The 140488-nt window shown below is 52.1% G+C and overlaps 4 protein-coding genes and 1 long non-coding RNA gene across 6 annotated transcripts in view; 2 read left to right on the top strand and 3 right to left on the bottom strand.

Moving 5' to 3' along the window:
- CNDP2 (carnosine dipeptidase 2) overlaps positions 1-7100 on the bottom strand; it is a 15357-nt gene extending 8257 nt beyond the window's left edge. Inside the window, exons 1-3 of the mRNA XM_037145658.2 lie at positions 6997-7100; positions 4453-4542; positions 3020-3163 (exon numbers count right to left, since the gene is read on the bottom strand). Coding sequence (XP_037001553.2) covers positions 3020-3163; positions 4453-4512 — 204 coding nt within the window. The 5' untranslated portion in view covers positions 4513-4542; positions 6997-7100. The remainder of the gene's footprint in view (positions 1-3019; positions 3164-4452; positions 4543-6996) is intronic.
- Positions 7101-13022: 5922 nt separating this feature from the next.
- Positions 13023-21895, bottom strand: LOC128627267 (uncharacterized). 2 transcript variants are annotated; one of them, XR_008391421.1, is made up of 5 exons: positions 21002-21895; positions 17792-20547; positions 17408-17580; positions 14434-17266; positions 13023-13776 (listed from the first exon to the last, which is right to left on the bottom strand). It is a non-coding gene; the product is annotated as an uncharacterized LOC128627267 (long non-coding RNA). The 2 variants fall into 2 exon arrangements; XR_008391420.1 differs by having other exon boundaries at positions 17792-21895.
- Positions 21896-21918: 23 nt separating this feature from the next.
- On the top strand, positions 21919-33723 carry DIPK1C (divergent protein kinase domain 1C). Its single transcript, XM_037145646.2, has 4 exons — positions 21919-22461; positions 28377-29042; positions 32717-32881; positions 33220-33723. Exons 1-4 carry the CDS (start codon positions 21919-21921, stop codon positions 33424-33426), a joined length of 1581 nt encoding a protein of 526 aa, XP_037001541.2. The 3' UTR covers positions 33427-33723.
- A 17166-nt stretch (positions 33724-50889) lies between these two features.
- CUNH18orf63 (chromosome unknown C18orf63 homolog) lies at positions 50890-82787 on the bottom strand. The gene is made up of 14 exons (XM_053664160.1): positions 82654-82787; positions 80452-80530; positions 78785-78841; positions 74293-74404; positions 73688-73729; positions 72126-72202; positions 70849-70958; positions 69914-70010; positions 69722-69807; positions 68350-68533; positions 63113-64153; positions 62840-62929; positions 51135-51292; positions 50890-51043 (listed from the first exon to the last, which is right to left on the bottom strand). The coding sequence occupies exons 1-14, from the start codon at positions 82785-82787 to the stop codon at positions 50890-50892; spliced, it is 2421 nt and encodes an 806-aa protein (XP_053520135.1).
- A 12295-nt stretch (positions 82788-95082) lies between these two features.
- LOC119049594 (cytochrome b5) lies at positions 95083-122577 on the top strand. The gene is made up of 5 exons (XM_037145635.2): positions 95083-95339; positions 115474-115602; positions 116540-116569; positions 120621-120655; positions 122184-122577. The coding sequence occupies exons 1-5, from the start codon at positions 95211-95213 to the stop codon at positions 122263-122265; spliced, it is 405 nt and encodes a 134-aa protein (XP_037001530.1). The 5' UTR covers positions 95083-95210; the 3' UTR covers positions 122266-122577.
- Positions 122578-140488: the final 17911 nt, after the last annotated feature.

Genomic DNA, 140488 nt, shown 5'->3' with positions numbered 1-140488 from the left:
TTATTAAAATGCCTGCAGTGTTCTTACCATTCTTGTCAATCACCCTCATTGTGGAGTTGAGATCAGACTGCTCCACTGGATCATTAATTAACAGGAATTTACTTTCCCATAATCCAGAGAACAAAGACACAGTTGTATTTACCAACTGCAGGCCCTTTGGTAAATTTTTTAAGGCAGATTGTTTTTTAACTTTTATGTAACAAAAAATGTTATGAAAGGTGAGTTTGGGATGCAACTTATTCCAGTACTTTCTCGAATAATGGATAAAAACCACTACGACCTTAAAGCAGAAGGCAGGTGTCTGAAAATCTGTATGCAGATTCCAGTTCTGCACACACGGGGCCATAGCCCGGGATACAGTGACCAGTCTCACAGGGAGCCCATGCTCATGCACTAGCGGATGGTCCTGGGCTTTCCCCTGAGGGCCTGCCCAGTCTCCCCCAGCCCCGTGGGAACCGGGTCAGTGCATTAACCACGGCATCCTCGCCATTCAGGACAGAGTGGGGGGATACAGTGGCAAATACGGGGCTCCTCCCAAGCGCATGTCGGCTGGACCCTCCAGCTGTCACTTTAAATGCACCCTGCACCCGCTCCCCCAGCTCCTATATCACAACAGGGACACCTGTCACCACTACAAAGTACCCCCAGCAAACTACTGGGGTGCGGGGGCCAGAGAGCGCAAAGTACACACCCCCTTTGTGCCAGCTGCTGGGCAGGGATCATCCGTGCTAGAACCATCACGCACGTGAGTATCAGTCTAGTTACTAGAAAATGGTCTTCATGGAAACATACATTAACAAACACACGGCTAAACTGGTAATGAGGCTGAACCTGCAATTCACAGGCAAGAGGCAGGCGAACGGCTAGTAAAAGTGACCAGCCACCGGGATGCAGCAGGTGATGGTGCCAGGGGCCCCGAGTGCTGCTGGGTGCGCACATCCTTCCAGAATGAGCCAGGCCGCCGGGACTCCTGCAGGATGCGGATTTGCCTCCTGTGAGTGACTCTTGGGAGCCCCACAGGTGCCCACGTGCGGCCCTCATGGGGACGGCCTCCGTGAGCCACCAGGGGCAAGGGGCCACTCCTCACGCTCCCTGCCCTGGTCTCACTGGTCACCACACTGGGGCTGCAGCTGGACCGCAGCTTGCCTTAGGGGGAAAATGGTGTTCAAACAACAACAGATTTTCTCTAAATAAACTTCCACACAAAACAGCTACTGTGAAACCCTTTAGAATTTTCGAAGGAGCCGTGCGGGCCCACAGGTAAGTCAGAAGAAAATTCATGCTGCGAACCGCACCCTCTCTCTGAGTACCCTCCACTGCCCTGGGCGTGACGGCCCGAGTTCAGAGACCGCGCCCTGCCCTCTGCCAGCGCACCTGCCGGCACAGAGCTGGGGACCAGGGCTCCACATTCTGCCGTCCTTTCCATCCCACTCCCATGGCCGCCACCAGAACGAGACGTGGCACCCAGGGAGCCTCGCTCTGTCCCGCACATTGTCACTTCTTGGCTGCGGAGCCAGGGCCGCCCCACTTCCTGAGCCCCTCTGCCTGGGATCGGGCCCTGGGTGAGCAGGTCTCCCACACCTGCAGGCCAGGCAGCCGTTTTCTGCACCAGCTGGGGCAGCGGCAGCAGACAGGCCCCACCTAACCTTGGCTGCACCAGCCTGGGTGGGGAGGACCAATGTCCAACAGCACCAAATCAGCTCCCAGGGTCTTATCCACTAGGCCCTGTGCCCTGAAGCCCGTCACCAGGACTCAGAACCCCTGCGACACCATCCTTCCTCCGTAAGCCTGTGTGTGCGTCCGATAACACCCACTCTCCCTCGACGCCTGTCCACAGTCGCCCTGGACCTGAGAACCAGCGCACTGCTGCCCAGAGCCCGGGACCGACGCTCCGCGACCTCACTGTGTAGGCTGCCCTGGACTGCTCGAACAGTGATGAAATCTGTCGAGTCCAAGGTAAAAATGGGTGCTGCGCAGTTCAATGTGCCGCAGTGGTCACTTCAGTCCCCGTGGGGGGCCTTTTCTGAAAAACTGCGCCGTGTGTCCGCACTCAGGAGCCCCGGCCTGTCCGTGGCAGTGAAACAACTCTGGAAAGCTCTCTGTCCCCCAGCTTTGTTTGGAAGACAACAGGGAAAAATGGAGTGGGAGCCCATCAGGCACGTTCCCGAGAGAAGGTAATACAAAGGATCTTGGCTTATTTTCTCACGAGCAGAGGGAAGTGCTGGGAGGCTGCAAATTCTGTTACGTAATCTTAACGCAGCGATGCAATCTGCAGCCAGGAGAAACCGAGCACAGGCGGCTGGGCCCCCCCCCTGTGCCGCGGCTGCAGTGACTCCTGGGGAGACCCAGCCCGCCTGGGCCTCTGGGCGCTTTCGGTCACGGAAAGAGCAGACTGGGCTGGACGTCCACACGTGCAATCGGGGGACGATGACCTCAGCTGACACCTACACCATCCGGCAAGAGACCCGAGATAAACCAAACCTCAACACACCCTGCAATATGAAATCACCCTGCCACTTTGAAAATACATGGCACGAAACGTGTGATTCAGGTGGGCCTGGCCTCGTCCGAAACTAAGAGTGGGCTGGTTAGCAGGATGTGGCCCGTTCACGGCGGTCAGGAAGAAAACTGACCATGGCCATCTGCCAGAGTCCAGCCCCCACACAAAGTTCCTCTTCGTCAAGAACGAGTGCTCTCCCTAGCAATCGGGGCCTGGGGACAGAGTGTGGGGACAGTGGGAGTCTTCGTGTGCTCACACCTTCGTGGACAGGGTGGACCTGCCCAGTGTGAAAGGAAGCTGATTTCTGGGACATCTTGGCTCTTTTCTAAGAACAGCCCCCGGCTCACTTCTGCTCCGGTAACCCCCGTAACGCTCCCTACCGGACAGAAATGCCCAGGATGACAAACCCTCTGCCTGTCCACCTACCTTCACAAATCAGGCAGGGATGAGTATGCAAATTAGGCCTTTTAGTTTAGAGACAAGCAGGGTGGTTTAAAGAACGCGCGCCCCGCACCGCACCTTCTGTTTTCCAATGTCCACCAGCTCCACGGAGCCGCCCAACTGCTTGATGTCCGCGGCGGCGACTTCCATCATCTTCCTGATCTCCCCCCTCTTCTCGGGCCACGCGGACACGCTCTGGATGGCCACCCATTCTGCAAGCTTCTGTTTGGGGACAGTGAGGGAAAGGGGACTCTCACCAGGTGCTCCTCGAGGAAGAAAGGCACCCATGCATCTGCCGTGTCCTGGGCACCCAGCGCTGGCCTGTGACCTGCGGCCACTCCACTTTGACCTTGTTGACCAGGTGTAGGGGACAGATCCACCATGCCTGCTCTGTGCCTAAGGTTTTTAAATCGTATCTTTACTGACCCCATAACAAGAAGTACAGCACAAAGGAAATGTGTCAGGATGCGTATTTTTAACCACTGAGCACGGGGTGAAGGTAGGAGGCACCCCATTCTGTAAATACTTTGACACCGGAATCTGACACAAGTACAACAGCAGGATACAGAAAACAAATGGGATTTTCAGTCCCACTCAGCTTGGTGATCACACCGACACGGGCCACGATCCCCCAAGTGTGCTTCTCAAAGACAGAGAACGCTGAAGGGCTCGCCCGGACTCAGTCTGCTGATGGTGACCTCAGAGCATGGGGTCAGCCTCCAGAAACGGGTCACACCATAACTTTAGTGACTCTTTTAAAGCATCTGAAATGCCAAATAGGTCTCTGACCTAGACCGACATGAAGAATTACAGATGGAGATGAACAATCTCATAAGGTTTTCTGTCAAAAGCCAAGAAATGGTACCTTCTATACATTTGAAGGTATAGAAGAGACTAAAGAAAAGGGTAATGAGCCCTGGCTGGTGTAGCTCAGTGGATTGAGCTTGGGCTTGTGAAGCAAAGGGTTGCTGGTTCGATTCCCAGTCAGGGCGCATGCCTGAGTTACAGGCCAGGTCCCCAGTGGGGGACACATGAGAAGCAACCACACATTGATGTGTCTCTCCCTCTCTATCTCCTTCCTGTCCCTTCTTTCTAAAAATAAATAAATAAAATATTTTTAAAAAAGGGTAATGAGGTAGTAAAGGAAAAAAACCTCTAGACTATATACACACACGCATACACGTTTTTAGTAGCCATTTTTGGGGTGGGAGAACACTTCAGAACCTCTCGGAGCCAATTCCAAGCAGACAGCACAGCCCCCATGCTGCACCTCCAGACCGCAGTCACCTGAAAACCGAGAGTGAGTGCCGTTCGCCCGACATCTCCCCACCGCGCCCCCCAACCGCTGCTCTGCTACCCGAGTCCTGTTCTCAGATGGTCCACAAGTGAGAACAGGCAGTGCTGTTCTGTCCTTAACACTTCCCTGGAACAGCGTAACTCACAGTCGCTCCTGAGCCCCACAGAAGTAAGTTGGACTTTAGGTTTAGCAGCATAAATAACTGTTCCCTCACCTTGATGTAGCGATCCTGGTTGTCATCCACGTACTTGAACAGGGTGGTGAGGACCGACATCTTTCAACCCGAGGGCAGCCCTTGGAGATTCTGGGAGGAAAAGCGATCGGTCAGTCCTGTCTCTAGACAGCGCCCAACTGAATCAGGACAGGCTCTGGATGAGGGCCACGGACTCAGACCCCGCCCTCCCGGCCACTTGGGTTCCAGGAAGTCCCGGGCTGCCAGGAAATGAAAGCTCTGGGATGCAGTCAGAGGCTCGGCTTGGTCTCCCACTCTCTCTCAGAGGGAACTGTGACCAAACTGTGTCAAAGCCGCAGGTAATGAAGGAAGGGCCTAGTGGAAGACATTCTGACGAAAATTAAAAGTAGGTGCTTCCCAGTGACATGGACTTAGAGCACTTAAAACGTGTAACTTCACTCCCGTGAGGCGCGCAGAGAACTTTCCACCTGCTGTGGCCACAGAGGTGATCATCGCCTCCCCATCCCAGCAAAAACGTCACAACACCGCAAAAAGCCCAAGGCCAGGCCCTTGAACTCTGCAAGAAAGTCGACAGTCTGAGTCCAGGACCTGCCTAAGGCAACAGGTGCGACCTGCACACAGGCCTGAGCAGGAAAAGCATCTCCACCCCTCTGGGCCCCCACTCGGGTTCCCACGCATGCGACCCAGCATGCCCAGCTCCACCCACAGGCACAGAGAGGGAAATCCTTTGATGGACGGATCACCTTTAAGATCTGAGGTGCACATGAGACAAAACTCATCCTGGTGCTTCCACTTTCGAAACTCCTTCAGCTGACAACTGGGGTCCCCCCAGTGCTGGGCCACACTCCACTGATGGGCAGTTTCAGACCCGCAGCAGCAGACTCCCAGGTCCAGCCACGGCCTGCGGTGCTCCGGCACTGGCATGGTGCCTCACCAGCATGTATGAGACTCCAAAGTGGATTTTGAGCAGAGAAGTGACTGTACTCACAGTGACAGGTAATGGGACAGCTGCACAGGGGCTGAGGAGCCACCCCTGCGCAGGGCAGTGTGAGGTCGGTGAGTCCATAGGTCAAATGGGCATTCCCGGTGCCTCCTTCTTCCTCCTCTGAAAGCAGCCTCACAGCCTGACATACTCACCAATACAAACCCACGAGCCAGTGGAGGCTGAGCCCTGGAAGAGCCCCGCACGTAGTCCACCAACACTACAGGCCTCATGGGTGTTGGTAAGTCAAACTTTCACCCACCCATCATCAAAACTGTAAACAGGAAGCATCTGTAACACTACACTAGGCTGGTACTTTTATTTGAGTTCCCAGTCATTGAGCACCACAAACCCCGAACTCGCCCAGGGTGTTTAAGCCTGGACCTCCCACAGAGGTAGGACCACCAACACTGCGCCTTCCCCCAGAGCAGAGTCCATGGGCCAGACCAGGTGGCCCACTGGACCAAGCACAGCATCTCACGCTCCTCCACAGGGCGGCCCGCCTGGGTCTCCTTCTCCTCCCTACCAGGGCTTCGGGGCTGTCCAGTCCTCTCCTGCCCCCCATAACCTGGGGCTTGCTGACACCAATGTCTTAAGGCAAAGGCGCGGTGCTGGTGTGAACCCAAGTACATATCCTTTGGAAATGAGTCCCGCCCTCACGGCCCCTCTTGACCCCTGAAGTTCCCGGGGAGCAACAAGACTTCAGGAGGGAACCTAGTGGGGCGGGGGACAGGGATGGAGCTCCTGGGACCACCTACAACACCTGCAAACCATCTCTGTCCGCACGTACTGAAGGGCGCACTTTAAGCAAATCCCGCATCGAGGCTGAGTCTCTGCAACAAGCCACTACACCAGGGGCAGGGGTTCCTAACTGGCCCCATCCAGAGTTCCCAAACACACGGTCCCACGAACTCTGTCCCCATTCCTCCACGCCGACACCAGGGACGTTCAAGTTATGCACGCAAGGTGCCCGCTGGAGCAGGTTCGCCGCCCGCCCACCGCACACCGGCTCAGCTCCAGGATGACGCCCCAGACCCCATCGCAGCGGCAGGGGCGGGCGGCTGGCGGCCCCTCCGCGGGCCCCACGGGCGGGGTCGTGGGTGCCGCAACCCGGGGCCAGGGCTCGCGTCTATTTCCCAGGTGGGAATTCCAGAGCTGATGTGACCACAGAACTGTTCAGAACCGCGAGCTGCAACCCCCGGCCTGGAATGTCGGCGGAAGCTAGCAACCTCTGACCCCGGGCCGCCCAACCCCGACCTAAGCCTCTGTGAAGCCTCCGCGGGACAAAATCGCCCCTGCGCTGCGGCCCTGGACCAGAGGAGCCACGGGTTCCGCGCCGGCCCCGTTTGGACGAGACACCCGGGTCTCCCGTCTCCGTCCGAGGCGAGGGACCCAGAAGTGGGCGCGGCCACTCCACACCCGACCCCGTGGCGGCCGGCGCGGGCGCACTCTAGGCCCCCGCGGCTCCAGCCTGACCGAGACTGCAGCCCTCCGTCCCGCCTCGGCTCCTTCCGCACTCCGAGCCTGGCGCGACTACTGCACCCCCTCTCGGGTCCCTTGCTGGGCCAGCGAAGGTCGCTCACCTCCCGCCGTCGCCGCACGCCTGACGTGTCTGGGTCAAAGCAGCGCGCGGTGCAGACGGCAATCCACGCCCAGCCCACAACCGCGGCCTCTTCCGGAAAACCGGCTGGCCCCGCCCTGCGTCTCCCTGGCCCCGCCCCTCCAGGGCGCGACCCCAGGCTGAGGACCCAGAGAGGCAGAGGGTTCCCAGCACGCCTGGGCGTGGCCGCCCTTGTGCCTATAGAACGCTGTAACTCTGTGCCTCCGACTCTCTCCTGCGATTTGGCGTCTGAGGGTTGGGTTTTAACGACGTTCCGCGGTCCCAAGTTGCGGTGCCCACAATTTCCGCCCCCCCCCCGACCCTCCAGCTTTGGGAGTGTCCCAGCCCCCCCAAAACTCCTGAGCGGTGCACGTCTTGCCAGTCACGTACATTTCCATTTCACGTAGCTTTGGCACTTCTTTCACAAAACTTGCATCAGCACCATTACCAATGTTTTAGTATTTAAATTCAATAATCCTGGAAATTAATGAGGAAGGCAGACTGTCAACCCAGGGTCACAATGGCCAGTTCCATGCCCACAGAAACCCCTGCTTTGGGGTGCAGCGAGGAAGGAAGCTTTAGGAAGCTATTCAGTGCCAACAGCTCCACTGTGCATGAAAAGGGGCCTCGCACTCACCCTGACAAGCTCAGGAGAAGCCTGCTCAGGAACTTGCAAACTCAGAGATGGAAGGTAACCACACAGCACGGTCTGTCTTTACCTTAACTGAGCCTGTCTGTTGTGTTTTTGCATCCAGGATGGCAAATGCAACGATTTCCCTTTTTTTCTGGACCCCTCAAAGGACTGGCAATGAATCAGAGCAGAGACGACAGATCCCCTCATTGTCACTGTCGAAGTGTTGTTGACTGTTAATTATCCTGTACCCACCCCCATAAAAGATGTGTCTATCATCTTTTTATTCAATCCCAGGGGTGTCCCCATCTCTCCCCCCCACCGCTTTGCTTTCTCTCGCCTTCCTAATCTATTACCCATGGATTTCACGTAACCCCCTATGTCTTTCCCTCAATTGTAATGTATAAAATAAGGTGCAGAATTCCCATTTTCCGGGGCATTTTCTAATGTTACAGATTTTGTTTCCAGGCAATTATTGTCAGTTTGGCTCAAATAAACTGATAAAAATTCTTACGGGTTTGGGTGTTCCTTGTGTTGACAACTGTAATACAGCACAGCTCAGAGAGCAAGGCTGTGAAGTGGCCCAGGGTTTTTTTTTTTTGGGGGGGGGGCTCTATTCACCTCTCTCCACCCCAGTGCTCCTCCAACCAGAGGAGCAGACTGCGGCTGTGGCCCCAGAGCTGACTTCTATAGAGAGAAGTCCCAACCCCCACCCCTGATTGGTCTGTTCGCGTGTAAATGAGGATTCCAAATCCTTGCACTTTGGTTTGTCCAAAATCCACTCTCCTGATTGGTCAAAATGGAGCTGATTGGTGCTAATAAGGATGTACTTGTACAGCTCAAATTGGATGGGGGGAAGCTTCAGTTCTATTTAAAAGGACAAGAGCCACTTTCTCAGGCCCTCTTTCCCAGAGCTGGCTGGACCCCACAAGGCAGGACTGACCCTAATTGTTTTATGAGACTTTATCCGCAGGACTAGAAAATTGTTGGAAGTGCCCTGAAGGTGCAGAGGCTCCAGGAACCCCTGACGCAGGACATACCAGACCCCTGCGACCACTGGCCCCTGCTGTCCGGGGCCTCTTCTATAAGGGTGCTGATCCCATTCCCGTGGGCTCCACCCTTGGGACCTGATCGTCTCCCAGAGGCTTCACCTCTGAATGTCATCATCACCTGGGGGAATCACACGTGAATTTGAGGGAAACAAACCTTCATTCCGCAGCCGGAGGGTCTTGGAAAGGGCGGCAGGAAGGAGGACCGCAGGTAGCTCGGCGGCTCGCATGCTCCCAGGCCTCTCAGCTCCGAGAGAGAGTACCCAGGGAGCCTCAGCAGCTGCAAAAGAGTGCCCATCGCTGAAAGGCTGCTCCCACCCCCAAGGTTTCTTTCTCACTTGTATCATAGGTCGAAGAGCCTCCTATTTAACCCTGTGTGCACAGCTCAGGGTGTCCAGCAGGTGGCGCTGCGACCCGCGTTTTCTTGGGTAAAGGACCCTGCCCTTGGCTCCGCAGGGGCCAATCTGATCTTGGTTTAAGGAGCTAAGTCAACAGATTTCTCTTCCTCCCTGCTGACATTTGGGGAACAGGGCACTCTGAGAGAAAAAGGGGGAAGCGGTATGACACTGGCGGACTTGAGGTTGGTTGCTTCAGAAGCAGAAGTGATGTGACTCATGCTGAGGATTTAAGAAATACAAGGGTAATGAAAGCTACTATTGATTACCCTTCCACTCATAAACCATTAGATCATGCTTCCAACTCCCATCGTCTTCAGCCCCCTCAGGAGTCATGGAGGGTGGTCTCCAGAATCCGACTCAGTTCCGTTTAACCAAGCTTAACTTGGCACTCACACCACGGGCGCCCGGGTCACCCGGGAAAAAAGAATTTCTCGGGGCACAGCGGCTGCTTTGGAGAGCTCTCCGGGATCCAGGCACAGAGACCGCACAGGGGACTGATGAGACGACCCCTGCGGAGCAGGGAGAAAGCAGAGATTGGGTGGGGAGGGCACAAGGGCAGGTGGCCTCCTGTGTCCTCGGCCCCTAGTGGCCTGTGACGTCCAGTAGCACCCCCCCAACATCCCCACGCAGGACCTCGGTGTGACCCGCGGGCCCGGTGTGGCACAGCAGCGCTATGGGCCCTGGTCGGCCAGCAGAACCCAAACTTGACACCATACACCCACATCCGCCCTTCCCCTCCCCGCCCGTACCCGCCGTCCTACCCGCTGCTTCCCCAAGTTTGACCGTTTTAGATTCCGCCCATACTTGGAGTCACTAAGCATTAGTCCACGGGCTCCCAGCTCCTGAACTCCACCTCCTGTCCTCCCGGTCTGTCCACGTTGTCGCGTGCGATGGGCTTCCACTGTGTGCATACACCACTTTTCCCTGATCTATCGGTCTGTCAATGGACATTTAGGTTTGCCTCAAACAATTAAATTAGGACTACTGTGTGGTCCGGCCACCTCTCTCCTGGGGGCTTGTTTACCCAAAGGAACTGGAATCCGGGCCTTGAAGAGATGGCAGTGTGCCCAGGCTCACCGCAGCGTCATTCACCATGGCTGAGGTGTGGGAAGAATCCAAAAGTGTATTTTAATGATGGCTTGGCATTTTTAAGCACAGACGTCACAAAGTCCTGCCTTCTTGGTACGTCAGAGAAAAACGTTAACTCCTTGTTCAAGAGAGAGAAGCTGTGATGCCTCATGTGTACACACAGTAGCATTTGAGAAAGCAAAAGCTTCAAAGTCGTGCAGGGCCCTGCCAAGTGGGAGCAAGCTTCGCAGAGTGTGTAGGGATGCAGTGGAGGGGCTAGGGAGGGCCGGCGGGGCCAGCCACAGCCCAGGAGGGGGCGCTGAGGCCCCGGCGCTCTTGGCCACACTATGCCCTCTGCCCAGATGGCTCGGACCAGGATGGGGCACATGGGCTACCAAGTTCACGTGCACGCATTCCTTTGTTATCACAATAACTGGAGTAAAAATGATTCATCTTTCATGTTAGGCTTTCGCATCTAGTGCACTGTCATAACCTGTGTGAACTTCCACACCATTGTAAGAATTTCAAACCGACCTTGTGGCTTTGCTACCAGTCAGGCTAATTGGGGTTTGTCATGTTCTACAAGGTGGCAGGTTGGCAGGACTCACCCGTCAGCGATCTGGGTCTAGATCACCTCTTTTTCCTGGGAGAATACCAATACTCGTTCCTCAATACCTTTAAAAATATCCAAATACCTAAGGTTTGTGTTGATTGATGAATTAAAAAAACTTGATGATGTTTAAGTCCACTCCCCATCTTGCACTGATTATTCAGAAAGGAACCAAATGCTGAATTAAATTAAAAGACTACACTAGTGGCAGGTTACTTCTGATTTAAAAGAAAGGATATAAAATATAACAAAATGATGTGTGCCACCACAGATTATGCCCACTACCAGTAACTCACAGTAGATTTCTGCCCCGGCAACCCCAGCTGATTTCGTATCTGCAGTTTCTGCATCTTCACCTCTGTCTAAACCAGTGTAGTTTATTCTAACGCACTTCCGGATGGTTACAAAGCAAGGGATCGGTTTCCCTTTTTTTGATAGACTCTCTAGTTACTTTCACCTTCTTACTTGAGAAGGGAAGTCTATATGTGAGGATTTTAAAAAATTCATCATTTGAATTTTAAATGGACTTTCATTGGCAGTTTGAAACTATTTTCCCAGCTCGTTTATCGTGTGAAAGAAAAAAGAAGAACACGCATCCTGTTTCAGAACGTGAACGACTTGCGAGTTCTTGGCTCAGCAAAGGGGAACTGAGACCGTCTGACGTTCCAGCGATTGTCATAGTCCCGTGCATCGGAGGTGACGGTGATTTGACCCAAAACTGGGGGACCAGGAGAAATGGGCGAAACCCACCACAGACATCTGTGGGCTGTGCACTCCCCCCACAGAATCTGCAAATACACACCGACACCCCCAGTGTCCCCTTGGAGCATGGCAGCGTAACCCGTGCCCAGGGAAATGTTCACTTACACGACGGAATTTCCTGTTCGCATTTGCATGTTTGGCACTTCAGTGACCCGAGTGAGATTTGCAAGCAGTGGTTGGCTTCTCTGCTTTGTTTTCAGTTAGTCTGAGTTAAATCACTGTGTCCCCTTCCCTGGGCCCATTTACTGTGACATCTTAGATCTAACTGTGAAACAAAGGCCATGTTGACAAATTCCAGGCATCAAATATGAGTTCAAGTTTTTTCTCTCCATATATGTATATATATATACACACACACTCATGCACATTTGAGACTGTTGTGGGGGGTGGATTTTTGTAAATAATTTATTGACATGTACACTCCTAGGCCTGTAAGTCCTGGAGGCTGATGGGGGCGGGGAGTAGGGGGGACAGGCTGACCCCCTTGCCTCCTGCAGCTTCCGGGGACCCCAGGCGATCCCCTGCATGCCTTTCCTGCCACGGCCTAAAGCTGTGCCACTCCAGTCTCTGCCTCTGTCTTCAGGTGGCCTGGTCCCTGCGTCCCCTCTTCGGCTCAATGGACTTAGGTCCATCCCTACTTCAGTAAGACCTCATCTTCTTTAATTACATCTGCAAATGAGGCTCTGCTCAGAGAATGCAGGTGGACAGAATTAGGAGTGACACTACTCGGCCCAGTGAGCACGCAGCGGGCATGCGCAGTGACCTGCAGCGGGCATGCGCAGAACCGCACACCTGCCTCCCCGTGCTCCAGGAGGCCGGTCCGGGAAACACCCAAAGACTCCCACCTGCTGCTGCTCACACCACTGTGGGAGCCACTCACTAATAACCACGGTCCAGAGCAGTTTAAGGCATTTACCGGTACTTTCACAAGGAAGAAGGGAAATAGAAAGAAGAAAATAGGGGGAAGTAGAGAGAAAGAAGGACCCAGTGGAGGAGGGACCCTGAGGCCGGGAGGGCCCAGCCAAGTCCACGGTCGTCGGCCTGGTTCTCAGAGCAACGCCGCGCCCCTGGCGGTGAGAGCAAGAATCGATGCACTGTGCCCATCAGCGGGTCCTGGAGCACCTGTGAAGATGAACAGCGCTGCAGGTGTTTTCCAGTGATTTTTCACTCAAATTGAACATCCTGTACAGAACATGTGTTCGGGAGGGCACCTACCACTCACCTGCTGAAAATGCGGACTGTCATCCGCACGCTAAAAATGTGATTAACGAATGTCCAAATAATGTCCAAAATGCTAGATTGTGTTCGTGGATTATAAGGTTTGACACCATGAAGGTGTCAGTTCTTTCCCACGTGACCTGCAGGTTTAATGCAGTTGCAAACAAGATCCCAGCAGGACTCCTTTGCAGATACAGACAATCTGACCAAACTCTTTAGGGAAAAACAAATGAATGAGAATCGTCAAGACAACTGCGAAAAAGAAGATTAAAGTTGAAGGAATCACATGTCCTGTTTTATTATTTGTTACAAAACAACAGTCTCGGAACAGTGTATACTGGCAAAGGAATGAGTGCATAGAAATGGAACAGGATAGAGTCTAGAAATCGACCCATGTAATATGCCAAGTGAGTTTTTGACAAAGGCAGAAAAGCAATTCAGAGGAAACCAGACTGTCTTCTTTGACAATGGGGTGAACACAATCGGATGTCCACATGCAGAAAGGGGATCCTCATCTTTAGTCTTTATTTAAAAATCAGCTCAAAGGGTGAAACCAGCTACCAGGAGAATGCAATGATGAGCTCCTCCCCAGGAGAAAGTGTCTACACCACACACCCAAAAAGGGACTTTTATTCAGAGCTCTCAACGTCAACAATAAGAAAATATTTTTTAAAAAATAGGCAAATGACTGGAACAGTCACTTCACTGAAGAGGATCTATGGAGGGCAAAGGAGCACAGAAAAGGTGTTCGACGTCATCAGATGTTAGAAAGTGCAGATTAAACCTCGGTGTGTCGTCCGTGAGCCTTAGGTGCCCCTTCGCACTGAAGTCATCTCAGATTGCCGAATCCGAGAAGTCAGGGAACGTGCTCCCTGGTAGGAAGGCCAGAGTAGCAGACTGCGTAAAACAGCGACTGCTCCGGAGGGCGCAGAGCAACCGGAGCCCTCGGCACTGCTGGTGGGGATGGGGAAGGGCACGGCCACTTTGGAAGACGGTTTGGCGGTTTCTAAGCTAAATAGTCCCATTCCTGGAGAAAAAAAAATGGTATATGTTCGCACAAACACCTGGGCGGGAGCATTCACAGCAGCCCTGCCCCCATCCCCCCAACTGGAAACAACTCCAATGTCTTCAGCAGGTGAATGTCGAAAACAACGCCGCATTCACAAACTGTGTGTCTCGATAACAGAAGTGATGCTGTGACAGCAACAGCTTGCGTGACTCTCAAAAGCATTACGTTCAGTGAAAGAAGCTGGTCTCAGGAATGTATGGTTCCACGTCTATGGCATTCTCAAGAGGGTGGAGCCCGGGAGAGGCATCTGTAGCGCTGGATTCCGCGATTCTCCTAAGGACTAAACTCAGTGAGGACCGGGGGGCGGGGCGGGGGAAAGCGTCCATGACAGGTCCGCATGAGGGGGTTTTGGTGACAGAACGGTCCTGCAGATATGGTTCTGTGAATCGGCACATGTAAAATTCATAGACCAGCACGTGTGCTCACACGGAAGCCGATTCCACCACATGCTAATAATTAAAAAGTGAAATTGTAGAAGCTAACATCAGTTGGAACACTGTGGGCGGTTGTCACGCACTTTAATCGACAGGCGTCAGTCAAAAGGCCCTCCTGAGAGTGGAGCTGCCCGACGCTCCCAATACCAGTTGCACTGCCTTCAGGTCACAGTTGAAATACCTGGTTCAGTTGCAGGAAAAACGAGCCGTGCAGGGACGGGACATAGAGGAGACACCTGACAAGGTGCTGGCTGGTACGACTTCCAAATCATATTGACGAGAGGTTAAAAAAATTAAAGACACAGGGTTGGAAGGATGAAAGTAAAACCATCAGTCCATGTGTGTTTGGGAAGCAGGGAGACTAGAAAACACACAGAAAACGGCCTCACCCCCACCCCAGTGCAGATGTTCTGGGCGGAGGCCGACCTGAGCCAAGAGAGAGAGAATTTGTGAGTGACCCCTGGAGCCCTAATGTTAAACAGGACTGGACACTGTCCGACCCAGAAGAGAGGCTGTTGTTTAGCGCCGGAAGCGACGAAGCTCCGAGAATGGCCAGAAATGTCAGGAGCCAGGAGTTCTGAAAATGAGACGTGTCATGGGGGAAAAGAGCACCCAGAATTTTCTGCTTCCCGATTGCGCTGCAACAAGACGGACTAGCTCATTTCGATGACGAGGTGCTCACCCTCTGATGGGACCGAAGCCACAGAGCCCTGGGGGAGGGCAGCCCGCTGCCAGCCCCCACCCCCATTCCCATAGTCACAGCCACACGCCTACTTCTGCCAGCGAGGCAGGAAGGGCAGGCAAGCTCCCCACGCAAAGTGAGCGAGGCAGGACCTGCCCTGCCCTTGCAGAATTCGCAGCCAGTGACGTCCAGGTGCACCCTGGGCTTGTGCACGGCCGAGCCACCTCTTCCCATTAAACGTGCAGCCTGTAAAAGGAAGGGGCCAAGTGCATTTGGCAGAAGGGTTGAGTGAATAAGGGAAGAAATGACAGAGTGAAAGAACTTGGCCGGGAGGCTGGAAAGGCAGCCCTGCAGCTGGAGGCAGCGGCGGGGGAAGTTGGAGAGGAGGATGCTTAGTGTGCAGGTCTGTGGCATGGAAGGCAACTTTCTAAATTTCTTGTTTTGGCTAGTTACTCGATTCCTCGTGCCGACTGGCATCGGCGGTGTGAGATTTTCTTCCTGAGTAGTCCTGCCCCTTGGCACAACAGGCAGAACGGGGCTGCCCGGGGTGCCCACTCGCGGAGGACTCTGTGGTCTGCACACGGGACAGAGCGGTGTCCAGCCTCAGAGATGGACGTGCTGACACGCCCTGCAACAGAGATGACCCTGGAGGACGAATGCTTGGTGACATGGACAGGGGGACTCGTGCTGTGTGATTCGCTTACGGGAGGCGCCTGCAGGAGCCAAACCCACAGAGACAGGGAGTGGAAGGGCGGCGGTCCTGGGGAAGGGGAGGCGGAGTTAGCGTTCGATGGGCGCAGCGCCTCGGGTTCCGGAGAGAAACCTTTCTGTAGGTGGGCGTGGCCATGGTTGCGCAACAACGTGAGTGTGAATGCCACTAAACCGTACACTTAAAACAGGTGAGATGGTGACTTTTCTGTGATATGTACTTTACCCCAATAAAAATGTTTTCACGTAGGGAGTCTTACAGCTTTGGGGCATGTATTTTGTTACTAAAAATGAGTATGACAAAGAAAAGAGGTGTGAGCAGCATCAATCTGATTAGGAGCCACGCTCACAGTTCACCCGTATCTCCTTTTCTCCCCCTCCGCTCGGCTTCAGGGCCAAAATTATCCAGGAAACGCACCAAAGTGCCTACCGATTTGGAAGTCGTCCCGGGTCCCCTCCCTGCCCTTCGTACTGTCCTGCTCAGTTCTGTGAAAGTCGTGCCCAGCCGCGGGGAGTGGAGAGGAGGCCCTAAGCTACGAGCCAGCCCCTGGTCTCTCTGCTGTGTGTGCAGCGGCGGGATCCGAGGGGGCACGGGGAGGGTGCGCTCTGGGTGGGGGGCAGTGCTGTGATTCTGTCGCCAGCCGCTCCTGGCCGGCTCCCGTTCCCTTGCCCTCTGTGCCTTTCCCGAGGGAGCACGTGGTCTGTACGGCAGCCTCGGGCAGCTCTCTCTGTGGGGTCGGAAGCTCCAGGCTGTTGCGAGTGGAGGAGCTGGCAGGACCCTCTTCCCTCGATGGGAGAACTGCCCAGGGCAGCAGGGTGACTCGAAATTCAGGAGGCAGGGGTCCCTGCTGGTGCCTCAGGAAGTGTCCACTGTAGTAGGGACCCGTTATGTAAAACCCGGACACCCAGGTCAGCTGTCCGGCCGGTGTCCAGGTGGTGGTGGGTGGGGAGAGGGAGACGGTCAGGTGGGACCCCAGGAGCGGCACTGGAGGGGATGAGGGGCCGCCAGGAAGGAAGGAGGACTCAGGGGCTCGTGGGACAGGCAGGGAGGGATGCCACCTGCGGAGGCAGATGGGTGGCTTGTGCAGGAGATGGCGGAAGTGACACCAGAGGGGAGCAAGTCACAGAGTCACCACGTGACCCTGCAGCTGCAGCACTTCCGTCTGCTTCCTGGTCCAAGAAAGTAGCTCAGAGCTCCAGAGAGGTGGGACCAGAGGTGGCCTTTGGGGACAGGAAAGGACAGTGACCCAGGGCCCCACACAGGAATTGCTAACAGTACCTACAGCAAGACCCTTGGTGCCCAAAGCACAAACAGAACGGGGCGCTGTTCCCAAACAGAGTCAGCATAGGAGTGGTGCCCACTCGAAAAATAAAAATCCAGTGTGGGGTGTGTGAGGGGCAGGCCTGGGGCTGGGCCCCGGCTTCCGGACCAGGAGGTCACTCAGTGGATTACGACGCTGTCGGTGGGTTGAAGGGCTCCCAGGGGTGGGCTGAGTGGGGGGGGGAAAGGCGCCTGCAGTCGGGACGAAGGAGACGCCCTGGGAGGGGCGGGGCTCAGGTGGCACAGCCTCTTCTGTGTGACGTCAACTCAGTCTCTCCACTCACCAGGCCTCGGCTACGTCCCCTGCATGTGGAGACCACAATTAATGGGATGAGGGGACACTGGCTCCTTCTCACGTGCTGACATCGAATAACCCTGGGTTGGGAGAACCTAATTCCAGGGCTATCAGCAGTTTTAGGACTTCTTTGGGCGAAGCGGCCGTACCCAAGGTACTGAGGCTCCTGGGACTTTATGGACCAGCTACGCTCACGGGAGAGCCCAGAGCCTTCTCCTTTCGCAGTTGGTGGAGAGGCCCCCACGGTCTGACCCGACGCCACGTTGAGGGAGCAGCTGGGGCCGTGGGCGGTTTCGGGCTCTCTTTACCGTGGAGCACTTGTCTGCAGATTTGCCAAAAAGGAAATAAATTGTGGAGTGTCACCCTTTCCTAAGGGCCCCTGCGTTTTCATGATGCATGCTTTTTCCCTGCAAGGGGTTTCCCTGGGGACAGCAAAGGCTCAGGAGGCGTCCTCCCCATTGCGCGCGAGAAGCTTGAGAGTGTCGTGTGCACGCCAGACAAAGAGGGCGCAGGGCAGAGGGACCTGGACCGACCTCCTGGGGGTGGCTGCTCCCATCTCTCCACGAGCACAGGGGGGACAACCCAACAGGCAGCTGCGTCTGGACCTGAAATGGAAATCCAAGCAGGGACGCCCACAAGGTTAGAAATTTCCTACAGTCGTCCTCCAGCTGGGGAAGGCCTGGAAACCCCAGAGGCTTGTGCACGAGAGCCAGCCCTGTAGGAACACGGTGATTCCTTTCGTGCAAAGATTTCTGGCCAAAACTGAACACTCAGAAGAGGCTGCAGCGAGGAGACAGGAAAGGAGGGCCCCTCCTACAACGAACCGTCTCCGTGGCCACACACATTCGGGTCGCTCCACCCAGCTCGTTGCCGCTGTCACTGGTGCTGTGAAGACGCCCTGATGCCCAGCTCTGCCTGGGGCCTTTGAGGATGCTTAATTCTCCTAAATCAGGGCCCACCGCTGACGGAGCTTCACACACGGACGACTGGGGCAGTACCCGCAAAGTTGCAGAGGGAGCCAGGCTGCGTCTACTTGTGTGTTTGTGTGTGTGTGTGTTTGAACCACTCTACACTCCTGTCTGCTGTGCTCTTGGTTTTAAAGCCCGGGCCTGTGGTGGCAAAGGGCACCCAGCAGCGCCTGCACCCAGACGCCCACCTGGGCTGGCCCCAGACTAGGAAACAACTTCCTGCTCTCCAAGCCGCACTCCCCTTTATAAATAGAGCTGATCTCGCGTGAGACAGGAGCCAGGTGAGCACCTGGATGACGTGGAACCTGAGTGACGGGGTGGCCGACCTTTCTGAGGTGTGCTGTGTGTTTCAGGGGAGACGGGGTTTTTTCGTTGTTTTGTTTGAGTGGGGCGGCAAGTTTGGCGCTCCCTCGTTTTCTCCAGGCTTACCCTCCCTCGGCCCTCAGCCCCATAATGGAGAGGGAGTCAGAAACACGCCTCCCTCCCGAAGGTGGCCCCCCCTTTCCTGCCCTGCCATGGTCCTGCAAGTGCTGCAGCCGCAGCTGGGTGGGCCACCGAGACCCCTGCATGAAAGCTAAGCCGGAGTGCAACTCTGGCTCCCCACGACTTTTGCAAATGGTGGGTGGTGCTGACACACTTCTGAAACTCTCCCGGCCCTTGGCAGATCACACCCATCAGTGATGGCAGTGTGTCTGTGACAGGTCACAACCTGATCTCACTCCTGGGGTGGGCGGCTCCAACCTCGAGACAGGAGTTATGCTGTCAAACCAAGAAGCAGGTGAGGGGCTTCTCCGCCGTCTCCCTACTAACAGCTGGAGTGCAAAAGGTCGTGTCCTTCTCTGTGACTAGATAAGGACATTCCCCCAGTCGCCCTGCTGGGTGCTGAGAACATTGTGTGAGCTCATGTGTGGAACATGTTAGGTACATACAAGCACAGGTGTGTTTGCTGATGTCCGAGTCTTTGTAGGAAGAAAAATAGTCTTACGAGCTCAAAGTGTGCAGAGACGTGGCAGAAGCAAGCGCCAAGAAACCTATTTATCTGGTAGAATCAGGGTCAGAAAACTACGGAATTGTACATTTCTTCCAGTAATGGCCCGTAAGCAAAACATTCATATTCTCTTCTCAGAGACAAGTTCAACTGTCGATACAGGAGTTCAGAACCTAGAGGATCTGTTCAAACGTATATTCGTCACCCTGTGATGTGTCTGCCTTGTTCAATTTAGCCTCAGGAAATCAGAGAGAAATATTTATGGATTAAAAGAAAAAGTCTCAAGAAAGACCCTGCAGGGTGCTCACAGCTCTCTGATCTTCTGGAGGAAGGGCCGACTACCTCTTTCCCTCATTTCTTCAAGCAGGTGTTGAAGGGCGTCCTTGGGATGGGACAGCAGAAAGGATGCTGGGATCGGAAGGTAAAGTCAGACGGAGTCTGGACGGACGGGAGCAATTGGAGACAAACACAGTTGGGGCTGCGTGCTCAATTACAGCAAGCAAGCCCCAACCACGGGGTATGGTACGAGTGCCGAGCTCTGTCCTGGTGGGGGCCTGAGACCTGGGCATGGGGCGTGCGTCCGGGGCTCAGACACAGGGTGCCCTTGTCTGCTCACAGGACATCTGCCCACATTTCCATCTCTTTCCAAACCAAGGGAAGCCGCCTTGGGAATTGCTGTGTGAACTTAGCCTGGCGGGAGGGATGGTGGCGCTCTGCCATTTCCAATAGCGTGACTTCAGTTTTTGACATCTGGGTCAAGGTATAGCTCCTGGATTTCATGGGATTTTTAGAGTCAAAGCCAATTAAAATCAACCTGTATAAAAGCCAGCCGGGGCCCCTCTCCTGGCTCTGCCCCTACCTGCAGCCCGCCCTGCAGCCCCTCCCGGGCCCCACCAGCTGCTATCGGCTCCAGGGAGATGAGACCCAACCCCCTCCTCCTTGTTCATGAAGCCAAAGTTTGGGGTTGGGTGTTAACATAATGACTTATTTGCTTACCTTTTTGCTGCTCTAGGGAAGTATCTTTAGTCCCATCTGGCCTACAGAACACCTCTGTCTGAACCCCCCTAAGCCCCCTTTGGACAGGTCATTTAAAAGGCTTCCTCCAGGGGTGCCTCCCACCCCACCCCCAGGCAAAGGGCTGGGTGGGCTGAGCTCTGGGGGGCTTCGTGCCGAGAGCGCGCATCCCAAGCAGCAGGAAGGTGGCCCGCGCAGGCTGCCTTCCCCGGTCTGCTTCCGGCTCTAGAGCGCACTGGGACTTCGGTGCTAAACCACACCGAATCCTCGAAGGATCTCTTCACTGGGGCTCCCAGGGTCTCTTCTTCCATATATTTTCCTTTGTAAAAGGCCAAAAGTAGTGTGATTATTCACACATTAAAAATTTACAAAAGTAAGGCTTACCTTCCAAGTCCTAACTTTGATTTCAAGTGCTGCTTTCCCCTGTGAGTTGTATTCTTAGGTTTGAAACCACGTGATAACACTTCTTCATCTCATCCTCCTTCCTGCTCCTGCCCCTCCACCCCTGACAATTTTGGGGGAAGGGGGTGGAACACCTTTACGCTATCAAGTCAGGGTTTGAAAACAGTGCCCTGAGATGCCCACAACTATTTAGAAATGAGATGACCACGTTGGTACAGCCCACCCAGGAAAATATTCCCGGGGGGAGCCTGGGGTTGGGGCTGGGTGTGCCCTGGGTGTGGGAGCCTGGGCATATGGGAAGGGACAGGCGTTCGTTACTGCTGTTGACTGAGTGCTCCCCAAATCCCAAGTGCCTGTGGCATTAGGGTCACCTGCGGTATGCCCAGAGTGCTCCTTAGGGTGACGTTTCACAGTTCCTGGAGACCTCTGCCACAGAGTCACACGGCAGGACAGACAAGGTGGGGAAGCTGGTGCCCTGGAAGAATGACAGCCTGCTTCCTCGGGGCCAGAGAAATTCCAGTGGTCCCCACACTCAAGACCAGATATGTGACACTCAGGTCCAGTGCAAGCAGGGGTGTGGGGACCCCACCCCCCTGCTGGTACCTGAGAGGCCCAGAGTAAGATGCCGGTGGAGCCCTGGGGTGGCGCGTTCAGAGCCCCTGGGCTGCCTCAGCCCCGCCACCCCACCCACCGGGGCTCTTTCTCTGGGAGACCCTCTTTCAGAGAGGGAGGGAGGAGCAGCTTGCTGGCCTGGGGAAGGGATGGCTGTCAAGAACCAGCTCTGCCCTTGGAGCTGCCTGCCTGCCTTACCAGAGGGCCACGACGGAGCACTGATGCTTGCTCCTGAGACGATGTTACAAAGAGACCTAAACGCAGATTTAGACACATTTAGGGAGCGCTTCCTCCTCACCAGGAGGAAACAGCCGTTTAAAGAGCCCTTCACTTTTTGCCCCTGCAAAGGACGCCCTGGAGTTTCGGGCAGCCTGGGCTGGAGTGGGAGGGGGGCCCTGGATTCAGGAGGATGCCTGGGGTGGGAAAGACGGGTGGCAGTGACCACAATGTCCCAGACCATCCTGTCTGGGGACCCCCAACTCCACTCACGCTGGCAGGAGGTCTCACCTGGGGCTCCTCCCAAGCCAGGTGATGCAGAGGAGGAAGGGATGTAGCAGAGGCAAATGGGGGAGGGGGCATACAGCAGCCAGGGGTCTACATTTGGAACATTAAAAGCAGCCCAGAGGAGGTGGGGATGAGGGGTGTCTTGAGTCTTGTCTGAATCGAAGATGTGTTGATGGAGGAGCCAGGAGCTAGACCAGGGAGTTTGCATCTATGCGGATTCTGTTTAAGAGAGGAGCTGGCCTTGGGGGAAAAGGTGAAAAAAAAGTGGAAAGGGTGCCCGGGTGCAGCGGCGAAGCAGGGCGTCCAGGGTGCGCCAACCAGGAGTGGCCAGCGCACACTCGCTTTCCCGGGTGCCCCGGCAGACGCCCCCACCCACCGCAGGACTCACCGAGCAGGGTATCCAGCCGCGGCCTCCCCTCCCCTTGCGTGGCCTCTCCCCCGCGCCCCCTCCCCCGCTGAGCCCGCGGCAGTGCAGCCACGACACCGGCTCAGGGCACAGGCGGCTGAGTGGGTGGCGGGCGGGACGGCCATGGCGCGGGCTGCAGGCGCGCGGGGCTGCGGGAGGCGCTGGCGGTGCGGGCGGGGCGCGCTGGTGGCCTGTGCCGCCTGGACCGCGGGCTGGGTGTTGGCCGCTGCGCTGCTGCTCCGCGCGCACCCGGGCGCCCTCTCGGAGCGCTGCACGGACGAGAAGAGCCGGCGCATCCTGGCCGCACTGGTAGGTCCCGCTGCCGCCCTGCCCTGCGGCGCGCACCCGGGCGATGGGGGTGGGGGCCCCGTGCGTGGAATGCCGGACGCGCGCATCCCTGTCCCCGGGACCGGCACTATGCCCGGGGAGTCCTCTGGGGGCGCGGGGGTGTCTCTCCCCCGTTGCCAAAACTGGCCCTTTGTCCCAAGAGTCTTCCTGCCCGACTGCTCTCCCACCATCTCTGAGCCGCGCTGCTGAAGAAAGTTTGTGGGTTGGCGCAGAGTCTTCCGACAGTCTCCCGGTGGCCGCACCCCGGGCGGGCCCGCCGGGTTGGGGCGCTTGGCCAGGATGCGGGCCAGGAAGCCTCTCGGGGCCCCATTCTCTCCTTCAGGCTCCGGTCTGCGATTCCACGCCCAGCCCGATGCACAACTGCCAGGGTCCTGTCCGCTGGACCCCAGGCAGAGCGCGCGCCTCCCCGGAGCCCTGAGGACCCTGGTCCGGGAGTAGGGACCGCAGTCTCGGTTCCTCCACGGGAGGGCCCGGCCGGACCGCCGCTCAGCTGGGCCGGGAGGAAGAAACGCCGCACTGGGTCCCAGAGTCTGGTCAGCTGCTTCCCCGCGTTGGCCGCTCCTCAATCTCAGTTTGGTTCGGAAGATTATGCGCATTTGGGAGACTTGCGCAAAGGTGGACGTTGGGGAAAGGAAAGCCAGGAAAGTCAGAGAGAGCGGCTGCTGCTGTTGCGGGGATTTTCAAAGAGTTTATTCACTTCCCTGAACAGCGGGTGTCTATGCGTGTGGTGTGAAAAGTGATCTATTTTCTAAGAAATCTTCAAGAAACGCCTGGGATGTTTTTGGTCCAATTGCTTACATATTGTAGGTTATCAAAATGGGATAGCATAAAGGTTTTCAAGTAAATGATTGTTTTTTTTTTAATTTAAAAAATGTGATGGGAAAAATTTACGTAATAATGAGTGAAAGGTACAAGCTAAAACAAATCATATTTCCTAATTGAGTCTGACATAATGAACTGATCCCAACGCAAGTGAGACACTTGTCACGGACCTTCCGTCCTACCTACCACCTACCGTCCACCCCCCACCCATACACTGAAGCTCAGTCAAGTTTTCTTCAAGTTAGGTGAGCCTGTTGATTTTCTCAGTAACCATCTAAAAAATTCCTTTCAACTGATGGACTATTTACAGTGAACAAAGATTCCTAGCTTGGGCAGGATGGAATACTTCTCTTTACAAAAATAATATAACAATCTTGCAGAAATCAAAAAAATGGATTTCATTTTTCATTTACTTACCTTTGGTTGAATGGGGAGAGGCCAAATGGAAATAAAATTAGCCTCATATAATTTAAGTAATTGCACCTCATAACTTTCCCAGCATTTCAGCTGGTGAATGTAAACCAATTCTGATCAGAGGTTCCACCAATGTATCTCCAATGGCAGCCAGATGGGGTTGTTTCAAGACTGACAAAAAGCCAAACAGATTGGCCCTACTTCTGGAGGCCTCTCTCTCTCCTGTTGCCAAAAGAATGGTTTGGGATACCAAGTCTGTCTTCCTCAAGTTCATTGCCGTTGTCTCAGTGAACTGACTTTTTGGGGTGCGCTGTCTGGGCGCCTTGTTGGAGGCCGTGGTCCCTCGCACGTGCTCAGGACCTGGCTGTCTCCCCCTCTTCCCACCTCATCCCTTTCTCCTTCCTCCCTGCCCCCCTCCTGACGCGCTGAGGTGAGCCCCACGCAGCACCCTGGCCCCCTGTTCCCCAGGACTCCCCGCACTAGCACGAGGTCTGAATTTGCCCCCAGGCTGCAGACCCGGATTTCTGGGCCCTGGCCGCATGCAGAAGCTGGCACGGTGGCCTCCCGGGCTCAGGCTGAATCGAGCTTCTGTCTCTGGTCTCCCAAGCACTTTCAGTTCACTCTGCCTGGCTTTTATCCTCAATAATGAAGCTGCTGTGAGTCTTCTGAACGGCCTCCAGACTCTCATTAGCTTTCCCTCTGGGTACCAGAGCTGCGCTGAGCCGCAGGGAGCCCGCCACCCCCTAACCCCACCCTCACTTGCTCAAAGACAGCAGAGCTGTGGGCAAGGCCCAGCATGTTCAGAGCACACTACCTGCTCTCCACCTCCCCCCCCCCCGCCATGCACAGGGGCATCCCCAGCCTGCTGGGGGCCTCGCCAGAGCAGAGGAGGTGGGCTTGGGGCTCGCATGAGGCCTAGAGGACTGGGAGCTAGGCCTTCTGCGAGCCCCAAGCCCACCCACCTCCTGAGGGAGCCCATGGACTTGTTCCAGAGAGTTGAGCCCTGGGTCTGAGGGCTTTGGATTTTTCTCATCGGACTGCGATGCTCTCTTCCCTGCATCCTTTCAGCACACCCAGTAGCCCAGACGTCCCCGTGTCCTCTTTGTCCTTGCTGTGGCGTTTCTTCTGCCCAGCCGTTCCGGAGAGCAGGGCCCGTAGGCTCCGGCTGTCGGGCCGGCCGAGGAGCCGCCTCTGTTCTGCGGCCGGGCCCCCCACGCAGAGGCAGGGCCGAGGTGCTCGGCTGCCTTGCTAGGCAGGCACCGCACTCAGCCGCTTCCCACGTGTCCTTTCGTTTACTCGCCTCATCAACCCTGGGGAGGCGTGTGCATCGACCGCCCCATTTCACAGATGCAGAAACCGAGCCCTCACTCACACAGCGTGTGGGGAGCCAGGGTGAACCCTGCGCTGTCTGGTGGTACTCACCCCAGAGAGCAAGTGGCTCCTTCGATGACGAGAACCATCAGGAACAGCGGGGTACACTTCACCCTCCTCCGCACATCACTGTCAAAGCATCTCAAGAGATTCCCAAGGGCCCTGTTATCCAGAGGCCGAATCCTCGTTCGGCTGGTGCGGCTCCATGTGATTGCATGTGGTTATCTGCATTCCGGGTTCCTCCGAGTCGGCACCGGCTTATCTGTCTTTGCTGTGACGGGGACCTCTGGTCCCAGAGGGACTACGGCACTCAGGGCACATACCCAGAAAGGCATGAGAGCAGAGGACGGCTCCACTCTCCCATTTGCTTTGGCTGTGTTTGTAATGTCCAAGGGCCAGGGGGGTCCAACCGCGGCCCAGGATGGCTGTGGACATGGCCCGACACAAAGTCATAAATTTACCTAAAATGTGATGAGATTATTTCATGATGATGTGTCACCATGTATGTAATGTGTGGCCCAAGACAACTCTTCTTCTTCCAGTATGGCCCAGAGACACCAAGAGGTTGGACACCCCTGAAAGCCATCTGTCCAGGGTCCCCCCGGGGGACGGGCCACTTGCTCCATGACTCTGCACTGCACAGGGTTGCTGCTGGGCAAGCAACCCCATCGTGTGACAGGACGGGTTCTAACCATGTGAGGACTCACACTCCTCAACAACAAAAGCAAACACACGGAAGAAAACTCAGACCTTGGGTGTGACCTCTGAGACTCTTGTCCTCCGGTGCCCAGACTGGAGTGGATGGGTTTTGTTTTCACCCGAGGAGCGCGATACAGGGCGAAGAGGCTCTGAGCGGCAACCACCGAGGACGCTCCCGGAGAGCTGGGCGTGTGGACAGCGAGCATTGGCCGGTGCGCCCACAGCCTGCGGGGAGCAGGAACGTACCCGGAGTCCAAGTGATTGGAAAAGGCCGCCTGAGTCCCACGAGCCCCCTTTACACCTGGGGATGTTACGGGCACACGCATTTGGGCACAGAAACGTGTGTGTCTCCCAACAGGCACTTAGGACCACCTCACAGTCAGAGGAAGCTGACTTTAACAATGGAATTCAAGTCCGTAAAACCACTTTTTTGTTGTTAAAAATAGCTCCTTTTCAATAAGGCCTGCTGCTAACATAATTTCACAAATGTCTCTAACATGACAATAATTATTAATTAGTTTGCAACCTCATGACTTATGCTTTGGCTTTGTTCACACGCTGGCTGAAGCGCTTCTCTGTGTGTAGTGGGGACAGACACCAGGAGACCCCGAGGCTCTCACACTGGGGACCGGGACAGCCGGGGCCGACCGAACTCACACTCGTTTGTGTCCTGCATGCGTAAGAGGTGTAGGAACCGAAATGCCAACAATCCTCCACCCCAAAGAGTGACGACAAAGAACAGCTGTGCAGTAACTGCACTGTGGGTGCTCAGCTCTAACGCAAGCAGTCTCCTCTGATGAAGGAGGTCTCGGAGCCCCAAAAGTCGATCACAGACCTCAGAGCTCGCCTGGGCGCCTCGCTCTACCTGCTGTCCTTTCTGAGGCCTGACACCTCGTCCCCGATGCCTTAACGAGCTGATCTTCAGAAAACAGCCAACTTGAATGTTCCCCTCCAAAGTCAATAGGTTGTGTGCCAAGTTCAAAGAGTAGACCATTGTTCGAAATATCTTGCAACTCCTGTTGGGAATTGCCTTCCAAATTTGCAGGGGCAAGTCTTGTATAGGTTTCAGTTTGACTTGGGTTTGATTTCAGTCCAGCTTTGCAGGGAGGCCGTGCTACGGCCCGAAGGAGGGGCGGGGGTGAGCGAGTGACTCGGTGAGAGCCTGGGGCAGAGGAGCACCCCCACCGGCCGGTGGCCCTGACCGCTGCCCGGCAGGAAGCAGTCGTACCGGGCAGAGACGTAGGAAACGCACTTTTGATCGAACTTCCTGGTCCGTCACTCACAGGCCTGTGGTCTGACCTTGCTCTCCACCCTCTGAAGTGGCCTGGTTCTTCGACTGCCCCTCCTGGCTCTGCAACTCCGGCCATCGCACAGGCCAAGTTCGTTGCGACGGAGCTGCCCTCGACCCCGTTGTCCATGAGGCAGACTTGCGATTTGTCTTTTAAAACTGAGCTTGGATGCATCTGTCCCGGACCAAGCCTCCCTGGCCTTCTGCTTCTGATTGCCCAGGGCTGGTCAAAAAACTAGCCTTCTCTGAGATGACCAGTCCTCTGCACCCGTGACCTTGGCTGACCTTCACAGGTCTCCCTTTGAAAACAAGCCTCACACCTGGTGGGGGGCAGAGCCCGAGGGCAAACCCAGTCTTCCGCACATCGCAGCTGGCCAAGCTCCTGCCTGGCCCATGTCATACCCCACTGTCATTTATGAGGTTCAAAGGCAGCCACCTCTGTTCTGTGATCTCTGGGGCCCAGTCCCTGTAGTTGGGGTGCAGCTCTGCTCGTGTAGAGCTGGGCGTGTTCATCGGAAGGTGGCCAGGCGTGGCTGGGACAGGTGAGCCCTGCCTGTGGCCATTCCTCCAGTGGGTCTGTTGTCAGGGCCTGGCTGGACTGTCTTCTTAGGGACAGCATCAGTGTGGTGAGGGGGGTCACTGGTCTCCCCATGTGGCACCTGTCAGAAGGGCCCCCAAAGATGAGGAGAAATGCCCTCTCTGAGGGCTCCTGGGTGCCTTCCTCCCCAGCATCGGGAACCAAACACCTTCCCTGTGGATCCCTGACCCAGAAACCACAGCTGAGCCCACGTGGCTCCCCCCTTCTGACGTGCGTCCCTGGTGACGTCCTCTCTCTGGTCCTATGGACACCAGCAGCCGCGAGGCCTGTTCCAACTCCCCTTTCCTGCAGCCAGTTCTCTGAGCCCTGGGACCCTCCCGGAGCCTCCGTGTTCTGCCAGCATAAGGGCCAGGACTGTGGCCTCGGGCCCCGCCCCCCGAGATCTGACCTCGTGGCCCTCGAATGGGCTCACGAGCCCTCGGCAGCCCCGCCAGCTGGCCATGCCCTCTCACCAATAGGTGAGAAAACCGAAACCCAGGTGGCGAACCGCCTTCCCGGCATCAGCAGCTGGACAGATGGAGACCTCCTGCTCCCTCTGGGTGTTGATTCCGAGGCCCTGGCCCTGCGCACTCGCCGGGTTTCCATGGCTGCTGGACGCATCCTGAGTGCAGGGAGCAGCCCGGGCTCTTTGCCTGCCCCCATCTCCACTGTGTTGTGATCCTGTCCACTATTTCCTCCTTCCAGTGCCGAGACTACCGGGGCGGGGCGCTGGCAGGCGACCTCTGCGAGGACCTGTGTGTGGCGGGGAAGCTGCGGTACCAGCGCTGCCTCTACTACGACGGGGGCAAGAAGGTGCTGCAGGCGGACTGGCGTGGCCGCCCCATCATCCTCAAGTCCAAGGAGGAAGCCTTCTCCAGCTTCCAGCCGCCCGGCCTGCTGGGGTCCCCGGCCGAGGATGAGGGTCCGGCCTTGCAGGAGGCAGAACTGCTCCTGCTGGTGGCCGGGGAAGTCAGGAGCGCCCTGGGCCTGCAGCTGTCTGAGAGCAGCCTGGGGCCTCTGTGGCCAGGCCGCCGAGGCCCGCGGTGGCGGGGCCAGCTGGCCAGCCTGTGGTCCCTGGTGCAGCAGGAGGAGTTTGTCCTGCTCAGCGTGCTGCAGGGGCTCAGCCCACACGCCCTGCCCGTGCTGGGCTCCTGCGGCCACTTCTACGCTGTGGAGTACCTGGCAGCTGGCGGCGCCCACCACGGGGCCCTCTTCCCCCTGCACGGGGCCTCCCGGGGCCAGGCCCAGGCAGTCGGGGACATGGCACTCAGCTTCCTGGACCTGGTGAGGCAGTTCGACCATGGCTTCTCCCACCGCCTCCACCTCTGTGATGTGAAGCCCGAGAACTTCGCCATCAGGAGGGACCTCACGGTGAGTGCCCCTCGAGGCACGAGGGGGACTTTGTGGTCCAGTGGGGGGTCGAAAATGAGAGAATTTCTGAAATCCTGGGAAACACAGCAACACGATGCAGCCTTCTAGCCCACCCTGCCCGAGCTGCATTCATGAGAACTGAAAGGGCTCCTGCACCCTCACCCCACCCTGGGAAGGGGGACTGTGGTGACAGGCGGGGACAGCAGGGGCCTGGGCTGTGACCCGGCAGGACAGGTCCTCCCTGAGGCCTGTTCTGGTTTTTGCTACAAAGCCTGTCCTTGCTGAGAGCAGAAAGCAGTCCTTGGGGACCATGGGGAGGATGGCTTCTGGGGGCTTTGGGACAATGGCCCAGTTGGGGACACTGTCTTCAGACTGCGCAGGCCCCGTGACAACATGCAGTGTTTTCTGGCACTTCCTGGAGGTTCGCGTGAGCTTCTCTTCCTTGGGCGAGTCTCTGGAGGGACACCTAAACTTTGGGTGCCTTCCACAAGGGACAGACACGCCCAGTGGAGATGCGGGCCCCGCAGCGCTCGGTGCGGGGCAGGTGGGCCCCTCTCCGGGTCCCTCTGGGTCCCTCTCCGGCGTCCGAGGAGATGAGCAACTAAGGACGAGGAGCAGCGGCAGCAGGGGCTGCAGTGCCATCAGAAGGTCCCTCACCCCCAGCTGGGCCAAACCCAGGTGTCACAATAAGCGGCTGTCTTCCGCCCCAGGTGTCATTGCCTGGGGTCATCTCTGACACTGCAGGCCCTTGCAGGTGAAGGGCCAGGCCAGCTGGACTCCGGCCCCTCGGTGGGCTGGTCACTGAGGGGCCGGCTCACAACGGATGCTGCTCTTCACCGGGTGAGAACGTGGGGGACATACAGAGGTACTGTGACAGCCAGCCATGGCCCCACGGCAGGTGACGCAGGGATGTCCCCTTAAAGAAACAGTCTGAAGTCGTGTGAACCTGCCGTCCTGTCAAGTCCTGTCAAGAACGTTGCAGCATCTTGTCCAAACTGCTTTGTCCTGATGGCCTGTCCCTGGTGGTCCCCAAGGGGCTGATAAGCTGGGGGGTTTTCTTGAGGTTCCAGAGGGTTCTGGTGAGTTCCAGGAGGAGACCCAGGCAGACGACCTGGGAAGGGCAGGGAACCCTGGGCTCGTTAGCTTCTTTCCCGGAGCCGAGGTCCTGGCCGAGGCTGCCTGACCGACTGAGAGGGGACATCCTGTGCCAGACTCGAGGGGCCGCTGCTCTCCTCAGGGAAGTCCTGGGGACGCAGCCACTCTGAGGGCCCGGGAGAGGCGGGGTGGAGGGTTCACCCAGCGAGGGGCCAGTTCTCCCGGCATCAGATGCCCCACATTGGTCCAGGTGTCGGGGAAAGATGGCAGTGCAGGGGCCCGAGAGTCTGTCTGGGCTGGGTTTCCGGGAAAAGCTCCGGAGAGGAGGCGCTCCTGGGTCCGCCCGGCCGTGGTCCCCCTCAGGTGGGCCTGTCAGCATCTCCAGCAGAGCAGGTGCTGGACATCAGTTCGATGAATCGCTGTGTGGACGGACTGTTCCAGAAGCCCTCGGGCCCTGGCCCTGCCCGAGCGGGGGTGAGGGTGGGGTGCAAGCACAAGATTCCGCTGTGCTCACCCCCATTAGTGAGCTTCCTTCCAGGGCTGAGGCTCAAGGAGTTACCTTCACCTACAGTTTTACAACTTCTAAGTAAAAAGCAGCCCTTTCTGCACCAACAGAGAACCTGTTAGAAAAGCAGGTTCTCCGACTTTGCCCAAGGCCTCCAGAGTCAGAAACAAGGGTGGGATGTGGCGATGCACGTCTGGGAAGCAAGCCTCCAGGTGTTTCTGGCGCACCCCGGCTACGGGACGCAGGCGGGGCCTCTCCCAGGCCAGGTTGCCGTCTCCCGGGGGCAGGAGCAGGCGGAAGGAGCTGACAACTCAAAGCCGTTCACTCTCCGCAGGTCCCAATGTCCAGGTGTTGATGGTTTACCCCACACGCAAGCACAAAACGCCACTGCGTATGCCAGCAAGGGCTCCTTTCAAGCTGGCGACATGTCTCCTACCCTAGGGCCACACTTTCCAGGGGACATCCTTTCCAGGCCAGGATGAAGCCTTCAGGTGGCGTGGGTTGGGTCTGCCCACTGGGGAAGAGTTAGGACTGAGATGCAATTTAAGGTGCAGTTTACGAAGCCTCCTGCAGCTTCTCTGATCTGTTTTGTTGCCGTTCCTATTTTAGGTGCTTACCGTTCTGTACACAGTAGCTGTAACCCCGCCTCTGCCTTACGGAAAAATTAAAAAATAAATTTGGCTGTCCTGGGCGATGGGAAGGGAGCCAACAGAAGTGGTGGGGAGAGAAACTGCAAGGAGCCGAGGGTCCATCTGGGGGGCCCAAGGGCAGCTGGGGGCGTTGCCAGAAATTGTAGGAAAAAGAGAAGGGTCTTGCAGCTCCAATCATACACGGGAGAGCCAAAGAGCTCATTAGCATAACCTGGTCTTTTTTCAGTCTGTTAGCCAGTGCAAATAATGAAGTGAGCTATTTCTTTTGGCTAAATAATGAGACAGGAAAAACTGATTAAAATGATAATTTCTGTTTGCTGTGCCTGAATTAGTAATTGGGCAAAGCTCTTAACAAGTAAAAGCCTCCCTGTTTTGTTTTTCATTATTCTCTCTACATTTTGAAATAAATTATCTTCCCTCCTCCGTTTTACTGATTATTCCCCGAGAAACTTTCTTGCCTTTCGGCATCAGTCCTGAGTGAGACACCAAATCAGGGAACCCTTTCTTGGCGAGGCCGCGGAGCGGAGAAGGGAGGGGCGCGTTTCAGCGTTGACCTGAGAAGGCCTGTGCCCTGCCACCGACTGCCTCCAATCCATTGCGTCTTTTAATAGCTTTTTGATACCTTGAAGCTACGAACTGCTTGATTTGGGCCATCTCCAGGTTTCCTCAGGTTGGAGTTCATCTTTTTTCTTTTTTTAAATTCAGGCGATGAAGGGAAATCTGCATAATTTAGATATTATTCTTGTGGTTTTGACGCCTCTTGGTTCGAAGCCAAGAAGATAGAGCTGGAATTCAGGGGGTCGAGGTTCTCACGCTGAGGCAGGGATGCAGGGTCTGATGCGGCGTCAGGCTCCACATGCACCAGGCTGATGTCAAGGACGTCAGGGCTGCCATCTCCCCCCACGTGTCCCTCCAACCTGTCGGAGTCAAGGCAGTTGACCCTGGTGACAGAGACGCCGCCAGCAGGCGACTTAGATACCATCTGCCTCCTCCTCACCACTGCACCCGCCACCCTGCCTCTTGAATGTGGTTCCCTTCTGTTGCTTCAGTTCGTGTGGGTGGAGGACCTGATCTTCCGGCCCCCTGACCCTTGGGGGTCAGCCACCAAAGCCGGGAGGGAGGCAGTTCGTTCTGAAGACATTTCGGGGGTGCTCCGTGGAGAGCTGAGAAATGCCGGGAGGTGACAACGGACATTCCTGGAACAGGGTTCCAAGTCCTCGGCTTCCCCTGGTGACAGCCAAGGCCTTCCTTACAGCACAGTGTCACTGTCATCTGCCAGGGGAGTAAAGCCTCGTCTCCCCGATGGCCAGGCTCGGCCACCGGCTGCAGAGCCCTGGGAGCCCGCACGCCCGGGACCCCGGCTCGTGGGCAGGGGCAGAGCTCCCCGCAGCCTCCCCTCACTTACCTGTGCTGTTTGGTTACAGGTGGTGGCCATCGATGTGGACATGGCCTTTTTTGAGCCTAAAATGAGGGAGATTCTCGAGCAGAACTGCACGGGAGACACAGACTGCAGCTTCTTCGACTGTTTTTCCAGGTGCGACCTGCGCGTCAACAGGTGTGGCGCCCAGCGCGCCAACAGCAACCTGCAGGTGAGTGGCGGGGGCCGCTGCTGGGCGCCGGCCTTTGCTGGCTACTTCCCATGGCCACTGTCACCCACGCGAGCTCTGTCCTTGTGATGTGCCACCTGAGCTTCCCCACCTGCCCTGAGGCCAGAAGTGGCGTTTTCTACCTGACACACGGTGGCCTTGCCCCAGATGCAAGGTTTATCTGGGGGTCTGAGTCCCAGGTCATCTGCAGGACCCCCGACCCCAGAAGGCCCTTGGGGGAGGGATGGGAGCCCAGGTGAGGTCACTAAGGTCCGCCTTCTGGCTCGGGGCTCTCAGGGGGACTCCCTGCCCCGAGTTAACGACCCCCTGCCCTGCCCCAGGTGGTCTGTGACAAGATATTCCGACACTGGTTCTCCTCGACAATCAGGAGCTCCGCCGTCTCCGCCCGGCTTCAGTGGCAGCTGCGCGAGGCAGTGCAGGAGTGTGCAGACGCCAGCAGCCCACAGACAGCCGCTCCCACCATGTTGTGGAAGCTTCGGCGCCTTTTCCGGGCCGCGCTGCGGGAACTGCGGGAGGTGGAGGAGTAGCCACCGCTGGGCTGTCAAATGCCCGCTCAGGAGAGGTGGCGTCTGCCTGGTTCCAAAGAGGAGACATTTTCACTGTGCAAATGACCGTGGCCCTCCACGCAGGAGCCCGCCTCACGCTGTTCCCGTCGCACATCCGCAGTGGGCACCTGTGCCTCCTCCTCTCCGCTCCGACGTCCACCTCGCCCCCCTCGGATGGAGAGGCCATCCTGGCCTCCACCCGTCCCCCTTTTGAACAGGACACACAGGAGGTGGGCACAGAGGGTTTTGCTGGGAGGGCCCTTCGTTCTGAGCAGCGCAGTCCCAGCACGCAATTGCTCTGAAGAAGGCGCCTGTACTCAGAACAGACGTTTCCAGCTCCTCCCGCTGCAGATGCTTGCTGTGTAAAAATAGTGCACCTGAGTGCTACAGAGGTGTGTGTGCACATGTGTGGGCGCGAGGGCACACATTCATGCATGTACACACGTGTGAGCACACATGCCCGAGTGGGTGTAAGCTGGTGTGTGTGTGGAGGGTGAGCAGGTGAGTGTGTGAGGGTGAGTGTGACGTGTGTGAGCTGTGAGACAGGGGCGTCTTCGGGGACGGCTGGCCTGGCTGGCAGAGCAGAGCTACCGTCCCCCGGGCATCTGACGCAGCAGGAGCAGCAGCCGGTTGTTGTCAGGACGTGTGCGCCGGTGTGTCGGTGGAGTGCGTGTGAGGACGGCCCACACGGGTGCTGGTTGGGGGCCCGACGACTCTGGGCTGGGTTCGAGGGGGCGCCGGGCCCCTCAGCGCAGTCTGTCTTGCTGGGGAGCAGCGTTTGCAGGCCTCGGGGGTTTGTCCCAAAGAACATAAAGCAGAGGGACCCGGCCCGGCCTGGGTTACAGACAGGGCCAGGGCCAAGGCCAAGTCCTGCCCATCAGCGAAACGGTGGCCCAGCCACAGGCTCACATCACCTGTCACACGTCGGCAGCTGTGATTTCTGGGGTGTTCCCCACAAAGCTCTTCCAGAAGAGACAAACATGAGGGAAGCCACACTCTGGTCGCTCCCCTGGCCAGGCCGGGGACCCGCGGGAGCCAGCCGGGCGTCCCCTTAGAAGGACTCATCCTACTCCAGTCCCGGGAGACTCAACAGGCACAACTGGTCACACTGAGAAAGACGCTGAGGGAGCTGGGAAAATTCTCGGTGGCTTACGGATGGGAGAAGACAAATCAATCTGAAGTTTTAAAAACCCCGCGGTGACCAATCCCAGGCTATTTCTCTGCTCCTCGCCCACCTGTTTCGGGTCCAGTCACGGGGACAGCCTGCTTCCGGTGCTCGCACGCAGCCCCCGGCCGCCCCTCAGGCCCCCCTGGGCCGTGCCACGTGGGGCAGAGAACGGCCCCGCAGCTCTGATTCTAAATTCCGAGGCTCCCGAGAGCAGTCGGAGGCCTGAGTCACCTGCTGGGCGCCTGGTCCGCCACCACGGCAGGCACCTGAGGCCTCAGGTGATGGAAGGTCCGAAAGGCTCCCCTCTCGTCCTGAACACGGACAACTGGGAAAAACCCACCTCGGTCACCTTTGTGGCAGAAGCCAGTGAAAACTGACGTTTGACGCACAGGCCTCGGAGTAGTCGATTGCAAACTAGAGGGAATCGGCTGTCTGCGTACCTGGCAGAAGTGAGGGCCTCGGTGCGGGGTCCCAGTGGACCACAGAGCCATCTGGTCAGGCTCTTTTCGTGGGCGAAAGGTTTCCGTGCCCCGGGCGTGGAACAGAGGGCGAGGCAGGGAGGGGACAGTGGGGGCTGGTGGCCTTTGCACTGTGGGCCCTGGAATCCCAGCCCGGAGCTCACTGGCCAGGCCGCAGGGCTGGCTCCAGAAGGGGAAGAGGTTTGTTCTCATTTCCACCGAAATGGAAACAAATGTTTTCGTTTACCCTGGAAACTGTGCACTGTGTAATTACCCAACACAATGGTGTCCTTGTTGCTGAAAGGGAACCGTTTCGTCCTTTCCCCTTGGTTTGACCTCTTTCTCTCACACATGTGCACACAGCCCCCGCTTTCCCCCTTGGCCTGGGGACCTGCACTCACAGCAGGGCCCTTAAACTCTCTCTGGTGAAGCTTGGTTTCTTTGTTTTTTAAATTCTCCAAACCCTTGCAAAACAATACCTTCATAGGATACAATAAACCCACGGGGCTGTGCCAGTATTTGGCAGTGACGCCCCACAGCAGCCTCCCTGCTGGTCGGGGAAGCGGTGCCGAAGTGGCCTCGACACTTTGTTCTGATGACACACAGGCTGGCAGACCGCTGTCAGATGCGTGGGCGGGACCCGGGGTGGGGAGACTGTCCTGGGGGTTCAGCAGGCACGGGCGGCGCGGCTTTGAGTTGCATTCGAAGTAAAGCAAGTAGAGCTTAATTCGCCTCCAGTGCCCCTTCCGAGTCCACTGTCCCCTGTTAACCTGACACCTTGTCATCAACATTACCTTGTGATGAAACTGTCCAGAGAGTGACAGCAGACAAGCAGGAGCTGCACAGAAATTGGAGGCAGCTTGGCCCCGGGCTGCTGTCCTGGAGACACCTGGGCGCATGGGTCCCTGGAGGCCTGGGGCATCTTTCCCACACTGAGGGCCAGGGGACTCCGACCCCCTCCTGGGGCCCGGGAACCCACCGGTGGTCCTGCAGCCTTGCTCTGTCCCGACCTCTGGCTGCCAGTCTTAACGGAGCAAGTGCCATTTGTTGGGAGGTGGCCCATCTGACGGCTTCTTGTTCCCTGCCTGTCGTAGTCCAGAGTGAAGCGCCCCTTGCCTGTGTCCGGGACAGACCACCTGTCTATTTCTATTTCTGAGGTGGGCACACCTGTGGGTGCTCAAAAAGGTTTCTGTCCCCGAGCAGACCTAGCTAGCCCACCGGTGGGGACCAGGGCCACCACCTCACCTTCCTAAGGCCACATCTTCCCTTTGAGGGGAGCGCCAGAGTGCCACTGGGCCCCGTCACTGACGGGCTCAGAGAGTCCGCTGGCCTGCTGCTGGCAGCCGGGGAGTCCTGGGCCCTGGTTCTTCAGACGCTCAGTGGTCCATACCCTCGTCCTCTGCTCTGGATTCCCTTTTTATTTTACTCTCCTAACCCCCTTGGAAGGCAGGAGCAGAGACTGGGGGCCGCAGCTTAAGGAGCTGTGTAGTTCTGCGGGGGCCACTAAATTCTCCAGATTCCTTCTTTTAGTCGATGCCTCTGCCCACCGTGAAAACTCCCGCTTCATTCTTCTCCAGCTGCAGTCTTCATCTCGCTGTTTTCTATGAAAACACGCAGCTGAATCCCTTGCAGGGTGAGCAATCCCCACAGGGATTCCGACACAGAGGCCAGCGGAGGGGCCCCTGGAGCTGGAAGGGAGGGGACTCTGGAGGCACCACCGCAAGGCATGACCTCTGTATGGTGGGCGGTGGCCAAGGGGTCCTGGGTGCACGGGAATGGCACGGGATCGGCCACGCCTGTAGCAGCTGAGAGTCTGATGGGGCCCCAGGGCCTCTTCCGCCTCCTGGAGTGTTTGGTCGTGGGCTTCAGTTCCAGGAAAGCAGACCAGGAGCTCTAAGAGCAATCGGATTTACTGAGCTCTGCCAACGGTTGTTTTGTGGAACTCTGCCCCCCGGGCGCCGGGCCGCACGCCCACCTGGTTCTCAGACGGCCGTTTCTGCAGCCACACCCGACGGAGGAAAGCACAGAATGAAGTGGTTTGTCTCCACGGGCGTGTTGCATCACGTGGAGGGTACTTTGAAGGAGACTGGAGTTTAAACATGTGGAAAGGAATACACAACTTTTTATAAATAAATTCCAGTTCGTTGGGTCTCCTTCATATTACAATATGATCAGCACGGCATTAGCTGACACCTCTCTGCCGTGATGTGATTATTTCTTTTCTGTGGCAGGAATGATTAAGATTCTGTCTCTTGGCACAGAATTCACTTTTTGTTAAAGGAAAAACCACATCTGTTTGTGTGTGTGTGTGTACATACGTACAAAAACGTGTGTGTGAATCTCTGAGACTTACACACAAAAGTGCTGCTTGTGATTCTCTCTGAGGGGCATTTGCTTCATAAATCCTATTCTTCAGCCTTGTATATTTGGGATTTTTTTTTGTAATAATCATTTTGGTCATGGAAAATTAATAATAATATATATTTTTAAAAGTCACTGTTTTTAAAGTCTTCCAAGAGTGAGTTTGTAGAGTTTCCCAGGGCAACTTATTTTGAACTATTACATTTAATATGATTACGGGCCAAGGCCTTGGGAAAAAAATACGAGTCTATAAAAATCCAGGTTATTTTTGCTCAGACCCTCAGCGCAGAACACGTCCGTGAGTTGGAAGGCTGAGCAGCGCCGTCCCCCACTCGAACCCACGCTCCCAGCCTGCGAGCCACCTCGGAGGCACCCCAACATTCGCTCCTGTGTCAGGGGCGGGCCTCATGTTCCCCAGAACTTGGAACTCACCTCCGAGCCTCCAACACTCACGAAGGGGGCGATACTCATTCTGAGAGAAAGTTACATTATTTGAACCCACTGCTCCTGTTTGAAATGGTTTGCGATTCAAGGCCCTATTTACTCAAATACAGGGCTTACCATTGTGAGCCCGCGAACAGCAGAGTTTATTCCTGCATTGTTATTGATTAATTATTGTATCCTTATTATTACTGACCCACCTTTGCCCACCCCTGTTTGCTGACCACATGGAATTGGACTTCACTTCTGATATTGCCTTTTAAAAAATGTTTTGCAGTTTTCTGAAGACATTTTGTCACTTTTTAAAATATTTTATTCATTTATCCTTAGAGAAAAGGGAGGGGGGGGAGACAGAGGGAGAGAAACATCGATTGCTTGCCTCTCAGAGGCATCCTGACCGGAGACCAAAACGCGACCCAGGCCTGTGCCCTGACGGGGGGGCGTCAAACCAGTGACCTTCCATGTTGCCGGACGACGCCTGACGTGCTGGGCTGCACCGGTCAGGGCATATTTATTTTCTAATGACAAGTGGCCTGTATGCCTAACTATAAATGGAGTTGAATGGCATGTCCTTGATCCATGGAGGACACCGGAGTCCTGAAGCGTCGTTCTCTTTGGACCTGAAGATGCCGGTAGAAGGAGCAGATGTGGCGGCTGAAGGAAGCAGGTCTGTGAGACGTGGGATGGAAGTCCCCCCATAGTGGCTTTGGGGTCCCTGAGACTTTGCCTTGCTTTGGTTTGGGTTTCAATCATCCTGCCGGAGGTTACTTGAGAAGACGGATTGCCTCCGAGGCATGAACCAAGGCTGTGTGCGTCTGGGCGCTCCTGTCTGGGGCCTTCCTGGGCGAGGAGGCTGGGACGCAGCCGGCGTGCTGGGCCCAGCGCTGGCTGGGGTGCGGCGGCCTCTGGAAATGCACACAAATGCATCTGCTCCTGGCCTTGCCTTTGCTCGCATCCGTCTGTGCATCCGTCTGTGCATCTCGGCTCTCCCAAGCTCCCTGGGACTGTAACAATCCCCTGGGGGGCCCGAGTCAGGGGGCGGGGGAAGCTCAGAAGAAGACAGGAAGAGCCATACGGTGACTTGGAAAGTTGCTGGCAGAGTGGATGAAGACCTTTCTACTTGAGGTCAACGGTGCAGCTAATTTTCAAGTCCATGGGCCAGCAGCTCCAAAGACAGCTGCCCCTGTTGCTGCCCCAGACCCACGGGGCTCATGATAAACTCTAACGTACGTTGTCCTGGGGACGAACGTGCAGGCCCGAGATCCCCTAGTGACACCATCAGTGCAGCCTTCTCTCCGGCGTGAGTCCAAAGACTGAACCAAGAGGCTGTTTTCAGCTAATAAAGAGCCAGAAGTTTCAGGCGCCTGCCGCGAGGAAGCAGCTGGGATGTGCTAGCTTTGGAGCGAAGAGCCGCTCTCTCAGCCGTTCATCAGCTCCCCCCAGTCGACAGAGCCACCATGCACATCTATCCATCCACCTCTGAATGAAGGCATTTCTTTAAAAAAGAAAGAGCTTGCACAGGAGTGGCCAACAAGACCTTAAATGAGTCGGCGCTATTGGCGGAAATAACGTGCGCAGGGGCGCTCCCTGTAGAGGCGACCCCGGTTAGTGTGGAGACTGGACTCCGTGCTCGGAGGGGCCGCCAAGCCTCAGCTGAGCTGGTGGAGCTGGTCCACCCAAAGCTGCAGAACACTCAGCGCTCCTGGGAGAGAGGCAGTGAAGGGGCAGGACCGAGGCCGAGTCCTCCCTGACTCCCTCCCCTCACAGAACTTTCCTTCAAGGTGCAAACCCTCCACGTACCAGTGAGAGAATGAACTTCCCGCGTCCCTCCCACCCCACCCCTGTGGCAGAGCGGGGGACCCAGCCCCCCGGGCCTCTGCAGTGTCAGTCCATGAGAGGGAGGCCTTGCAGAAAGGGGCCAGGGTCTCACTCTCAGCAGAGCCAGGGAAGCTTAGCCTGGAAAAAAGGGGGGCAGCGGGCGGGGCCCTGATCAGATGCACTGAGCCCCAGGTCTGGGAAGGCTTGGCCCAAAGCTGCAGTTCTGATGCAAGCCTGTGCGGTTCCTCCGCACGGCTCTGCCCCTCTGGCTCCTCCCTGAGGCTGGACTTGGGAGTGCATGTGAGCACACACGTGCATGCATGTGTGTGTACTTGTGTGTATTTTCACATGTGTGCTACACCAGTTGGAACCAGCCTGATGTTTGGAAAGAAGAGAGGAGAGGACCCTGAAGGAGCCACACCAGGCCGGGCAGGCCCTCTGACACCCTCGGGCATCTCCGGAAGGCGAACTCTAGTGGGGTGGAGGTGGGGACAGGGGGACAACTGGGGTACCAGCTGGACTCAGCAGCTCTGCCGGCCACAGAGGGGCGGAGCCTCTTCTTGTCTCTCCCCCTTGGGCTCAAGGAGGCGGTGCCATTATCAGACAGTGCTGACAAGCCTTCCTCCTCTTCCGCCCGGCCGTCCCCTCAGCTCTGTCCTGAACCCTCCTGGGGAACCTTCTTCAGCCTCCTGGGGGCGACATGGAGGGTGGGGGTAGGACGGCATGGGTGAGGCTGGTGCCAATCTCTGCAGAGCCTGGGAGAAGAGGGTGATGTGTCGCCCAGGCTGGGGCTGCAGTTCTGGGGAGAAAACCTGAGGGGGGGGGGCAGCCCCAGAGGGATTTTACATTAAGAGTAGAATCACCCCAAAGCCTTTTCATTGACTGTAAGTAACTTTCAATGCTGAATGAATTGCTGAGTTGGCCATCAAAGCCCTGCGCTGGAGACCACGGAGAGGAAAGTGAGGTGTGCGTGCGCCATTGGCAGAACAGGCTGCTGACGGGATTCCTGCCAGGTGGACCCGGTCCCTGGCAGTGGACACCCACAGGCAGGGATGACGGGGAGCAGTGACCTGGGGCATCATTCTGCCTCCTTGGTGCATTGGTGGCCTCCTGGGAAAGCCTGTCTTGGAGAAAACCAGCTCATTTTATACTCATACAGTTCCGGGCCGTTGGCCCAGTTTTTCCCAGTGAGATCACACACCAGTAATTACAGTTCGCCCAGAGTCAAGCCAGGAGGGGTATTGATCTGAAGAAAGCACTTTTCTCGGTTGCAGCCAGCTTTGGAAATGGAAATCGACATCCAGCCTCCTGATTCCTTGGAAGAAATAAATGGGGATCAGTAGAAGAAGACTCACTGGGGCCCCACCAGAGAAAAGGGGTGGGGAAGAGAAATGGAAAAAGCCAAGGAAAACGGTGGAGCTGACGATGGTGGACGAGATCCTTCTGGAAGGCTCCTGGAGCGGGACCCACTAATCGCTGCTCATTTGTAGGGGGATGGCAAAGTGCCCGCAACCCCGTGGGTGCTGTTGTCTGCACACCTGAGGACCCCTGAGTGGGGGTCCCTAACCCACGGGTGGAGCCCGTGCCTGTGAAAGGCCCCCACTCCCAGAAGGAGGGTGCCTGGAACTTGATGCAGCAAAATGTCGTGCACAGAAGGCGGACCTGGCCTTCCTTGGTCTTTGAAGGGTCTGCAGGCCCCTCGAGTCACTAAGGCAGATGATTTGGGGACAGGGAGTGGGGGGCTGTTTCCACACAATCCTGATGGAACCCCCAATTCCACACTAGCTCAGTGAATCCCTGTTCAACCATCTCCTGAACACCAACGTCCTCCTCATTTACCTGCTTCATCACCTGTAGAGAAAAATGCAAATGCCTGCCCAAGTACCACGGGTCCGTGAGCTTCCAGGGCTCCCACTGTGCACAGAACCATCCCAGCTCTCCGCCAGGGAAGGCCACCCACAAATTACACGGATTTGCTTTTAAGAGCAGTTTCAGGTCCACAGCCGAGTTGCGCAGAAAGTGGAGTTGCCACACTCTCCCTTGGCTGTATCAACACCCCCGCCAGAGAGCAGGAGGTGGGGGTGCCCAGAGTGAGTGGTGGGCTCTTCCACAATGTCCGACCCAGGAGGGCGGCGGGCAGACGTCCAGTCGGCCGGGAGGACGGGGACGTGCTCGGCCCTGACGACAGACTGGAGGGCGTCTCACGGGGGCCCCGAGCTGCCTGAGCCCTAGACTTTCCCAAAGAGACACGCGCTGCCTCCTTGGCCCCCCGCCTCCAGAGTCGGACTGCTGGGGGTGTCTCTGGAGTCCTCTGTTTTCAAGCTTCCCAGCCTCCCAGGTGACCCTGAGGCCCCACCAGGCTGCTTTGCCAAATGTCAGTACAAACAAATAACCCTCAATGCGACGTCTCTAAAAACCAATGTCAATCTGTGTGAAGTGGCTTTGGTGTCGTTCTTTGCAGAGGCCGGAGGGCAACCTTACACTACTAAGCTGAGGCAGGGTCTGCCCTCCCCTCTGCCGAGTACCCCACAGCCTGCAGACCGAACCCCAGTTCCGAGGATGGCCCTGCACAGGTGGAAGTCTGCACCACAGCAGTTAAACTGCCCTGGGGCGTGTTCCTTCCCTGCAGCTGCCGTAACGAGGTACTAAAAGGCTTGTGGCTGAGGAAACACACACATACTCCCCTATCATTCTGGGGGCCACAAGTCCAAGGTCACTGTCACCGAGCAGGAGTCGGTGTGGGCAGGGCTCTGGGAGGACCCCTCTCTACTCCTCCTCCAGCTGCAGTGGCTGTGAGCTCCCGGCTGGTGGCCTCCCCCTCCCCTCTGTCTGGGTGTAACATCCCCTCCTCCTGTTCCGTGGCCTAATGTCCAGCTGCCTCCCTTTCATAAGGACACTCGAGACGACATGCAGGACCTCCAGGTAACCCAGGATAATCTCTCCGTCTCGAGGTCCTTAATCTGATCACACTTGCAAAGTCCTTTTGGTTGAGAAAGTATTTCCCAGGTTCTTGGCTTTAGGACTTGGACATACATATGGGGAGGGCTCACTGGTCAGCCCACCACGGGGTCAGCCCGAGTGGACGACCGTGCAGGCATTTCACAGGGTCACTGACCTCCTGCGTGTGCCCGCAGCCAGCTGCACGGGTGACGAGCGTAGGTGTGATGGGAAGGACAGCTGGAGAGCTGAGGAGGGCCCGGGCTTGGCAAGCCGAGGCCCCGGCTGCTCTGCTAGCCTGAACGGTTCTGAGAAAGCAAAGCCCAGCTCACGGTGCGGGGGAGCAGGGGCCAGTGAGCACCAGGGCCCGTCTGGGGGGAAGGCTGACCTCTGCTCCCAGCACTGGGCGGTGGGGGGCGTTCTGGGAACAGAGACCTGTAGCCACATGTTAGTTATTATCATCGTGGCTGCAACCCGCACACCAAGGTCACTTCCACAATGAGCTGTCACGTTCCCTGAAGGAAACGCTCCATTTTCACTGTTTACTTTGTCCTTTTAGCCTAAAGCCACTCTGCTCTGAGAAACCTTTTCCTTCTGCAGAACGAGGCCTCCTTAGCGTGAACCGTGGAGGGGCTGCTAAGTGCGCGGCCGTGGATATTAACAGGGAGACCCGCAGGTTACAAATCACCGGGAGCCTGTCTGTCGACAGGGCCTTTCTGGTGAGGTTGGCAGGAAGGGGGGATTTTTTTCCAAGTGCCTCAAGGTTATGAATAGAAAGTCGCCAAATTTAAATAACTGTTTTTAAGAGACATTCTTTTCCTTCAGGCAATAAGTGAGTAACAATGTTTTTTGTCTCTGACACTAAATAAAGTCACTTAAGATGAAAAACTGCTGTGAGCTGCTGACGCTCGGAACTGACTGAAAACTGAGGGGCTGAGCCCGCTGAGGGTGGGAACGCGCCCTTTCTCTCCTGGGACCGGCCAGGCGCCCAGACACCGGCCCGGGGAGGTCGTCGCAGCGGGGCCCTGGGGAGCGGGCAGAGCCTCCAGAGACCCTCTGTGTTTGTCTCCGGGGGGAAGATGCCTGAGGATGAATGTGTGCGTGGCCCGGGAGGCCGCCTCCCGCCCTCACCGGCACAACCGGGTCCGTCCCGTAGAGCAGAGGGGGTCACTTACCGACCTGTGGCCTTGGGGTCCAGGCCTTGGTGCTGAGCGCTGGCAGAGCCCCGCCTCTGGGCTCCATCTCTGCTCCTTGGTTTTGTGGGCTCGAGCTCCTGAACTGCATCGAAAGCTGCTGGCGACGAGGCCTCGTGCTGCAGTGTGCAGGTGGGTTCAAATCCCGTTGCTATGTGTCCTCAGTCTCCCGCCTGGGATCAGACGCTGCGGAGAGTGGCCCCGGGCACGGGGCCTGTCGGGAAGCCGGGGCTGAGGGCTGGCGGTGGTCCGCCCCCCACGCTGCACAGAGCCTGGCGCAAGCCTCCGGGGACCAGGGGTGCGACGGGGCAACAGCGATTTCCCACCAGAGCCGTCTGCCAGCAGGGCGACGGTGACCGTGTTCTCACAACTCTGTGGCCCCCAGGACTTGACGCTCCCATTGAGGACTGGCCACTCGAATGTGTCCCATAGCTGCACTGCCGGCTGTCATCTCTGCACTGCACGCTGGGGTGAGCACCCTCATTTCACCCCAAACTGAGCAGCACGGACATCGTGGGGGGCGTCCCCCTGCTGCCCAGGCTCTGACACTGGGGAGCCTGGAGCTGGGCCCTGCCTCCAGCCGCTGCACTGCCCATGGCTTTGGCCAGGGCCTCACGGGGGACCCGCTGCTGGGCTCCAGGCCCTGAGGAGCCGGGAGGGTCTTGCTCCCGCGTCCTGGCCCCACAGTCCCTGGTTTCATGTAGAAACTGGGCCTGTGGCTGGACCCCAATGACAACACCGGGAGCAGCTCTGAGTCTGGGCCCCGTCCAAGTCAAGCAGAGTCAGGGAGAAGCCGAGGCCAGGGAGCGAGACGCTGCAGAGCCATTTAGAGCCTGGAGGACTCGGATGCAGGCCATTTGCTCTGCTGAGGCGGACTCGTGGGTGGGGTGGGGGCGGGGGACTTGGCCTGGGGAGGCACCGCCCACTCCCAGGGCAGCAATGCCCAGGGAAGTGCAGGGCTGTGCTTCGTGGTCGCAGTTCGATGTCCACCTGCGAGACGAAAACTGTCGCTTGTCAGCAAGCCCCACCCAGGTCCTCAGAGTGGTGAGCTGTTTGCAACACTCTTGACGTCCGAGGAGAACCAGGGTTCCTGGAGTGTTCAACCTCCATTCATGTCCACTTCTACCCTGGCTCCTCTGAGGCGGGGATGGGCCCCATGCCACGGGGGGACCTGGCTGCCCCCTACGACCTTGTGGCTGTCGCTGTGACCAGGAGGCCTGGCTCTGTGGGTGCCCTTTCTTCCAGGAACTGTGCCAGCCTCGGCAACAAAGGCCAAGGAGACCCTGACCCCAGGGGCCATTCTGTGGACCTGCGCAGGTTCTTTAGGGGCCTCGCCTGATCTGCGCTAGTTCTTTAAGAAAACCTGTGGCCGAGAAGTGACCTCCGTCCGGACTCCTTGGTCACAGATGGGAAGGTAACAAGAGGGCTCGGCTTCTGTCTCTCTCTCCCCAGAACCAGAAGGAAAGGATCCCCATCTCGTGCCTGCCCCCCGCTCCTTGGAGACTCCGTGCATCAGTCTTTCTGTCTGTGCTGGAGTGGGGGTGACCTGGACCAGCTGATGTGGTTGCGGGGGTCTCGGACCCGCTGGGCACAGGGAAATGTTGGGTGTTTAAGTGGCTGGAGACAGGCCTTCGGAGCATCCCTACGTTGGAAGATGAGTGGCATTCACGAGGAAGAAACGCTGTCAGTCTGTCTGCTACGTTCTGGGGGCTGGTGCGAAGCCCCCCAGACCTGCGAGCCGTGCACACCGAGTTCCCAGTCCTGGCGGCGGGAGGCCCAGACCCACGTGCTGGCTGGTGCACTGCCCGGGAAGGGCACTCCTGGGTCACAGGCCCTCCTCACTGTCCTCACGTGGCGGAAGGGACGGGAAGCTCCCTGGGGTCCCCTTCACGAGGGCTCCTCCCTCATGCCCTCCTCACCTCCTAACACCATCACCTTGGGGGGTAGGTTTCAGCCGGTGAATTTTGGGGGGACACAGCCATTCAGAGCCTCCTCCGTAAGAGGCCAACCCTTGCAGCCTCCTCCCCTGTGCGGACTGAGGAAGGACAGACAGCCTCCGTCTGGGCCGGACCCAGAGCATCACCTCCCGCCTTCCTCCCACGGCAGGTGCGCCCCAATGTCTGACACACCCATGCGGAGGTGGGGTGGGCGTGAGCCCCACGTCCTGGGACTCCAGAGAAACGCAGGTACACGGGGGCTGCGGTAACACCTGCAGCAGCGACAGCTACTTCTTCATAATTCCAGTTCTTTTCCTTCAGAGGCCTGAGGGGACCAGCAGCAAAGGTGGCCCTTTTTGGAGCTGTTACCTGCCTGTCATTGCTTTTTGCTTGTGCCTCGCTGATTGTCCTCTTTGGGTCGGGATGCCCACAGCGGAGGGCCATGGAGGTGGGGTTCCTGATTGGCAGGAGAGGATTCCCAGTGGCGAGGCCCTGGGGGGAGCAGAGGGACCAGACCAGGGCCCCGAAGGGCAGGGCCGTCCGGTGAAGGCACCTGGTGCCCGGTGAGCTCCCTCTGCAGAGGTGCAGGTGGGAGGTAACCAGAATCAACTGCTGCAAAACACTTTCAGAGGCTCGCTCCCCGTCCTGCCCTCCCCCAACCCCTTCTCTCTCCCCTTTCTTCTCCTTCTCAGTTCTACTCCACCCTGCTCCCTGGTAGGTCTGGGGGAGTAGAACAGCCTCGGGTCCTACCAGCCAAAGATCTCCTTTGCCCTCAACCCGGGGGGCCTCCATGCCTGGCCCCCTGTGGAGAGAAAGCCTACCAGAAACTGGATTCCCTGCACAGTGCGTGGGCCACCCGAGGAGGGTCGCTTACAGCTATTTGGGTCACCAATTAGATCAAAGGAGGCATTATACTCCCATGAATGGCAGGCCCTGAATAGATGTGAAAGCACTTTTGCGAGAATCCCAGAACCCAGGGTAGAAAGGATCTAAAGTGAGCCAGTCTCCTGGCTGAACTCAGCAGTGGCTGGAATTCCTTCCTTCGGCCAACGCCCTGCCAGGGTGTCCCGTGACCTCTCCCCGTGCCCAGCGGCTCAGCCCACCCCCAAGGCCTGCTTGGCTGCTTTAACCGGCACGAGAAGTCCTCACTGGAATCAAACCCAGTGTCCACTTAGCTTCTACCCACTTGCCTGTCTTAGCAGGGAGGCCGAGCTGGGTGAGTCTTCTCCCTTCTTCCACACGCCTCCGTCCGGCAGACGTCTGGAAGGCTCCAGGGTACGCGGTGCTAGAACACGTGGGCTCTGGCCTCGGACAGACCTCGGCTAGGGGTCCCAGCTTCGTGTGTTCTAACTGCGTGGCCTCGGGCCCGTGACTTAATCTTGCGGCGTGTTTAAGTCGGGGGGAAAGCACCCCTCCTCCGGGAAGCCGTGAGAACCAGTCTGCGAGTCCTGAGTGGAGGGCAGCACCTCTTGCCTGGGTGCTCAGCTGGGCCTGGCAGGTGCCGGCCACGGGAACCCCAAGGAGATGAGAGGGTGCGCTTCCGCAGGGGCTGATGGGGGAACTGCTGGGACTCGGGCAGCATCCGTGGGTTTCTGTAATCAGCTGGACTCAGCTGTGCCATTAATTGAAAATTCCGATTCTGCCCCACGATCTCAGACTTTTGGTCAACAGGATGGGGTGGATGTGGGAACTGGCCCGGGAGCCCTTTCCTTGAATTAACAACACAGTGGCCCTGCTCCAGACACATTTAAAAAAGCTCCATGAGATGACAACGCATTTGGAAGCTCAGACCTGGGCTGCAAACCCCAGTGCCAGGTTGGGGGGAGCTCAAAGCCATCACCAAGGACCAGGATGGAGACGTGAGTGGCCATGTGGCCTGCGGGGCTCCCAGAACTCCAGCCCCAGTGGCAGGAAGGAGGGAACCCAGACCACAGGCGACCTGTGCCCTGCTCCATCCCCGCACTCAGCTCCAAGCTGGGAGTTGACATTTTCCGGGGAGTCAGGGAGGGCTCATCCATGAGCAAGGGCAAGACTCTTCTGCCCATGCGACCTGGGGACACGGCTCAGAGCAGGCCCCTCACGCTAGGTCACAGGTGGAGAAGTGTCAGCAGAGACCCAAGCCACTGGCAGGCGTGATGGGTAGAGTTCAACTCCGTGACACCTGGTCCCTTTTCTGTTGCCACACCCCACGCCGCGGCCTCCAAAGTCAGGACGGTGATATTTCCTCCCCACATAAGGCACCTGGCTGAACCCAGGTCCCGCTCTGAGCCCCTGGGGGTCCCTCCCTCCTCTTGATCGGCACTCAAGGGGGCTGTAGATCACCTCCTTTTTGGTTTATTTCCAAAGAGGGTGCAGGCCAGGGAGGACCAGCTTCAGTCGAGAGCTACCCCTCTCCACGCCCGTGCCTGTCCAGGCCGCAGGCCCTTCCGAGGGCTTCGCCTGGCGCTTTTGTTGGCTTCCTCCCAGGCCTCTGAGGCAGCTATTTTTGGCTCCTTCAGTGAAAGGCTTTAAGTCACCGTATTTTGTTCCGAATGCTTCCTGCAGGGCTGGCTCGCATTCAGCAGGGAACCACTGGAGAGGGGCTGCCCCGACCCAGCTCTCTTCTGGAGGACGCCAGGTGCCCGACTGCCGAGCCCCACGGAGATTCCAGGTGTCTGTCTGTCTGTCTGCTGCAGAGCCGTTCTCAGAGCCACTGCCACCGCGAGGAAGGGACCGGAAAGGCACTGTGAGAGAATTGCCATGAAACTCCTCCATCTGCACGGCTTAGCGGCAGGCCCCGAGAGTCCCCGGAGACTTGTGGACCATGGTGGAGGCGGAGGTGGAGGGCCTGGCCGCGTGGTGGAGAGAACCTGTGGGCGGCAGCCCCACACTGTGCACAGAAGCCCAGGCCCTGCTTCCGGGCTGGAGGGGCACAGGCCCTGTCGTATTTCCTCGCCCGGCCCCCCACCCCACCCCCACCCCATGTGAATTCCCCAGCGTTGCTGCAGCAAATCATCACAGACCTCATGGCCTGAAACCACCTTGCAGTTCTGGAACCTTCTGAGGCAGCTCGGGAAGGTGGCTCTCTCCTGGAGCCTCTAGGCAAGCATCCAGTCTCAGCCTCCTCCAGCTGCTCCTCTGGGCTGCCCACGCCCCTGTGCTCCCGGCTCTCTGCTCCGCCTTCAAGGCCAGAAGCCCCCACCCTCAGTCAAATCCCCTCCCACCTGTCCGTCCTCACGTCTTCTCCTCCGACTCTCTTGCCTCTCTCCTGCCCTCAGAAGGGCCCTTGTGCTTGCATCACCCCCATGCCAATGTCCTCGGTACTGTCCCTTCTGGAGACCCCAACCCAGTCACGCCTCCAAAGCACCTTATACCACAGGCGGTCACACTCAGTTCCTGGGGATGAGGAGGGCGGCATCCCTGGGGGGCATTGTTCTGTCTACCCTCCCCTACCCCACGCACTGGGAGACCCTAGTTTCTGCCCCCCACGAATCCACTGTAGGCACCGCACCCAGTGCCCAGTGGCGGGGCCAGCGTGAACAAATTCTGACAGAAAGCTGCTCTCACCACCACTTCCCCGGCACAGTGATGGTCGGTCGCCTGTGTGCAGAGAGCCCATGACTCCTTTGCCGTCTTTGGTTTTTACTCAGAGTTCTCCAGCATCCGCTTCCACCTTCTCCCTCATTTTCACTTCCTTTTTTGGGGGGGTTGCATGAGAACCCCCCCCAGAACTTTCCAGAGGAGAGGGAGGGAAGGGCTGCAGCATTTCCCCCAGGCAGCTGCAGGCAGAGGCAGCTCCTGGCAAGGGCATCCTCGGAACCGGCTTCTCCGAGGCACAGAAGTGCGCTGGGTCGTCACATCCTTCCTGCGCCTGCGGCCGGGTTTCCCCCTTTTCACTGGGCTCTCCAATGCCCCTCCGCTCCTCCCTTAAAAAATAACGGCCCTTACGTAATTCTGGGGCTGGAGAGACAAGATAAGCTCGGTGGTGGTTTGGGACGAGGGGTGTTATGATTAGGAAGCAGAAAGGGAGCAGCTGCTTGCTCGGGGAGCTGGGGGCCCTGCAGGAAGGCGGGCACCCCTCCCGCCCGAGGAGGCAGTTTCAAAGCCCAGGAACTTGCCTTGAAAACAAAACCCAATGCAGTTCATAGTCTCTTTGGACCTCAAAGGGTTTTTTTTTCCCCTTAAGTAATTTCACTCAATCACTCTAAATCCAGTAAACAGAAAACAGGGGGATGTGGGGGACTGCGTCACACACTGACTCCAGCCCTGTGACCCTTGCACACCTGTTGGAGGCTGCTGGAGCATGACAGCCACTTGCACATGTCTCCGAGGACCCTGGCCCCAGGACCAGCCCCAGCAGCTCCGCCTGGGAACCCGTGAGCAACGGGGGTCCCAGCCCAGACTTACACATTGGAGACCCATCCTCTGCAGGCACAGGCCATCTGCAGGATCAGGTCTGAGAGATTCCTGGACGGGAGCCCCTGCCCACCTTCCCCGACCCTGAGGATACAGGAAACCCAGGCGTTAGCAATGCGCCCCTTTGGTGGGGAGCAGGCCTGCAGGGCGGACATTGCCTTGAACTTGGTCTGCAGGGAGGCCCCATGGCCCCTGCCCCACTGCTGGGGACACTTGCTGTTACTGATGAGAACAGGCCCCGGCAACCAGTGTTCCCTAAATGCCATGCTACGAGATGAGGGCGCTGGGACCCACCACACAGGGAGAAGCAACTCGAGCGCTGTGCAGTCTGCATCTTCTTCGGGGAGGGGACCCCCTGCTGTGAGAGTGACCCCTTGGTAGACACCGGTTCAGACCTGGCTTTGAGCTGAGCAAGGGCCCCCATGAAGTTTGCACAATGGATGCAGAGGGACGGGGACTGGACACATGGGTCTCCCTGCACCAGCCCGACCAGACTGGTGGGAACCGCCCAACTACCTCTCCTGGGGAGTTCGAGTCCCTGCTCATGAGGGTTGGAGGGGTCGCGTGCTGAGAAACGAAATGTGTCACAAGCTTGTCCGGTTGCCGGGGGCTCTAAGGCACACACGCTCGCTCACCGTTATTTCCCCAGGGTCCTCATTTCTCCAGGCCCAGAGAAATGTGACATTAGATGAAACACTCGCCACTACGTGAGTGCTGAGCTGGTAATGTTGGTGCAGTCACCGCAGCGTTTCCGACGGGAAACCTGAGACCGCCATGTATGAACTGGGACCCGGAGGACCTGCTTGCTGCGTCGCCCGGGAGCCCTGCTGGTGGACCGAGCAGTCATGCTCCTCCAGACGCCGCCCAGCGATGGGGGGCCGGGTGGACGTTCTGCGAGCCCGGCAGAGGGGAAGACGCGTATGTTAGAGTCTTGGAGCCCCCTCGTTCCTTCACTTCTCACGCGCTTGGCTCGGTCCCTCACTCTGCCCGGCTGGTCTGCAGGAAGCCTGTGGGGCTCCGGGCCCGGGCGGGTGGTGGCGTGGGACGACTCAACACCAGCAGTCCCCAGGCACAAGCTCCCGCCAACTCCAGGGAGGATGCAAGCCACACACAGGCCCCGGGGCTGCTGGACCCTTCACTCTGAGGGGAGGACCCACGGGAGCCTCGTCCCTGTGTCCCAGACTTGTCACACGACGAGGCACCCAGTCAGTATGTCCTGGATGCACCTCTGGCCTCCCTGAGCTGGGCCTCTGGCCTGTGGCGGGTTTGCAAATGGACTTCCAGGTTTGGCAGCAGCCGGGTGGCCGGCAGCAGTCCCTGTAGGAGCTGCTCCCTCCATGCCCTGGATCGTGATGTCCGATCCCTGGAAGGGAACGGCCGACCCAGGATTTTCACAATCTCTTAGGGTTTCACTGGTGTCCAGATCTGTTCCTGTAGTGAAACAGGGTCTTTTCAAGAAGTATCATCTCACCTGGCTGGTGTAGCTCAGTGGATTGAGTGAGGGCCTGTGAATCGAAGGATCGCGGTTCGATTCCCCGTCAGGGCACATGCCTGGGTTGCAGACCAGTTCCCATCAGGGTACACACGAGAGGCAACCTCACATTGATATTTCTCTCCCTCTCTCCTTCCCTTCCCCTCTAAAGATAAATACATTTTAAAAATCTTAAAAAAAAAGTAGTATCAGCTCAGCTTCTTGCCAGGAAGCTGAGTTGACTTTAAGCGTCCTTTGGTCTCTGACGAGTACGACCTTTGTGACCTCATGGAAGCTAGTCCTTGTCTGTCACTTTCAGAGGGACACAGCCCCGCCTGCACCTGCAGAGCTGAGGCTGCATCCGAGTGGCTTGTGCCCGCGTTGGTTATGTGTGTTCCAGTCAGACCACGGCCAGCATGGCCCGTGGGGACGCAGGGCAGCTGGGCCGAGCTCCAGACGGGGGCTGCTCAGTAGAAAGGCGGCGGGTGGCGGGGGGGGCACTGGTAGGGAAGGGATGCCGCCTGCAGTCAAGAACTGGGAGCTGTGAGCCCGGCTGGCGGTGACTTTTAGATAATGATTGTCCACTGAAAGGCTTGAGTAGAAGCCCCTGTGTCTGTGGCTGGGGGCATGGGACTGCCAGCAGCTGGCGGCAGCCGGATGACGTTACACGTGTTGGGCCGGCCGTCTGCAGAGAGCGGTAAGTGGTCATCGGAGAGAGGCTGACCCGCTGCCCCGGGCTGGCAGCCGTGCTGGATGTGGAGGTTGCCCACGCCTGTCAGAGGGACAGATGCGGGACAGATGTGGCTGAAGCGCCCTGTGCCGCTGTGTGGGTAGACCTCGTGGTGCGCACTCCAAGACGCAATGGCCTCTCAGAGAGAGCAGAGAGTCCCCTCAGGCCGTTTCACGTTCAAGTTGCAGGCGGCCACTGCACTGCTCACACCGTTGCACGCCCCTTCTCTATCCCCTTCCTCTTCAAAGTACGGGGCTCGGGACGACTGGAAAACGTTTCTCTGTGTTTCCTTCCCTTTAGGTTCTGCTGACCTCCCCGGAACGTGTGAGTGTTCTGACTGCCAGGGGCTCAGATGACCGGGCCCAGAAGGCCCTCCTGTGCTTTTCCCAGCGGCTCCTCCCACCGCCGGTTCTCAGGCAGGGCCCGTGCGGTGCTTCCACCGTCACCTCCCACCCAATCACAGGGGGTCCCAGCTCTCTCCAATGGGCAGGACCCAGGTCTCAATATGTACTGGGACCTCAGTGTCGGAAACGCTAAGTCGAACAACCTCGTCCCAAACTCCATTATAATCAGAAGGTGGAGGGGTCGTGAGCAGGCACCTACAGCCACGCAGGCATTATTTGTGTGTTCTAACAGCTTACGGGAGGCAAAGCAGCCCCCATACTTCCCAGCTTGACGTGCATTTCTCTTCCTCGCTGAACACAGTATGTATGATGACCCTGGGTGAGACTGGGTACCAAGATTTCACACACAGACATGTATAGGTACATATATATATATATATACAGATATGGCTAAAATGACATATGAAAATTATATAATTATATAGAAACTATTAGGATGTATACTATATAAATACAAATATACATTATACATGCTTAATGAAGTGAGGAATCTGAAAAAGTTCTCATTTTAAAGGTCCTGCCATGTCCTGCCTCTTAAGCAATGAGGGTGGATTTGTCTTTGAGGTCGCATGTCTGCTGCTTCTGGGAAGCCACCCCAGCGGGAGGGACCTCTGCTGGGAAAACGATATTTGAAAGCAAGTGGCTCTGGCTCCCAGGAGCTGACCTCCTCTGCACACTCCTGCAAAGGTTGTAATTACTGTGCTTGGAGTCACATTCTGCAGATCATAACTCTTTAGAGGAATTTTCTTTCCCAAATATGGATTCAGGCTACAATGTACCCATGCTTTATTGCTTATTTCGTGAGTGGGTGTGTAATCCCTCCCAGGCCGTGCTGAGAAATGATCCCCAGACTACAGAAAATCCACGCAGACCTGACCTGGATGGGAGACCATTGGCCAAGACAGAGAGAGAGAAGAAAGGAAACTCAGGTAAGGCAAGGTGAGGACAGATAAAAAGGGGAATCCAGTCAACTGGGCTAGGGATGGCCTACCACCAGGCTGTGTCCTAGGCTATCAAAGAAGTCCTGGTAAATTTATAATGAATGGCCAAGGGGACTTAAATGAGAAAGTGATACCAGAAAGGTGTCTGAAAAAGGCATAGCTATTTGGAAATTAAACCAACTTCTAAATAGAAACCTGGAAGTATTTTAAATGGAATGGAAGTAAAAACGCAACATGTCAAAGTTGTGGGAAACAGCTAAAGCTGTGCTTTGAGGGACATTTATAGTACTAAGTGCTTATAGTAGAAAAGAGAAAGATTTAGATTTAACATCAATGACCTGAGCTTCGACCACATCAGTCTATCACTGAGTCCTGCTGGTTTTCCTCCCTAAATGTTTCTTAGTTTACTTCTCTCCCTCATGCAAACACAGCCTCCTGACTTGTCCCCACCCCAGCCTTGCCTTCCTCCAACCGGAAACCTCCAGTTCCTTCTGTCCTTCTGCATGGCCCTACTGGTCTCCTCTCACTCCTTAGTTATTGCGCTTTCCGAGTCTCCTCCCACAGTCTCCTCTGCTTGGACCACCCTTCCGTGTCTGGTCCACACTGCTAGTTCCCACCCACGGAAGCACCCCACTTATCCGTCCTCTTCCTAGGAGCTCTGCTCCTGCTGGAGCTTCCACGGGACCCCCTGCCCTTTGATTGTGGTCACATTTAACGCCTGTCACAACTCATTTCATGGACTCTCCTCCCCTTGGATCGTAGGAGAGGGACTGTTGGAGCTTCCGTGTCTGATATTGTGTATCTGGGCCCAGCATAGTTCCTGACATGTAGTAGGTGCTAAATAAACAGTTTACACATAAATGAAAGCCTGTTTTAGTGGAAATATGACCACTAAGTTTGTGGTTATAGGTCAGCAAGTTCAGGATTTTTGGGTTACAGCTTGGGGTCAACACTGGCCATTTCCTGGCCCTTCCAACTTAGCCATAGCCCCGCATTTCATCTGGGGACCTGTGTGGCCGCTGTGACGTGTGTACTCACCCGCCTCCAGGAGTTACATAAGTACTCCCATTGAGAACGCTGGTCTTCTCTGGGGCTCCAGGTGCTTGAAACTGCAGCTTCTCAATCCAGTGAGTTATTGGGGTTCCCTCTGGGGCCTCCTGTTCTGTCACCTTCCTATCAGGAAAGTCACTGGGTGAAGTTCCCTGGCAGGGTTCCCGTCATGCTTTCTGGTAGGGCTATCGAACGGCATCTGGGTGACCGCCCAGTGCCCTGAAAGCATCAGCCATGGCTTGGTGCATGTCGGAGTGAAACGGCCTAATGTCATGAAGATGAAGTAGGTGAGGATAAACAAGGGGAACCACTGTGGGCTTCTAAACAGCGTCACTGCTGTGGCACTTGTGCATACATCAAACAAAAGGAAATGGTTGCCTTGCTCCATCTATTTTGAACAATAACAAGAATAATTCATGTTCATTATGCTGTTTGGACATATAAAAAGAGTTTGTGAAAGGTAGGAATCACCCGGAATGAGCAGAAGGTAACATCGGTAAAGTTCTGTTCTTCTCCTTCCAGAGGTGTTTGTACAGGACACACGGATGTACGTTTTCCTTCCAGGAAATGTGCACGCAGCCCCCCTTCTCACCTTTCCGGACTTGGCTCAACAAGCCCTTGAAAGGAGAGAACTCTCCCAACCTGAAGTTCTCTTGCTCTCTCCACATCAACTCTCTAGTCCAAGGAACCTGCACACGTGCAAGTCACATACAAAACAATCAGTGCAAACAAACAAAAATGCCAATAGGAAATAATCAAAAATAGGCCCGGCCGTGGGATGACGACAGTACGGCATGTTCACGTTATGGCATGACGGGGTTTGGAGAGGAGGGTGACTGGGCTGCAGTGACAGCACCATGAGGTCGAACCCCAGACACACTGCTGACTGAAAGAAGGAAGCCCCGGAAGAATCCGCACGGCCTCACGCCCCTGAGCACGGTGTTCACACCTACTGCCCAGGGGTGCACGTGCGTGAGCAGCGAGACTGGAGAGAAGAGGTCTTGTTTCGTTTTTATTCTTTATGTTGCACATATGTACTCAATAAACTCCTTTTAACAAATAGGTTTTTTAGGAGTAAACGGGACTATAAAGCAACATAAATATTTCTCTTTGTAATTATAATGTGGGTGTGAACTGCACTAACTCCCCATATCATGGCTTCCTCACTGTTAAGTGAAGTGACCGGCCTCATTGGTCAAGGTCTCTTTCTTTCTTTTAGCTCCAAACAGGCAGGTCTGCGGGAGCCTTCCAAGGACATCTGGTCAACCCCTGCACTTCCCAGTGGAATCACTGGTTAATTCAAACTAGTGCAGGCAAAATGCGCCTGTCCAATTTGGAATTCAACTCTCCCTCTCCCTGGGAAGAAATTACCCAGACTTGGTGAAAATCAACTTCCAGTGTCTGAAGATTCCTTCTCCTGCCTTGCACAGAGCTCTTCACCTTGGAGGCTCGTTCCAAACTGTGAGACACTACTTCCAAAGCCGAAAAGTTTGGGGAGTGCAGTCTGAATGGAACCATCCGTCAGGAATGTCATGGTCCCCAACCTCTGGGTGGAACTGTGTGTCCTTCCGAGGAGGAACTCAGCCTCACAGGCGGACACGCTGCAGGTAGCACGTGAGTGTGGAGAGGGACACACCAGGCTGATGCTGTCCTTGGCCCGACAGTCTTTGTCCCGTCGATGGTTCACACACAATACTCAGGGACCTGCCAAAGGACAGCCTGCCTGTTGAGTGTCAGTGTTCCTGTGTGGCAGGGACACGCAAAGCCATATGTTTCCATATGTGCGCTTACTGGGAACTCGGAACCAGCGTTCTGTTTCTCATTGCCCCCAGGGCTGAAATGCACTTGACCTCAGGTTAACTAGGCTAAATTTGATCATCATGTGACCCGGCTGGGTGTATGCAACCTGGAGTATTGAATATCCTACTTTATGTTGCTTTTAGTCTCAGTTTCATCCAGTCGTTTCCTTGGGGCCCACAGAGCAAGAGTAGGGCAGCAAAGTAATGAAATGGGGTAAATCTGGTTAAAACGATTTTGCTTTGTTTCATCCGTTTATAAAGTACTAAAATCAGGTCTTAGGAGGCAAAAGGCAGGCTGGATTTATTGCTCTGGGAAACACAGAGCTTGCTCAGTTCTGTAACATATAGAAGTTCTTTGTTTCGGAGACAAGCCACAGAAGTCTAGGTTATAATTGGAACGCCCGTTTACGCCAGTGCTGCAGCAAGCGCGCCGGGCTGTGTGGGGGTCTCGTGAGGGTCTCCAGCCCTGTGGCTTCACCATCTACAAAGCAATTGTACAGCCTGGGGATGGTTAGGGTAACGCAGGTTGACATCAGATAGACCCCAGAAGCCTTGACCACAATCTCTGGGAGGACAGGCCCTTCTGCTGAGAACTGAGAGAAGTCACACCAGTTTCTTAAAGAGTTCTTGGTGCTGTAAACTGGGAAGACCTCTGTAGGAGACCGTTCTGTGTGGCGTGGGCCCAGCTCCCACTCGGACATGCACAGGACCCACTCCCACGGATAGGTTCTCCCGTAGGGAATCAGGCCTGTAACGTACCTAGGTCACTATGAGACTTGCTTTTGCTAAAACTCCCTCACCCTGAATTGAGGCAAAAAGTGCTTGCTGTAACTTCCTAAAATCCATGCTAAAACTCCCCAGTATGGAGTGTAACTGGTTCAACCACTTTCCCTTTGCATTTGCAAATACCCTTCCTCTGGGATGTGATTAGTGGCATTGGCTCCTTTGCTTTGCATAAAAGGTAACCACTTAAAGGGAACCTGTGCATAGTAAATGAGAACTGTAATGTAATGCACCCAGAAAAAAAGAAATAAAGGCCTGTCATGGTGGAGGCTGTGGCTTTTGCTCCCATTGAGAGAAAAGCCATGCTCTCCCTTTTCTTCCACAGGACTCGGTCGTCCGTGTGAATGAGTCTCGTCTCATCCATAACGCTGTGGACACTGTGGGCCGGTGTCCGCATCAGACCTCCAGACCGGCCCCGGCCCGAACCAACTGAGTGATGCTCGAGAGACTCAGAGGAGAAGCGGGAAGGCCCTCCCCGCCCACACCCCGAGGGCGGCAAAGGGCTTGTGCAAATACGTTAGCTGCTCGCATCATCCCAGACCCCCACTCCACCTCCAGACTCCCCAAGTCAGATGGGAGATGTCCCCGAGCAAACGAGTCTTCGTGACAGCAGAAAGGAGACAGAGCCTGAGAACTCTGAATGTGAAGCAGGGCTTTGGAGAAGTTGTGTAGATGACCGACACCGTGCAGGTGCACATGCAGACGTGTCTGGTGAACCCTGCTCGGACATCGGCACCACGGAGGCTGTGCAGTGTGGAAGCAGCGTCGGCAGGGAGGCTGTGCAGCGCGTCTGAGGACCCGACGCTCGTCCTGCCCAGGCTCGAGGCGTCTCTCCGGGACGGCCTTCCTCCCAGTGCTCCTTGTCCAACGTGTCTTTGGTGCATTCAACCAGCAACGGAAGCAGAGGCATCGGGTCCAAAGATGTAAGAAAGATTAGAGGCCACGGGAGGCTGCCGAGCCAAGAAGGGGGTGATGGAAGGAGAAGTGGGAAGGGACCCCTGCTAAGGAACCAGTGACAGGAAGGAAGGAGACACCCACTGACGACCCTTCCCAAAGGAGTGGTCTGCACCCCGGATCGCCACCCCCATCTGCTCCCCCTTTTCCCTGACGCCCAGGCAGGCTTGCGCTTGTCATGCGGAGTAAAGGACCCCTCAGACAGCGTCACCGCCGCACTGGGACACCCGGCAGGGCCCAGCCCTCCTCCGGCCCCGACACCTGCCCCTCTTCTCCTGCTGTCTTCCTGCCACCAGGCCCCACCCCGCCCCTTCTCTCGGTGACTCGATCCAGGGCCCCAGCGTCTCGGCCTGCTCTCACCCCCTCCACCTCCCCAGTGCACCCACACTCTTGCCCCGGCCAGGCCCGCTGCCAGGCCTCTCCACCAGCCCTGCTCTCTGCTCAGTGCCGCGGTCAGAATGGCCCGTCCAAACCTAAGTCAGAGCAGGTCACTCTCTGGTCTCAGCCCAATTTCAGTCAGGGGAAACGTCCTTGCCACGCCGGTATGACCAGCTTTTCTCCCAGTCACCCTGGGCAACCTGGGCACACGGCTGTCCCGAGGCCTGGACAGCTCGCCCTTCAGACGGCCGTGTGGCCGACTCACCCCTCCCTGCACGTCTTTGCCCAAGGTCGCCCCTTAACCACCTCCCTTACGTCGCCCTGTTCTTCTTCCCTACACCCGTCGCTTTCTGCCACATCACACCCGTTACTCACCGTGTCTGTTTTCCATCTCTCCCCACTGGGTACTGGGTCAGCGTCCACTGGTCCATCACGAGCGTCTGCAGCAGTGCTTGGCACGTGGCGGACATCGAACACGTACCAGTCAGATGCAAGACGAGGGCATTTGGGAACGAAAGGCCTGTGGAGTCCTGGAGGCTCCAACTAGGTCACGTGGTTCCCTCAGCAAATACACATGAAACAGGGGAGACAAGAGGTAACAACCTGGAATGTACCCAAGCCTTCCCATCCCTGTCACTGTGACATACGAGAAATACATCTATTTGACATAACTTTATTTTTTTATTTAAAAAAAGATACTATGTAGGATACAACACAGTTTAAGCATATGTATATAATGACTGTGACATCTCCAAACCCTTGTAAATACTGACCATTCTTAAATATGAGTAAATTATCTAACACACTGGTGGTTCCAGCATAGCACCAGACGACAAGAACTTCAAAAAAGAGCAAAATCTGGTTAGTGAGCTGGTCAAATAAAAGGCAATCAATGACAAACCCATACTTCTTCCCTGTTTGTTGTAGTAATATTGTTAATATAGTAAATACAAATAATGTATAATAACATAAAAATACAACTAAAAACAAGTACAGTAAACAATAGATACTGTGAAGTTTAAAATAGGAATAACACATGAAAAGTACTTTTGTGGTTCTATGAAGATGAGTCCTGCATTAATTCTGGCAGACTGCCACGGGTTTAAATGCAATGGCTGCTCTTATGAGAGTCTTGATAACATAGAGATCATTTCTGTATGGTCCGGAAATCATAATGGTTAGAAAACTCACACACAATTGAAAACATGAACGGTTTGGGGCAGGGCAGAGGGTGTCCGTGACGCACACAGATCACCCAAACCTAATGGAAGGGCCACTCAGTTTCCCTAACTGAATTCAGAACTATCCTGGCTTTTGAAACATAATCTTCAAGTGAGCCAAAGTCTTCCTCGATTTCTCCAGTGAACCCTAACACAGAAATTTGGTCCCAAGCTGCTTCCCTCAACAGGGACAGTAAACGAACAGTCAACCCATCCACGGTCCATCATAAACACGTGGACGTATGCATGGATACATAGTTTTGGGGGTAAACTTTCATTAGGATGAATGTTGTAAGACAAAAAGAAACCTGCTTCTACTCCACAAAACAGACGGAACCTAACCCGAGCAGGCTTTGCCATCCAGGTTAACATTTACCTAAATGAAACACTACACTACACATTCTAAGTTTTAGACGCTCATGGAACGGAGGAGGTGCTGTCAAGGATATTTATTTAAAGAACTGGAAGGTACTGCACACTACCTAAGTTTCTCTTCTAACTATTTTGCTTGGTGCACTAACGTGGAAGCCTCTGTCCCCTACGACGTGCCGCTGGGCCGCCGCTGGGAGGCACAGGGCACGGGAGCGGCGGGACGAGTGCGGCTGCCGGCAGCTGTGCGGCCCGCACACGCACTCATGGACTGCCTTCTGCACCGCGTGCTCTCTCCACAGCCTCGGACACAGAGCGACAGGCCCCTCTCTCCTGCAGTCTGCTCATGACCTCTCATGCCAGTTTCCAGACGGGAAAGGCGCACTCAGGGTGGGCTTTAAACTAGATGCATTTCTCTATGAAAGTGAGAAGATAATTGTAATGCAGAGATAATTCTGGAAAATAGAAATGCTTACAGTAACATTATATAGGAAATCAGCCAGGCAGAATTTCAAGAGAAAAATTTTAATGTTACAGTTATGAAGCAGGGTTCATGTTCACTTTTGCATTTAATTGCAATGGTTTAGTGAGGTAGCAAAACAGTAAATCAATAGAAAAATCAAAGTCCACTTAACCTTGGCTCTCTGATATTTTTCAAAAACTAAATGATTTCTTCAATGGAATATTGAGAATTTTTTAAATATCTTACCACAAAAATTATCACATTTTGTAAATTAAACACCGAAAACATGTGAACACCAGAACACTACTAGTGAGCAGGTCTGTCCCTTCTCTCCTTCCGTGTTAGGTAATTTATTCATAACAGGAGGCTGTTCTCCACATTTGCTTCAGTACACCCGGGCTCACATGTCTCTGCTGCGAGCCAGGAGGGTTTGCCCGGTGGAGCGCAGGCTGGGTGGAGAGCGGGCCGGGCTGACGGCACCCGTTCGGCAGCCCCGCACTTCACCCACAACCGGCACAGAGCACGAGCTGATGAGCAGTTCCGAACAGAGACACATCTACGCCAAAAGCCTGGTGATATATATGACAGCGGGCTCTGGCTCTTCTGTGAAACAGGTTTTACGTTTGCTGAGGGATTTCTGTGAGCTTGTGATAAAGCAAAGTGAAATTCAGTGAGTCCGTAAAGATATGGCAGACACCCCAACGCATCATGTACACATACACATTCTCAATAATAAAAAGTGAATGCAAATAAATGTCAATAATAGAAGTAGTAAGGGCAAAATGAAGATATTTTCAACAAAACCAGTCACATGAACGGGCATTCGCAGACACCCGTACGAGCTCACTCACTCGGCACTGTCACCATGGTGGAGAGCTGGGAAGGACGTTGGTGTCGGTGAGCAGGCCCAGCTAACGATGCTCACGTGGACCGCGGGTGCGGCCATGAGAAATGAGGCTGTTGAGGGACGAGGGGGCCCCATCCACTGCCGCGTAAGGAGCCTAACTCCTGTTCTCCCGAGGGCATGCGCGTCTGTCCACCGTTCCAAGGGGTTTTCTCTGCGAAGAGAAATTACAGGTGGTTTTCCAAACTTTTTTCTAGAAACTGTTTTGTACTTCTCAAATTTTTGATAGGGGCATATATTAATTTTATATTTGAGGGAAATTAGTTGCTATAATGATATCCCATAATTTTTCTTATTGTCTTATTCCTTCTGGGTGATAGGAATGATTTTGTATTGTAAAGATTGTCTTAGGTCTTAAGTAACTCAAAGTGGGAAAAGGATGTGCTTCTACAAATTATGGAACCTGGAACAGAATTCATCTGCTGTAAGAGTGAAAATTTTGAGGCTCCAGGCACATACGTTCTCCCTGGGCTCCCACCGGGAGCATTCAAGTGTGAGGTGTCACAAACTGCACGATAAAGTATGTAGGAGACTTCAGCGCCTTCTGGTTAACTCAAATCAGGCTGCAAATTCAATTTGTTATAAAAAGAAATAGCATTTGGAAGAAAAAAAGAAGAAAACGTTTTCTAGTTTGCTCGTAAAGACTTTGAATTGAAAGTATTCCAATAGTTCCATGCAAAAAAAAAAGTGTTTGTGGATGTTTTGGCGGTATGCTTGTTCTTAGAACAGACAGATGGCAGAATGGGAAGAAATGTGATTTCCAGATGCGCGGCTTTCTGACTTCAGTGCCGCGGATGCAGCGCTATCAGCTAAATCTTGAGCTCGCCCTTAGTCGCCACTGCAATACTTTGGGAGTCAGTCCGGACTGCAGTGAAGCATCACCGACGGTGATTCGTCTTAGGTGAGAGTCCCCGCTGGTGTGTGTTCAGTGGTGGTGGACTCGCTCGCACCTCTGGGCAGTCAGCGGCTGCTGCGCTCCCAGCACCGAGTGGGTGGGACGCGGTCGCAGCAGGACCTCTCCCCGCCTCGGCCCTCTGCTGTGCGCAGTCTGGACTCCAGAGCTGTCCTGTCCTTAACACCTCCTATTTCCTGGCTGATTTCAAGGCTCCGAGGAATAGAAAAGTAGCTCCTTCTTACCAAGAGGTTGGAGACATCTAAACCTGGCAATTCCAATTCAGGTAACACAATGGAAAACAAATCAAAAGGTGTCACCTAAGGTACCTGATGGATATCTCCTGCTTCTGCATCCATGTGGTAAGCCTGAGTGACGCTGGGAGATTTCTTGGGTTTTGATTTGTCTAAGTCATATAGCTGTAATCAGATTAAAGAATCCCGTTTTTAATACGTTAACTATATAAACTTGCAGTTGTGATAGGAACAACTTTGGTGTCAGTGTGCTTCTGGATGACTGGGGAAAATCCTTTCGATCTTCATTTAGGGGTTCTCACAACCTACCATATGACCAATACCCCCAGATTAAAACTGTTTTCTTACCTGGCTCATAGAAGAACTGGATTGGCCATGGCGGGTATTACTGGAACGAGGCTGCTTTGCAGTTTCTGAAGACTCCTGACACAGTTTTCGTTTGAACCTGTGGGCTGTGTTACTCACTATCGGTCTGTGGGCACGTACATCAATTTCTTCAGTTTGATTTACTGACTGATGCTGTGGCGGTTGGGCATCTTCCATTTCCGTGTCGGATTCAAAAATGTGTGGTCTTGTCACTTTTAGTGACTCGTGTCCTTTCCCCAAAATCTGTGCTATGCATTTGCTTGTTAAAATTTCTTTCTCATTCACCTGGCAGTCAACAGCACTTCTCACCACACTGAAATTCTTACCCGACATCGGAAATCCTGAGCGGTCAGAGAGTGGCTGACTGCCACCGACACCCACAGCTGGGGACTTTCTGTTACGAGGGGGGTATTTTGTCCCGTCTTCAGAGGACTCGGTCTGGTTTTCCTGCAGAGGTCTAGAAGTCTTCTGGGTTAAATTCCTAGCATTCATCTGAATGTTACAATGAAATCTTTTTGTAATAGCTGGGTCTAAATTGGGTTTGTTATTCTGGATCCCGCTGGTTTTAAGCAAAACCAGTTTAGATTCTAACGTCGTTTTTGATCCTCGGTGTGTACAGCGTTGTTTCCTTCTCAGGTCGCCAGGTTCTGAGACCTTTCTGTTCATCTGCACTGGCCGATTTCTGAAGACTGGTATGAGTTTTGGGGCCACGTTACTTTGGGAGCTAAAATGTGTGTCTCCAACTTGAGCGCTTCCTCCAGTGGGCTGCGGTGCTTCCAAATGTATGTGCGGCGCCTGGTCAGACAGGGCGGCCTTTCTGCTCTGAGCAGAGCCCGGCCGCAGAGGCGGAGCCCCGGAGCTGCAGAGCTTCTGCTGGCTGACCCAACGCTCCACCTTGTGGTCCATGGTTACTGAGTGCGGTAGAAGGTGTTGAGCCACGGTGGGTCCCGTGGAAGGGGCCCGAGTCAGAGAGCACTGGAACCTTTGTTTCAAGGTCAGATTGGGTGGCTTGATTTTGTTTTCCTGAAAGAATATAGATTAAGAGATTTTAAAAATGTAATAAAGTACTTAATGGAAAAAAGTGATATAAAACATCACCAAAATATGGACATAAAGTAACACTATAACATGTAACACAGGTAAAAAGACAAAACAAAACAAAAAGCACAAACAAAAACCAAAGGAGCCTTTTTGAGGAAATGTGTGTATTTCTTATGGCTTGTACCCCTCTTTAGATACCAGCCTTTCGTGACATATTTTAAGATGAAGAAATGTTTTAAACCCTGTGTAACAGCTTTAACGATGATCAGCTACCGGCCGTCCTCCAAAGGAGCCCGTGCTGTGTCCTGGTCACTCCACTGTTTCTCCCTCAGCTCCTGCCACAGGCAGCCGTGGCTGCGCAATGGACACGGGGCTGGTTCGACACCCACCCACGCTTCCTCTAGGGTTCCTGCTAGAGCTGCAGAATTGAAGATGGACCTCTTCCCCTGTGCAGCCGGGGGCCAGGATGTGATCTGGGACCAACCAATCAGGGGCACTCGCACCAGGTTTTGGAGGCAGGCAGGAGGTACAGCCACATGCGTGCAGCTGCTGCTGAAAAGTTGGGCTGCCAGTGCCCTTGGTCTCCTAGCTGCAGAGTCAGCAGAAGCCTGGAGTCCACCCACCGGCCTCGTCAGCGTCCGGAAACAGTGCTGGGGCACTCACTGCCCTGACGTGGACAACAGGCAAACACAGGGGACGCCCTCCACCACGCAGCCCTGCCCCCACCCCAGGCTCCCCCTGCACACAGAGGCTGTTGGGAGGAGGAGAGCAGGTCTCAGATCCCAATGAAGTGCTGCCTCACAACAGATGCGGCTGAGTCATTTCAAGTGTCTAGACTGAATTTTTTTTCATTTGATGAAAATAAAGAACTAAGTTGAAATCAATCACAGAAAATGAAAGAACAGCCATTTTTTTGGACTCCTGGTTTCACAAACAACAGTAACTTCCAAACAACACGCCTAGTACTGGACACACCAAAATGACAGAAGCAAAACGAGCCACCTCATTCCAGGCAGACTCCTAGGAGAACAGGCTCCTGTGTCCTGACATAAAGCTTCTCCTGAACATGCATCTGGAATATGTTTGCATTCACACCTGTTTTGTCCCCGCCTGTCACTCAGAGGTGTCCACCTGATGGAAATAATTCCCAGGAGTTGTTTTGCCCCCCGGCCTGTCAATATATTATTTACTTGTTCTTCCAATTTCTAAAACACAGTAAATAGCCCAAAGGGGGAACCTCTAGAATTATATTTAAAATTTATGAAAAGACCACAAAAAGGGCCCACAGAAACAGCAGCTGGGATCATAAATAATTTGTAGAACTTAAAATACTTAAGTAGTCACCAAACCAGAGCTTCGAGAAATTGTAACCTCACAGATAACGTGTGCTTCACCACACTGTTACCATTCCTCTGCCGGGGGTCACTGGCAGATTGGCTTAGTCGACTTTCACTTTCTAAAACTTTACACATAATTTATAGAGCTCTGTACATTAACGTGAACTTACAAAGGGAAACCGAAAGCTCTATTTATATGTGAATGGACTGACCACAATGACCCATCAAATGTGTCTTATCTATAACATCCAGCTGTGCACTGCACAGCTTGAGCGTTTACTAAAGGTGAGCCAGAATTCAGTGGCAGTTAGACCCAACCACAGGTTTGTGGGTAATGCAGGGCTCAGAAGGATACAGTAACTTTAAATGACATGATACATGGAAGCAATCAGCCAAATCTGGGATATAGGACATTTTCCAGGGAAAATGATCTAGTTTTCCCAGGAAGTAACTGGCTTAAATAAAGAGAAGTGGGTTGGAATGTTACAGAATGAGAGAGACTTAACAGAAATAACCACCAAATGAAATTATGTGGCCCTTGCTTGGATTCTAACTTACACAAAATGCCTACAAATAAACCTCAGAGATCATGGGGAACTGATCTCATGGGGAATAACATGGTATCAGCTATTAAGGAATTGCTGTGAGGTCTTTAAAGGCCCTTGTGAGACAGACAGGCACATACAAGTCTGTACAGATGAGGTAACAGCAGGCTGGCCAGGGCTGCTTGGCACCTGCTTTGCTTCTGACTTCTCCCTTCAGGCAGCGGGCTTCCTGCCTCGCCCGCCCCCAGCCTGGCAGGTGTTGACTCCAAGGGCAGTCCCCAGTAAGTATCACGTGCACCAGACTCCATTTCAGAGTCAGCCTCCTGGAGAGCCCAGCTTGTGTCCAGTGCTGTTCTTACCACCACTGCCATGCCCCCTTCACAGCCCAGGAAGGCGGGGCACAGGGACATCAGGTGAGTCGCCCAGACTACTCAAGTGGTAGAGGAGTTCAAACCCAGGCAGCCTCTCTCCACAGCCTGGGGTCCTAACCACACACCTAAACTTTCTCCAACTTCAGGATTAGGAGTCTGGCTTTGGGTTTCAGTCCTAATTCTGCAATACATTTAAATGTATGGCTTTGACATGATTACTCGGAGGCTCTCAGATTCGGTTTCCCCTCTGCAAAATTGAGCAAAACAATCCTTTATTCCAAGAGTTTATTTTGACAATTAAATGAGATAATATGCATAAATTAGGCAGCTGGCATACAGAAGGTACTAAATAAAATTGAGTAGGGAACATTTTTATTCTTCGGAGCCATACAAAGACCAGAATTTCCAATTTGTTATTTCACAGTTAAGAACCAAATTTTCCTAAGTTTATCATTTGGATTCCCATTTCTAAAACAAACGTGGGCTAGAAATGTTTAGTATTCAATAAATACAGAGGCTGGCAGAAGTAAGGCTCACTTGAGTGTGGTTGGTGGAGTATGTGAATGTCTCCCACGAGATGGAGAGCAGTTTGAACATTTCACCTAAAGTGTCACCTGGTGTGCTTGAGTGTGATGTTGTTATATTATGGAATTACATGCTTATGATTTTGTAATAAAAAGGGGTGCTATTTGTGCGTATTCAATAAAAATGCACCAAGCAACAGCCTATCCTCTAAATTCCTCAAGTTTGGACTTGTCCAACGACTGAACTTTCTAGCAGTTCTATCTGGGCAGGAATTTCAGACTCATCATCACATAGATGTGAACGGTATCGGTTCACCCACACTCCTCTCTGAGGACATGGCCTTGCCCACAGCCCCGCCGTCTAGGCTGTCATGGTGTTAATTTAGACTGTGGGTGTGAGGACCGTCCTTGTCAAGGACACGAGCTCCATGTGCTGGCTAGTGGCTGGCTAGTGGCGGGTGAGTGGCCCAGCCAGAGGGGATGAATGGGGCCCATCGCACTGGCTCTGGAGAATACCAGTTGGGGATTTTAAAGAGATAAAACAATCTGCATGTCCGCAAAAGCTGAAGAAGTGCCAAGAGGCAGCGTGCTGGTGGCCCAGCGTGTCGATGCCACATGAAGGACAAATCCCTGGGGCAGCAGGAGCTACAAGCAACAGGGGACACAGACACGTCCGAGAGAGGAGACTGAGCAGACACAGAAATATTTGTTTACTCCACGTGATAGTTCAAACTGTTCCAGTTGTTCTAACTTTTGTCTTTTCTTTGATGAAAATATGTTAACTATGTGTCATTCCAAAGAAAGACCACTGTTGAAAATTTTAAATTAACTTCCTTAGACTTGTTCTTTAAAAACTTTCCTCTTAATTTTGTTTTTTTTTAAACAAAAATACCTTATTCTAGTGAGTGTGAGGATAGGCCATCATATTTTCTTTATCAGTATTACTTAATTTCTACTTCCTCTTAATAGATAAGATTTCACTTAGCACATCATCTTACAATGAAAATGGTATTGAAATAATTTAATCTCTATAAGCGAAATCACTCAAAGCCTTTTTCAATCACTCAGACTCAAACGAAGTGGCAGAAGTTCAAAGTCAAGTTGGGTTTGTATGAGGCAAATGTTTCCCAACTACCCTGTGAGGTCACCCCTTCACTTATAAACTTAATGAACTCTGCTGTCCCAGGTGCTCGGGATGCGGAGACGGACATGGGCCCCAGGCCAGGGGCTCCCACTAAGCAGACCGGTGAACTACGCCGATGAGCGCTCACTGAGCACCTGCAGTGATAATAACCGACGGCAGTGACAAACGGTTAAGTCCACTAACAGCCAACGGGAAGCACTGCACTGAGGCCTGAGTCGACATGTCTCAGGGGACTGGACGGGACACGGGTCTCTTACCTGTATATGTGGTTTAGTGAGTTCTGGCGTGTGGTAGCACGATTTTGTCGTCATCTTAATGGGAAATCCACAGATATGGGGCAATTCGGACTTTAGATCTGAAAGAAAGCTTTTCAACACACCTTCCAAGTCTACCCTCGGGAAGAACTGCACGGGCTGACTCCTGACGCAGCGGAGAGGGTAAGTGAGCGGCGTTAAAGATCAGTGGGACATCTTTACGGACTGAGAAAAAGTGAAACAGTAACTGCTGGAAAGGGCGCAGCCTAAATCCTAAGTATTTTACATATTACTTATTATTCCAAGCTAACTCATTCCAAGTTTACAATCCAAAGCTAAAAAAGCACGTTTCCTCACAGGAATAATATTATTTACTTCTGGTTTAATACTCACAATTGAGACAATTCACTGTCTCCTTAGGAGATGGCTCTCTATACAGACTGGCCAATGACGACAGTCCCAAACTGATTTATAAGAAAGACACTACGACCTGTATAGACTGTAAAAGTGTTTGCAGTCAACACTAAGCGGCTGCGTCTCCAGGAGGCCGTGAGGGATCAGGACAGAGGAACAGCGAGGGCAGGTTTTCCCGAGGGTCCAGGAGCAGTTCTCGGGAAACAGCGGTTACTTTTCTGATGAAGACTCTTCTGAAGATTTGGAATAATGACTTGTCATCTAACGAAAGGGAATGACTGAAACCTGTATCTGTCCACTCTCCTTTTACATTAACATTTGGGTTAGGAAACAGGGCAGAGAGAGAACACTGTGGCCCCCCTCTCTCTCCCTGTGAAAGCCAGTGGTGACAGCACAAAAGGACAGGGACCGCAGGGTCAGGATGCAGCCTGAAGAGTTTCACCCGAGCTCTTCACCTGGGCTCTTTCATGTGCAGACTTTTAAAATAATCTTAAGATGTTTTCTTAAGTCTGTGGAGTACATCAAGTACAAGCCAAGCCCTCTGAATTTTGCCTGTAAAACAATTTTCCAAAAATAAAATTCTTTGTCCAACTAACTCTAACTCCTCCCTTTCAGAAGTACCAAAATACCACTGGAGGGAGCCCTTGGCTAAGGAGAATCCATGATTGTTTGCTTCCTGTCTACTAGAAAGCAGGTGAGCGCTTTTCCTACCTACCGTACAGTTCCCTCGCTGTCTAAATTGTGGCAGTCATGTTTAAGGGAAGAAAATGCGTTTATGAAGCTCATGCTCAAATAAAAATGGAAAGATGCTGAGAGAAACAAAACTCATGCAGATAAAAAGGAGCAGAGAGAGGAGCGGTTGCATCCGGACACAGAGAAGGTGACAGTGTGTGGACACCAGGGCGGAGAGGCCAGGCCGGGAGGCGGGGAGCAGCTGCCCCCGGCCGCGTGTAAAGGATATGTAAAGGTCCTCCCTCCCAGCATCCTGAAGTGGACGCTGCAGTACACTTCGGCACCTCCGGGGTCTTCGGGAAGTTTATAGCCGTACTGAAAACGAAGAGCAAAGCTGAAATTCTCTGAAGAGAAAGCCAAACTTAGATTACGCTATAAGAAGCCAAACCAGGTAACCCGTGCATGGGTCTCTGTCCCTCACCAGGTCATCCCAGTGCGTCTGGAAGTCTGTGTATGAGTGAAAAGGGCAGTCGGGAGGTGCGGCACGAAGGATGCTGAGTATCTGTCCCGTTTTCATGCTGTGAGAGGCAAGAGCGGTGGGGCAGCATGAGCCGAGGCTGAGGTGTGATTTAACCATGCCATTTAGACAGTGCTCAAGAAGACTTCGCAACTACCAACACGTAAGCAATAACCACTGGCTCCTCGTTCCAAGCATACGCTGTGTTTAAATTTCAGCTAGAATTGTTAGGAAAAACTAAATTGAATTGATGCAAACAATATGCCACTTATAAACACAAAATAATGACTAATGTTGCCACAAATAGATATGCCTGGTAATTGTTAGACTTTAGAGAAAAGTTTGAGTTGAATAATTATGAGTTAAATTTGTATTTCCCATCTAGGCTTTCCTGAATGATAAAATTATTATGTGTATGCTTGCTAACATTATTTTTCATAAAGTGAGTTAAAATTTCATCCCACTAGTCCTATTCATATTAATAATAAGCTATTTTTTCTGAATATAGTACAAACTTAACTGACTTTAAATAATAATGAGTTATTAATTATATGTAAAAGCTCTCAAGGTTACATTGAGAATGTTGTAATAGTTTTAATCTCATGAGATATCTAGAAATTTTACTTTAAAAATAGATCTAATAAAAATGTATTATAAATTATATATTTAATATACAATAAAATTATTTTAGTCACCTGATACACGGAACTGATGGCTTCTGTAGGTATAAGAATATACTTGTGATGTCTCTTTAAAGTTATAATTCAGTTTCAGAAATTAATTATAATTCAGAAATTCACAAAATGGTTCCTGCTTTCGCACATGTCAGTGCTGAAGCAAAATTAGAGGAAAATGATACATCACATGCCTCCTCTGAATAATGCAGACCGAACTCTCACCTTGGCAGAACGTAGCACTCGTTGCTTAAAATCGAATGTCCCTCAATGACAGCATTCTTGTGAGTATCAAAGTCCTTTATAACACTTTGAGAAATACCAAATTCTTGTAGCTTTTAATAGAAATAAGATTTTAATGCATGAGTCCTCAAAAGAATTTGCAAACAAAAAGAAACATTAAAGCCCCGTGCACATAGCCAGCTATGATTTTGAAGGCTGCGGTTATGCTGGACCAACCACTTCCCGTGACGTGGTCAGTGTTCTGGCTCACGCTGTCTCTCCTCTACATGCCTGCAAGTGTTTCCTGCTGTCCCTCCTGTCGCCCACGCAAACCTCCCATCCTGCACTGCTTCACAGACACGCATGAATCCACTGCTCCAGCAGTCGGGACCTGGCAACGCCCTGTCGACCAGGTAAGTAAGGTGAGATTGAGAGGGGCTAATGACGGAGGACGATGGAGGGAATGAACTTAAATGAACTAAATGAGCACGTGCCGAATGTGCGGCGATGGGCAGGAAAGAGAAAGCGGAGCACCCCCTCATTTCTGGGGTTTCCCCCTGCTGACAGGAGCTCTACTGTCCTGATGTCGCTATGCGACACCTGTTGCTTAAAATAAAGCAGGTGAGGCGATTTATCTGGTGGGCAAAGCCAGGAGAGCTCCTTCCTCTTCCCCGTGGGAGCTGGCCTGTGGGCAGTGAGTGCGCTACGCACCCTCGGTCACTCTGGGAGCCCGTGGGTTCCGCACCATCACTCACAGGTGGGTCAGCCGCCTCGTTCCAGGGTGCAGACAGGCCACCTCCTCCCAGTGATCTTGTCCATCTTTTTCAGTAATAACGAGTGTGACTATGTGTCTGTTACAATAAGTACAATAGAGACCAAAACTGAGAATGCTTTCTGAAGATGAAACCAGTGAGGCCATGTACTTGGGTGCTACAAGAATAGCAAAATAAAAGACACGTCCTTCTCCTAAGAAGGCAGGAAGTGTTATGTGTCCCTGTTGTGGTCAGGGGTAGCGGGGAGTCCTGAAGGCCACTGCAAAGGTTTCTCAGCAGGGGAATAACATGACTGGATCTGTGCTGAGCTGACAATAATTTCTTTGGGTAAACAGACTAAGAATAACACCAATATATCAAGAATTTAATACGGATTGTGAAAATTAAAAAATCTTATCACTCTCCTTATTAAAACTTAAAACCTGCTAGCATGTGCATAATAACAGGAAGTATACTAAGTATCTAGCACATATAATAGTTACTTGTAGAAATAAAAATCCATGGTACCTCAGGTGGCGGCAGTCTGATCGTATAAGCTTCTATACTCAGACAAACTTGGGTCTCTGTTACATTGATGTCTAATACTGAAAATAAAATACGTAATTGTAAATTTTCTGGGATTACTACTCCATCCAATCAAATTAACTACTTCAGTAGTTAACAAATTAACAAAAGAATAAACTGAATCTATTCAAGTTGGAAACGTGGGTAAGAGTGGACAGTTCCCCATGCATGGTGACAGGCGGCCCTGCATTGTGTCTGGCAGTGGCAGCTGAGGCCTCTGAAAGACCGAGGCTGAAACAGTGTGGCTGTGCGGGGGTGTGCACGGGTGTGCGGGGGTGTGCGGGGGGTGTGGTGGGTGTTTGTGGTGGGGGTGTCACAGGCAGGCTTGCAGTAAGGGAAATGAGGTCCCACAGTTGAGAGGAAAACTGCATGAGTTCCTTGCACAAGTCTGACACCTATTCTGTGTGGAAAATGGAGACTGTCTCCTTAAATCGGGAGGTGCCGCTGGACTCTGACCCCAATGGTCTTTTCCTAACAATGCCCTCAGGTGCCCTGGAGGGCTCCTCTGCATCTGATAGTGTCTCAAGGCTTCTGCCTGCTTTCTCTTAATTAACAGCACTTGCCGAAGTCAAATATGGTCACCTTGGGAAGGGGTAACACCTAGAACAAAGCAGGAGGGGCTGTGGGGTACTGGTAGTGTTCTGTTTCTTGGCCTGAGAACGGGTCTTAGGGTAATTTTAGTTTGGGAAAATCCAATGAGCTCTGCACTTCCAATTTGTCAGTCTCACTGTAGAATATTACACTCAGTAAACTAAAGGACACAATCCTAACACAGAAGTGGAGGACTTTGCTCTCCTATACTGTTATCTTTAATAAACTGTTATCTTTGCCAGCTGTCGTCCCCTGCTGGTACTCATGGATGACACTGAACGCAGTTGTGAGCTGCTAGCCCATAGCTAAAGTACTGGGAGGGCCGCTGTCCAACTCAAGCAGGAACCAGTATAAGGAGGGCCCCTGAAATCAAAGAGCTGCGGACTACAGATGTCCCCCTAGGGGTTAGGGCTGTGCCCCAAGGGTGGGGAAGGCTGCGGGACTGATTGGTCATGTCTGCTCTCTGGGGACGACTGTTTAGGAGATTGTCTGCCTGCAAAATGCAGCCGTGTCGCTGAATTAGACTAGACCGTATCACACACTGTCATTTTAGATCAGATGTATGTTTTTAGACTTTTTTTTAAAGAGAAGAATCATGTTCGCCTAAGAAATAAAGCTTTTACTGGAAACTACCCATTGTAAGTGGCTATAAGAATTAAACTCCTTCATAGTCATAATTTTTTAAGAAATAAATTATAACTTTTATTCATATTGTGAGAAATGAATTTTTCTCAATGAGGTAGGCTGTGTACTTTGAATCAGAGGTGACTTTCCCAGGTGAAATTGTGATTATAATAACACCTGTTTGAATTCTGATATGACCTAATCACCGCGATTGTAACAACTCAACAATCTGTACTGCTGTTTAACAACTGTTTAATGTTTCATCTATTCACTTAAGCATTTTTACTTACCAACAGCATTTTGCTTTCCCATCTGAGAAAGAAACTCTCTTCCTTAAAAAATTGATAAGATACATCATATTATTATAACCCATAAATCATGCTTGATACATACAACCTTTTTATGTGAAATTATCAAAGTTAAGGAAAATGCTTTAAAATGCAGTTTTATACAAAGAAATGTCAGCTCACATAAAAAATATAATCATTCAAAAATTATCTCCTCAATTTAAAGGATAAAAATACCTTATTATACCCTCAAATATTTATTTTGTAGTATAAAATGCTTAGGAAATGGTCAGACCTCAACATAAAACTCAATACCATTTTGGTTCCAGCAATATTAGTAATTTCTGTTTATTTTATAGTAATTCTCATCAGTTATTATCTTTTTCTTCTAAGCATCAAATATTACATAATAAACCTATTTTCTGTAAAGAAACAAGAGCAGGCCTCTGGATATAACCCCCAAGCACGGAGATGACGTCTGCGTTGCTATGGGCCTGCCTGCGAATGCCTGGCTGGGGCTATGCTTTAGTGACTATGTCCTGAGTGGACTCACATAACAGGAGTAACCTGTCTCAGTAAGTCACAATGGCTGAAAGAGACAAAGTCACCTTGCACCAGGAGATGGCCGGTCTTATTCCAGGCTGGAGCAAGTCTGGCCGTGAGTGAGTACGAGAGGCAGTTTTGAAGAATTACAGGAATTACTCTTTGAGGTGCCTCTGCCTAAAAAGGTTAAAGGACAAAAGATGAGCAAATCGCAGCAATCAGTGTGTCCCTACAGATTCATGGGAACTGTCTGCACCGGGCTGCTCTGATGTCAGCTGCGTCATTGTCATGGTCACCACAACCCTGCCTGGTCCTAAGGTTAAGAGCGTTGAACTGTTTTCACTCTGAAGCCATGGCAGCTGTCAGGCTGTGACAGCCCGACTCCGCCTGCTCGTCCTGACCCGGAGCCCGAACCTTCAGAGTGCCTGCGCTAGGCCCCGCACTTCACTCTGCTGTGCACGGAAGACACCGACCAGGACCACACTGCGGCGGTTCTCATTACTGCTCACGCTGTCCAGTTCTGCACCTGAGACCGAGATGCTTCCCCGGGTACCAGCAATAAGCATCTCTCCTTGTAGAGAGTTTTTTAGAAGTAGGACTTCTGACCAATGAGACTAACAGGATGCAGACTACCCCTCCCACCAGACACACAACTAAAAACTGGGCAAATCATGTGAAACAACAGTTCACAGGACACTAGACATCAAGCCACAAAGAAGAGCGGTCCCTAAGAGACAGAAACCAGCACACTGACCAAAGAGGGTTTCCAGGTGCAATGTCAGGGTGTGGGGGTCCTGGAATAGCTGGGGGACTCCCTGGGTTGAGGGCACAGAGCTGATATTCCAGGGCAACAAGGGCGGTAGAGTCTGGCGGACAAAGAGTTGGAGATGAGACAGCAGCAGAGAGCAGACTCGGAGACCACGGAGCCCCTTGAGAGTACGGGTTAGCACTCCTAGTGAGGAAGCCCCTCTGAGCTGGGGAGAGAGCCAAGGCTGTGTTCTCTGCACGTCAGTGCAAACACAGTCCAGAGGAAAATGCTGCGTGTGCCTCTGTTGGTGGGACATGCAGAAAAGTGATGGTGCCCAGGAGAACTGTCTCCCAACATCATCCCCCTCGTTTTCATACCATTTGGGCTTCTGGTGAATTTCCCAGGATGCAAGTAAGTAATCTGTTGGTGGGGACAGGACCAAATCTGTTCCTCTCTCTCAAGGGAAATTAGGGCTCCTGTCACCAGGACTGTAAGCAGCAGGGCGTGCCAAGCTACAATGTTGACTTCACACGTGCCCCCGGGGTCTGGGGTCCAGGGCCCAGGCAGCTGAACGAATCCCTTCAACTGCCAGGATCAGCCTTAGGAAGCCAACTTCAACCCAGGTTCAGCAGGAGGTATGGGCTCACAACGGCCCTGGCACACCAGGAGGAAGGTGAGGGCGGTTCCACCATTCATAAACATCCTGCCTGGCGCCCTGGATGCCCTCCAGGGCGAAGGTGGTCTCACGGACCCCGTCTGCTGCAGTTTCGGGCAAATCCTGTACCGTACTTTCTCAATATTTGATAAAACAGGTAGACAGGAAGTGAGAATCCAGAACCTCAACACTTTCAACTTCTGTGACCAATTACATCTGTAGACTACGTGACACAAGAGCACAATTGTACCTTCGTCTCAAGGGGACAAAAATCATTTTCCAAGGCAGACCATATTCTGGGCCATAAAACAAGCCTCAGTAAATTCTAAAATGTTCAAGTCATACAAAACATGTGCTCTAGCCACAGTTAAATTAGAGGACAGTAACAGAAAGTTCTCTGGCCCCAGCCAGGTGGCTCAGTGGCTGTAGTGTTGTCCCTACACCGAAGGCTATGGTTCACCTCTGCCCAGCACGCCTGGGAGGCAACTGACTTGATGTCTCTCTCTGTCCCCTCCCCTCTCTCAAATCGATAAACATATCCTCAGGTGAAGATTTTTTAAAAAACTCTAGAATAGCCCCAAGTGGCGGAAACTGCATAATACATTTCTAACTAACCTATGGATCAAAGAAATCAAAGGGGAATTAGAAAGTATTTTGAACTGAGGAAAATGAAAGCAAAACATAGTTATGAGGAAATTTATAGTGCTTAAGTGTGCCTACATTGGAAAAGAAAAAGTTCTCAAATCAGTGACCTCAACTTCCACCTTAAAAAGGTAGAAAAGAAAATAAGCATCATTTATTTTTTGTGCTGAGTGAACAGAAGCAGATGCGCCCTGGCCTTACTGGAGCTCATCCTATGGAGCAGGGTCAGCCTCCTACTGTGGGGAAGGGCTTGGATAAGAAGGTAGGGAGGGAGGGCTTGGTAACTGAACACAGCAAGCATAAATTAAATGACATCGTGGCCTTGGGCGAGGCTTCATGTTTTGTGCAAGGGCCGGGGGCAGCCTGCCCTGGCCATGGGGCTAGATAGCCCCGGGCGCTTTCTGCGATGTGCTCTCTTGCCTAGATCCAGCTTAGCCTCCTGTTACATCTGATGCCTATTGCTGGTTATTCCCGAAGGTACTCTCAACACCCCTGCATGGGATCACGTTTTGTGTTTGCATCTCCCCATAAAGAAAATACAACAGAAATAAATCCACAATAAACATAAGAAAAGAAATAATAGAGGCCAAAACGAAAATCAATGAAATAAAAAACAAAGAAAAAGCAATGAGACCAAAGCTGTTTTTTGACACCTACAGGACTGTGAAGCCTCCAGCCAGACTGGTAAGGCAGGAGGAGAGGTGCACGCCACCAGTAAGTAGAACGAGAGAGGAGACATCACTACAAGCTCCACAGCCGAGGGAAACCAGGCAACACTACAAGTGAGTTCGTGTCATCGGTCTGACGGCTGAGATGAAAGGGACACAGTCCTTGAAACAGACGACTGGAATATCTCTATTATCTATTCAAGAAACCAAATTGTAAAATCCTTCCTTTATGAATAACTCCAGGCCCAGATGACTTGATTGGTGAATTCTACCAAACATTTGTAGAAGGAATAATAAAAATTCTACATAAACTCCAGAAACTTTTTAAAAAGGAGAAAACTTTTTCCTGTGGGCAGGGAATTTATCTGGTTCATGGCTTCAACTCCAGAAGCAAGTAGGATGCTCAGCATATAATAGATGTTCAATAAATACCTACTGGCTACAATGACTATTATCCAGAAAGTATCCATAAAGAGAAAAATTGAGCAGAAACATGAAGGCCCAAGAGGGTAAGAAAGTTAGGCTGGGAGAAAGCTTATGAGTTTCAAGACTTTTGGGATCTGGAAGCCCGGGGAAGGGGACAGAGCAAGTTCACTTAGTAACAATGGGGAACTGGGGTAAGTGGGAAAAGGGTGAGAGCACAAACAGAAAGAATTTGGACAACTTGCAGTGATGAGGCCAAAGGTGTGAAGTAAAACACTGGAAACAATACTTCATAAAGTGTGTTTTTATTAGTGTATAATGAGCACAGAAGCTATGTTTCTTAATTTTTAAATTTTTTCTTGTGATCTTAAGATATATATATTTGGTATAAATATTCTTTTACTAACTCAGTACTCACATGTGATCTATTCTTATGCTAAAAATAACTTTTAACCTTTAGAATTTATCTCTAAAATCATATCATATCTATTAGTTTTGTGACAAACTTGTCAAAAAAAGCACAATTTTGACCTTGAAGTCAATACATTAATAAAATTAAATTCTCCATGAGCAGCCAGTTAGACAGCAAAGGGATCTCCACTAAACAGAGACACTTGTCACGATAAAGGACAGTTTTGTAGAGATCCCTGAAAGACCTAGTTTCCAGTTCTAGGTGAAAGATACCCCGTGAATTGGGTTTTCACAGTTCAGACTTGTCTGAGCACAAAGACGACACTAACGCCCTTCCCCACGGTTCCTGAAGAACACCGCCCTCCCCGCAGACCGTGACTGGTGGCTGGACCTGCTGCCTGGTGGTTCAGAGACACTCCGGGGCCGGGGAGACCTCATCCTCCTCCTAGATCCTAAAGCACACACCTCATCTTGGAGAGGCCTGGCAGCCTCATTCCCCAGACCTCGGCAGGTTGGCCCGCTGGCATAACTGGGGGTGCAGTGCCTCAGAGAGACGTGTGGAGACATGACGTGAGCACCAGCCACATCTCCTTGGCCTGAGTAACCAGGACACACAAGGTGCCCGACCCACGTAATCCTATTTCCCTTGCTAAGATCCATAGATCATCACCATGAATGCGATTTAGACTGTTCTGTGCCTCCACTTATTAGCCATATTGTTACGAACTGTATTTTTATCTCTCAGGGTTTTCCTTCATCTGTACAATGAGATTATTCGCTCCTGGGCAGCTACATACGATCAGTAAGATTATGCCAGGTAAAACGCCCACAAGTTGTTACCCAGCAAAATTAAGTCCCTTCCCCTCTGTCTCTACTACATGAAAGCCATCGTTCTGCTCTTTCGCTTGCACTTATGAGAAAGATACTCCAGTTTTTGTTGGCTGAGAAAAAAAGTTGAATACAAAATCAATATAAAAAACATCTGGAATTACATCTTTTTAAACACTTACCTTAGCTCCATATTTTTCAAGATAGGTATTAAGTTTTCCAGCCTTATAAAATGGTATCTATAACAAAAATCCACACATAAAAATGACTTAAGAGATGTGTTATTATATAAAGCAATAGCTAAAAGACTTTAAAGGCTCTGTAGCAGAATGCACAGAATTGGACGTCTCCCCAACAGCCCCTGCACCTCGGAGATGCCAACCTCCCCCTGAAATACATGTGAGGGTGCGTTCCCTTCCAGGGAGGAAAGCCTTTCTGGGGGTGGCAGGAACCCAGAAACCATATGACAAAAGAGGCCAGTAAGTTTCATATACAATAAATATTAATATGTTTCTTTATATATAGTATATTTTCAGACATTCACAAGGAAAGGGACATAAGTGGGAGATGAAGCAAAAGTTCACACGGCCAAGGCATCCAGCTCACCCACGAAAGCCATAAAAATCAACAGACTGTGTTGGTGACCTGGAAGACTGGCAGATATGGAAGTCTGCAGATACCCAGTGTCTGTGGGCACGTGGAAATACAGAAGTTTTCAAACACGGTTTGTTAAAATGTAATCTAGCACATCTTTTCAGAGAGCAATTTCACAGTATCCAGATTATAGTTAAAATGTGCTGCAGTCTCAGTTCTAAGAATTCAACCCATAGAAACTACCAGAAAAATGCAAATGATATCATTTCAGTGATGCTTTCCGAAGCACTGTTTGCAAGAGCACAACATTAGAAATTCCAGATGTGCATTAGGAAGTGAAAGGCAAGTTTCAAAATAGTATGCCCAATAATTCCATTTTAAATATTTTTGTAATTTTTTATAACATGTAATATACTTGTAAAAAAGCAAAACATTTTTCAGATGGCTATTCTAAGATTAGAATATTTGAATTTATTAGAACTCTAAAATAATCTCCTCTTTGTTTCATAAATTTTTCAGGTAGAAAAAAGCACAATTAAGAGATATTAGTATCTACTTGTTCACCAATAGTTTGTTCTTCTTAACAACTATATTAAGGATGAGAAGAAAAAGTTGGACATATAGCCATATAACCCAGAAGAAAAAGAAAAGACCTGAATAATCTGTATGGCTTATTAGGACTGTTAATAAATGTTGATTTCACTGGATTTGGGGGAATTAAAATCTGAGAGTAAAAGGATTTTCAGAAAGATTTTTAACAAAAATCTTGGGATAGTATCATTTTTATAAAGATTTTTGGTACTTTATTATCATTTCCAGTTATATACAGCACTGGGAAATATAATTTTTACTAACTGTAAAAATTAAATTTCCAAATTAAAAAATATGTTGATCTAAATTCTTCAAAAGCAATTAGAGATTTTTTGGAATGAGAACTTCCTTTTTATTAAGTGTAATTCTAAAAATGAAATATGAGAAAAAGATTATATCTTCAAAAATTTGGCTATAATATTCCTACTCTTTATCTTAACATTTATGACACAGAAAACTAAATATTAGAACCACAAAAATGAATTTTAAACATCAGGTATATCGAAGTTAAAGTCTGTTAATGGTTCAATCAAACTACAAAACAGTGTAACTTATCTTCATAAACCATCTTTAATTTGAGCTATAAGTAGTACTTGAATTACTGTGGACCAGTATTGCCTAAAGTAAGTAGTACTAATACTTTATAAAATGTTGAAATACTAACCGCCATCACCACCCAAATTTGGCTAAATATTCCAGGCACAGGTGATGCAAGAGTATCTTGGTGTAAAAACAGCAATTGCCTGTGGAGACGAAAGGTATTAACTTTAAAGTGGACTTGCCCACTCTCTGTTTTTACTCTATCAGAACATTTAAAAATCACTTGGTTCCGGCCCTGGCTGGGTAGCTCAGTTGCTTGCAGTATTGCCCCGATACGCCCAGGTTGTGCGTTTGCTACTCAGGGCACGTACAAGAATCAACCAATGAGTGCACAAGTAAATGGAACAACAAATCAACGTTTGTCTCTCTCTTTCTCTTTCTCCCTCTCTCTAAAATCAATCAATAAAAAAATCATTCTTTACTGATCATCTAATGAGATCAATCATCTAATGGAAAATTTAAGTCTCTTCTAGGCAAAGATTGTGCTACAGATTTCTGTATCTCTCTCTATGCTTAGCACACAGTACCTTGCACACTGTAGGCACTCAGCCAAGATTTGAATTAATAGAATTATAGAAGTTTAGACATGATATTAATATGTTAACTTGTCCCTGAATGTCCTAACCTCTTTCATCTGTGAATGAGAATTCCTCTTTCAAACACCCATTTCCACCCTAGCTATAGATTTGAAGAAGTCTTGATACCGAAGAATCCATCTAACTGCAGTTTCTTCCATTTTCCTTTGTTTTTTACGTGCTTGGGGGAATGGGGGAGGGCAGTGTAATGATTCAACTATCAGTAAAGTTATCAACTACTTCAATGTTAGAATTATTGACTAGATTCGTTTCCTGCAAAAATGAATTTTTTCCAAGCCAGAATGACATTAATGGTTTTAGTCTAGCATTCAGCGGCCAAATGAACTTAGAACAAAAATGACCACAATTGAAATTATCATCAATAATTTTGCTTCAAAGATCAAGAAGAAGGTGGGAAAAACACAAAAAGGAATAGAATTGGAAATATAAAAATTTTCCAAATTACTCATCGTAAAGGAAACACATTTTAAGAACCATGAGAATTTGTGGGGGCTACATCAAAAGGGAGAGTATAAACAGCTCCCGGCGGCCTCCTCTTTCTTCAGAACCCTGGCGAGGTGAGTACTTGGTTCTGCGGGGCCTGCCTTTGTCTCAGCCTCTCAGTGACCGGGTGACTACACCCCGCTCTGTGGCCATGGTCTCCTTCTATGTGACAGCAAGCAGCAGAAAACCTCACATTCAGTTTTCTATCTATGCGTCTCCCAAAGGGGTCACAGGAAACTGCTATCACGCTGCACGTTAGCAGGAAGGGTACAGCTTTCTGGGTGCCCCTGGGTGGAAATATGTATAATGGGCGGAAAAAATCTTTGTGAATAAGAGAAAATGGAGGACACCCAAGTGTCTTTCTTATTTCTGACTCCTAGCAGTCTCAGAATTGTTTGTTCATCTCCAAGGAATTCAGCTACAGACAGAACCCCACCACCTGTTCTCAAGAGTCTCCCTCTGACCCCTCAGACCAGGTAAGGGACTACCACATGGTGGGCCCTCAGCTCAGCTGCTTTCAAAGACCGTCTTGGAATGGGCATTTCAACGGTGTTCTTGGAAAAATACTTTTCAGAAATACTCGTATACTGACCCGAATGTTAATAAATTGTATTAATCTAAAATGTTCATGGTATCTCTTAAAGTGCCTCATAAACAGAAGGTACTCAGTATTTATTAATTACTACTTCTAAGTTTTGGGGAGCCTGATTTAATACATCAATGTCTATAAAAATTTTAAATTAAAAAGTTCACACAACCTGGCTAGTGTGGCTCAATGGATTGTGCCCCGGCCTGTGAACCAAAGGGTCACCAGTTCGATGCCCACTCAGGGCACATGCCTGGGTTGCAGGCCAGGTCTCCAGTAGGGGGCATGAGAGAGGCAACCACACACTGATGTGGTTTCCCTCCCTCTCTTTCTCTTTCCCCTCTGTCCAAAAATAAATAAATGAAATCTTTTTTAAAAAGTTCACACACAAAGTCATAAATATAACGACTCGAGAGTGAGACTTTAAATACTTAAAGTATTTTAAGTCCTTCCCTAAATGTAACCCTCTGGACCTGCACAGAACAAAACTGAATTTGTTTCACAATTATACACAGAATGAGTGAATGAGTATTTTGTTTTAAAACAGCTCTTACAGGTCTCAGAAACTTTGGGAAGTGTCCTAGTAGGATGTGTTTCTCACCTGCACATCTTCAGCTGTGTGCTCCTGACCTCAGCATCTGCCCCCGAGTGGCGCAGTGTCACTCTGACAGCACAGAGTCTCTGCAAATCTGGGACTGTGACGAAGAACAGCGACTGCTGCCTGGGGTCGCTCATCTCTTCCTGTCGCTGAATGTCTCAGCAACCAGACCTTTAAAACAAAGGCCCAGCAATAAAAAGTTAGTAAACCATCCTACCAACGGGGTTCAACACCAACTCATCAGGATATTTGATATTGTGTTGGAATTAGATAACAAAAACAAATTAGCAAATGTCAGCAGTTAAATATCACTGCCATTTTACCTTTAAAGCTCTCTAATAACCTAGAATTCTTTTGGTACATGTTTTAAGATATAATTCACGTAACATACAAATCAGTCATTTATAGAGTCAATTGAATGGTTTTTAGTCTATTTACTGAGTTATGCAACCATTACACTTTAGAACACTTCTGTCACCCCAAATATATGATTTAGAATTTCAAATCTGGTTTTACACCACAAATAGAATAATTTGAGTAAAAAAAAAATCCAGCACTGTTTATTAAATACCTGCTCTGTTCTAGGTACTAGGTACATTTCTATCATACTGTCTTTATTTAATAAAGTCCTTCTAAAGTTCCTGGCTATTCTTAAGGTTTCATTTTTATCTTTTCTATGACAATAATAATTTTTTTTATTTTTTAAATTAATTTTTTATTGATTATGCTGTTACAATTGTTCTATTCCCCCCTTGATTCCCCTCCACCCTACCCCCTGTCCCCACCATTACCCCCCCTTTAGTTTATGTCCATGTGTCTCAAGTTCTTTAGATTCTATATTTCCCATGCTATTCTTGCCCCCCCATCTATTTTCTATCTACTGTCTATGCTACTTATTTTATGTACCTTCTCCCCCCTTCTCCTCCTCCCACTCCCCTGTTGCTAACCCTCCTTGAGATCTTCATTTCTATGTTTCCACTCCTGATCTAGCTGTCCTTTTAGTTTGCTTTTGTTTTAGGTGTGGTTGTTCATAACTGTGAGTTTGTTGTCCTTTCACTGTTCATGTTTCTTTAACTTTTTTTCTTAGATAAGTCCCTTTAACATTTCATATAATAAGGGCTTGGTGATGATGAACTCCTTGAATTTGATCTTATCTGAGAAGCACTTTATCTGTCCTTCCATTCTAAATGAAAGTTTTGCTGGATAGAGCAATCTTGGTTGTAGGTCTTTGGATTTCATGACTTGGAATACCTCTTTCCAGCCCCTTCTGGCCTGTAAGGTCTCTTTTGAGAAATCTGCTGACAGTCTGATGGGGACTCCTTTGTAGGTGACTGTCCCCTTAGCTCTTGCTGCTTCTAGGATTCTCTCCTTCATTTTAATTTTGGCTAATGTAATGATGATGTGCCTTGGTGTGTTTCTTCTTGGGTCCAACTTCTTTGGTATTCTCTGAGCTTCCTGGATTTCCTGGAAGTCTATTTCCTTTGCCAGATTGGGGAAATTCTCCTTTATTATTTGTTCAAATAAGTTTTCCACTGGTGGCTGTGCCTTTCCCCCTTCTGGTACCCCTATAATTCGGATGTTGGAGCGTTTAAAGATGTCCTGGAGGTTCCTAAGACTCTCCTCATTTCTTTGAATTCTTGCTTCTTGACTCTTTTCTGTTTGGCCATTATTTGCTTTCTTCTGGTCCACTCCACTGATTTGAGTCCCAGTTTCCTTTTAATTGCTATTGGTGTCCTGTGCAATTCCATTCATTTCAATTAGTTTTGCCTTCATATGTTTGTCTAATTTGTGGCTATAATCAACCAGTTCTGTAAGGATCCTGATCACCAGTGTTTTAAACTGTGCGTCTGAGAGTTTTGCTATTTCTTCATCGCTTAGATTTATAGGCTCTGGGGCTTTTGAGATCTTCTTGAGCCATTTTTGGTCTGTTCACGCCCTTTAAGTGTGAGCGGAGCCTTGGACTACCAAGTCGCTGGGTTGTGACGCTGTATGTGGGGGTGTGGTCAGAGCGGGAAAATGGCAGCCCCCTCTGCAATTTCTCGCAGCTGGGTAAGGAGCAGAGGCTTAGGTGGTTCACCTGGGCCGGGCCACTCAGAGTCGCTGGGTTATGATGCTGCTTGTGGAGGTGGGGTCAGAGCAGGGAAATGGCGGCGCCCTCCCTGCTGCTGGCTGCGGGGACGAGCTGGGTCCTGGTCCAAACGCCCACTCCCTTGCTTGTCTATCAGCGCACCAATGCACGACCACAGTCAACCCGAAGCCCTGCTCCCTCGCTGTTTCTCCGAGGTTGCTCACTTGGTCGCTCACTCGGTCGCTCACTAGGTCCAACCCTGCGCCTGGATTCCACGTGCCTGAGTCCGTCTGACCGGGTTTTCCTGTGCAACCCCGCTCCACCAGCTGCTGGTTTCGCCCCTTACCGGTCAGGCTGAAGAATTTGTTGTTATCAGACTTCCGAAAAGTTCAATTTTGTGTGTTCTGGTTGTGTTTTCTGTTGCTAATATTTAGTTGTCTCTAAACTTGGTTGTGTGAGAAGGCGCGGCTTATCCACCTATGCCTCCATCTTGGCGGAAGTCAACAATAATAATTTTTTAAAAATCAAAATGTATAGCAAAGTGTTCTGCTGTTTCAGGTTACCCCTGAAGAGTAATTCAAGTTTAAGGAATATATTTCTCATCCTTTTACATGAAAACAAATATTTACTGAATCTGTAAATTACTTAGTTTCCTTTCCCACTAATTATCTGGTCATAAAACTTCTACTAGGGACACATTTTACAGCTGAAAACTCACAGACATACCTGTGAAGTCTACCTTATATGCTACTTTACAGAAAAACTGTTAAGTTTTTTGGTAAGGAAAAAAAACCTGCAAGGCATTTAAATTCCACTTTTGTTTTTTAAATATATTTTACTGATTATGCTACTACAGTTGTCCCATTTTTTTTCTCCCCTCCTCCCTGCACACCTCCTTGTACCCACATTCTCCCGCTTTACTTCATGTCCTTGGGTTGTACATACAAGTTTTCTGGCTTCTACATTTCCTATAATATTCCTAACCTCTCCCTGTCTATTTTCTATCTACCATTCATGTTTCTTATTCCCTGTACCTTTTCCCAATTTCCTTATCTCCCCTACTGCTGATTATGCACTTGCTGATAACCCTCCATGTGATCTCCATTTCTGTAATTCTGTTCCTGTTCTATTGTTTGCTTACTTCGTGTTTGTCTTTGTTTTAGGTTTGGCTACTGATAGTTGTGAGTTTGTTGTCATTTTACCGTTCATAGTTTTGATCTTGTTTTCCTTAAAGTCCCTTTAATATTTCATATAATAAGGGCTTGGTGATGATGAACTCCTTTAACTTGACCTTATCTGAGAAGCACTTTATCTGCCCTTTCATTCTAAATTATTGCTTTGCTTGATAAAGTAATCTTAGATGTAGGTCCTTGCCTTTCATGACTTTGAATACTTTTTTCCAGCCCCTTATTGCCTGCAAAGTTTGTTTTGAGAAATCAGATGACAATCTTATGGGCACTTCTTTGTAGGTAACCATCTCCTTTCTTTTGCTACTTTTAAGATTCCTTCTCTTTAATCTTGGGTAATGTAATTATGACATGCCTTGGTGTGTACTTCCTTGAGTCCAAATTCTTTGGGACTCTCTGAGCTACCTGGACATCCTGGAAGTCAATTTCCTTTGCCAGATTGGGGGAGTTCTGCTTCATTATTTTTTTTAAATAAGTTTTCAACTTCTTGCTTTCCCTCTTTTTCTTCTGGCATACTTGATTTGGATTTTGAAACATTTAAAGTTGTCCCAGAGGTTCCTAAGCCTCTCATTTATTTGAATTCTTGTTTATTCATTCTGTTCTGGTTGAATGTTCATTTCTTCCTTTTGCTCCAAATTGTTGAGTACCAGTTTCCTTCCCATCAGTGTTGGTTCCCTGTACATTTTCCTTTATTTCACTTTGCATAGTGTTCACTTTTTCTCTATTTTGCACCCATTCTCGACCAATTCTCTGAGCATCCTGATTACCAGTGTTTTGAACTGTGCATCTGACAGGTTGGTTACCTCTTCCTTGTTTAATTGTATTTTTTCCAGAGCTTTGATCTGTTCTTTTATTTGGGCCATTTTTTTTTTTTTTTGTCTCTGCAGCACCTGTTAGGTAGTAAGGGGTAGAGTCTTAGGAATTCACCAGGGCAGGCAACTCAGTTGCTGTGTTGTGGTGCTGTATGTGGGGGAGTGGTCAGAGAGGGAACAGTGCTACTTGTTCAGCTCTCCGCCATAAACTCCACTTTCCTAATGGGCACAAATAGAACACAGAATAAAAGTGGGATTCCAGTACTCCAAATTTTTTGACATAGACATATTTTCTCTCTTTAATAAGAAAAGCGATCCCATGTTGACCGACATCTGGAGGCTTACTAGTCTGAAGTCCCATCCCGGGAAGGAGTTTGAGGCTCACTGAGGCATTGCCCTGTTGGTCAAGAACCAGCCTTTGAAGTTTTCATCGTTCTTTCATTGTCAAAAAACCATTGGTTCTTTGGAAAGTGCTCTCAGAGCAGTAAACAAATTCGTACAAGGTATGCACGACCCAATTTCTGAGGCTGAAAGTAAAAATACTCCTTCCTTCTCCCTGCATTTCCACTCTCTCCTATGTAAATGTCGGGCAAACACAACCTCCTTCACAGTTTGGCCCGAAGTCACATCCTGTGAAGCATTTTAGTAAAAGGCATCAATAATGAATGAGAAACGACATATAGCACAGAACCGATTACGGCTTGGGTCCAGGGGCACAACTCCGTGTATTTTAAAGAAAATGGGTCACATCATTGTGGCTGAAAATCTGCGACGTCACTTTTATTTCTGAAACACATTTCCTCCTGAAATTACTTTCTATCTTATTTTCCCAGTAAATACTGCCAATCTCCAAAGGCTGATCAGGAAACGGCAGGCACACAGCACAGATCTGTTCAGGAACAGGCCAGGGCGGCTTTACTTTCATTGTTTAGCAGCACTTTTAACATTTCTCAGGTCCGTAATTAGCACACTGGGAAGACGGAAGGGCTGCCTTCTTTTCTGAGATCGGATGAGAGAGAAGGAGGTAAGGCTCAGGACCTGGGCCGCGGCCCAGTGAACATCCGGGGTTGGGATGAAGCGGGAACGCCAGGTTCAGGCCACAGCTCCACCGCCAGCGCAGGAGCCCCCATCCCAGGAGCCCCCATCCCAGTTCTACTGCGGGGCCTCGGAGCCCAGCTCCTCGCGGGGCGGCCCGGACCTTGTTCAGTGTGAGCCACTTCCGGCCTTTCTTCCCGCCCTGGAAAGCTCCACCGGAAGTGCGGCAGGCTGCTTTCTCTCCTTTCTGCGCCTCACTTTTGCCAGCATGGAGTTGAGCGGAAGCACCCTGAGGCCTTTTCTCAGTTTAAACAGGCTGTTTCCAGAGTGACGCCCTGATCGCCAAGTGAGACGCCCTGAAGGCCGGAAGCGCGAATGCACGTTGTCTGGCCTACCGCCACAGCTGGCGCGCGCCCACCTCCCACGCGGTGTGACAGGCGTCAGGTCCGCGCACGCTGCACCCCCGGGTGGCGCTACGTGGCCGAGTCCCCTCCCCACTGGGCTGCGTCCTAACCGCAAAACACAAAAAGCTCCTGGAAACCCAAACCGAGGCCATCGAGGTGATGCCTCCCGAGGCGGAGGCTCGGGCCTGCTCCTTTGCGAGAGGTCACTGTGGGCCGGCCGCAGGGCTGCGGCTGCCTCCTTCTCCCGCTCAGGGCCCCTCAAAAGAGGTCCTACGCCAGCCTCACCTCGGTGGGGCCGCAGCCCGCTGCTCCTTGCTTCCCCTTGACCTCCCCGCTGCTCTAGGGTGCCACTCCCAGCATGCCCCGCGCACCCCTTGCTCTCGGAGGGCCTTGTGCTCCCAGCATGCCCCGCGCACCAGCTCTCCAGACTGCCCTCCAATCCCAGCCTGCCCCTGTGCTCCCAGCATGCTGCACGCACCACGTGCTCCTGGCCCGCCCTGCAGTGCCCCCACCCGGCGATGGTCAGGGTGGACCCGGGCCTCTAAGAATGCACTGCCGGTTGGCCCAGGGCTCGAGTGCCTGTGGCTCACCGGGGTCCTTACCACGCAGATGCGGCTGACGTCTCCTTTGAGGATGCCGCGACTCGAGGGTGCTGTACCTGCTCTTCCCTGCAGGAACCACGGCCGGACCTGCGGCTGATGGGCCATGATGGGAACTCCCTGCCGCGTGGCTTGAAGGCGAGGCCTGGGGCCCGCGAGCGCAGTACAGGTGCCTCCCCTTCCATTGACACATTTTCCTAAGTGTCTGCTGTGTTTGGGGGGGCTTTTCTAGGAGTGAGTGATGGAGCATTAAGCGAACACCATTCCCTGCCTTCATGGGGTTTACAGTTTCCTGGAGGTCAAGGACAAATAATTAGATAAATGAGCAAAATAGGAGTGTGGCAGATGGCGATGGGTGCTTTGGAGGCAGTGAAGCGGGACAGGGAGACAGGGAGTGTTGGGAGAGGCTGTTAGGGAATTCCGCAGGCAGCGTGGGGAAGGCGACTTGTCGGACTTGGAGGAGGGGGCGGGGGAGACCGTGGGACGTTGGGGGAGGACGTTGCAAGTGAGGGCTCCTCAGACACACAGACCCTCGTGAAAGAGTGAGGTTTTGTATCGTGTTTAGTGTTCGATTCATAGTGTAAGACTGATTTACTTATTTTATTTGCAAAATCAATTTTGGCAAAGAAGAATGTTTTTAGATACCCTGCTAACTCAGTAAAAAAGCTCTCAGTAGGTATTACCTATTGTTACGTATAACCGCAGTTGAGGAGATTATAGTAAGTGATTAATTAGTAAAATGCTGGCGAGCAGAATCAGCCTCCTACGACGAAGAGTTTGCAACAGTAAGTGAACAAAACACAATATTCAGAAACAGCCTCTCCATCAAGTTTAATGTCCTGAACTTAACACTTATAGTCTGAAGGTTTTATTTCAGTAGTCATTAGCATTATTAAAACTAGCCTTTGAAGATTACAGAAAAGCTCTTTATCCTACCTGGTATATTTACATAGGGAAAAGCTGTATGAAGACAAGCTAAAAAATACTTATCAATTCAAGTTAAATTATATGATAACTGTAGATATCCACTAGCTTTTCTTATCTATTTAAATAAGTATAAAAACAACTGTTTTTCATTTTTTAAAAACACATATCAATACCTCATGTTCTGAATATCTCTGCTATTGAACTTATGGCATTTGGCTTCAATAATTTTAACAAGGCAAAATTAAAGGCAAAAGGCATTTACAGTTTTTAAATACGCTCATGCCACCAAATATTCAAGTACTAAGTAGTCTAATTCTAGTCACATAAAAAGTGAAACATATGGGCCTTATTTCCATCTTTATTTGAATAAACATACTCTAAAAAGTTATGTATGAAACAAAAGTTTGCATACTAACTATATTTAATTGTACTAATAAATTATTTTATAGGTGGGAATAGTACTTTGATAATAGTGGTAAGATCTTTATCTTATAGACATATATGTTGAAATAGCATTAATGGATGAAATTATAAAACTGGAAATTGCTTTAGAACGATCCCATGGGAGATGAGGGTGGTAATAAAGAAGAAACAAAATTGGCTACATTTTGATAATTGTGGAAAATGAGTGAAGGTTCATATCATCACCTTGCTTTTATGCATTATACACACTATTCTCCCTACTTTTGTACATGTTTGAACTTTCATATAATAAAAAGCTTTGTGAAAAAACTTGTTTTTTAAAAGCAAAACTAAGTGGAGATACAGGGTACAGATTGGAAGGAGATATTTTCACATGTGTAATCTGCAAATGTTTATTTTCCAGATTATATGAAGAACTCTTATAAACCAATTAGAGTAAGACACAGTCACAGAAAAAAAGCACAAAAGTCATGAAGAGGCATCAACTTTCCAGGTAAACGAGTTCCTTATGTTTCTTGTTTCCTCACTCACAGTCATTCAAAGAATCCTCTTAAGGATTCCACACACCAGTTTGACTATGTATCTGTTTTATGGAGATGAGGTCAGATTTTGTGATTGGGCAAGGACCCTGTGAAAATGAAGGTCTTTTTCCAGAAAGGTGACTTGCGGAAGCGTCAGATCTGTAGACAGGAAACTGGAACTATGATGACAAGCCCCAGGTGGGGGCTGCGGCAGGTCAGCATGCAACTGGACACTGAGCAGTTGGAGGTCTAAGATTGTATTTATGGGTAGACTGTTATCGCTGTCCTCAAACACACCGAGGGAGGCTGGGACTCAGAAGGACAGGGTCCTTCTTAGAAACACACAGGGGTTTCTGAAAAGGGTCCTCACTGGGTGTGCCCCTCACAATCACTTCAGGAGCTTTGAGAGTCAGAGGGACTTCATTGAATTGGCCTCACCCCTTCATTTCACAAAGGTGAAAAAACTACGTCAGGCTCTAAAATCGCTGTACTTGGCTCATTTGAATATCCTGGTCCTGCTGTAAGAAAACAGGGCTGTTATGCACACTTCTGCCAGAGCTGGAGGAGAGCTGGGTGGTGGGGGGTGGCAGGGAGTGTCACCAGTGATGGGTGAACTCAGGGAAGGAAAGGGGATGAAGCTGCTGCTGGAGATGACTCCATCTCTGTGTCCCAGATTTCATTTCATTTCAGAGTTTCATGCTGTGACCTTTGACCAACCTCGTTTTCCACAGCAAGTATATCAAAGCCTTCTAGTCAACTGTAATTGAAAAATAAATCATATAAATTTTGAAAAACAGCCTTCTAATTGGTGCATGAGTACTTGTCTTTTAAAATGTAGCCATGAATATTTTTGTTGGGCTGGAATGCCGTAACAACTGAGATAAATATCAAACTGGTGGTAGTATCAGTTATAGACAATTATTTATCACTAGGCCCCTGGCACTGTTTCATTCTTTGACCCTTTGTCTTGTAGGTCATTAGTAGCTGAGTTATAGTATCAAAAAAGCACAGTAACAGGAGTCTGTAGTGGAGAATAATTTCTGCAGGCCCTTTGGATGGTCTTGTCTGCTTGGACCCTATTTCCTGTAAGTACCTTACCCTATAATAAATTCTGTTGTGTTTCTCGGACTTGCCTGCTTCAGTTTTTGGTCTGAAGATCCTTTCTTATTTCCGTGGCCAATATGCCTTTGCTGGAGAGAGAGATATTTTGGCGAGGATAAAGATAACCTATGGTAACATGATTTTTAAGAGACACGGATATGAGTACCGTGCAAATTATCTATGTAGTTATTTGAACTGGAGTCTGTCTTTGTAGAAGTGCCCATTTCTTGAGAGAACTGACTTTCTGTGGTTGTAACTGTATGATAGCAAAGAGAGCTGCTCAGGTAAGTCTTGTGCACAAGGGGCATAAAGAATTAGGAAAGAAATGTTAAAATCAGATAATGTTTGCTTATTCTTGTCTTCTTTTAGAACAGAAGACTGAGTACATTTTACAGTATATTTTTATCTAAGTAACTTAAGGAGTAGAGTTAGAGTTCCAAATGTTTGTACATTGAATTGCTGGAGAGGAAGTCAGGAGGAATCTGTAAGTATTTGTGTTCCTTTAATTTATCAGGTGTGTTTGTTTTGAAATTTGCCTAGATTTACTTCTCCTGGGAGCACCTGCCAGATAGGATGCTTCCTCATACCTGTGTTTTAGAATAAGGAAGTCTTGTTGAGTAAAAATGATAACATGAGAGCTAGCTAAAATCTGCTGATTGCTTTCTGTGTGTCAGTCCCTGTGCTAAGCGTTTTATAAGCAGTTGTTTAGAATCGTTGACCATCTGGCTCATAGCCATGCACCTGATAAGTCACACCTGAGAGAATCCAGGTCTGGGGCACCAGCGTTTTGTTTTTAACCCTTTCCGGAGCTATTTGGAAGTGGGGCTGAAATCTGAAACAGTCTTGACATTAGATTTCAGAGATAAGCCATCCAGTCAAGAGACACATTGCTTCGCTCTAAGTCTTGGGGTGATTTGGCAGTCCTGACAATGGTTAGGGAAGTAGTATAATTTTGGTCTACCATTTTAAAAGCATATTGGAATATTATAACATTAAACATTAGACATGCAAACATTAGAAAGGAGAAAAAGTTTCAAGTCAATAAACTTGCACCTGAAGAAACCGGGGGGAAAAAGAAAAAAAAAAAAAACAAGGCAAGCAGAAGGAAGAATATAATAAAGAACAGAAATCAATAACATTGAAAAAAAAGAAAAATTCAAGAAAAAAACCCTGGCTCTTTGAAAAGATCAATGCAACGGACAAACCTCTAGCAAACATAACAAAAAGTAGAAGTCACAAATTACTGGTATGGGGAATCAAACAGGATTTCACTACAGACCCTGTAAACATCAAAAGGCTAGATTTAACAAGTTAAACAAAAGGGGCCAATTTCTCAAAAAACACACATTACCATGGCTTCCCCAGAATGAATCATAATTTGAAGAATTCCGTAACTGTTATATGTAAAGTAAAATTTAAAACTTCCTGAAGAAGAAATCTGCATTCCTATTTGGTTTCACTGGATACTTCTACCATACTTTTAAAGAATAACACCAATTGTACATAATCTTTTCCAGAAAAATAGAAAAGGGAAACTTCTCAACTCATTCTGTGAAGCAGTTTTACTCTGGTACCCAAACCAGACAAATGTAATGCGCAAACAGAAATCTACGCACTATCTCATAAATGTAGGTGTAAAAACTCAACATACACTTCATCAAATTACTATATGCCATAAACAAGTGGGGTGTATTCCCGAGGTGCAAGGCTGGTTCAGTATTTGAAAATCAGCGTATTCCATCATTCGAAAAGGCTGAAGAATACTTGGACTACTTGGGAAATTGTTTTCCTCTTCATGGCCATGCATTTCTAGGGAGGAGGCCAGGGGTGGGCACTGACCTTCGGCACCTAAATGCGGAAGAACGATGCTCTGTCCTGGGGAGATGACCTACCTGCGCACCTTGTCCTGTAGTCCTTTTGGAGTTACCTTCGCTGAAAAGGGCCTTAACAAATATCAGGTGGTTTTTTAACATGCTGGCACTTTTCTGCTTTGTTTTTCTCAAACATTTGCAAGTCTTCATGCGCCTGCTGGGAGGTGCTCTTCCAGGCTTTATTCCAAGTGCTGTCCATCATTTAGGGCGAACCTTAACAACACACTGTTGACACGAGGCAAAGACGCTAACGCCAGAGCCCGCCTAGCCAGTGGTCAGCCATGAACTACTTCAGGGATACAGAAATCACCAGAGTGCCTTTACTTTTTATAAGAATTCCCATGGGTTTGTTTTTCCTGTGAGAACGGAGCAATCTGGGATAGACACTGCAGTGACAGTTTGCTCTGGGCAGCAACGCAGTTTTACAGAGGCTGATGTTCTCAAGTCCACAAGGCTCGTCTGTGTCTCCTGTAATGCTAACAACTCACTCTTCAGACTCGCAGCGAAGACGGTTAGAAATTAGTGTCCGGGTCCGGCTGATATGACTTGATTGGGAAATGCGGCGATCGGACGTGGGGACGCTTTCCTGCACAGACTGGACTATGCGCTGGCCACTATGGACCACCCCGCAGGGTCCGTCCTTCCAGCACACATGTGCAGCCTTGTTTTTTCTTTTCCTTTTTTTTATTGATTATGCCATTATATTTGTTCTATTCCCCCCTCCATTCCCCTCCACCCTGCACACCCCCTCCTCCACCATCCCCCCTTTAGTTAATGAACTCGTGTCTCAAGTCTTTAGATTCTGTGTTTCCCCTACTATTCTTACCCTCCCCCCATCTATTTTCTACCTACCATCTATGCTACTTATTTTCTGTACCTTCTCCCCCTCCTACTCCCCTGTTGCTAATCCTCCACGTGATCTTCATTTCTATGGTTCACTCCTGATCTAGCTGTCCTCTTAATTTGCTTTTGCTTTAGGTGTGGTTGTTGATAACTGTGAGTTTGGTGTCCTTTCTTTGTTCATCTTTTTTATCTTTTTCTTAGGTAAGTCCCTTTAACATTTCATATAATAAGGGCTTGGTGATGATGAACTCCTTGGTTTTGCTTTTATCTGAGAAGCACTTTATCTGTCCTTCTAGATGAAAACGGAAGCCCCCTGCAGCCTCCTTACCGGAGTCAATACCCTCCCTACACCCTCCCTACACCCTCCCTACACCCTCCCTACACCCTCCCTACACCCTCCCTACACCCTCCCTACACCCTCCCTACACCCAGCCACCTCGCCTCCTTTTGCGCAGGCGCAAGAGAGGCACTGCATGGCCCCGCCCGGAGCACAGTAGGCATCTTCTTCAGCCAATCAACACCCAGTTTGGGCGAGGTGCGCTGGGGTTGGTATACAGTGGAGGGCAAGGGCGGGTCCCTTGAGTGACACGGGCTCTGGCCTATCATCGGAGGCCCCCAGCCAGCCGCCCCTGGGTGGGACTGGTCCTGCAGCCCCAGGCACAGCAGCCGGGACTAGGGAAATGCCCTGGCTCTGGCTGTTTTAAACGCCTGCTGCGCTCTGCCTGGCTCCACTGGTGTGTATTGGGGGTGCAGCTCTCTGCTTTCCGAAATGGCCGAGGCGTCAGATAAGGCCGTTACGTACTACACCTTGGAAGAGGTCCAGAAGCACAACCACAGCAAGAGCACCTGGATTATCCTGCATAACAAAGTGTACGATTTGACTGCATTTTTGGAGGAGGTGAGTTGGTGAAGCGCTCCGCGGACCAGGGTTTGGAGGTTCCGCGCTGGGACCTGCGGTGCGCGGCTCAGCGTGTGCTCCTGACCTTGCTCACTGAGTTCCGCACACCTGGGAGCAGTCTCCGCGCCTGCACACCACTCTGTGCACACTTGTCTCTGCACATCTAGTATCAGTCCCTGCCTCTGCGCCCCTGGGAGTGCCCACCTGGGGGCGACCGGAGGCTCACAGGCCTGCGCCGCGGCGGGAGCAGTAGTGGGGCAGGCGCTGCAGTGGGAGCCTCTGCGTGGGCGTGTGGGACCGGGGTACACCCAGCACTTGGTAGGAAAGCAGGTCCCGTCTGGATGCGCTGCCCTGGCTGAGGACACAGCTACGCGGAAGGATTTTGAAAGATACTTCTTTTCCCTGAGTTTGCAAAGAGTGGATCTCTATCTGGGGTGGGTGCCGTCCCCCTTCGTATCCCGGGAGGGGATTCCTAAAAGGAGCTCTTTGGAGTTCCTCCCTCCCCCACCTCGTGAGCTGTGGGGTCCCCCTAGACAGGACCATGAGGTCGCTCAGAGGTTGGGGTGTATGGGCGGCACCCCGAGGCCCACCCCAGGGTCCCCGCGCACACTGCCCTGGCGATTGTGAACTCCTGGGATCAGAACTTTGCGTGAGGTGCCGACCTGGACTCCTAGGACGGAGCGTGAGTGTGTGGCTGGCCTTGGTGAAGCGGGAGGGAGAACTAAAAACACTGCTAGTGGGACTTGATCCAAAAGCTGCTTTGGACGTTGTAAAATCACTTTGGGTAGCTTCAGGGAAAATATTCCTTTGCTAAGAGTCTTTAGGTTGTCATTTTTGCAATAAATTTTAAGGGGCTTTTCTTTGCTGCCTCGGGGGGTGTTTTATCACTGCGGGGGAGCCTGAGTCATAAATCCGCACATTCGCTTTCTGTATACATTTCTGTATCCCCAGACAGTGAAAGGGAATGCTTAGTAGTGGGGAGTCTTCACGTGGTCCGGAGGGGTAACCGACAGAGGCCGGAGCTTAGCTGGATCGCAGTTTCCATCCAGGGACTTTTGTTTTTCAGAGAATTTAAAAAAAAGTTTATCTTACTATGAACTTCTCATTCCGTGGAGTGCCAGAAGATGAAACAGTGTTCAGATTTAGTTAGGAGTGGCTTCTAGTTGGGAGTCACACCCGGTCCCTCCTGTCCCTTCCACTGAGCTCTGCAGAGCTTATTTGCCGCTGGAGTTTCTTGAACTAGAGGCCCTGAGCATAGTTAGGTGCAGTGGACACCACGTGTCTACTCGGAACTCTCTCTCTCACCCCCCCCCCCCATGGTATAAGTAACTCTGCAGTTTTCAGATCCTTTATTTGTGTCTGTTAAAAAAAAATAGCATTTTGCCCTGGCTGGGGTGGCTCAGGAGATTGAGTGCCGTCCTGCAGATCCAAAGGTCTCGGGTTCGATTCTTAGTCAAGGCACATGCCCAGGTTGCGGGCCAGGTCCCCAGTTGAGGGTGAGTGAAAGGCAACCAGTCAATGTATTTCTCACACATCAGTGTTTCTCTCCCTCTCTTCCTCCTTTCCCAAGAACAGCATTTGTAAAAGATTAATAGATTATTTTACGTTATAAAGCATTTGTCCTTTCTTTTTCTTTCTTTTTTTTTGTCTACAGGAACCTCCCTGGCCTTCCCCCACCAGATGTCAGAAGCACCCCTCCCCCAATTGTGCCAACCAAAAATGTCCCCAGTTAGTGCCAAATGTCCCCTCAGGGGAAAAAATCATTCCCAGTCTGAAAAGAATTTCTGCCATAAAATGTATTTTGCAGAACTTTTAAGGGTAATTTCTCAGACAGAGATAATAAGAGAAGATTGTTAACCTTTACTATAAATCATTTACTGTTACATTTCATTCTTAGGAGGCAGGAAGGGGGAATTGTACAAAGTTTTCTTTGTAAAAGTAAAACTGGAGTGAGACTGGAAGAGCTGTGCGCAAACCCTTCTGTGGGCCGGCTGGCAAGACTCCTTCATCTTTCTCAGTTTTCAGTGGTCTGTCTTCACTGATTTTTTTTGAGAGAGAAAGAAACATCTGTTTATTGTTCCTGTTAGTTCTTAATCTTATGTGTGCCCTGACGGGGGATCAAACCCCCACTCTTGTTGTAGCTCGATGATGTGCTGACGGCCTGAGCTACCAGGCCAGTGCCTCAGTGTCTGTCTTTGCAGACGGCCGGGGGAGAATGCCTCCCCAGTAAAATTCGGTGAAATGGGTCTGTCACTGATATTAGATGGCTAATAATTATAGCAAATTAACAAGCACCTGCTGTTTATAGCGCTGTGCGTTTCGTCCCTATTTTTGACAGAGAAAGCTCACAGGTTCTGTCTCTTCCCCCACACCCACCACTTTCTTCCGTCATTTTAAAGCTCCAGAAATTCATGAAGCTTTCCTTGCATGTTAATTGAAGAATATTGTTCTCTCTAATTTACCTAAATCTGAAAGGTTTTCGGGGGGAGGTGGAGAGGAGGCTTCCTGCCTGTAAATGAACTTTTAACCATGGGCACGAGCTCCGTGTACTACCAGTTCACCCACCCACGTGGACCGTGTGGTTTCCCGGCCCCTTTCGGAGCCTCACGGGTGTGCAGGCAGGTCTGCATCGGTGTCGAGAAGGTGCCTGGTGTGGTGGATCCAAGGGGGTCCTGGTCTGCCGACGATGCTCTCTGTGCCTCAGGTCCCTCGTTTAATAAGGTGAACTGGGAAGATGGTAGCAGTGCCAACTCTATGGGGCCACTGTGAAAAACCAAGTAATGCCTAACACGGTCCTGGGCGCGTGACCTGTGCAGCGAATGCAAACTCCCAGCACCGTCAGGGTGGGCGGTGGCTTTCTCTCTGTGCTAATGGGAGATTTTAAGGAAAGGGGTACACCTGGCAGGTGCTGTCCAAACAGGCGAGCATTGCAGAAAAATTATATTCCTCCAGTGAAGAACATGGGGGAAGGGGCGCAGCTGTGCAGCAGGCCCTGTCTCCTGAAGCGGGGCCCTGTGAAGGTGCTTTCCTGTCTGGGAGGGTGGCAGACACCTGAGAAGGCAGGCGGGCTCCCTGTGAGTGGCGGCTACGCAGCAGTGTTGAGTTTCACCCTGACACCCATCTGCAAGATTATGAGCTTAGTTGCCTACGTCTTTTGAACTAGTGTTCTTTTTTTTTCCTTTTCAATCCTGAGTTCTAGTTTTTGAATTTGTATTTGTGAAGTTGGGTCTTGTCATAGGATTACACTCTTAGTAGGCTTAATGATTATAGAACTTGGAGGGGAAGCTATGGAAATGAGACAGTAGGCACTTGGGGCCAGGGAATAAAACTGGTTTGCTTTTTCTCTTCCTGTGATTTGGGCAGCAGCATTTACTCAGCTTTTAAAAGAGCCATGGAGGGAGAGAAGGTATCACAGAATCAGTGGCAGTAGGGCTAACTTGCTTTTAAGTCAGTAGATGTCTGGGGAAATGGGCATCTTCCTGGAAAACATACTCCGTGAAATGCCCCTGTGCCATGTTGCCCCTTTTTCATGTCATGCAGATGGGAACTTGTTGCTCTCGCCCCTTTTCCGGTGACCCTGGGATCTGGATGCTGGGGACCTGCCCCCTGGCTGCCCACGTGCATCGTTCTGCCTCAAAGCCGCTGGCTCCAGGCTCGCTTTTGCACCTGGTCTTAGGCAGTGTCTTTACCACAGCGTTGGTGGTAGGGACTTGCATATTTTTGTTTTCCACGAATGTGGCCGCCTGCTTGGAACCAGTGGTTTCAAGCCTGGGGGAACCTCAGGGCCCCGGGGATCCGGGAAGAGGCCACAGGGGCTGGAAACCAGCCTCCCGAACTCTGGGGAACAGGAGCGAGCCACTTTACTCTGCGCGGGGCTGCTGTGTTTAGGGCTAAGATCCTACATACTTTTTTTTTTTTTTTTTTCAGGGAAATTTGGTAACTTTCTAAATGTCATACTAGTTCAAAGCTGCAGTTGCAAAAGTCTTTGATGAGTGTGAAATGGGAATGTCGTTCCTTACTTTTTAACCTGTGTAGTTTGGTAAATAAAACCAGTCATGCAATCCATGGGAGGGCAATATAAAGGGACCTGGGGGTGACAGCACCAAGGGCATCCGGTGACCAGTGGCAGAGCCAGCCTGGTAGGCCATCTCTAACGTGAGCCTGTGGGCAGGGCCACTTTGGTAGATTTCTGCATACATTTTTTGGTAACTTTTTGCTCCTTTTGAGAAGAGGTTTTAAGAGTATCTTTGTTTTAAGAGTATCTTTATCTGTGAGGCTACTTTGTTTTCTTTTAAATGGCTTGTTTCAAAACAAACACTTGAGGTTGTTCACTTCGTTTTTATGTATCTTTGAGGTGGGGAAGTGAACAGAAGGAGCACAGATGTGCAGCAGGCATGTGGTGGAGTCAAAGGGCAAAGAGCATCTCCTTTTCGTATCTGTCACTCCAGAAGTGCTCCAGACTGCCCAATAAGTACCTTACATTTTTTAAATTGAATTTACTGGAGTGACATTGGTTAGTAAAATTATGTAAGTTTCAGGGGTACAATTCTGCGTACCCCTGAAATTGGTATATTGCATTGTGTGTTCACCAGGCCAAATTAAGTCTCTTTCCATCACCAGTTCCCTGTCCCCTTTGCCCTCTCCTACCTCCCCCGCCCCCCTTCCCTCTGCTCATCACCGTGCTGTAGTCTGTGTCTATGAATTGGTTTGCTCAGTCCCTTCACCTTTCCCCTCAGGTCCCCAACTCCCCTCCCCTCTGACAGCTGTCAGTCTGCCCTCTGTATCTAATGATGACTGCGTGGTCGGGGTCCAATGAGGCGGTTGTGGAAAACTATTGGGTGGGGGTGGGGGAGACTAGACCTAAATCTTAGACCTTAGGTGCAGGTGACCTCGCGCAAGTCAGATAAATTCTCTAAATCATTTTCTTCCTTCTCAAGTGGGCAGCATTCTGTTTCCTGCACCTGCTTGTGACTGCTGGCAGGAACAGGATGTGAGAACACTTGGGAAGTATTTTAAGTTAACAGTTTCCTGTAAATCGTTATAATCACTTTCGTCTCACAGTAGGTCTAGAGTTTCCATAGTAGGTACACAACTCAGGAATTACAGTGGGAACCTGTGAACGAAATGAGCGCAAACGGTCTCTTGAGGTGCACATTTTCCGGGACGCGTGCTCTGTGTAACAGGTACCGTCTTCTCTCTGGAGTGTTAAAACATACAACTTCATTGTTTGGGGGAGAGACTACACGTGTAAGGAATTGGACAGTGTGGAAAAGTGCAAGAAGAAAGTCACAGCTGCCCAGAAGCCCCCATGCGGAGGGGACCACCGAGGTGTTCTGCAGACCCCCTTCAGTCAGCTCTAGACACACCCACCCGTGTACAGCGGTTTGCGTCGTGTGCGTGTGTGGTCATCTGCCCCCTGCTCCCCCTTCCTGTGACAAGGACACCGTCCCGTTTCACTGAGTCATGTTTTTCCCGGCTACCTCCTGATCTACAGATGTTTCATCCTACATGTAACTCCTTTCCTTTCACCCTGGTTGTCCAGTTGCCCACCCGCGGTCATGTCCTTAGGCAAACTTCTGTCAGTGGGATTCCCGGGTGAGAGGTGATGCACCTGCTACATCTGACGCATGTCCCTGGGTTGTCCACATCGCTCACACTGGTGACTGCTCACAAGCCCCACACAGCCGTGACGCTCTGCCCTGCCAGGTCTCGGTTCTCTGTAGTGACGGGGGGGCTTGGTTGGTGGGTGTGTAGTTTAGTCAGAGGGGCCACGGATGGAAACATTCTTTCAGCCCCATTGACAGCTACTTGAAGGCACAGCGGCAGCCACGCCTTGGCTGTGCTGACCCGAGCTGCGGTCAACAGCAGCAGGCCACACTCGAGGGCTCAGGAAAGCGGCCGGAGACCTCAGACTCCAGGGGGATTTAAACATCAGAAGCTCGCAGGCGCTGTCCACAGCCTAATATCGGGTGCTTCCCCCACCTCCTGCACCTCGTTACCTTTGAACTTCGTTTTGTTGGGAACATCCACTGATAGATACTCATTAACTGGCTGCCTGTGTCTTTTATCAAGTTCCACACAGGTCCCAAGAGTGAGCCGAAAATGGTGGGAGAAGCCACCTTCAGGCCCAGTAGAATTTGGCCTGTGCAAGCCTGGCGCTGAGTGTCCTCTGGTCAGTGAGAGCTGATGTCTCGTGGATGACGGCGAGACATCACCTTCTCTAGCATGCCCACGAGGACGCCTGTCCGGAATGGTGACGTGGAACCGGCGCTGATGCCGGGGAGGCAGCGGTGGGCCCAGCCGAGGGTATTCGGTGCCTGGCTCACCTGCAGCCCTGTGTCTCTTGTAGAGAAGCCTCGCTGTGTGCATTTCTACCTGGGGCTCTCAGTGCCTGCTGGTTTCCCGGTGGCAGAGCCGAGCAAAAACCGGCCAGCCCACAAAGTACATCCAGCCTGCTCTTCCTGCCTTCTTCACCAAATGTTAAATCACTGTCACTCGTGCCTTCCCTTAGAGTGGGCCCCAGTGGGCCCTGAGACACCCGATGGCAGCGGACAGGCACTGAACACCGATCGACATCTGTCTGTGCCAGATGGTGTGCCGAATGCTTTTCACACGCAAAACCTGCCTTTGCAAGTGGGCCGTTAATTCTGAGACCAAGCTTCTCGGGTTGGTAGCGGCGGTGGTGTCCTCTTTAAAGGGAAGAAGAACGTGGCCTTGGGGCCCCAGTGACAACGGCCAGTGAGGCGTGAAAGCGGGGACTTCAGCCCGTGGGAACCCGCAATTCGAGTTCTCCTGCCCGCTCTGTGAGTTGGGCACGAGGCCGCAGGAGTTCTGCAGGTCACTGGCGAAGTTTTGGAAGAAAAGCGCCACCCCACGGGTGCAGGTTGTTATCATTTGCTTTGAGACTTTTCTCCCATATCCAGAATTCCCCACAGGGACCAGGGAAAAAGCAAAGCGAAGCTGTGAAAGGAGAGATCTGAACAAACAGAACCCGCGGAAGGAACAAAAAGAGGGCGAGAGTGCCTTTCTTTCCCGTCCTCGCCATCCTCTCTGTGCTGCATGGCCCCTCCCAGGTGAAGGGAGCAGCCCGTCCAGCTTTCCCAGGGCCCCAGGGCCGTCCTGAGGCAGAGCGAGACCTGGGGGTGGGGGCTCCCAGCCCCCGTTCCTAACAGAGGGCATCTGGCTGCTCTCGAGAGTCCGTGTCGCCTTGTGTAGGACAGAGCCCGTCCCCGTAGCTGTTAGGCAGGCCCGAGGAGGTTAACCGTTTTCCAAAGGCCCCTGAAGCAGCTGGCCTGGGACAGGTGGTTCTGAGTGGACATCGGACGTGGCTCCTGTTCTGATGAAGCCGCCCGCGGGTTCGGCTAGAGGCCTGCCCGCCCCTTGCCGATTGCGGGTCCTCACCCTCTGCAGGAGACGTTCTCTCTCGTCAGCTGCCAGGGGCCCCTCTCCACTTGAATACCACCTCCTGGGGACCCTCGGGTGATGACTGTCCTCCGAGCGTCTGCATGCCATCCTCTGACTCCACGTCCCTGTTGTCCCGTCCCGGGACTGGGTCGACAGGGGTGTCCGGCCATCTCTTCTGTCTCATGCTTGTCACAGCACAGATGTCTGTTGTTACTACGTTCAAGAGTGTGAATTTTGAAAGAAAATCGGAAAGCTTTATCTTGTGGAAACCGATTGGCATTTCTCAGCTGAGGTCCTTTCTGGTGGCTTCCCTGGGCATTTCGACTCCAGTCCCACCTGTCCGACGGCCTTGGCAGGTCTGGCCCCCACCCCTGCACCCACCCGCGCGAAGAACACTGCCCCTGGCCTCCGCACCCAGACGCGCCCTCTCCAGTTCCTAAACAGGTCAGGCGAGTTTCTGCTTGACACCTTGTCTTGGTTTCCCTCCACATGGCACTTGGTCCCTTGGTCACCACCCCCTGCTGGTCACAGCCCGGGTCGTTTTCCAGAGAGGGGAATTTTCTGTCACATCTCTGTCCTCTTTCCCTGCAGCCACTGCCCCTCTTTCTGCGTCTGCTGTTCTGCACCAGACGGGGCTGCGACCTCACTCACGGCCCTGCACCAGGGCCCACCATCACTGCTCAGTAGCGGCTGGCACTGCCATGCTGGCGTCTGTGTGCACACTGGTCCCCATGTCTCTGGGGCCACCACCAGGGGTGTGAGTGCCTATGGCGAGCGTGGGCTCCACATTTAAAACGGTCAGGGTGATTTCCAGAGGACCAGCGCCGACCGGCTTGCTTTTTCACCAGACGTGCCCGGCAGGTGCTGTCTTTCCGAGTCCCCACCAGCCTCCAGGCTCCTGGTGTGTGTATATTTTACATCATAACCATTCTGACAGGTGGCAGTCATGTCTCACCAGGGTTTTAATTTTCTGCTGGCTAACAAGGTTGCTTGTTTGCTACACACGTATCTTTTCAGCAGAAATGTCCACTCGGGTCTTTTGCCCTTTCTCAGTGTTTGGATTGTTTGTTTCCTTGTTGCTCAGTTTACAGAACCCTATTCTGTTCTGCATGCAAGTCCTTTGTCAGGTAGGGCACTAGCCAGAAATGCTCTCCTGGTCGGGGGCTCGTTGTTTCCTTCTGTTAATAAGGTCCTTTAACGAATAAAAGGTTTCCATTTTTAGGAAGTCCAGCTTATTCATTTTTCCTCTATATATCACACTTTCACCACCATGTCTAAGAACTGTTTGCCTAGTCCTAAGTCTCCTCAAAAAAGTTTCCCATTCTGCATTTCGATCTGGGATCTGTTTGGGGTTGATTGTTGTACAGAGTGTCAGGTTTTGGTCAAGATGTGTTGTTGTTCACACAGAGTTGTCCCCACTCCCCCACCCCATCCTGCCACCCTCCCGAACAGACTTTTTTGAGGACCAGTGTCCAGTTGTGCCAGGCTGGGTGTCAAAGCGGCTCCTTCCTCCATCACATTGCTTTGGCATCTTCATCAGAAATTGGGTGGAAGCCCCTGCAAGGGGCCATGTCGGTTCTCTGCTCTGTCCCATCGATCTGTGTGTACGTCTCCCTGCCGGGGCCACACGTTCTCGATGACCAGAGCTGCAGCCCGAGTCTCGAATCCATGGTGCAGTCAGCTGTGCGAGGGTTTCAAGGGCAAAGTGACATGGCCTGACGTACATGCAACTTGTCGCTCTGGTGGGGGGTGAGAGCACATGGCCAGGGGCCAGGGACACCAGGCGGGGGGCGGTGTGGGGAAGGTGGGGAATCGGCCGGATTTCAGCTGCATTGTACAAGGTGAGCCCACAGAATGTCCTGGGATTCTGTGCGGGGTGTGAGAGATGAGAAGGGTCACGTGGAGCCTCAGTGGCCGGATGAATGGAATTGTCATCAATGGAGGTGGGGAAAGGAGACAATGCAGCAAGTTTTAAGAGGGTGGGCCCTTGTGGTTTTTAATATGTTCAGTTTGAGGACACTACCAGACCCCTAGGTGGAGACAAGACGCAGATGGTGATCCAGGAATCCAGAGTTTGGAGAGAGGTGACTCTCTCTAAACCAAAAATAAAGGTTCGGGTGTTGTCAGCCCTTTTGAAGTAGTGATGCTGGTTGCGATGACAGAGGGACCATGACATGCGGGGCCCCAGGGCACTCCCACATGGAGAGGGACGAGAGATGGGGTATGAAAGCATGCCTGGTGAGTCGGGCGGCAGAGCCTGTGAGAACGGCGTGCTGGAAGCCAGTGCCACAGTCCTCCCAAGAGGGGACCCCGACGCCCCGAGTTCAAGTCAGTCAGGTGGGGCTGGGGGCTGACAGGCAGCGTCAGTGCAGGCAGAGCCCAGAGGAGTGGTTCCAGTCCACGGGCAGGGCTCTCCAAGGGGACAGAGGAGGCAGCAGGGGGCGCAGGGCCCACAGGCCTGCAGGGAGTTCACTGGCGGGGGTGGGGGAGCAGGAAGACAGGGATCGCCTGCAGATTGAGCGCAGCGTGGTCGTGGGAGAGACTGCGTGTGCGTGCGCGTGCACAGGGGCATGTGTGTTAGGGCAGGAGAAACAGCACCACGCCTGCATCTCGAGGGCAGTGAGCCGGCGCCGGGGCCTGAGGGCTTGCTGGGCTCCTCTGTGCAGGGGCGCGAGCAGGGAGGCCGGGCCTGGCCTGCCTTGGAGGGACTTTCGGTGTCTGACCGAAGGAGACCCGTTCAGAACGGTGACACTAAGAAAAAACTGGTCGGGGCACGCTCTAAGGATAACCAAGAACTTTGCCTCTCTTTTGCAAGGGGAGAGTGTTGTCCTAGCGTCACGCTCCCCGCTGCATTATCTGTCTGTCCTCACCCTAGTGACCTCCGGGACTGTCCCCTGTGCAGAGTGCTCATTGTTCTTAGGACACCTCGTTCCTGTTGACTCCTGTAGTTTGGTTCCCTGCCTTAGTGGGGTCATGCCAGTTGATTTAATCCCTAGAAATTACTTCAAGATGAAGGGGGGTACAGAAGGAGGGGGGTCTGTCAGTACGGGGCTTGGCCTTCAGCATTTTGAGGTCGGGATGCTTGAACCTTACCTGGCCTGGACCGGGGTCTTGGTGGCAGGTGGGGTGGGGGAGAAAGGGAATTGGTATCATTCGAATGCCTATTATATGCAGGGCGGCCTGCTAACCGTAGCTTTTGCAGTTTGATTGGGGGAGGTAGTTGATGCGGGGGGAGTGGGGGCTCAGGAAGATCAGTGCCCTTCTAGTTTCTTTCGGGGGACATAGCCGCACTGGCCCTGGGGTCCAGGGTCCAGTGGCTCCAGTCCGTGCTTTGCTGGCAGCTCAGCACTGTCTGGACACAGAGGCTCTGCCGCCTGGGGAACAGTCACTACCTTCTGGGACGCTTCTAGAGCAAAAGTGGGAACCGGAGGAGTGTGAGGGTGCACATGGCAGAGCCTGCGAGGGGGTCGGGCGGGCATGGCCGGGGGAAGCGGGGGGGGGGGGGGGGCTTGCCATGGGCTTGCGCCTCATTGGGCACTGCGGTGACACGGGAAAGTGTTATCTATAAAGGAGTGCGGACCGATTCGTGCTTAATTCTCTTTTCTAAGTGCTTCCCTCCCTCCAAGAACAAGGGGAAAAAAACTATCAAACCTTTACTGACTGATAAATAATACTATCAGCTAGGTGTTTTGTCACCAAAGAGGATTTATTTGGGAAAAAGAAATCGCTCTCACCCAGAGCACACAGACGTGGCAGGCACGTGCAGGCTCTGCCTGCCTGCCCAGACTGGGGGTGGGGGTGGGAGGTGCTTGTAGACTCCAAAAGGAAGTTAGGGGCCCGCCAGCCAGGACTGCAGGGCATTACCCTGAACACCGAGTTCTGCCCCTGGAGGGCCGGCACTTCCTCCAGCGTCCAGCTCCTCCCACCGCCCTTGCAGGACATCAGTTCCTGTTGGTCTCTGTCCCAGTGCATTCCTACCCACGTGAGGCAGGCTGCTCAGACGCCGCGGCTGTGTTTCGTTCGGCCTCTGCACGCTGTCCTTTCCTTTGGAAGAGTGCCCGCTCGAGCCCCTGGTGAACAGCTCCTGAATGTTCTCCCCCGGAGCCCCAGCCTCCTCTCCCTGGCCCGGTCCTGGCCTCCAGTGCCTGCCTGGGCCAGGTGATCCCTCCACCTTTTGTGCCGGCTACACACCTGAGGCTGACTTTGTGCAGCTCTTCCTCGTCTGCATGTCAGTCTGCCCCCTGGACCGTGGCTTCCCCGTCGTGGTGACAGCTGACCCGGGCAGGGCTCACAGCAGATGTTCCAGTGGGCAGATGGCTTTCAGAAGTCAGTTGGGTGGACACAGGGAGAGCCCTTGCTGCAAGTTTCATCCCAGGACCGCCAGTGTGAAACCAGCAGGCAGGGCTTGTGAGCTCGGTCCCAGGATTTGAGGATGCAGCGCAAAAGGCGTGCACAGCCCCAGGCAGTGCCACGCACAGGGCCCCTCCGCGGAGCCCACGCTGGGGCCACGCACAGAGTCTGGTGGCCTGGCCAGCTCTGAGGCCTCCATTCTCTGCCCCCTCGAGCAAACAGCATCTGGAAACGATAGAAAACATTTTGTCAGGCAACTTATTTTGTCTAAACCTTTTTTAAAAAATCCTCACCCAAGAATGTGTTTATTGTTTCTAGAGACAAAGGAAGGGCGAGAGAGAGAAACATGGGCCCCATGTCTCCTGTAGGTATCCCGACTGGGGATGGAACCCACAGCCTTTTGGTTAAGGGACAACCCTGCAGCCAGCTGAGCTGTCAGCCAGGGCCTGTTCTAAATCTTCTAAAATTGTTTGCTCTCCAAACTCCCTTGAGTTGCTCTTCTGGCTGGCTAGACTGTTGCAGATAATCTCTGTACACACATCATTTTTGCCTAGTCATTGTTTACTCTGCTTTTTTGGCGGTGTGAAGTGTTTGGCTTGAAAGGTACTCCCGAGGTGGTGGACTTTGGGTCCACATCACATTACAATGAAGTGGGAAGGTTTTGGTTTTTTTTTAATCGCTGTTTGTTTTTGCTTATTTTGAGTGAGCCCTGCAAGGGAACACCGTCAGTGCACATTGTGACACCCAGTGTAGTTTTGCTCACACTTCTGGGCTTTGTTCAGGGACAACCTGGCAGCCAGGTAGCACCCTGAGCTAGGGTGTTTGTGTGTGCGCGCGCGCGCGTGTGTGTGTGTGTGTGTGTGTGATTTGAATATTTGTGGGTGAGGCCTGGGCCAGCAGGGCAAATGACCAAGTCCCTTCGCATCTAGAAGAAGCAAGACAGATTTTCCTCTAAATTCCCAAAGGGAAGTATATAAAGAAACCTTTTTTCTCAGACATCCCACCTAAGGTCACTTTGTTTAGAAAGATAAAAACTGTCCTGTTGCGTGAGTGGCCCAAGACAAGGGGGAGGCTGCCCGGGGTCGGACCCTGGGACGCTGGCCTGATTTCCTCTGGGTCCCAGTTTCTCCGCCTGTTATTTTAAGGACATCAGGTCTCTGAAGGTCCTTTTAAACTCGGAACTTCTGGGATTCTAACCTTCAGCTGGGCCTCTGAGTCAAGGTCTCCAGCCCACAGATGAGGAGGAGGAGGAGGCAGAAATTTCAGGAAGCTATGAGTGTGCTAGGTAGAGGGGAGGCGGGGAGGGAGGCCCTGTACTGCCCGGTCTGTCTGCACTCAGAGCTATCTGTTCAGCAGTGACCCCGTCTGTGGCCTTCGGACACGCCACCCTGCTCTGCAGGAAGTCCTTGCTGCCCGCCCCTTGACACTGCTCTGTAGGCTGTCTGTTGTGTGGTCCATTCTAACCATCCAGCCTGTGTTAGCCTGGGCTCCCCAGAGAGATGGGACCAGTGGGAGACACACACACAACCCAGAGGGGAAGGCCACCAAGTCCCACGCTGTGCCATCTGCCAGCTAAGACCAGGAAAGCTGGTGGGTCACTCGGCAGGCCTGAGAACCAGGGGAGCCAGGGGGGCAAATCCCAGTTCAAGGGCAACAGAAGATGAGATGACATGCCCCTGCCCAATCAGCGAGGCAGGAGAAGGGGGCGGATTCCTCTTTCCTCTAGTTCTGTTCCAGGCCTCTCTGGATTGGAGGACGCTCTGGGACATTAGGGGAGGTCACCTGGTTTACTGGGCCCACGGATTCCAGCGCGAATCCCCTCTGGAAACACCCTCCTGGACACACCCGGAAATAACGCCTGGTCTGGGCATCCCCCCGGCCAGTCCAGCTGATACGCAGAATGAGCCTGCGTCTGGCCTCAGGGATCTCGCTTTATTCACCGGCGTCTCTTCATTAATTACCACACACCGAGCGCCCTTCAGCCCCTAAGCCTTCACTCCTGCTCATACTCCTGAGGCCTCTCGTCTGAATCTACTCTGTCCATGCGAATTCTAACCTAAAGGGGCCTTGCTTATGTTTAAAGACACGTATGAGGTGGCCCAGTGACTGCATATTGGATAAATTAAGATGAGGCCTTGACATTTCTCAAAGTGTTTAATGTGTAATGTGGAGACCGTTGCTCTAGTCTGGCTTTAAGTGTCTCAACACTGAGGAGTACATTTGCTCACATGGCTCTTGGACTTGGGTGCCCGACACGCGGTGTTTCTTGACAAAATGATTGAGGTAGTAAGTACAGTCGAGCTTGGAGGAACCCCGAACAGCTGTACTTACACGAGGCAGTTTACTCATGCGTCATGAGGATGTGCTTTGCAGTCCAGGTGTGCTGGCTCCATCAAGCCCTTGGAGCTACACCTCCAGCCCACTTCTCGGCCATTTCTAAGGTCTGGTTTTCATTCCAAGTTCAGAGGCAGCATCCCCATTCCAGAGAGCAGGAAGGGCAAAGGGAGCACAGTGTTCTAAAGGGCAGGCTTCTAGAAGGTTCTCCTGACATGTATGCATACATTTCATTAGCAGGATTTAGTCCATGGCATACCCAGCTGCAAGGAAGGCTGGGAAAAATCTCTGTTCTAAGTAGCTGTGTCCCAACCATAGGCTTAAGCGCTGTGGTGCGGGGGAAGCAGATGTAGGTGCAAGCAGCCATCCTCCCCCCAGCCGGTGTGGTTTTGCTCCCGGGCACCTCAGGGGGTGGGGGGTTCTGCAGGCGTTGAGGCTCTTTGTGGGCGAGTGCAGGAGGCCTTCGCTTTGCCTGCAGAAACTCACCACGTGGACCATGAGCAGGCACATGGTCAGAAAGGCCTTTACGAGTGTTCTAGCAGGTGTGGAAGACCGCTCCGTATGGTGAGGGCTGGAGGGAGCAAGGCCTGTCAGTGGCTGGAGCCGTGAACTCTGTGAGAAGCCCTCCCTGACTTTATTTAAAGGGATGTAAGGCTCTCCTGCCCTATAAACAAGGTCTTCTAACCCTTGACTTTGGGATGTTATCACTTGTTTTGCCAAGGCCACTAAAATATAGAGATTATAGGAGTTCAGATCAAAAACTCAGTAAAAATATTCTGTATCAAGCCTAAGACTATCTCACTTACGAAACTGTTGAGGCAAAAAATACCTTCCTTCTGCCCTCGAAGTCCTTCTGAACTTGGTGTAATGATCAAATTCCCCTGAGACAGATCAGCAAGGGAAAAACGAATTAAGTTTAATAAAACATGTACACATGGGAGAGACCCGGCAACAGTAACTTGCCAGAAAAGGCAGAAGCCATCCCCTTAAGTGCTGCTTTTGCCAAAGGCAGAGAAGATGTTGGGGATGGAGAGTCCGTTGTGGGAGATGACCCTGAAAAGCACAGCAGACGAGGGCAAGGTTATGGGGCAGATGTAAGTCCTGCCTGGTGCCCTGACAGTGAAGGCAGGCCTGGCCCAGTGCCTGGCGACACCCTCATAGGTGGGCGTGTCCCTTATGAAGGCAAGTGTCCGTCCAAGGCTGGAACCTCTGCTTGGTGTTCGGAGCTTCTCCCACACCTGCTGTTGCTTACGAGTAGCCAGCATAACATAGTCCCCATCCAGAGAGGCATATTTTGGGGTGGTAAACTTAGCTCACCTTATTTGTATTGAAAGGGGACATGACTAGCGAAGGTCATGCCAAAAATATAATGTATACTTATCTTCATTGTGTGGGTGGAGAATCTAAGGAACTGTAAAATGACCATTGAAACAAATAGCAGGAATAAAGAATGGCCCACGAGCGTGTTTCTGCTCCGTGATCGGTTTCTGATTCAATGGTGTTGCAGGCTGCAGGTATTTGAGTCTAGAGTGACTGATTCTGCTCACATTTTCTGTCTCAAGATTATTGCCCACATATTATGAGTTTATTTATTGAAATTATCTGTATCAGGAGTGGCATCGAAGTCTATCATTTTATCTTGCCAGTTGCCAGTTTTTATAGATCATTTTTGGCGTACGCTGTTACACGTGAAACAGAATTGTCCTGCAATTGAATACGTTGGGGTACCGCGGCATCTCTGACAATGCATTTGTTTCTTTACTTATCGCTTCTCGTCGGCCTCATTCGAAGACGGGTTTGAGCCACCACTCTCCTTGTGTTCACTCTCTGATTCTCGGCCTCTCCACGCACGGAAGTAACGCAAGGCCATGCTGCATCCCTTCTCCTTTCTCCGTATCTGACCCAGGTCTGTTTGTGTTGCTTTGCTCTGGGGAGGCATCTTCTGCTATTTTAGTCTGTTCCTCTTCCTCTTCCCCTTCCTTCCTTCCTTCCTTTCTTCCTTCCTCTCTCCCTCCCTCCCTCCCTTCCTCCTCCTCCTCCTTCTTTTTTCTTTCTTTTGTGCATGGGAAATTGGACTCATGCTTTCATTTGAAAAAAGTTGCATATTGCCTGCGGTACTGCTCTCTCTCCTAGTTATACCAAAGTAGGTTAGGAGGAGAGGAGGGCAGGAGCCCCTGGGCACTGGCTGAACAGTACTGGCGTGGCCTCAGTGGGACATGGGCGGATCGCCCATTCTGTTTGGGTCACGTTCTCTTTTTTAATGACCTAGAGTGGTGATTTGCAACTGGTGTGCTGCAAGAAGTTCTAAAACACGCAACACCTGACTATTTAGTCATGGGCACTGATCTGTTTCCCCTTAGATTGTCAAATACAAAAAATGACAACAGCCAGCACAACAACAGCCGTCCAATGGGAATGCCCTGTGTGAACCATAAGTAAACAGGTCATTTAATCCAGTTGCATCTTATTGGTCATGTCGCATAATAAGGTTGCATCTGATTGGTTAATTCTTGGTGCAAGACATCCTAATATACAAGTATAGGCACTTGAGTTTTTAAAAAGTCTTTTTGGAGCATAAAAGGATAGGTAATAACTATCACTATTGTGGTTTTTTTTTTTTTGGAATTTGATCAAAATTACTCCTATTTTTTGTCAGGTGAGCAAAAAATAAGAGTTTTTGGTGTGCTGCAGAGTTTCAGTAATGGGTTTACGTGTGCGGTGAGATGGAAGAGGCTGAACAGTGCCGGCCCAGGGTACAAACGGTTGAGCTTCGCGGCCCAAAACATGGGGCCTCCTCTTCTTGGTGAGAGCCTCAGAGCTCTGGCTTTGAATGGAGCCCATCAGAGGGCCTCTGCGGCGGGGCTCCGAGCGTGGGTTCAGCCCCTGCAGCCTTGGCTCTCTCCTGCGGGAAGCAATGCCAAGAGCCAATGCCAAGAGCGTCGCCCTGCTCCTGCACTCGTGTTGATCCTGTTAGAGCAAGTTCTTGCCGCAGCAGTGTCTTGTGAAAGAGGAAGGGCAGGTGGGATCACGGCCAGGCTGACTTCGTAGCCAGAAAGGGACATGCGGGTCATTGGTTTGGACTCCGAGGACTTGTCACAGCGAGTGACTCAGCAGAGTTGGCCTGGAAGGCCTGGCTCTGCGAGCTGAAGAGGAGAAGCGCGTCTGCACTTACTCTGCCCATGACCCTCACCCAAAGGACTGTCACTGCTGCTTCCTCCATTACGGACATTTGGTGCCCAGTGAAGAAAAACTGACCAAGTTCGTAACACGTTCTCCCATTTTGAGTTCTTACTTTTTCTAGAAAGCAGGGGCCATACCTTTCCTGTCATCCAGCCCCACACAGGCTCAGCAAGTGCCCTCCACTGGGTTGAATGGTCCGGGGGGAGGGGTGGCCTCGCCCACTGTCGGGCGCTGGCAGGTGGAGCCGCCCCGTGCAGGCCAAAGGTCTCCCTGAGTCGCCCGTCGTCCGTCAGCAGAAGCACCCCTCTTTTCTTGAATTTACTGATACTCATTTAACATGTTCTGTTTTCCTCCTTATTTGTGTTTCTCTCATCTTCCTATGCTCTGGGGAGACCCTGGACTTGGAGAAATCCTCAAATCCACAAGCAGATGACAACTGTAGTTCTCACATTAAATGAAGTGTGACTGGCGAGGCCCAAGAGACCACTTTGGACCCTCACTGGTGGTCAAAGGAGGACGGAAGCCGTGAGCTCTGACTTTACATCAAACTGATATAAACACATAATCCACAATGCACCGTGTCACGCAAGGCTTGACTGCACTGTGTTTGCGGGCACTTCTGCCCCCCCGCGTCACTGCCCCAGGGCTGGCAGTTGGTAAAACAGGTGTGACTTGATCCTGAGAACTGCCACAGAGCCCCAAGAAGAGTCCTCTGGTCCCCGGCCAACTTCAACTTTCCCGTCGGCCACGCCCTCCCAGATACGTGAGGGGACGGACGCTGCCTTTTCTCTGAGGGCAGCTTGGCTCGGGCTGGACTCCTGTTCTAGCCCCACCTGGAGAGGGGCGCCTTTGCGTTCACGCCTAGGCGGTCTCCTCTCCTGAGCCAGTGTGCGTGGTCCGTGGCTGTGTGCGCTCAGCAGCCTTGGGACTCCTCCTTCCCCCCTGCCTCCCAGGGCGGGTGATGCAAGTTCATGCTCATACCTCCTGTGACTGTGAGTTTAGGACCTGCTGGGTGATTCACGAGTAATCACAACTCCGAGGCGGTGTCAGTGAAAGCCAACAGTCATCGCTATGCTGTCCCTTTAACCTCAGATTAAGCGCCTGCTTCCTCAGGATCAAATCACACTGATTTGCGGTATACTTGCGCATGTCCCACACAGTGCCTTTCACACGTGATTCAAGGGACTGGACAGTAATTAAGTGTGAAAGTATGTGGTCAGAGCTACTGTTAGTTCCGGAAGAGGAGAGTGGGGTGAGGCTGGCGTGAGGAGGCTGGTGTGAACCACTGGCTGGCTGTAGCGCAGTTTCAGAACCAGAGTGGGAGGACCATCTGCCCTTACCTTGTTTGTCTAAAAATTACTTATGTGTCTGGGTCTGCATGTGCCAGGTATTGCACCAGGTGCCAGGGCGACAGTCACGGACATGACAGATGGAACCCCTGTCCTCAGGACTCTCCCCACGCACTGGTGGAAATACAACTTGGGCGGCGCTCAGTGGGAAGATGGAGACCGCGGGGTGGGGGTGTGGGTGGGCCTTTCAGACCGGAGCCCACATCTTGGGGTGGAGGAAGTCATGTCGGGGGGAGGAAAGCGCGGGGGCTGAGATGCAGACTGAGGCTGGAGCTGCAGGCCCACGGGGTGGCTCTGGCAGGAACTGAGGGGAACGGGGAGAGGGAAGATGTCGGGGATTCGCCAGTGCAGGGTTTGCGGGGGACCCACCACTGACACGTTTGTGTTGCTGCACCATCTACCTCCCTTCATCGCCACCGCTACCGACCGCGGGCCCAGCATGTGGCAGCACACAGTGTGTGTGACTGTGTGTGTGCTGGGTGAGCTGACACTTAATTTGAATGGGAAACAAGTCCTCCTCTGGAAAAATGGACCTTTGTGTTAGAAGGACGGTCCAGAGAAGATGCTTGTATTCCCGTCGTCCTCCTTCCTGCTCCCCAAGCCGTGCCCTCCGTCTGCCCGGGCTCTGCAGCTGCGGCCGGCCCATGCGTGTGGCAGGAGGGAGGTCCCCGAGTTCCCACGAGGCTCAGGGTCTGTTGGAGAGCTCCACCTCTTTCATTACCTCTAGTCTTGCCTGCGTGCGCCTGGGCACTGTGGTCTTTCCCTTGGAAAAGACTCAGATAATTTTTTTCCTCCCTCTGTGTTAGTCACTCGGCAACGGGGCCCACCTGTCATTCCCCCCCTACATCGTGCCCATCCTTGGTTTGTTTTACCATTAAGGCAGCTAAAAGCCCTGGAGTGTAGAACTGAGCTCTTCCTCTTTGCTTCTGTTCCCCGTCATGGATGTAGCCAAGTTACTATGGCACCTGCTTGCTTTTCTTTTCCTTCTGACTGGAAGGTAAGTTCTGTAAGAGGCAGGGGACTCACCTGTCCACCGGCTGTACCCTCTCTGTACTGGGCAGGCTCACAGAGAGCTTTCCGAAGATGCCTTATCATCTGTGGTGTAATGGCGAATGTTCACACCTGGGCCCAAGAGGTCAAAGGGGTAGAACTCAAGAAAAAAGAGATTAGATAAAAATGAACAAGAGCAATTTTGAGAGCTTTCCAGAAAAGCAAAGAGGATGTTGTCAAAGGATGAAAAATATCTGCCTATTACTCTTAACGCTATCAGAATAACCCAGAACAGACACCTTACTGCGGGAGACGGCTTCTCCACACTTTCAAGAAGGCTCTGGAAAGCAAAGGGGTGTGGTGTTTTCGTCCCCGTCGGGGCCGCGTTGCACTCATGTTGTTGTCTGTGACTTCTGGAGCACACTATTTGGTTAAATAAACTGGCTACTTCCTTGATCTCATTTGCTTGGAAGAAGAATATCTATTATGATTTTTTTAGTCTGTCTCTCTGTGTGTCCTTGGAACAGCATCCCGGTGGGGAGGAAGTCTTACGGGAACAAGCTGGGAGCGATGCTACCGAGAACTTCGAGGACATCGGGCACTCTACGGATGCCAGAGAGTTGTCCAAAACATTCATCATCGGGGAACTGCATCCAGTAAGTAGCCCGCAAAGCTCCGTCACGCAACAAGGTGTGTCTTGTCATGGCGGCGCACGAAGGGGAGGCCGTGGCAGGCTCGCCGGGGGGCAGCCTGAGGACGGGGCCTTTCACAGCCTTCCCGTCTTTCCATTGGGTGGGCTTTCAGTGGAAGGAGATGGCGCTTTGAGAAAATAAGCTTCATTTATCTGGAAGTTTTATTCGCCCATATACCTCCATCTTCGTCCTTCACCAAAGGGGTGACCAGAGGTCAGTTTTTTACCATCACCAGAGGGGCCTCCCTTTACACGTTCCTCCTTGTCCCTTGTCTCATTCTGAGGGTAGAGTGGTGGGTTTTCAGGCCAGGCCAGCAGCATTTTTGTCTCATCTGCTTATTGGGCTCACTAGTGGTCAGCCTTTAGACACACTTGACCTTGAACTGACTCAGCTGAGGGTTTAAGTAGATTATGACCCTACGACTGGGAGATCGCAGGAATTTACTGAGGATATCACACAAGTTATACACACACACTTAGACCTGCACAGAGCCACACAATGCATGTACATGTACACACCTACACACACACACCTGCACACACATATGTCCCTAATGGCGGTTTGAGAGGTGAGACGGGAAGGACCTGGTTACCCAGCTGCCCCCTGAAATGCGAGAGGAGCCCGAGCCTGATCCGTGCTTGTGCTCACCCACACATCCCTGCGACTCCCAGGGATGCTGTCTGACCTTCGGGACTCTGGGCCAGACCGCCTCTCGGCACTTCGTCTGAGAGTCGTCTTCGCAGTCAAGTCAGAAGGCTCAGACATGTTTAACGACCTACACAGTGACCCTAAAGTGATAATCACTGAACAGGAGTGTTTTTTAGAAGTCTCAGAGGAAGCGAGTACTTCGGAGACAGTACTTCTGTAGACATTCTGTAATGTGCCTTGTTTTTCATTGCAGGATGACAGGGCAAAGGTACAGAAGCCTGCGGTAAGTGTGACCCTCTCGAGTGTCTCATGGGCTCTAGTCATCACCCCTGGGTATCACCCCGTCAAAGCGGAGGGCAAAGGTCTCCCACCAGCCTGACCGAGGCAGGTGTGCCGCCAGGTTGGAGAACATGGAGTCTGCCAGGCTGGCTCAGCATACCTTCCTGTTCACATAGTCGGTCTTGGTGTTTCGTTAGGGGAGTTGTGTGTTCTCTTCATGAGACTCAGTACTTAAAATCCCTTTCCCATCATGATTACCAATGGATACCTGTGGAAGAGCTCCTTTTTATAACTAGCACCACGCTTCTGCAGTGGAGGATTTGACACAGCATTATTTTCAGAGAGCTTAAAATGGAGCAGAGGTCTTCATACTTAAGCCTTTGAGGACACAACCCCTGTCTTCATCCCCACGTCTCTGGGACATGGTAGATGTTTGGTAAATACTTCCTGGCTAAATGTAATGTTCAAATTCCATAGTAACTTCTTGATGCATTTTTCCTAGGAAAGGAAAGTAATTCTAGTAATACTAGTTGTGCGCCCCAGTCCTTGGGCCCCTCTCTCTGAGCTGGCTGCCTTGCTCACATTTGGAGATGAATCTGCAGTAAGAAGGGGTGACAGCAGCCAGAGTTCCTCAACAGTGTGAGCAGGAAATAGTTCTTGGCCTGTAGTTAAAGGGCTGTGGGGAAGTTTGCTTAAAACAAGTGACAGAATGTGTCACTTTTCTGTGTCGAGTGGCATCTGTCGTTTTATTAGAGCATAAGAGTAAGACAGCACAGAGCTCATCTGAAGATCTTGTGAACTCATATGCTAGTGGCTGCTGACAAGACATTGTCTAAATTTAATCTGCAAGAAAATCCAGCAATGAATCCAGCAAAGCGTGAAGGCGCCATTGACCTTGGCCCCCCAGATAGAACAACAAAGGTCTGCATGATGCAGTTTTATCACGTTCTCCCCTTTGCTGATTCAGGGAAGCCTCAGATCAATGTTGCTGATCCCAGTACTTCAGGAAGATAAAAAATGGACTTTAGACTTTGAATTGACTCTGTAATGATTGCAGAGAATCTTTGCAGTTGGTTTATATGGCTTCAGTACCTTTTCTAAGGCTACTTTTTAAACCGCTGAAATTCCAGGGTGCATTGAAGCCTTTGCTTTTTCTCTGAAGCCAGTCAAGAAAAAAGTGTATATTCTTCTGTAAGGAATTCTGTATTGAACAGTCTTGGTGCAAATCATTCAGCGATCATCAAACAAGGATTTGGTAAGGCTCATTGTGTGAACTTAGATCTAATGCAGGGCCGACCGTGCCTTGACCCAGGACACCCATGAGCAGAAGGCACCATTCGGGGCTGCAGTCTTGTGTCGCCAGGCCTGATTTCTGAATGATGGACTCTCTTCTCCTCTGTTTACTCTTAGAGCCCATGTAACTCTGCTTTCTTACAGCAGAACAGGAGGGAGGTGGGACAAGAACTTGCCCTTTTTCTTATAGGCCGTAAGCACACCCTGCATGCAGAAGAAAACACATGACCCCTTTTGTAAACCGCACCCCTGGTTTACCAGAAGAAGAGCGTGACCTCAGAGGCTGCTTTTGTTGCGTGTGCCTGTGTGACCGTCCGTCTGCAGACTCACCAGTGAATGCTGGGGTCTGAAGTTACGGAGTGTTGCCTCCTTAAAACACCGACACAGTTGAATTGTGACATCAGGTGCACCGAAGATTATTAGCTCGAATGTGCCCAAAGGAAAGCGTGATGCAGGTTCCCAGAGTAAGGTCTCTACAGGCATAGAAATAACGTGCTTTAAATGTGCCCATATCTACCAGGTTGCTCCTGTGGAAGATTTTATGATCGGAAGTACCTTTTCTTGGTCGTAGTTTTCACAGCACTGCTGTATGTATAACTTTACCTGGTTCTCACGGCAGCCCTGTGGGACCTGGGGCTGGAGAAGACAGTGGTACTCAGACCTTGTTCCGAGCCTTGACCTTGCAGCCCCACGGCCAGCAGCCACTGCAGGTTTGCCAGTTGCAGTCCGGAAGCGTAGGTAGGCTCTAGACTTTGCATGAAAAGGCGTCAATCTGTCAGTAGTATTCCTAGGGACGAGTTCAATGAAAGAACGGGCTAAGTCGGGTGAGCTGATTAATGAGATGACTTTGATTTGCCAGATCTCGATGGGCTTTGCAGGCTTTTCTATAGAGCTCATCACATACTGTTTTAGTTGTTAGCCCACTTGAGATGGAGCCCCTCAGGGTCACGGAGCGAGCAGGCGGCAGAGCCTGTAGGGCAAACCATGGCGTTTTCTCCGCATTCATCATTGACCTGCTGGTTAGGTGCACACCCAAAGCCCAGACTAGCCCCTTCGCAGTAAGGACAGGAGAGACCACTTCCCTTTGCACCAAAGCACTGATCAGAAATGCAAACCTGCTTTGACTCAAGCATCCTGGGTTAAGCGCCTGACAGACACCAAGCAATCAATGTACGTGATGTTTAACATTCAGCTCTTTCCAAGGTCGCCGTTGCTGCCGATGGCGACCACGATGCACCTGCAGTGGCTTAGCCTCGGTGCTCAGGTGCACCCGAGGCGGGGCGGGGCCAGGCAGTTGAGGTTCCGGACTTGTCAGCATGTTCAGCAGAACGCATGTGCCTGGGCTCGGCCTAACAAAGTAACAGTGCATGTCTGCCCGCTGTTTGCCAGTTCAGGCATAACTCTCTAGCGTGACAATGTTTTACCGTCCATGAACTATTGGGTTTCAGAGCTGATTGTCTCTTTCCTCTAATAGCTAAACGATATTTTTGCATATTTCAGTTACTTCAAAGCATCTTTGTTAATCTTACTTGTAATATGGCAAATTTGAAAAACAGCCTTGCAGTAGTTGTGAATACCTTTTTGTAGTCTCTGGGATTGACCGTGGCTCCCAAAGCCCATAATAACTGTCAAGTTTTCTTTTTCGACGACATGTCTTCTCCCCGCTCCTGTGTCAGGAATGTTAATGGCCGCGTCCCCAGGTTGGTGGGCTGCAGAACCGCTTTGCTGGCTCGTCCCTCACGGGTCTCTGCCCGTCCAGGGACCTTTCGTGCGCCCTGCTGTGTGGAGCTTTGCCGCAGTGCCGACCCCACGCCCTGCTGTCTGCTTTGCTGATGGCTTTTGTCCCATGCTTTGGGACACTGTGGAGATGAGCTCTGATGTGGCCGCATCACTGACAGGCGCCTTCCTTTGAGGCACTAATGCTTCTGCTGGTGTGGAATTTCAAAACCATGCTTCCTAACACGGTTGTGAGCCTGGAAATGTCTGTATTTCATGAGGCCTTGGTTATTCGGCTGTTTGGGGACGTGTGTGTTTCCCAGAGCCCTCTGGGGTCAGGCTCCTGGTGTTGGCGAGGACTCTCAGAGGCCGCTGGGCGGTGAACAGGCCAGGGCTGAGGAGGGGGGGCCTTGTGCGGGGCATTCTTATTCAGAGGCTCTTGGTGGGTGACAGTGCGGGGTCAGTCCCCAAGGCCTCCGGTGCCTTTCTAGAACTGTCTTGTCAGAGTCAAAGTTTATCCAGAGTGATGCAGTTTAAATGGCAGTTCTCAATTTTTTTCTTTTTTAGTTGGGGACATTGAATGTCTTTTAATAGAATGTCTTTTAATATGATTTGGGGACACTTTTACCTCATGTAAGATCTGAGTGAAAGAAGCGTGTTTAACTGACCACTTTGTCCGTGGTTTTGAAGACTCGGACCCTCCCGCCGAAGGTGGCAGTGGGGTCGTGTGTGCGTGTGAACCGCACCTGCCGCCCTTTCCTGTGTTACAGTATTAGGTGTCTGCACGTGCAGGGCATTTTATGCAGCCTATTCGTTTTTAACAATTTCTTCCAGATTATTTAGGTTGTGTTCCTAAGTAATTTAGATATAGATCTTTCTTAAACATTTTTCTTCTGAAAAAAATGGTGCAATTAGGCATTTTAGTGAAAGGAGCATGTGATGTAATTTTCCCTTCCAGTATCTGTTTGAAGAATGTGTCGTGTGAGACACTGTGGTCTTAGTCCGTTGTTCCCTTTAACTTATTTTACTTTTTCTCTCCATTTCAGGAAACTCTCATCACTACAGTTGACTCTAATTACAGGTATGTGCTAGTTTTCTTTTCAATTGTCCTTGTGATCGGGAGGCTCCTAAACTCAGAGGATGGGGGCCACTTCCTGACCTCGGGACACCCAGGGGTCATCTCCACTCGGCACCCCGACTGCTCAGGGCACTCCTCCCTAAAATGCAGATGGCTCAGACCGCGGACACTCCCCGGAATGACCCCGAATCTCACCCTCCCGCCGTGTCTGCCCTCAGGAGCAGGCGGGACACACCGAGTCTCCTTTCACTCCCCAGCAAATCTTCCTCACGGGTGCACGGTCCGCTCCCCTGCTGCAGTGCTTCCACGGAAGCAGGGTGTGCCCTGGGCCTCGAAACCGCACTCAGCCCTCCACGTGTGGCGTGCATCGCTTGTCCTGTGGCCAGATAGCTCTACGTTAGTCCAAGATCGCAGGAACATTTTTGGCAGCTCTGTTATATTGACTTGCGTAATTGCCATCAGATAGTTATATTTTGGGGGCCCGAGCTCCACCCCACAACCCCAGATTGACGCAGATGTTGCTTCGCCCTGTGGAAGGCGACTGCCCTGTCTCCCACCTTCCCAACCTCTGGGCAGTGGTCCACCTTCCTCTTCACTGTCACACAGCTTCTCCCGGAAGGGACACTGAAAGCCCCCCCAAGATGCAAAGTCCCCTGGAACCCTCCTGGTCTTCGAATGGGTGGGTGTGCGCAGAGAGATAAAGGACGGACAGGATGTGACAGAAAGTGGGTGTGTCCCTGGGTGTTGTCTGGCTTGTTCAGGTTCTGGAACCCGTATATTAATTCCTCTTTCCTAAGAAATGACAGGTGCCAATCGAGCTCTGTCCCCGATCTGACCTGTAATTCTGTGCCTCGGGACTGAGCAGTATGTCCAGGAGGGATTTCGTGAACCTCCACCCGTGGGCCGCAGATCAGGTGGTCTGGGCACACTGTGAACCCGGCAAGTGTACGCCATGTGTGTAAAGATCAGATTTTCAACCCAGAGTCACCGGCAGCAGACCGGCGGTGCTGGTGGCGACCTCGGTCACCATCCGGGGTGGAGCCCTCACCCCTCTCCCAGCTCAGGGCCTGCACCTGCCCTGGGCTGCGGGGCTTGCCCACGGCTCTCCCAGAATGGAGGCCTCAGCCCTCTGGTTCTCAGTTTAGTGCCATTTTAAGTTTTTAACAAATACGCGGCACTAGAATAAAGCCTGTGGGGAGTACTCCCTTTGGGAGCTGGTGACATGTACCCAGACTTGATGTCCTTTAGGTAAGTCCCTAGTCCTGGCTCGTAGCAGCTTTTGGGGGAGTGGCTCCTAGCTCTTTGTACAAGTTCACACAAGTAGATGTAAGTGGAGGTGAGGGGTAGCCATCTGCTTTCTCATAAGACAAGAGTGATACAGGAGTTGCCAGGACAGGTACCAGCCTGCATCACTTTCGGCAGGAGTCCCTTTTTCACCCAGAGAGGTAGAGAGGTGATTTCACAATGCTTACACGGTGTGCAGATGCTGAGCTGAGAGCACCGTGTGAGCCTCATTGCTGTGCATTTCCAGCTGGTGGACCAACTGGGCGATCCCGGCCATCTCTGCGCTGGCCGTGGGCCTGATGTACCACTTCTACATGGCGGAAGACTAACCCCGTCCTCAGAAGCCAATGGAAGGACGATGGCTTTGGCTCGGGAAGAACGAGGCCTGAGTTCATTGCTTCAGCCGACAGAAATCTTCCCCTGAAGTAATTTCACCCTCACAGCCTGTTTCCCTTCCTCCCACACGAGACACAAAACAAGCCCAAAGGAACCGTTCTCCTCTCTCTGCTCTCGAGCTTTTTGTAATTCATCAGCTTTATGTTGCTGTTCCGTGGCTCCATCATTTACTTACTGTAGGCGCAGGTGTGACCTTGTAGAAATATATCTGGCTTTTCAAATACAATACCATGTGTGCCTGTCAACTGGGTATGTAACTGCCTTTAATGTTCAGAATCTCTGGTTGCTTAGTGAGTCCTTTAATGTGCTGGTCATTCAGGCCCATGTGGTCTGTACGGTGTGAGGAAGGGAGGGAATTCCAAGCCGAGCAATTTGGTATGGCATGTTCCCGGTCTAGGTTCTTTTTCAAGGAGACCGAGAAAGGCCCTGGACATGGTAGAGTAAAGATTTCTAAAACATTGTTCTTGCTGAGATAAATGGTCAAACGAGAAAGGGGCCTGTGTTGTAGGTCATAGAGAAGAGACCGTGTCTCTTCTTCAAGTCAGAAGCACCAGCAACAGACAGGCAGACGCACGTGAGCTGAGAGAGGACATTACAGCGGTCTCTTCTCTCGGCTCAGATATCATCACTGTGGAAAAATTTTTGGTAGTACAGGTTCTCAACTTTAAAAATTGCTCATTTGGAGGCAAAACCTGTTTGTGTGTTCTTACAAGGAAACGCCCATGTCCTCACCCATAAAAACACTCACTCGAAAGCGATGGTGGGACATTTGGGGTCCGATGTTGGAGGACACTGCACAGTGGGTGGTGAGCCAGGTGACCGTGGCGAGGCTCACCCTCGACTGCCTTCCCCGCCCCGGGCCTTTTCCACCGTGGAGGCCGGGGGTCAAGTCCGTGGTTGTCAGCGCTCCGTGGCTAGCTGTGATTCTGCAAGTGTCCACGGGCGTGCTGGCCACCACCGCGCCGGGCTCTTCAGAAATCACTGACGTGTTGGGGAGGGATTGTTTCCTCATCAGAGTACAGATTTGTGTGACTGTTGACTCGTGTCCCCTCTGCCTTCTGTCACTGAAGGTCAGAGTTAGAGTAGATGTCGGGGGTGGGGACAGGTGCTGTGTCACATGGGAAAATGCCCTGCAGAGGAATCCTTGAATCAGATTTCAATAAACATGTGCCTGGAACAAAAAACGTGCCTCCTGTGATGGCCGTGACGTGCTCTGACGTGCGCCTCTGAGGTTGGGGACAGCCGTTGACTCGGGGTGCGCGGGCTCCGACACAGATGTGCTGTTGCGACTTCACCACGGGCAGCTCAGACTGAAAGTGACTGTCAGGACCCCGCGCTGCTTTTCGATGCTCGCACGTTGAGGATTTCCACGGGAGGTGCCTCCGTGTTCCCTTCGGGCGCGGAGGGTGCTTGGTCCACTGCCCGAGACGCGTTTGTCAGCGTGACTGTGGAGGGCGCGTCTGGAAGAGGAGCAGTAGAACCAAAGGGATCGAAGCAGGAAATGCCTGAGCCACTGGGGCTGTGAGCTGAAGCCACGCCCTGTGCACCGTTGCTAGTGGGACCTCATGGCGTCACTGTGGGAGATGGGGGAGCTCCTGGTAGCTCAAAAACGTTGCCTTGAGTACATGCTCATTTTAAAATTATGCCAGGGGAGGTATTTCTTCTTTTGATTCATTTACCATTTATTTATCTCTAAAAGAAGTTTAGCTGTGACATTGCTTTGGTTTGTCAAAGTACTTCCTCCAGAACTTGCATTAACACCGGAAGTTACGACGGTAATTTTATTATTTGTCTTGTATTACTCTTTGGGTTAATGGAACTGTTGGTGAGCACAACTGAATATAGTATAACTACAACTTATACGGTTACTCTGTTTATGCATAATGCCATTACCGTTTTTATTAACGGACACTTTGGGGCACTCACTGGGCTCCAGACCCTGTCCCCTGCCATCAGCACAGACCGTGTCCCCTTGTCTGCACAATCACTGCCCAACTCTCGCTCTGCGACGGCCAGACCAGGGTCCAACCTAAATTGGGGCGAGTCCAAACGTGCTTCCTCTGACGGCAAGGGTCCCCGTGGGGTCGCCCGCACGATGGCAGACTCCTGCCGGAGCAGGTACTGTGGGCAGATGGGAGCATGCGTGGGAGGTGTGTCCCGGGGGCTTCCGTCTCCTCACGGAGGTGAGCGCTCGTGCAACTACCGTTAGAGGAGGGAGCCACAGAGCAAGTCCCAGGTGCTGCCTTCCCCGCAAAGGCCCCTGCACCACCAGGTTCCCTGCAGCACCGCGGCCTGGGCGTTCTGTTGCCAGGTCCTCACTCAACTCTTTATTCCCCTCACTCTGCATCCCTCCTGCCCACGTGGTCGCATGGGTACGTGCTTAGAATGAAGCAGGATCCGAGAAACAGGAGCTGCACTCTGGAGTGAAGGTAATTTGTATTTCACCGTAACTTACTAAGCCTGTGATTTTAGCTCTAAAGCTTGAAATTTTAGTACTTTTAACAACACTGGTCCTGAGTCACCTTTGAAATGAATTGAAGTGGGCGTACCCAATTCTAGAGACTAAAGGACTGGTTTGTAAATGATTTTGAAGGTGTTCAGCTTTTGCCTTGATTGGTGTGGCTCAGTGGATGGAGCGTCAGCCTGTGAACTGGAAGGTCACTGGTTCCGTTCCCAGTCCGGGCACCTGCCTGGGTTGTGGGCCAGTTTCCCGGCTGGGGGCACATGAGAGGTAACCAGTCAATGTATCTCTCACACATCAGTGTTTCTCTCTACCTCTCCTTCCCTCCCCCTCTTTCTGAAAAATAAACAAAATTTTTTTTTTAAGTCTAGCTTTTTTTTTAAAATGAGCCTTTTATTTTTTTTTTAAAGATTTTATTTATTTATCTTTATAGGGGAAAGGAAGAAGAGAGAGAGAGAAACATCAATGTATGGTTGCATCTCGTGTGTCCCCTGCTGGGACCTGGCCTGCAACCCAGGCATGTGCCCTGACTGGGAATTGAACCGCAACCCTCTGGTTCGCAGGCCCATGCTCAATCTACTGAGCTACACCGGCCAGGTAAGTCTAGCTTTTGAGAACCATAACAACTTTGTTTGGACACTTTTACTGATAACTTCAACCATTTGCTGCTTCGTCAATATTTCTTCATTTGTTGTGGAAACAAGGAGAAAGACATAGTTTTGACCTATTTTGTGCAAGCAGAATTTCTAGCAAGGAATGATATTCGATATTTTTTTCTCTTCATTCTCAAGAAGCTGAGGCTGCCTCCTCCCTCATTTTTGGTTCTTAACTTCTGGTAGGCAGGCGGTCACCCCGGCTGGAGCCATTGTCCCGTCCCAGGACCCAGGACCGCTCCTCCGCCCCCACTCTCCGCCCTGCTTTTGAGTCCGGGGACCTGCTCTCTTCGGGCCCTCCCTTCAGGAGTGTCTGGGCAGCATCCAGTGCGACCCCATGGAGGGCAGACTTCCTTGGGGTCTGCAGGCCCAGACGCTGTTCGGGGAATTGATTGCCAGACCCTCCGCTGCAGCATGGACTCGTGTTCCCAAGTGGTCCCCTCAAAAGTGCTGCAGGGTCAGCGGCCTGGAACGGAATCTTTTAGCGCACAGCTTTGGAGCCAGAAGTCCACGCTCTCGGAGGCTCCAGCCAGGGCCCTGGTGGTAGCCCTCAGTCCCTGGTGTGCGGCTGCGTCCCTCCGGTCTCTGCCTGCTTGTCACAGGTGCTTTTCTTCCTCTGTGTCTGTCTCTTGCAAAGACAACAGCCGCTTTGGATTAGAGCCCACTCCAGGGTGACCTCCCCTGAACTAGGGATGTCTCCAGCAATGTGCCCTAAATCAGGGCACGTTCTGAGCTCAGCATGTGCGGGGGAGGGGAAGGTAGGACGTCCCATCTCTCTGGGGAGCAGGACTGCACGGTTGGTAAAACCCATCTCTGTGAGGGGCCAGAAGGCCCACTGGCTCTTCTTGGCTCCTGTTTTAACTCACAGTCGCTCTTCTTTTCAGAAAGGACGCGTTTTTCTCACCTGCCCCGGATTTTAACGTTGGGCATTGCTCCGGCATGTAAACTTCCGTCAAACAAAGCTGAGCTGGAAATATTGGGCCTAGGAGCCTTGCTCTCCTGGGGCAGCTTCCTCCAGCGGGGTGCTCCAACCTCAGGCAGGGCTCTCCCGCTGTGAAGTTTGGCGAAGGCATCGGGCCCGTTTTGAGTTCAGATGTACTAGGAAGGCGGCGGTGGGGGCAATGCATTTCATGGTGTCCGTTCTGCACTTCCACTGTCTCAGAAGGCCCCTGTCCTGAGGAATGGTCCTGTCAGGCCGGCAGCAAGGGATCTGTGCGTGGAGGCGTGTCTGTGATACAGAGATCTGCAGAGTCAAAGTGGACATTTCTCATCTTCCTGGTATGTATAAAATAGGTACATGTCACAGGGTGCCAGAGACTTTCAGCCATCACAGCATTTTCCCTTCAGATAAAGTTCTTGAGAGAAGTAAAAATACAAGGTCAAGGAGAAGGAGGACCAACGTGAGCCTTCTGCCGGTGAAGGACGGGTGGCTAAGCCTGTTCTACCAACGGCCAGCATGGGTGGCCTAGGGCTCTGGTATTTAAATCACAATGGGCACACTTACGAGAGGGATGTTTCAGCTTCCCTTTAAAATGTCAGCCTTTAGAATATGCCCACAGCATGCCTTTGCAGACATTTAGATTCATGATGAAGAACTAGAGGACGAATGAGTTTTGCTTTGACTCTGTTACAGTGTGATCTGTGCAAGCATGTGAAGACTGCGGTCCAGGATGTCTGCCTTCCCCCCACTTTCCTCCCTGCCCCCCCCTTCTCCTCATATCCACGGTTCAGCCATGGCAGGAATTTGAAATGTGATTTTAAAGTAGTGATGTGTATGCTGAGCACAGTTCGTGCCGCCTGCTTGATTTTAACATCAGGCTGCCTGATTTTTCTTATTTCCTTCAAAATATTAGACTGGATTCTGTCGGGAAAAGGCGTTGGCACAGCCTGGCTCACAGGGAGCAGCCGAGGTTTGGGGTCGAAGCGGTACTCTGAGTTGTATTGATATTTTCTGTGGTTTGCACGTCGTTGGTTGGTTGTTGAGACCCCCTCCAGACTCGGACCCGGAGACTTTCAACATGAAATCGATCGATGCTGTTTTTAGGTGAAGGTAAGGCCGGTAAGTCCCTGGTGGCACGAAGCAGGGCCACGCTGAGGACCAGCCGCTCCGTCAGGAAGATGTCGGCCACACTGAATATGGGTCGTGTCCCCCCAACAACCTTCAGGGGGACCAGTTCCACAGCTCATAGTGCGTTCCCAGTCTCCCCGAATCTTACTTTCCAAGTTCATCATTCATGAGCAGGGCTGCTCTTGCTCTCAATGGGGGGGGACAGCCCATGTCTGAGGATCCCCCTCTGACCCCCGGCTGTGCCCCACCCACGCTGTGGGGCCAGGGGTCTGGGGCCTGAGGAGACATGCCCACCTGGAGCCTGTGCCCTGTTTTCCAGGTCACGGTCGTTCCCCGGCACCTGGGGACGATCTGCACCTGGGTGGGACCAGCCTCCTCACGGGCCTGTGTGGGCCTCCCCTCTGCGTCCACCCTCGGCAGGGCCGACCAGGCTGTGGGTGTACATGGTGTGCGTGGCTGTGTGCATGGGTGTGCGTGGGTGTGTCTGGGCTCCAAGGGAGGCCAAGGGGCGGCAGTTTCCAGGAAGCGCAGACGGCTCCGGTGGGCAGGTGGGGAGCCCACGGGTGGTGGTCACCTGCACACACTTGGGTGCCTTTACAGGGTTGGGGGGAGCTGGCCTCCCAAAGGGAGGACGGGCTGGGCGGGGTCTGGGGGCGCCACCTCTGCCACGGACCAGAGAGGGGTCTGAGAGTCCCGAATCCAAACCTAGCCTCTCAGGGCGTTTGTCAAGACGGAGACGGCACACTCTCCTGAGCAGACACGCCAGCGGGCGCACAGCGCTAGGTGCTCAGACCCACCCCTGCCCCACAGGTGGGAGGGGCTGTTGCCGCCCTGTGCCCCCCTCCTCTGCTGGGCCACTGCGGTCAGCATCCCCACTTCCCCCAGCTGCATCTCTCAGCCGGGGAACAGGCCACTTTGGATCCACACGAGGGCTGTGGTGTCTGAAATTTGAACAGAAGGTATCGTGACAGCAATACGTACAGTTAGTAGCCACCCCGTCTCCACGCTCCTGCGTCCGCTCTGCTCTGACGGCACACGCGTTCCCTCTGTCACCTCATCCGGAGGCGCCACCAGGTAGGGCTCCCCTGTCAGGGTGGGGAGCTCTGGCCCTTGAGAGATGAGGCCAAGTCCCAGCTGCCAGACATCAGCTGTCCTCTCGGTGAGGAGGGGCAGATGGCCCCTGCAGGCTCCGTGTGGCCTCTGCTCTCACGTCCTGGGGGATAGGACCTGGAGCGCAGACGACGGCAGCCCCAGGGCTGGCCTTTGTACCTGCCCTGTTGGCCACTCAGAGAGGGGCAGGCCGTGGGAGGGGCAGCAGGACAGGCGGTGTCTATGTCCATCTCAGAGACAACAGAAAAGGACACGGGGGCCCATGGTGATGGGCGGCGGGGAGAGGGCTTTCCAGGGGACAAACTTTGTTATCAGGCGACAGCTTGAGAGATGATGAAATCATCCCATAAACTCTGCAACGTAAATCACAGTCTTGTTTTTTGGTTGTTCTGCGTGAACGTGTCATCGAGAGAGAAAGCAAGTCCCCAGTGGTGGGCGGGGAAATGGAGAAGCAGGTGCTGCTTGTTCTGCTGTGTCCCGCCGCTCTGGTCCTGCCTGGCACCTTCCTGGGCGCTCCTTCCCCCCAAGGCTGCGGACACCGGAAATGCCGCTGTGAGTGTCCGCGTGGGCCTAGGCTGGGAGCGGTCTGGAGCAGGGCTTCGGACACAAAGCGTGGTTGTCTGAAGGAGGCTGGGTGGGTGCAGGCCTCTCCGACCCCACAGGTGGTCTCCCGGCGTCAGGTGGTGCTGGGACCGGGCTGCCGCTGACCCGGGGGTTGGCCCGGAAACAGTCACTCATAGAGGGGTGGGGCTGTCGGACCCTCCCGTGTCACCATCCCCTTCAGAGAAGCCACCGAAGCAAACTGGTGTCTGCCCAGAAAATCAGGGTAAAACGTGCTCTAGCAGAAATTTCACTTCCAGTCTAAGCAATTTAAGAAGCCAGTAAACTGGCATGTTGTCATTTTTAAATAAGAAAATCTGATTTGGGCCCCGGCTGGTGTGGCTCAGTGGATTGAGCGCCAGCCTGTGAACCAGAGGGTCGCTGGTTCAGTCCCCAGTCCGGGCACAGGCCTGGGTGGTGGGCCAGTTCCCCAGTGAGGGGGGGTGCACGAGAGGCAACCACACATTGCTGTGTCTCTCCCTCTCTCTCCGCCCCCTTCTCCTTTCTAAAATAAATAAATGAATAAATAACATCTTAAGAAAAGAAGAAAAGAAAGTGGTTTGTTTTAATATTCTTGGCGCCATGAGGGAACTCCGGCAGAAACTGTCCTTAGAGCCTTGTCCGATTCCTGGGACTAGGAGGGTGCTTCTCATCGACTGAGTGACGAACCGAGTCAGTGGCCAGAGCCCCTTACTGGCTCCCCACCTGCCACCTCTAGTTCTGACGCCTTCCTCCCATCACTACCGGGGTGTTTTGACTAGGACACCGCATTTGGACATCAGTCTTGGCGCCAAGTCCAAGGCTCTCAGCAAACAGCTGCTGGGCCTTCAGGATGGGGAGACTGACTCCCGGCGTCTTACTTTGGAGCCCAGCTGCCATTGTTTAGACTGCGCAGGTTCTCCACCCCAGGGAGGCAGGCAAAGACGCTGTCTGACGAAGCTCGGACGCTGTTGGCGTGGCAGGCGCTGTTGGCGGGTGAAGCCCCTGGGAGGCCCTCGGCAGCACCTCCGTCCGGGAGCTGGTCCAAAGAGCCAGGGCCAGGAGGGCAGAGCGTTATCAGTGGCAAACAGAAGGCAGGGCGGGCTGTGTGCCCGAAGGTCAGGCAAGTTCTGTGAGTCTGATTAATTTCTGCTAAGCTACGTTTTATCTACCAAGCTGCAGTATCTCATAACTTCAGCAAACTTGCCCCAGACTTGAGTCTCTAGACTCCAGTGGGCTGCTAAATTTGCTTGGCAGTAAGCCCACTACCTAAAAGCCTTCCTTTGAACTAAACCTGTTGATCTGGGGGGCCCCAAGTGACACTCCTTCTGGGAAGATGGTGATTGTTTGAGCATTCCAGGCTCACTGCGGAGGCCCAGCAGTTCCTAGAGGAAGCAGCTTTCTTCCCCCTGGCAGTGAGCTTGGTCTGATGGCCCTCTGGGCACGGAGGACCTCGCAGGATTCCAGGCAGATGGGATTTAGAGCAACTCAAGGTGTTCAGTTGGAGGTTTCATGTATTACAGACAATCCTGGTGGGGAAGTCACGGAGCAGGTTTATTTCTCAGAATTGATGCTGCGGCGCCGTGTGTCCTTTCTCCGCCAGTTCCCCGTAGTTCTCACGTCCATCTGGATTCCCCGACCCTTTCCTCTCTGCAGCTCTCTCCTCGTGAAGCCCTTCTCGCCAAGGTGAACGCACAGTTGGTGTGTCTCCTCACCTGCCCCCAGCCCCGGGTCCCAGGGCTCTCCTTGCAGAGATGGGGAGTCGGTCTTCATCAGCGTGCTGAGTCATGCAGGCGGAGAACAGGGGCCTGATGCATCCCGTCTTCATGAGAGTTCATTCCACCTGCTTGCCCGCCTTCCTGTTGCTCCTCTATGAGTTCAGGGCAGCTGTCTCCTCTCCCTCTTTCAGACGGTTGGATGGTCAATGACTCGAACGTGGGAAGTCACCATCATTTTATTTCCACTTATTTTAAGTCCTTCAAATGTTCATTCATTTGTCAAGAGCTTTTTGTGGAGGGTGGGTCCGCTGATGGTATCAGTGAGACGTCATTTTAAATTTCTCCCACTTTGAGCTAGACTGAGGACCAAGAGCAGCCTCAGCATCCTTGCAGTTTGGGAGTTCTCTACCCGGTCTTCAGAGTCGTCTTGTTCACACTCACACACCCCTTCTAACAACCCCTTGAGAGCTCCCCCGAGAGCACCCCACTCAGGCTCTGCAGTGTGTATGGGAGCGTCTCTCCTTTTGCAAAGATACCTTTGTCCAGTTGTGCCAATTTAATGACAGAGTGTGGTTGCGGTTGCAGATTTGGGTAAAACAGGCAGGGGACTGGAGCAGGTGGCGAGTATGCACTCACCTGGCTCCAGTTGGCTGTGGGCCCGAGAGGGCGGGTGCTCCGTGCCCTGGGCCTGGGTTCTATATTCCAGAGGACGAGGAGACAGCCGGTGAGCCGGTGACAGGATTAGCAGGGGCGGGTGGGCAGGACACCGAGGCTGCCTGTGACGCTGGGTCCTGACCGAGGGTCTGTCCCCGCCTGTCTCCGGCTCCACTTGCGTCTGTCCATTTGCAGTGCATGTCGGCGTCCTGTGCCTTTTCTCATCGACAAGTGTCATCGTGTGAGAGCCGTGACCTCCTCCTTGGGAGACACCCAAAGGAGAGGCCTTTCTGGTCATTTCTGGCCCAAGTGACATGGGGCCAGGTCAGCCTCAGGAGGGAGTGAGCGTTTGGGAACCTTCTTCATGGGGGGATATCTGCAGGCTCAGGGGGCCTAGGGGAGGAAATCCGTCTTTGCAGGGAGAGGCTGTCCCTCTGTCCCTTGTCCTGAACGTCAGCATGGCTGAGCACGAGTGCCTTCCCCCAGAGGTGCTGAGGTCTGCTGAAGAGGGCTCAAGGTGTGCACAGGTGACTACTGGATGCTGCCAGGAGGGGTTCGTTTGGGTGTGGCCAGGTGAGTCGGCAATGCGTGTCTCCTTCCAGGTTAGCGTGTGAATTGTCTGGAGCGCTGGCTCTCCTGGCTGTTCCTGCTCCCTGCACTGCAGAGTAAACGTGAAGCCCTGACAAGTCTATCACAGGGTACCAGGGCACAGTCATCTGCTTCTTTGGAGGAAGAGAAATTGGAAATCAGTTTGCGTATAAGCCATTCCAATGCAAATGTGTCCGTTTCCTTGTTTACCCTGATGGTCTCCCCTCCTTTCCCCAAGAGCTGGGTGCAGCGTGTGGGCAGAGGACAAGTGTGTTCGGCGCAGGGCCAGGTGCCCTCTCAATGCACTGCTACCCTGGCCTTGCTGGGGCGGGAGCTTGTCCCAGGAGGAGCAAATGTTTCATAGGCCAAAGAAAGCAGAGCTGGGGCTTTGCCCTGTCCTGAGAAGGCCAGCGGACGCCTCCAGCGTCTCTAGGTGTCCCAGTCATGAAGATAACCATGGTCGCCACGGATTCTGATCTGCGGAAGTGAGGTTGCACAATACCAGGTTGAGGGGAAGGGGCCAGAGTGGGCGGTTAAGGAAGCCAAGCACTGGGCGGCACGGGACAAGGTGTACATGAAATTGCAGTCGTGCGTGAAAAGTAGCCCAAAGCCGCGCACCTCATTCAGGGTGGCGGCCATAGGTGAGCCTCTTCCTCCACAGGGGGTGACCCGGCCAGTCGTGGGTGCAGCAGTAGCCGTGTGCCTTGCCCAAGTCCTAGGGGAGAGCTCACGGGGCCACTGTGTGTATACCGTCCTGACGGCTGGATTCTAGAACCATACCGGAGTAGTTTCGAAGTGACTTTCAAATTAGTAACAGCTAAAACTAATCTTAAAGTATGGGTATTTTCTTGTGGGGTTTTTTTCACCTTAAAAGAATTTTTTAAAAAGATTTTATTTATTTATTGTTACAGAAGAGGAGGGAGGGAGAAAGAGAGGAAGAGGAACATCCGTGTGTGGTTGCCTCTTGCACGTCCCATACTGGGAACTGGCCCGCAGCCGAGGCATGTGCCCTGACTGGGAGTGGAACCGGCAACCTTTTGCTTCACAGACAGGTGCTCAATCCACTGAGCCACACCAGCCAGGGCCACTTTAAAAGGACTTTTTAATGGTGTTGCAATACACCACAAAATTTGCCATCTTCACCATTTTTATGCCTGTATAGTTCATTAGTGTTGTGTCCATTTGTTCTGTTGTGTAAGCCACCTTTGGAACTTTGTCAACTTGTGAAACTTTATACCTATTGAGCAACTCTTCCCCTTTGCCTAGACACCCCATGCTCCTTCCTTTCTGTAAAGCATGGGTGTGTGGAGGTGAGTGGCGTGTCCATTACAGAATTGCCTTTAAACACCCAAGCACATGGCCAACGGCCTTCAACAGCCCCAAAGGGTTTGAAACATGAGTTTCATCACCCTTAGCTTCTAGGCCTTCTGTAACTCTCTGATCTTTTCCCAAAGACATTCTGTGTATTTATAAATGTATTTTCTGTATCACCCTAAACACACACACCACAATTGTTAAAAAATTATTAAATTTCTTGGGCTGACATTGGTGAATAAGACTATGCACATTTGAAGTGTACTATTCCTTAATACAGCCTCTGTATATTGCATTATAGATTTTGTGCAAACCTATAAGCCCATCTGAAATTGAGATTTTAAAAATATTGGTAAGTATTCATCCAGTGGCTTTATGTTTCGGGCTCTAAGACTTTCATCCACCTGGGAGGAAATGCTGTCTCGCACTCCCCTGTGGCACAGGAAGTGACTTGGGGAGCCCGTGTCACTTTGGTTCTGGTGGCCAGCTGTACACTCACGCTCCCCCACCCCCCACCCCGCCGTGGCAGTGGCCGATTTTAGTATCTGGGAAAGCTAACTCCGACCTCACTTGGATTCTCCTTCAGAATTGTCTGGGTTATTATTGGATGTTTATTTTTCCAAATGAACTTTAGAGTCGCTTGTAGAGTCTTTTAAAAGAGATTTTTATTTTAAAAAATAGTTTAAAAAATGTATCACCTTTATTCTGATTTTCAGGCGCCAGAGAATTTTGGTAAATTGTATAGTTTAGGGCACCTCTGCATTAGCAAGTCTTAGCCATCTCTCGGCTGAGGAATCTGGGATCTGCCTTTCCCTTCCTTTCCTCCATCCATCCCTCCCTCTATGCACGGAGGATCTCCCCCACCAAGCCCCGCCTTCTAATGCCTACCGGCAGGCGGAGGTGCTCAGCGGGGCTGCCCCAGGGGTCCGGCGAGAGGAAAGGCTGCCTTGGCCTTTCTTTGGGCCCTGCTGGCCCGAAGGAGGAGGAAGGCGTCGTTCATCCTACTGGAAATCCATCCAGCTAGGCCGGAGGCAAAGGGAGAGGGTTTTTTAAGCAATAGCCGGGACGTGAGATAGCTGTAGAACTGTTACCGTGGGTGGGTTCCGAAGGATCGCGAGCGGTTATGTTCATTTTTTAGCTGCAGCGATGACGTTGCTGTGTCAATGCTGATGACGCACATATGCTGGGAGCAGGCCCACGGCCTCTGCAACTTGCTTTCTGGGCACCACGCACAGTGTGATAATTGGTGAATCGTTCAGTAAACACGGGAGCTTCTTATACTATTTTTCTATGTTTTTGAACATATTTGAAAATTGCATAACAATATAAGAAAAACATGGTTAACCAGTCTTTTTTTTAAGTATTCTTTTTTTAAAAAAAAGTTTTATTTATTTATTTTTAGAGAAAGAGGAAGGAAGGAAGGGAGAAAGAGGGAGGAAACATCAGTGTGTGCTTGCCTCTCATGTGCCCCCTACTGGGGACCTGGCCCGCAACCCAGGCATGTGCCCTGACAGGGAATCAAACCTGCAACCCTTTGGTTTGCAGACTGCACTCAATCCACTGAGCTTCACCAGCCAGGGCCCAGTCATTTTTTATTTTACAAAAGGAAAGAGACAGTAAGTCTCCAAAGTTGGGAACCGCGATCTGTCTTTGGACACTGTCTGCCTTTGGATGTAACGTTTGTGATTCTGTCTCCGGAAACCAGAGTGGGTGTTGAAGACGGCTCATGAGCCTGGTTCCCCCCATTACATCGTGCAGCCTTCAAAGTCCAGTGGCCATCGTGGCCACCTCAGGTTGTTGCTAGAGTTCAATGGGACATCTTTCAAAATACTCAAAAACAGCGTGGGCAGGTTCGCAGGAGAGATATTTTAGGTCTGTGACCTGTGCTTGCTTTGTGCAGCTGTGAACACACCTGTGAGCCGGGCGGTGTCCCCGGAGCCATGAGCACGCAAAGGGGAGGGTGCGGCCACGGGCAGTGCATCTCTACCCAGAGCCAGTCCACGGTCCCCAACAGCATGTGACCCCCTGTGCCCAGCACATCACGTGGGGATTGATGAACAACTTATCTGACATAAATGTTTGCTTGTTTGATCGCTCTTACATCATAGGAACAGTCCTCCTCCTGTTGTTTATTCATGTCTGACGTTCTGTTTGTAAGTCACAGAGTTCTTTCAAAGACATCGATCACTCCAAGCGCTAAGGATCCACGCAACCCAGAGCTTGGCCTTGTGAGCCCCGCCTGCTTTCCCGTCCGAGTTCTGCTCGTCCCCCGCTTGCCCCGTGGGGGCCTGGTCCTTGGCTGGCTTTGCTGTGGGATCTATTCCTCATTTGTCCCCTGGAGGGCTCTGTGTCACTTGAGGGTGCCCCTCACAGGCTCCGTACTGGACAGGCTTTCTGGGCCCCCCAGGCATCTGGCTCTGGCCCAGCTTAGTTAGCAGGAGGCACCCGACAGGAAAGCCGGGGACAGGCAGTGTGCGCTGCCTCAGGTGCGTCACCCGAGGCTATGGCTGCTGGCCAGGCCGTCAGTGAGTGCAGGTAGGCCGGTGACTCCACTGTCCTTCCCCGTGTCCCTCCGTCCTTCCCTCTGTTGGCTTGGACACTCCCGTTCGCATCCCTGACCCTGGCATCATTTCCGAGTCCCATCACCTGCGTGGCAAACTCCACCCCCCACAGTGAGCTTCCTCTCTCTCAAATACCAGCAGGTTTCTGTTTTCCGATCAGGACCTGGTCAGCGCAACGGGACGTGCAACTTCATTCTACTGTTGAGGAAACACAGCCAGAGACTATGTCTTTCATTCAAGGTGCAGGGGACCAAGCCTGGGTCTTCAGACCCCAATGCCAAGTCCAACACAATTGGACACCAGGCATTCAACACTCACATTGTCACATACTATCAGGAGTCCAGATGGGCTGGTTTAGATGCATAGCATGATTATTAAAACACCAAATTGAGAGAAATGCGGAAAGAGAATTATTTTAGATAGATTTCTGATACCCACCCCTCCGTATCAGTCCCGGCCACCGTGGGAGGTCTGTTTCTGGAAAGGTCAGAGCAGTGGTGAAGTGCCTCTGGGCTGTGGGATACCATCACTTCCTGATGGGGAATTTAGCTTTGGAACATTTCATGTCCTCACCGTCGCCGGGCCTGGGCCACAGCCACTTCTGCCCCCACGCACACGTCACAGCAGCCACATGTCCAGACTGTCCCCATCTGGCCGCCGGTGTGAGAAACAGTCTGGCCCGGCCGGCCTCTGACCGCCCACTGTGTTTTCCTGCCTGGAACACAAACACTCCTTCTCCCTTCTCCTCCATCCCAGTCCCGGCCAGAAAACCGTCTCTTGCCCTAGAGTTTTATCTCACGTCTTTGAGTCAAAACTGTCGTGACCGTGAGCATGCAGCTGCACCTTTGTTGAGGGTACAGTGTGGCCAGGAGTCAAGAAACCTGGATGGCACCTGAGGTCCCCTCTCATCTTCCCAAGTCGGGGTACCGCTCATCCTCTGGGGAGACCTGGCCCTCCTCCAAAACACATTCATGGTTTCTAAAAACTGTATTTTATCATTCACTAATTCTGTAATCAAAGTAAGCTATGCGCTCCCTTGAAGGAGGTATTTTACACCTACATATTGATTTGGCAATGTCTGTTAAGTTAGCTTTCAAGTCTTGCATGTAGGGTCCTATTGGCTTATAAAAGTGTATTTTGAGCTCAAAACAAGTGTTTTGGTGCTTTATGAGTCTTACGTGAGTATTTTGTTTCCAAGGCTCTCAGATAATGTTTTCTACCAACCAAGAACATGTGACAAAACAGAAGAACAACCCACAATTCCCAGATTTAGCAAACGAAAATATAGCGTCCTTAGTGACGTGGAAACTGCAGGTAAAGAGGGAGGAGTTGTTTTACTCTAAGTAGGTCCCAGGCAATATTTGAATAGTGTACAATATTTGGGACATACGTTTACTGAAAGGTCACCTGTTGTCTATCTGAAATTCAAGTTAAGCGGGCATTCTATAGTTCATCCGTGATTTATTCAAACAAAGAATGATCTTGCATTGTTTACTTGTAAAAATGATTTCTTCCCTGAAGGGTTCTGCAGCAACATCACCGATAAGAACCATGGTGGTCTTTTGAAGTTTCTCTTTTTATTTCTTTTGCTTGCTGTTTGGTTGAAACATTACAGTAGACTAATTTAATGGGCAAAAAGTATTTGTAGGCTGAGTGTTTACAATGACATTGCTCTTTACATCAAAGAGCTTTACTAACATTTCGGAGCAAGGCATCAGGAAAATCCAGGAGAGAGAAGCTGTCTTTTCTGTTGATGTGTGTGTGAGCATGTACATGACTGTGTTTGTGGGTGCCTGTGCATGAATGTGCACATCTGTGTGAGCGTGCCTCAGTGTGAGTGTGTGCGTGTGTATGAGTGTGTGCATGTGTGGGTGTGTGATGTGTCTGTATGTGTACATGAGTGTGCGAATGTGGATGTGAATATGTATGTATATGAATGTATGTGTGAATGCAAGTTTGTGTGTGTGTGTGTGAATGTGTGCATGTGTGTGAATGCATATGTGTGTATGTGTGAACGAGGATGTGAATGTATGAGTGCGTGACTACACCTGTGAATGTGTGTAAATGTGTGTGCAAATGTGAGTATGTGACTGCGTGTGTGCAAGTGTGAATATGTGTGTAAATGTGTTTGTGTACGGATGGATGCGTATATGTAATGAGTGTGTGAATGTGTATATGTGAGTGCACATGCAAGTGTGAATATGTGTGCGTGGGTGTGCACACATGTGAATGTGTGTGCATGTGGATGTGTGTGAGTGTGTATGTGTGCACACACGTAGAAGGCTCAGGCGGCAGAGGCATCGTGTGTGTGGGAAACAGGCTCTGGACGCCCCCGTGGTTGCGCTCCTGCCCCTTCTGTCGAACGCAGCTTCAGACCCTGTCTGTCTGCCTCTCTGGCAGCGGGAAGGTTGTTCCCAGCCCCCGGAGGGGGTCTGAAGTTGGGGAAACCGAGTAACTCCCAATGTGGAGAGATGCAAGCGTGCCGAGGAAGCGGCAGCTGGGAGCCGGGGAGGAGGCGGCGTGTCTTTAATTCGCGCTGTTCTCCTTGAGGATGCGGAGGGAGGCTGGGCTAGTTAGGGGTCTCTCTTCTGGCTCAGTAATCACCAGGGCACTCAGGGCCCAACGAGGACTCTCTAGAGAAACTCGTGGCCATCACAGCAACAGGATGGCTTGGCTGAGCCTGGCCACTGCCTTGGAGAAGCGCGCGGAGATGACCCCTGAGTTCCCCCCCAGGAGGGGCCAGGAAAGGGCAGCAGGCCCCTGCATCCTCAGGCTCAGCCCCAGGAGCCCTGGCGTGGACAGTGTGGCTGCAGGCCTGGCGATGCAGCCTGTGGGAGGGCCAGTGGAGCACTGCTCACCTGCCATCGGGGAGTCCAGCCCAGCAGCAGGTGCCTCCAGAGTCCCTGCACCCCTCCAAGCACCCCTACAGGGGACTCTGCATGCACCCTTACAGGGGACTCTGACCCCATCAGCCCCGGGGGCAGGAAGCCCAAGGAGCTCCGGGGGCTGTGGCTCGTCAGCCATGGTAGTGCAAGGAGGGCTCCTGGCTGTCTTGGTGTCTCACAGCGACTTGTTCTGGGCCCCTTACTCTGATTCCAGTTGGGTAATTTCTGTGGCTTCACCATGTGGGGCACTGTGGTGTAGGGAGGTGGTCGTGGGTCCACCGAGAGGCCTCCAGGTGGGGTCTGATGGGGTGGTAGTGTGCTCGGCCCGGGCGTCTGGCTCTTCTAACTCGTGGGTGGGCTGTCCTAAGCTGCACCTGCACCAGGGGTCTGCCCTTGGAGCTGCCCTGCCCGAGCGCGGTGCTGGCTCTGTCCTGTACCTGCCGCATGGCCTTTTGTGCAAACGCTTTGCATCTCGGCTTCCTCTTTCATCAAATAAAGAAGGCGATGGCATCTACTGCCTCTGGTCCCCGTGAGAATCCAATGAGTGGGCCTGAGTTAAGGTTTGGGGACAGTTTGCGGTGTTTGGGGAGTGTTCAATAAATGTCAGCTGTCCCCAAAGCCCTGGTGGCAGGTGGTGTGTAGGTTCGGGGTCTGTGCTGCGCGTTCAGCCTGGTGAGACCTTGACAACAGGCCCTAACTTAGGGGCCAGGGCCCCACGGTGCCGCCGTGTTACCTGCAGTGGCCCGTGCTGGACCGTGCTTTTTAAACAGCGTCACTGAGCCACTGCTCACACACCCGTACCTGCTCTATTCGGGAGCAGAAAATATTCTAAATCCAGAATTCTGACCAACACTGGGGTAATAAGACCATAACTGGACCTGCGGACCTAAAATTAGAATTTCAGATTTACATCATTTATACATCGTTTCCCACAGTTGGCACCGTGTCTGGTGATTTTGCATTTTTGAAAGTAATGCCAGTTACGAAGCAGGTACTAGCGCAACTGAGACATTTCTCAGTAACCCTGTTGTTTTGGCTTCTCTCTCTCCTGTGAAGCTGTTCAACCCCGAGCGCCTGCGGGGTGTTGAAGTGCTCCGCCTACTGATGGTTGTCTGTGTGGAACTAGGTGAAATGGCTGTTAAACACCCCCCACTTTTGTTACTAAGTGTGGGCACTTGTTTTCTTCGGCTGCTCGTGGTCCCAGCACTGAGCCGAACGAGCCCGGTGAGTGGGGGTTGGGTCGCAGCCCTGTGCTGCTGCGCCAACGCCGGCGGGCACTCAGTCCACGGAGCCATGTCTCTTAGGGCCCTCTCATTAGGTTTTAACTAAAAACATGCCAACAAGGTCGAAGTCTGCCCCACTGAACCTCATGAAGAGTTTCTTGCGCTCAGGTGTCATTAGAAAACTTAAAATTATGAAACATAAAAAAAAATTCTCCTTTCTCTAATTCCATTTGCAAAGACTTCATTGTCCTCAGCCTGCCCTTGTTACTGTAAGTCCCTACTCAGCATGAAGGAGGCTGACACTTCCAGTTCACTACTAACTTGTGACTGGCCCCGAACTGC

This window comes from Artibeus jamaicensis, unplaced genomic scaffold, assembly GCF_021234435.1.
Source record: "Artibeus jamaicensis isolate MK-2021 breed Jamaican fruit bat unplaced genomic scaffold, CSHL_Jam_final contig_354, whole genome shotgun sequence".
Lineage (NCBI taxonomy): Eukaryota > Metazoa > Chordata > Mammalia > Chiroptera > Phyllostomidae > Artibeus > Artibeus jamaicensis.
The sequence above is the reverse complement of the archived record's forward strand: the minus strand, read 5'-3'. Positions and strand labels throughout refer to the sequence as shown.

Coding starts and splice junctions, on each gene's coding strand:
- CUNH18orf63 (XM_053664160.1), bottom strand. CDS start 82,787: ATGAGCGACCCCAGGCAGCAGTCGCTGTTCTTCGTCACAGTCCCAGAT. Junction 69,808..69,913: donor AGACGCACTGGGATGACCTG/GTGAGGGACAGA, acceptor CTTCGTTTTCAG/TACGGCTATAAACTTCCCGA. Junction 62,930..63,112: donor CCAGTTCTTCTATGAGCCAG/GTAAGAAAACAG, acceptor ATCTGATTACAG/CTATATGACTTAGACAAATC.
- DIPK1C (XM_037145646.2), top strand. CDS start 21,919: ATGGAGGAGCCAGGAGCTAGACCAGGGAGTTTGCATCTATGCGGATTC. Junction 29,043..32,716: donor CCATCAGGAGGGACCTCACG/GTGAGTGCCCCT, acceptor GTTTGGTTACAG/GTGGTGGCCATCGATGTGGA. Junction 32,882..33,219: donor GCGCCAACAGCAACCTGCAG/GTGAGTGGCGGG, acceptor GCCCTGCCCCAG/GTGGTCTGTGACAAGATATT.
- LOC119049594 (XM_037145635.2), top strand. CDS start 95,211: ATGGCCGAGGCGTCAGATAAGGCCGTTACGTACTACACCTTGGAAGAG. Junction 115,603..116,539: donor TCATCGGGGAACTGCATCCA/GTAAGTAGCCCG, acceptor TTTTCATTGCAG/GATGACAGGGCAAAGGTACA. Junction 116,570..120,620: donor CAAAGGTACAGAAGCCTGCG/GTAAGTGTGACC, acceptor TCTCCATTTCAG/GAAACTCTCATCACTACAGT.